General features: G+C 40.8%; 1 protein-coding gene and 2 long non-coding RNA genes across 4 annotated transcripts in view; 1 reads left to right on the top strand and 2 right to left on the bottom strand.

Moving 5' to 3' along the window:
• Nucleotides 1-20,752: 20,752 nt before the first annotated feature.
• On the top strand, nt 20,753-95,826 carry TEKT5 (tektin 5). Its single transcript, XM_072609090.1, has 7 exons — nt 20,753-21,386; nt 28,718-28,801; nt 31,401-31,471; nt 34,561-34,704; nt 45,193-45,415; nt 91,231-91,385; nt 95,411-95,826. Exons 1-7 carry the CDS (start codon nt 20,820-20,822, stop codon nt 95,625-95,627), a joined length of 1,461 nt encoding a protein of 486 aa, XP_072465191.1. The 5' UTR covers nt 20,753-20,819; the 3' UTR covers nt 95,628-95,826.
• Nucleotides 52,599-61,974, bottom strand: LOC140504301 (uncharacterized). 2 transcript variants are annotated; one of them, XR_011967047.1, is made up of 5 exons: nt 61,787-61,974; nt 58,732-58,865; nt 56,506-56,663; nt 54,480-54,549; nt 52,599-52,788 (listed from the first exon to the last, which is right to left on the bottom strand). It is a non-coding gene; the product is annotated as an uncharacterized lncRNA (long non-coding RNA). The 2 variants fall into 2 exon arrangements; XR_011967046.1 differs by lacking the exon at nt 58,732-58,865.
• Nucleotides 95,827-141,045: 45,219 nt separating the features above from the next.
• LOC140504286 (uncharacterized) overlaps nt 141,046-141,913 on the bottom strand; it is a 14,525-nt gene continuing 13,657 nt past the window's right edge. Inside the window, exon 5 of the long non-coding RNA XR_011967042.1 lies at nt 141,046-141,312. This is a non-coding gene — a long non-coding RNA (uncharacterized lncRNA). The remainder of the gene's footprint in view (nt 141,313-141,913) is intronic.

The following is a 141,913-nucleotide window of genomic DNA, read 5'->3' as shown; positions in this document are numbered from 1 at the left end:
GTCCTAATCTCCCTTTATTGGGTATTCCACTTCTGCCATAGGAGCATTCCTTAGTAGTGCCCCTCCTATCCCTAAAACAAAATTTCCTTATTTCTTTCTTCCCTATTCAATTCAATCCTGCTCATTGTCCTGTAGGATCTCTTCTTGAGCGACCACTGGAGTTATTTTAACTTCATGGTTAGTCTTTGCCTTGATCAGGGTGCCTCACATCTCTATCCCCTCTATCTTCTTTCTCCATTTCTACCTTTGATGCACATTCCCATTCTGCAATTTGGTACTACAAAAGACACTGATTCACCTGTATGTGGGACTGCTGTGAGGTTTAATCCATGATGTTTCAGGCCTGTTTCTCCACTGTACTTCTATTTGACTTCTGTTTTTACCCTTGTCTCCTTGAATGCATTTTAAATAAATCTCTTAATCTTTTTATGTTGTCCTTGATTGCTGCATTTTTTTACCTTTCTTATATTTCTGTTGTCTGGGGTGTTTGAGAAGCAAATCATTTCCTCCAGTATGGTTTTATTCATAAGAATTTTTGAAAGACTTCTTTTTCTAGATCCATCTTTTCTCATTAATGGTTGTACTCAGATTTATAACCTATTAAGGTTTTCCCTATTTCCTCATTCAGGGATCAGCCCCTGTGGATCATTCAGCCAGTCTCTGAAGGACAAGGCTGATTGGTGAGATTGGCTGTATCTTTGGGATATTTGCTCCATGATCTTGGGCAGGACCTCATCCAACTAGGAAACCTTATCTTTGCTTAGAATGTAAACAGAATCTAATTAAGGTGAACTCTAGCCCCAAACCATCAAGTCAACGCCTTTGCACCCCTCCATTCGAGTCTAGGGTAATCCAACTTATGAAGGAGAAAACCAACCAGTGGTCTGGATAGAGATGGACTCCTTTGTCCAGACTGCTGGAGGTGGCTAAGTCTCCTGATTAAGCCTCATTCTCAGCAGGAGGTGCTGAAAGCTTCAGCTCACCTCCTCATTTGAAAACCTACCCCCTCATTATTTGTTCACCAGTCAGAGTTGATTTCCACCTATCAGACATTTAAGAATTTAGTTAACTCCATGGTTTTGTCCTTGGTTGTTGTGGGAAGAAACCACTGACCATCAACTTATTGATTATCTAATTAATAAATTATTAATTACCCAGAAATTCAGTCTCTCTGATTTTTCATTTGTCTCATTAGGTTGCATCTCGAACTCCTTTGCTCTTCAGGACACAGTATTCCATTCCCCTCTGTGGTTTCTGGGATGAAGAGTAGTCTTAGGTTATTTGAGTTTTCTTTCCTTTACATCTGAATGTCTTTCTCCTAGTTGCTTGCAGAATTTGTTTGTCAGTAGAATTGTTCAATTTAACCACTATGCATTCTGGAGTTTGCAGCATAGCTTTTGGTATGTTCCCACCTCCATGACATTACTCCTGGAGGCAATCTGTAGGTTTTCCAATTGTCATTTTGTTTTTTGTGTTCAGAAGTTCTGGACAGTTTTCTTATATTATTTCTTGCATTATGGTGTTAAGGTTTTCTGGTTTGTCATGTTCTTCTGAAAGCCTATAATCCTTAAGTTTCCTGTGCATCCTGTATTTGCAATCAATATGTTTTGCTTGAATACACTTTCTTTTATTATTATTGCCTCTTTTATTTAAGATTGTCCTTCACTTCTGTGTATTTGCATCGCCAGTCAGTTATCATCTTTCATTTCTTTGGCAAGACTTCCTATATATTTAAGTTCTATTAAATTCTGCTAATTATTTCTGTTGTGCAATTATTTCTGCTTCCACAATTCTTATTTCTCTTTTAAACCATTCAATAACATACTATTGTGGTTCCATGTTCTCTTGGGAATCCACAGGATCCTCTCTGCCTCAGCAGATACAGACTCATGTTCCTTTGTTTTGCAATATTTATTTATAGATGCCTGGTCTCTTTTATTTGATCTGGAAACCATTTTTCATCCTTTTATTAATATCTTCCCTGTTTATCTGCTTATGCTCAAGGTCTTTAACTGAGTTTTCTTCCTCCTGAGATGTTTGGTTATTTTCAATCTTTCCTGCCTTATTTTCTTTTACTTCTCAATTTATGACTCCGTCTCCTTTAATGATGGTTTCTCTGGAGCCTGTATCTAAAAGTGTGTCAGCCTCCTCCCATGTTGGGCAATTTACAGTTGACCAGCCTTGGTCTTTGCCTCAAACTATGTCTGAGGGAATAGAATTGTCCCCAGCTGGACGCTGGCCCCTTTCCCTTGGACTTAGTATAGTGCTACATAGCTACACATATCCTGCCCAGGTTCATTTGTTCCTCAGTTCTCTGGCTGCACTGTACACTGCTGTCTTAGCCTGAGCAAATTTTTCCCTTTTGGACTTCCAAGAAACTGGGGCTCATAGAATTGAGTTCTACTGAGAGCTCATTGATTGGCTTATGTAACTCTGCTGCCAGAGTGTGGCGGGTGGTGGAAGAAGACAGGATGCTGAGTGAGGACATTAGGAGCTAGGGATAATTAGCATTCTTTGTTTTTAACTGCTTGAGTTTTCACCTTGTTTGTATCCTTATTGTTCTATACCATGGAGACAGCTGAAATTACTGTTTCTCTTATGTATCTCTATTTTGGAGAGGTTTGAGAAGTCATGGATATTAGAAAAAATGTGTAGGTGTCCACATTTTTGTCACATGACTGGGAAATTGAACTATTACATTAAAAAATTTTTTTATTAATTAATTTGTTTTCAGTTTTCAACAATCACTTCTATAAGTTTTAAATTTTCTCCCTCTCTCTCCCCAAGATGGCATGCAATCTTCTATGGCTTCTACAAAGACATTCTTATTAAACACAATTTCATATTAGTCATATTGCATAGAAGAATTGAAACGAATGAGAGACACCAGGAGAAAAAACAAAACAAAACAAAACATAACACAAGAGAAAATGATCTGCTTTATTCTGCTTTCCAATTCCATAGTTCTTTCTCTGGATGTGGATGGCATTTTGCATCAAGAGTAACTATTACATTTTAATTGCTGTCATTTCTACTTTTGTCTTACATTGAATAAATGTTGTTTATCCCTGCTTTTTTTATCTTGAGTTAATATTATAAATATTCTTTTTTTTGACTTGTCAGTAGGTAAATGGTTCCCATCTTTCCCAGTTCCTCTTGATTTTAATGCTTTCTTTCTTTTATTTCCTATTTATCCTGTATATTGTTTGTTTGTACATATTTATTTGCTTCTTGTTTCCCCCACTAGATTGTGAACTCCTTGAGGGCAGGGACTGTATTTTATCTCTTTTCGTATTTCCAGTGCTTAGCACAGGACCTGGTGCATGACAGGTGCATAATGAGTATATGTTGACTGACTTACCAAATGGTATCATGTTGACTGATTTTGTGTAAATGGGAAGCGTACTAGTGGGGGTTCAGGAGGTATAGTGGGAAGTAATAGGAAGTGAAGGTTGCACACATGTGTGTGACCTTCTCCCATCACCTCCCTTTATTACCACCACACTTGTGTTTTCCCATGAGACCCTGAGAAAGTGTAAATTGTAGCCACATGGTAGGGGCTATGATCACTCTTCTAACCTTTCCTCCTCTCCAAACACAAACTCTAGGAAGACCCCAGGGGTGGAAGAAGGTTGTCGTTAGTGATACAGTCCAAAAAGAGTAGGGAAGAGTGGATGTCATTCTAGATGCCACAACTGTGGACTAAACTGCCTGCATGGGTGAGTCTAGTGCCATACCTGAGCAATAGTAGCTTTCATTGCCAAAAGACTGTTGTAGCACATTGGGCCCCTCTGTATTATACCTGGTGTTTCCAGAATACCCCAATTTTAAAATATGCAAGGGTCCACATACACTTAAAACCACAGCTATCAGGTCCCAACCACTGTGTTTACTTTGTCTCTGAGTGAGCCAACTGGATACAATTAGTTTTAAAGCAAAGGCATTTAATGAAACAGTAAGAATACAATAATAAGCATGGTAAGAAAATTTGAAATAGAACACTCCCCCCCTAAACTGAGGGCACACTCTTGCACAAATTCTATCAGAGGGGGCAGGGTTCATGCACAGGCATGTCTATGAAAGGCACACACATGAGGAATGTTCAAGGCTAGGCCACTTTGTAGAGAGTCAACTCACACCTCTAAAGCTACAGCACCACCAATGTCTTCTCGTGGTATTCTTCTAGTCATCAATCAGAAGTTAAACATCTCAGAAATGGGAGCCTAAGTTCTAGCTGGAGGTGGAAGCTGGAAAGCAGGCAGAATAGTATGAAGACGATGCCTGGAAGATGGATCTATGATTGGGTTAAATTGTGTCTATAATGACTCTTGGGGAGGGAGGTGAAGCATTAAAAATTTTCATGTGTATTAGTCTTGTATCCCCAATTAGATTGTCAACTCTTTGAAGGAAGGGACTATATCTTATATTTTTTCTTCATCCAACAGAAAATCTAGCACAGGTCTGATCCCATAGTGAAAACCGCCACAGGGGTATTTACTAAAAACTTGCTGATTAATTTAAAGAAAAGAAATGGGAATTACCTAAAACAAAGTATTTTTCCCCCAATAGTGAGTTTATTACCACCTCTGGAGGCCTTGTGACAGATAGCCGATGGGGGCCTTCAGGCATGGTGGTGCTCTTCCATGTAGCAGATAGGTTATCAAGATGTTCAGGGATAGGGGCTCTTTTCCTTGGACTCTTCCATGTGATAGACAGCTGATGTGGGCCTTCAGGGATGGGGACTCTTCCATGTGTCAGATAGCTGATCAATATGTTCAGGGATGGCATAGAAAGCTGATCAAGGTGATCAGGGGTGGGGGCTCTTTTCCTCGGGCTTGTGGAAGATGGCTGGCCAGGCATTCAGGGGTGGGGGCTCACTTCTTCAGGGGCAACTAGTTGAGAAGCTTCTCTATCAGATCCATGTGGGCCAGCAGCATCCTGTGGCAGCAGTAGTGCTTCAGGCTCAGTGTATCCATGGCATCCCCTTCGGTGTACTCCATCTGTAGCAGCCCAAGGTAGGCCTCCCACTTGTTACCCACAATCTTGCAGAAGGTGAGCAGCGTACTAGGATGAGGAGGTGGGTGGCACATTCTTCAAAGTCCCTCCTCTTCTGCCCCTCCTTCAGCTGCTCTGCCCCCTTAAATCCTGGCTCCCAAAAGAAAGTATTTTTGTATAATCATAAAGATTAGAAGGGGTTGCAGTTTGTTATTTTTGTTGCTGGTGCTGATAAAGACAATTTTGGCTTTTAAAAAAAATTCCTAGTGCTTAACACAGTGTCAAGCACTTAAAAAATACTTGTGGATGAGTTGATTTTATGTGTGTTTATGTCTGTATTATAAAAATTGACAGAACAAAATTTGTTGTAAGTGGTGAAGTTTACTGGTCCTGCTACCATACAGTAGATTTTTTCAATCTAGTACTGTTTTCACAGAATCTGAGAATTAGAAATTATCCCAGAAGGCACAGATTCTCCCCAATGACCCAGCTTTGCTTGATGACCATTAGTCAAGCCTGATGACCTTCCGGGGCACTCCATTCCACTTTGGAATATCTTTAATTATTAGAAATTGTTGCCTTATATTTCATATAAATCTACAATTTCCACCACTGGTCTTCTGGGATCAAGCAGATCAGATTTAATACTCTTTCCACATGATAGCATCTCAAATCCCTGATGATAATGACCATGCTCCCCTAAGTCTTCTTTGTTCAAGGTTAAATGTTCCTCATGCCTTCAAACAGATCTCATGTGAAATCATCTCAAGGTATTCACTCATCCTGGACACCCTTTCCTGATACTCTTCAGATTATCAATGTTCTTTCTATAATTATCAATGTTATTCCTAAAATATTCCAAAGTAAAATTTTGGTACCCAAAAATGAATACAGTATTACTGATGTAGTCAGAACAGGTCAGAATCTGTTGGGACTACCACTTTCTTTGCCTAGATTCTTCTGCTCTTAATGCAGTCTAAGTTGACGCTGGACTTTTTTTTTGCCAGCTGTATCCCATTGTTGAGAAATACTGAGCTTACTATCCACTAAAACCTCTCAAATTTTTTTCATGTGAATGTAGCCATACCATCCCCACCTTGAAGTTGTGGAATTGGTTTTTGAATCAGTGTAACAATATATTTATACTTTTAAAAAATTCAAAAAGTGCTTTGTAGATACCTTCTATCTTTAGCTCACATTCATTTCACTCTCTTCCCCAAATGAAGCATCCCTTGGGATAAGGAAAAACAATTAAGCCTCCCCTCTCCAACATGAAACAATGACTATATCTGACAATGAATATAAAAATCCTGCCCCAGTAGTTTCCCATTCCTCTTCTTAAGTGAGGAAGTATGTTCCATTACCTGTGTGACTTTTATGCTACATGGATAGAGCAATCAGCTTGGAGTCATGAGGCCATGATTTCAAATCCTATTCTGATATTTTGATTCTAGGCAATCCACTGAACTTCTTTCAGTCTCACCTTCTTTACCTGTAAAATGGAACAATAGCAGTATTTACCTCATGGGTTGGTGTGAGGATCCAGTGGAATAGATACGTGTAAAACACCTTTGGCATCTCTTAGCTGTGCTATTTCAATAGCCTAAGTGAAATTCCTGCCTCAAATCTTACCCTTCTTCACCATGTTCTACAAGTCAGGTGTGACTTACCCTGAACAATAAATTCCAATGGCACCCTAGGATTATATATAAATTCCTCTGATATTTAAAGTCCTTTACAACCTGACTCTAACCTAACTTTCCAGCATTCCTATAGACCTTCCAAAATTGTTATTTCTCATACACTATATTCTATCTCCCATTTCCAGCTGCACAGGCAGCTGTTCAGAATTCAGTCCCTCTTCACCAATATCTTTTAGAATCCCCCTTAGAACTTCAAAGTTTAGTTCAATCACTATCTTCTGCATGAAGCTTTTCCTGGCCCTTTCCTCCCCTCCCAACCTACTACTGCCTCCTGCAAAATAAAAAAAAAATCCTTTGTTTTGCTGTACTTATTTATATACACATTACCTCCCTCAATAGCACTTAAGCTCCTTATGTTAAAACGCTTTTCATTTTTGTCTTTGTGGCTCCAGCGCCTAGCCCAGTGCGTGGCATATAATAAGGACTTAGTAAACACTCATTGCTTGATTGCTTGATTTGAATCTCTCTTAATACTAATGGTTTAGAATATGTTTTATGTGATCATTCAGAGTTTGCAATTTTTCTTTTGAAAACTTGGTTTATATTCTTATATGAATAATTTTGGGGGGATGTCTCTTATATGACATGTTTGTGTTTATGATCTATATATTTTGGATATTAAATTTTTATTAGTGATGCTTGATGCAAATACTTTCTTTACCGTACTATTTTTCTTCTATTTTTTCATTGATTTCATTCATTCAAAAGATTTTAAATTCAATATAGCAAAAGATATCTATTTAATCTCTCATTTTTTAAATGTTTTTCTCCATAGTTGTGAAATATACTTGATCTCACTGTATTTTAAGGTTTTTTTCCTATAAGCTTTCGTACATAGGTCATTTGTCAATTTTCAGCATACTTTAATCTATGGCATAAGATGCTGGTCTAAATCGATTGTTTGCCTAACTCTCCTTCAGTTTTCCCACCAGTTCATGTCAAGAAAAAAGTCCTCCCAATAATTTGAGGTTTTGTGGGGTTTATTTATCAAAGGCTGTGCTACTGTTTTTGATTACTTCTCTTTTATTATTGTTTTTTCTTAGTTAAAGGAAATATCCTCCTGGAATTTAACTTGGTTCCAAATTTATAAATTAATTTGGATAATGCTGTCATTTTTATTAAATTAGCACAACGTAAACCACAAGCAGTGAATATCTTTCAATTACTTGTCTCCCTTTATTTTCATAAAGAATATTATGGGATTGTGGTTATATAAATCTTGCATATGTCTTGACAGGTTAACTTCAAATACTTGATAAATTTTTATAATTATATTAATTGAATATTTCTTATTATCATTGATTCTTGGCTTCTGCTATTACATGAAAATATAGTATTTCATTTTATATGAAAATGCTGATGATTTGGAAGGATTTATTTTTTGTATCCTTCTACCATACTGAAGCTATTAAGCTTAAGCTATTGTCTCAATTAACTTCTTTGCTGCTTGTCTGGGGTTTGCTAAGTATAGCCTCCTGTCATCTGCAAATAGGAACAGTTTGTCTTCTCTTTGTTTTCAGTTACTTGTAAGTGTGATGTAGTGGATAGGATACTGGACTGGAAGTCAGGAAGACCCAGTTAAAAATCCACCTTAGAATCTTTTTGGTTGTGTGCAAGTCACGTAACCTCCACATACCTTGTTTTCTTCCTCTGTGAAATGAGAGGGTTGGGCTCCATATCATCTAAAGACCCTTCCAGCTTTAAATGTATGATCCTATGATTCATTTTAGTAGATATGATTCCTTTCTGTCATCCAGCACATTCACTCTGCCTTTCAGTTCATGCTATTTGCATATTTGATCAACACTTCTCCTATCCTTTTATCCAAATCATTGATAAGAATTTTAAATAGCAGAGTAAAACAGATTCCTTGCAACATTAATTCTTTGACTCTACTTGTTAATCCTGTTACAAATCTACCTAATTATGCACTTAACCCACTTACTTTCCATCTTATCAATAAAGATAGCTTGAAAGATTTTGTCAAATACTTTGCTGAAATTTAGGTAAATCATATCTATAACATTCTTTTGATCTAGCCATTTGGTAACCTCATCAAAAAAGGCAATGCAAATTGTCTAGTACAAAGTCTCAACTTTTTTTCTTATCATGGACTACTTTGGAAGTCTAGTGAAGCCTATGACCCCTTCCCAGAATGTTTATTGCCCCCATTCATAATGGAAGGAAACGTTAAATTTCAGTTAGAAGTCAGTGAAAATAAAGATGCATTTTTCCCCATCCAAGTTCACAGACCCCCTGAAACATATCTATGGATAGATACCATGGATTCCTTAGGATTCTGTGGATCCCAAGTTAAGGATCCCTCAATCTAGAACAAGGTTGAATGTGACCTATTCTTGATAAAAAAAAAAAACAAATAAACAATCATTCTAGCCTTTTATGATCACTGCATTCTAAGTGATCTTTCTTAAAGAGATCCGTTCTCTCATAAACATATTCATTCTAGAATTTTGCCAGGAATCCAAGTCAAGCTTGCTGGCCTATGTAGTTTGTGGATTTCATTATTTTCCCTTTTTGACATTCAGGACTTTTTCCCTTCCCCAATTCTTCTATACTGATTGTATTCTCTATAATTAAAAATATATTTTTAATAATAAATTGTGTTGATATATTTTATTTTTACATTTCCTGATGAATTTCTTCCTCTCTACTATTTCCAAAGAACCATCTTTTATAATAAAGTATGAAGAAAAGGGGAAAAAACAACTTTGGCAAAACTAAAGAATATCTAAAAAAATTTTTTATGCTACGTGCCATATTACATATCCATCATTTCTGACTTGGGCAAAGTAAATACCTGAACTTATTGAGGGACAACCAGGTGTTCTCTTATACTCTCCCCCTTCCTGCCTCAGTCTCTGGGGAGAGTGGACTCAAACTTAAAGGGATTGCTACAAAGCTTCTGTCACCTCCAAGTTCACTTCCAAATGCAACAAAACCCCTGGATGAGTCTCTCCTGTCCTGCAGGACTTGGTATGTCAGTTTCCAGGTTAATCTACTGCTGGGCTTGATCACATAAATCATTCCTCAGGGCTGCACTGGCACATCATCCAGCCCAGCTATGGTGACTACCACAATTTCTTTTCCATCACTGGATCTCTGGAGGTTCCATAGCCTTCATTACTAGTTCAAAAGATCTCCACCATTTCTTTACCTAAGACCAGGAAAGAATAGTCCCTACAAGAACAGAACAGAGCAACCTTGCCATGCATTCACAGGTCATGTGGCAGCAACCTGGATAGAAAGACAAAGGTCTTTAGGTCTTTCTCCCCATCTAGAGGCTTTGTCATCCTCTCAGTCAAATGCAATAAGGAGAAAGAAAGACTAAATCAACCAGTCAGTGCCTTTTTCATATACATTCAGTTCCAGCTCACTAGCCTATCAAAAATATTTTTATTCACTATACAATATACAGACAGGAAGTAACCATAAAATACATGTGCATACTCTGAAGTGGAGAGCCAAGCTCCTTTATTCCATGTCATTAAGAACTTCCAAAAACAGGGTCATTAAACATACACATGGGTTCTCTGTGCATGCTTCCAGGACTGGATGCTTGTTGGCCAGTCCCCTTTAACATTTATTTTGTGTTTTAGCTGTCTGGAAACAATTTTTATCCTGCTCTTTCCAATGGGAAGTATATTCTTCTTGGCAGAGGAAGTAGTCAAAATAAGAGTTGAGTGGTTCTACCTTCTTTCCCTTCTCTGTTATCATCACACTATCCATCTCTGAGCTGTGGTCATATTCCTTCTTTGACTTGACTCTTTTCCTCAATATAGCTTAAAAAAAATTTTTTTTCTACTGTCATGGTAAAATGGCAGGTCAAAGTGATTACCTAGAAACCTCTGGAAAATTGTGACACTTTTGTTTTTCTTGATTATCACAATCACGTTCCTGAGAGCCTAATTTTTCTCCTGGCTGACGTGTAAAAGAACATTCAATCTATCCTTGATTAGCCATTTCATTTCCCAAGTATTCTGGATAATAATGATGCCCCATTACACTACAATGTTTAGCTGACTCCTTTCTGTAAGTCCTTTACCCAACCTGGATAAAGGCATAGATAGAAGGCTTATCAAATTTGCAGTTAGCACAAAACTGACGAGGAGGCACCCTCTTATCCCCATGAGCTCTTTTTCTAGGGAGTAGGACATAAATATGGACTCATTAGCCAAGAATGGAGTTTAAGATTAATCTTATTTTTCATGGCATCAGCTGTTTTGGAAAAAAAACAAAACCCCCAAACTTTAAAAAGGCAGACATTGATTGGCCCATAACAACTCTGTTGTATTTCATGGATGATGTACTTTAAATAGGAATTGCACTGACATCATTCACAAAATCCATCAAGCGAGAAATGGTGAGAATTTCCCTCCCCCTCTCCCCCTGCAATCCCCTGCTGAGCTGAGTAAGCACACAGCTTGTTCGGGAACATAGAAAAGTTGGCCACCATTAGTGATAGATCACAAGACACTAAGTATTTTCTTTTTGGTCTCCTTTGTTGTCCTTGGGCATCTAGATCTGAACCTGAGTTTTCCCTTTTCCAACCAGGCCTGCAGATAGTGCTGGGTGGGTCATGACTGGGGAGCAGTTTCTTTCTCAGAGTTCATGCCTGAATTCATAACCAGTGTTGACTGCCAAGAGCAACCATTTGGAGTCATCATGTCTTACCAGGAATGGTCAGATTCTGAATCATGGACTTTCTTTAACCAAAGCTAAAGAAAAACACCATCATACTTTTTATCCAGGGTCAGGGCTGAGAGGAAGTTTTAGGAAATTATTTAGGGAAATTTAGGGAGAGGTTAGCTGAAAAAAGAAAGAAAGAAAGAAAGATAGAAAGAAGGAAGGAAGGAAGGAAAGAAAGAAAGAAAGAAAGAAAGGAAGGAAGGAAGGAAGGAAGGAAGGAAGGAAGGAAGGAAGGAAGAAAAAGAAAGAAAGGAAGGAAGGAAGAATGAAAAAGAAAGGGGGAAGGAAGGAAGGAAGAAAGAAAGAAAGAAAGAAAAAGAAAGAAAGGAAGAAGGAAAGAAAGAAGGAAGGAAAGAAAGAAAGTAATTCTCTTGGGTAGAGTACAGAATCTGTACTTTCTTCCCAGGTTTTTATAACCTATAAGCTCACTGAAGTTACTATCCATATTCTTGAATTTTCCCTAATTACCCATTCTGCCTAGTCAGTTCACCATCTGGTTTTTATTCCTAAAATGATATGTCTGTCTCGTATGTCGTAGTGTTGCTATTAGTAGCTTATTAGCAATATAGCTATAGCAAGCTATAGCAACGGCTATAATGGTTTAGGATGTCTAGGGTACTGAAAATGAATCCAAGAAGGAGTACCTGCACCTTAGATAAAGCAGAGAAAGCAGACCAGGTCAGTGATACAATCAGTGGTGATGTAGACATGTCAAATTGTAGACATGACAATCAATTTTGAAAATCACAATTGTATGTGTGTGTGTGTGTGTGTGTGTGTGTGTGTGTGTGTCTGGTGGTGGTGGTGGTAGTGGGAATGGTTGTTTCTGTGAGATACTACAAGAAAATAGCCACGGAAGGGTCTAGGAAATTTTCAGTTGCTCAGCTGGGTTGGTCTCATAGTCTCTCACATTTCCCTCTGTTGTTACTCTATAATGCTCGCTGCTGACACACTACAAAAGGTGGTCAAGAATTCTTAGGTTCCTGGGGCAGCTAGGTGGTACAGTGGATAGAGCACTGGCCCTGGAGTAATGAAGACAGGAGTTCAAATCTGGCCTCAGACATTTACTAGTTATGTGACCCTGGGCAAGTCATTTAACTCTGATTACCTCCAAAAAAAAGTTCATGAGTATTTGTGGGTCTATAGTCAGATCCTGTACTGCTCTGGAACCCAGACTCATAGTAAAACAAAAATAAAACCTGAGCTATAATGATAGCTCAATAAATTTAACCTAGATCTGAGTGTCTGATCCAATCCTCCACAACTCAGCTTAATTTCCAGTTTTCAAATACATGATTTCAAGCCAATGGTTATCTAATATAGTAATCTACTAATAAGGACTACTGTAAAATCAGCTTCTGCAACCACTTTTCTTGTTCTGTTTCAAACAAAAATCTATTAAAAATTTCTCTCTTCACATCATGCTTGCCTCCCCCTAAAATGGCAGTTTCACAAAATAGATCTTAGACTATAGAGCTCAAAGGAACCTAAGAAGTAATCTAGTCCAACTCAAATCATTTAAAGGTCTCCATATTAGTTTTCCAAAGGGTGAATGTTATATATTTATCCTACTGGAAAATAGATACAAAGATTATCTATCCACTCCTTAATTATGATAGAGTTACTGAGAGAGACCTAGTGGTTTGGGAGCTGGCCTGAGAGAAAGGAAGACCAGCATTCATCATCCACTTCTGATTTCCAACTGCACCCTAGGCAATTCTCTAATAATATAAATTACTGAAAAATGCTGATCTACATTGACCAAAGAAATTCCTCCCTGGAACCACTACATTTGGAAGGAAACTTGGGGTTACAAAAGCTTCATAGCATCCCCTTTTAATTTTGAACCACTCTTCACAAAGACTGAGATGGTAAAGGGGAGAATGAAAGAGAGGACCTAATTGCCCTTGACAAATTCAAATCCTTTGCACAACTGGGGAACAACAGGTGTGTGACATTGGATAATGACATTAGACATTTTTGATATATTGCACACACATATGTGTATATACACTCATAAATATAGGGGAAGTATATACTCTGATTGCATACATATACTAGCTATTTACATGTTATTCCCCATCTCCCATTAAAATACATACGCCTTAAGGGTGGAGAATGTTTTTGTACTTTTTACTTTATTTTTTTGTTTGTTTCCATAGCACTTAGCACAGTACATATATGGTAATCGTACAACAAATGCTCATTTAACTTCCAGGGCATGTAAGCAAATTCTCCAAAACAGAAATTATGGGCCAAAGATAAAGCAATATTATTTATCTCTAGGTCTAGGACAACCAGAATCTAAAATAAGGTTAACCCCTCCCCCCCAAAAAATCCCCATAAACTGACTCACTAATCCTGAGTTTTCTCAATACTCCTCCACCATCTCCCATACTACCATCAGCAAGGATGCACTAGCAGCCTCAAGCAACTGACATAGGCTTACGACAAAAATCCCCTGCACAACCTAGTCTCCCTTTCTCTTTCCTGAGAGATGTCGGCTCTAGGCTGCAGAAATTTGCCTGGGTCATGAGAGCCAATCAGCATATTTGCAGCCCTTCAGGAGCAAAAACCCACCAGTGACCACAACCCTATAGCACTAGTGCTTTAGACCTCTGAGTCTCTGGTTCTGGGCTAGAGAACTAAGGACCAGAGACAGTGAGGATACCAAGGACAGGATCTCAGGTATCAGCTGTGCAACACTGAAGGAAAAATCATAGAATCCATCTAAGGCCAGTTCTGACAACCAAAAATTAATCTAGGGTAGAGACCTAGGTTGGTGAACCATAAATTGCCCAGAATGAGAGAAGGCTAAGTAAGATTCTTTGAGATCCAGCCCCCAGGGAAACCACATTCAGAGGGGAGGGAGTTAGAAAGTGAGTGATAAGGAAAATGAATGGGAAAGAAACACTGAAGTTACCAAAATTTTCAGGAAGAAGAAAGCTCAAAGACCTTGAACATAGACAAATGAGCAGGAAAAACAGTAACAGAAGAAAATAGTACCTCCAAATCTAGTAAATATGTTCTGGCATCTATGAATAACTACTACAAAATGAAGGAAAATGATCCAACACTTGATGAGACAGAGGACCTGGTAGAATATGAGGAGAACATGAAACCCCAATGCAATGTTTCTGAGTGATTCAAAAGAGAAACTTGAATGATAAGAACAGAATTTATGGCCTGAATACCAAAAGTAATGGGTAGAATAGAAAAAACTGTCATCTTTAATGGCAAATCTCACTAAAGAAATAAAAGGGAGAATAATTAATTGGCAGTACAAATATACAGAAGTGAGGGACAATTTAGAAGAGAAGCAAAAAACAATAACATTAAAAGAAAATATGCTCATTATGCAAGCAAAACATGCTAATCTTGAAGATCGAATGTATAGAGACAATCTAAGGATCATAATTCTCCTAGAAAAGAAAAAAGACAGGACAAAAATCCTTAGGACCATTATGCAAGAAATAGTAGAGAAGAACTGCTCAGAACTTCTGAACACAGAAAATGAAATATACTGCAAACTTTGAGACATAGTGGTTAAATTGAACTATTCAGTTCAGAAACAAGTTCTGCAAGTGATCAGGAGAAAAACTTTCAAATACAAAGGAAAAGAGATTTGAATAACATTAGACTATTCTGCACCCACCAGAAAATGTAGGAGGGAATAGAAAAATATGTTCCAAAGAGCAAGGGAACTCAGAATGGCCTCATTGCAAATCTAAGCTTAACCATACATGAAAAAAGATGGTGTTTAACAATAAAGAGATGTTTGAAACATTTTTATACAGAAAAACCAGAACTGAAGAGATTATTTGCTTTTTGAATACCCTAAACAATAGAAATACGGGAAGAATGAATAAATGTAGCTGCCAGTGATAGCAAAAGCAACTGACCAACAGTAGAGATAACTCTTTCTAGATATACAGAAGGAGACAAGAGTGAAGGAAGAAGTACTTCTGGTAGAAGTAACAGTGAAAAGGAAGACTGGAGCATTACGGGCAGTACCTGGTGACACCCTGCCTATAGGTGAATAAATGTTATTTTTTGTTTGTTTTGTGATTACATTACAAGGTGGGAGAGTACATGAAAGGGGCAGAGGGAAACAAGGGATCAAACTGAGAGGTAGCAAAGAGATGAAGGTGACTCCTATGGTCTCAGAAAGAGAAGAACCTATACGGGAAGGAGGAAGGAGAAGGATGAAAAAGGGGGTGGAAGGTAGGAGGTCTTTATTTGGTGGTCAAAGAGGGCTCCACTGATGAATGCCCCTATGGGTGAAGAGAGATGGCTTATAAAGGGAGATGGGGACCTTGTGCTGGGTGTGACCTGGAGAATTGGGTGCTTGGAAAGTCTACTTGTTCTACCTTGGGGGAGGGGAGAGCTGGAAGTCCTGAAGGCAACTGGCATCTGAGGGATTAGGAGAACATGGACCCACTGAGGAGATTTTGAGGCAAATATGGAAAAAAGAATGGCAATCAAAGGAGAGTATAGATCGGTGGTAGGCTTCATATTTGGGAACTTGGTTGAGTCTTACAATGGGGCATTGTCCTCTTTGACACCTGAAATAACTGGCATTGTTCTGATAGTGAGTCACAATGGAAAAAGGGAATCCACAGGGCAAGCTCTACAAAGTAGTGACAGTTACAGCCTAGAGGGGAGAATGTAGAATGGATACTTTGGAAGTTTTGATTGCATGAGGAATTTAGAGAAAATAGAGACCAGATAATTATACGAGTCATGAATCAGAGTATGAGGGTTTAGAGTAGAGAGAGATGGAGGATGAATAATGAAAAAAGTGAGAAAAATCCTTTTTGGAAAGGGGCACAAATCTGTCAGATTCAGGAGCTGTTTTCTTTGACAGTTCCTTTATAGCTAGATAGATTTTCCTTTCTGAGATGGGGTTATTTAAGATCTCTATCTGGTCTTCTGATAATTTGGGCAATATATACATTTTGAAAGTATTCCTCTATTTCTTTTGTGTCTTCAGTTTTCTTAGCATATAAATATGCATGATATATTCTGATTATTCTTTTTATTTATTAATGTCATCCATATTATATAATAGTATTATTCTGCTATTTATTTATTATTTTGCTACTTGCTATTTTATTTATTGTATTTTCTGTTCTTTCCTTTTTATTGAGATTAGTTAAGGATTTATCAATTTTATTAGTTTTTTTCAAAGAACCAGTTTCTAATTTTATTTACTATTTTTGTAAGACTTTTGTTCCCAACTTATTTATCTCCCCCTCTAATTTTTAAATTTTTGTGCTTATTTTAGTTTTTTGTTGACTTCCTAATTTTTTTGAAATGTATATTCAGTTCATTAATACTCTCTTTTTCTATTTTGTTAATATTGGGGTGTGCAGAAGAAGAAATGACTGAGGAAATCAAAGGTTTGGTCTTTTGAGCATATCAATTTATTAAGCAATACATGTCAATTTCCCCCCCGAAATGGAACCAGATCTCTTCTGCTTTTAATTAGAGCCTCATCTCCATTTAATTAGAAACTTTTACTTTGCATCTTTGTGTTATTACTATCTAATTCTTCATTTAACATTCACTCTCCCCCTCTGAAGTTGGAAAGTTCCTAACCTTTCTTCCAACTAGAAATCAGATTACCAAATGTTGTATCCTTTTAATTAATTGACCTTATTTAATTAATTGCTTTTAATGTATAAAAATCTCTTCCTCCCTGTATTGGGTTCCAGCCCTAAGTTGAGGAGATCTGGTCCTGGTTTATTTGGCAATATTTATTTAGCAATTATAAATCAATATGTCCAGAAAACCAAAACTGTGTTTTTCTTAGTCATTTCATCTTTCACCCACCACAATGAATGTTTTTATGACTATAATATTGACCCCATGAAAACTACTTTAATTGCATCCCAGAAATTTTGTTATGTTGTTTCATCATTATAATTTTCCTTCCCATAGTTATCAGTTGTTTCATCTGTTCTTTGACCCATTTGTAATGTAGGATTTCTTTATTATAACTCCGTTTGAGTCAAATTACCAAAGGGATACTTTATACAATTTGATAAAATAATAATGGAATTCACTTGTCAAATCAAAAAATTTAGACTATCAGGAGATGTGATGAAAAGAAATAAGGATGAAGGGGGAACAATACTTTCAGACCTCAAACTATATTATAAAGTAGCAATCATCAAAACCACCTAGTATTGGATAAAAAAATGGAGAGATCAATGCAGCAGAATGCATCAGAGGAGGAAAACCTGTGGCCCTTAGGCCACAAGTGGCCTTCTAGGTCCTTGGGTGCAGCCTTTTGACTGAGTTCAAGTTTTGTAGAACAAATCCTTTTATTAAGATGATTAAGAAGAAGACTGGATTCAGTCAAAGGGTAGCACTTGAGGACCTAGAGGGCTACATGCAGCCTCAAGGCCACAGGTTCCCCACCTCTGAACTAGACAATAGAAAATCAGAAACAATAGAATTTAATGACTCTGTGTTTGATAAAGAGGAAAACACAAATCACCTATTGGACAAAAACTCCTGGGAAAATTGGAAAGTAGTCTGGTAGAAATGAGATTTAGATCAACACCTTACACTGTATTCCATAATATATTCTAGATAGATGTGTGACCTTAATGTTAAAAAGCATACTACACACATACACACACACACAAATTAGAAGCAAAACAGATGATATCCTTCTCATAGCTATGAGTAGGAAATGTATTCTTAAACAAATAAGAGATAGAGGCAATTAGAAAAGATAAAATAGATAACTCTGATTATTCAATTTAGTAGACAAAATTAACACATTTAGGCTAAAAAAAGGAAGGTCAAATGGAAAAAATGTTCATATTAAAATGAGAGTTTTTATCCAAAAGATATGAAAAAAAATAGTTCTCAAAAGAATTGCAAAATATTCACAATCACATGAAACAATACTCCAAATTGAGAGAGAACCGCAGAACCCCAGGTAATTGTAGCATCTGCTCCTGAGACTATCAGCCAGCAGATTAAATTTATGTAAGTCACCTACTTGAACTTCCGGGAGCCAAGATAGTGGAGTGGTCAGTAATTGCTGTTTTCCTCCCTTTGTTGACCCTGAAGAGCCCAGAGAATATTTCCACAGGAAAAATCCTTGAACAGTGGGATCAGCTGAAGGATTAAATAGTCTCTTAGTCTGTGAGGCTAGGAAAATTGCAAAGGAAAGTCTCTCTTGCTATGGCTAAAGGAGACCAGTGCAGGATTGGAGCTTTCCTAGACAGCCTCACCTCAGCAAACTGGGAGGAGATCTTGAGCCTGCAACCGCCAATACCAGGACCCCAGGCATGCCTCAGCACCCCAGGGAAATTGAGAAGACACTAGCACAGATGAGATCACCAATCGCTGAGCTTGCCTACCTAGCTCTAGCTCAGCAGAGGAGACATCCTGTGGCCAGACAACCTCTGCCCCACACTTAACACAGCTAAGTCCAGGGTAACTCTGGGGAAACCTAAAAAGACTTCACCTGGCCTCTGCTTTCCAACATCACCTAGCTCAGCACCAGGTAAGCTGCAGCATTTTAGCTTCTAGCTGAAAGATCCAGAGACCACAACACACAAAACCTCAAGTTCTAGGCACAAGAACTGTGGGACAGAGCCTCCTGTGCCCCAGAAGCAGAGATCTACTTTAAAAGCCAGGAAAAGGATGATCATTATGAGTAAGAAGCAAAGCAGAAAAGAAAAGACCATAGAATCTTTCTATGGGGACAAGGACCAAAACACGAATACCAAAGAGGTCAGCATTGAGATTGCGCTCCCATCAGAAACTTCTGAAGGGAATATGAACTGTTCTCAAGGTCAAAGAGTATTCTTGGAAGAGTTCAGGAAGGATTTTAAAAGCCAGATTATTGAAATAGAAGAAAAACTGGTCAACAATCTTATAAAATATGAAAAAAAATTCACCGAAAAATTTAAAAGGAAAATTGGACAAATAGAAAAGGAAGTACAAAGCCTAACTGGAGAAAATAATTCCTTAAAAGGAACAATTGGACAAAAGGAGATACACAAGTTAACTGAAGAAAACAATTTGATAAAAGAATACTCAAAATTATTAAGAAGAGAAATATGAATCAAAACAAGCTTTACCTCATACCCTCCAAATAGATAAAAAAGACAAAAAGGAGTCTATAGTAAATGCTGAATGAATTATGGATGATGGTCACTTTAGTACATTGTTAGTGGAGCTGTGAAGTGGTACAATCATTTTGTAAAGCCATTCAGAATTATTCAACTACAGTGCCTACCCTTCGTAAATTATGAATTATTCAAATAAAGTTCATACTCCAGTACTAGGCTGATACATTATGGAAGTCATTGATAAAAAGAAAATCCCTATATACTCCAAAATATTTATAGCAGCGGTTTTTGTGGTAGCTGAGAATTAGAAATAAAGTCGATGACCATCATTGAAGAATAATTAAGCAAATGGTGGTGCATGAATATAATGGGATATTACTATGCTATAAGAAATGATATATATGATGAGTACAGAGAAGCATGGAAAGATTTATATAAAGTGATGCATGATGAAGTAAGCAGAACCAAGAGAACTATATGCATATATATGTATATATATATATATAGAGAGAGAGAGATCTCTATATCTACATATAGTAATTACAATAGAGATGAAAAAATACAAGTACACACCAAAAAATCAAAAGTAAATGTTAGTGTTATAAATTGCACACATTTGTAGACTTTTTACAGTGTTGTGCTATTGTGCTGATCCTTTTTTCCTCTCTAAAAACACTGTCATATGGAATGGCTCTTTGACAGAGGGATGTGGAGGAACACATGGGATACTATGGTAACGCCAGAAAATACCAATAAAAGTTTATTTAAAAAGTAAATGTAACAAAATTATAGAGATCAGGCAGGATTTGAAAGAAGAGATATGAAGGATTACCCCCTCCCCCCCAATCCACCCCTTTGTGGAGATGTTAGGTCCATAGGTGTTACATATTACACGTTTTCAGACTTTCCAGCATATTGATCAATTGCGCTGAGTTTTTTTTTTCTCTAAAATAACACTATTTGTTTTATGGGATGTGAGGAGGAAGAGAGTTACTTGGGGTAACTATGATGATGTAAGAAACGGAAGATATTGATAAAAAAAAAACTTATTTTTTTAAAAAAATGCTTATTGACCAAATAAAATGGTTTGAAAAGTCTAGTCTGTCTTCTTCTTAAGTAGGGATGCCTGCTGGAAGCTCAATGAATGAGGAGGATAAGTCTCCTCCATTAGGGCTTTATGACAACAGCTCTGAGTCATAGAGGTTCTTTCAGCTCCTTCAATAGAAAAAAACCCTTAGCTTACAGAACCAAGCACAATAATTCCAGATGCCTGTGACTTCAGCAGAGTTTGGTTGAGTGGAGCTGATGGAAGAAGATGGAGTTTCTTGGAACAACTCAGACTGCAAGTTACTGCGGCCCAAAAAAGTGTCGTGCTATGTCTGAGTTGTCTCCTGCGACTATCACCCAGGAGAGTTACCAACCTTACTATCTGCCAGGATACCGACACCTTAACTCATGGCGACCTAGCTTATTGTATAAAGTCCCCTCCAACCAGGGCTGTCCAAATGAGGGAACTGTAAATCGGAATGCCTTGAGGCCTCCCACTATCCTGCCTGCCCTGCGCACTGCCCTGTTCTCCCGGTATAGCCGCCATGACTGGGATCAGGCAACAATGGCCCAGATCCGGGGGGCTGAAACCTCCCGCCACTGGGCAAATAAGTTGACAGCTGACTCTGTGAGACTGATGCAGGACAAAGACCAGCTGACCCAACAGATGCAGGATGGTACCTGCAGAAACCTGTGCCAGAGGTTATGTGACATTGGCTTCTGGAAATCAGAGCTGACCTATGAACTAGATAGGTTAATGTCTGAGAATCATGCACTGGACACTGTCAAGAAGCGACTAGAGTGTGCAGCAGCTGAGATAGAAAGTCCACTGCAGGTGAGTACATGGAGGTGTGTGGGGGTGACCAGACTGTGCCAAACGTATATAAAATAGGGCATCTTTCTTTTATATCCAATGACAGCTGGTAGCTTTCTGAGTCAACTGAATCACTGTCTTAGTATGAGAGAGACAGAAGAGCTCTGAAAAGATAGTAGAGAATGTTATAAAATAATCAGTACCCCAAGTTGGTCTTTTGGTATATACAATTAAGTTCAAATCAAGAGATATTTGTTAAGTACCTACTATGTGCCAGGTGCTAGACAAAATTGGAATGGTGTTTTTTTTTCCCTCCAGGGGTTTACGTTCTGTCTAGTTTCCTGAAATTGTTAATTAATCCAGCACTGTTCATTGAAATTCCTACCTCTTTCAAACTTAGCTGAACATCTCAAAAGAGAATGCACATAGCTGGCTATCTAATTCCATTTGCAAAGTTTAGAGTTTGAGAAGTTCCACACTCTTCCCACAATCCTTTATACCATCTTCTCACTTCAAAGCCTTCACCTCAAATGGTGTAGTTATATCACTAATAGCTACCTTCCAGTAGTCTTTGTGACGTCACAGGTAAGTGAACCAATCGGGAGTTATTCTTCCAAAACCATTATTCTCGCCTGCCCCTCCCTTCAGAAACCCTTTTAATATGCCCCCCCTTTTAGTCTTCTGCTACTTAAAAAAAAATCCAAGTTATTATTCTGGTGTTGGTAGAGAGATACATGATCATAACAAAAGCTTTGCTGAGTCTTAAATGAGCCCCCAAAGCAGGGTTTCTCTCCACAGAGGAGCACATGTCAGCAGTTTGCTGAGTGTAACTTGGTGGCTAATTGTTTTCAGAAACATATCTTCAGTTTGGCAACTTCAAAGCCAGGCCTTCTTTCAATGGGATGTTGGCAGGCCTCCATTTAAACTCACAGTACAAGGCTGACCCCTGTCAGACCTTCTAAGGCTTAATGAATACCTCCTTCATCTCATTAAGGAGCTTGTTCTTGTCTGCCTGTTCTGCACAGCTCTTTATGTCCGAGCAAAGATTGCTGAGGAGGACCAAGTGGTCTTAATTCCAGGCATAGGCCTGTGAAGATTGCCTGGGAAGAGCCTTGAAGTGCTTACTTACACTACTTCTGACTGTATCCTCCTCTGGGAAGCCTATGGCATGGGGCTGAGACTAAGGGTAACCAATTAAGATGGTCACCTGTGGCATGATATGCAGAAGTGTGGGGATGGAGCAATAAGGCACACTTTTAAAAAGTTATTTTTATTTTATTTTTTAATATATGATTTGTTTATTTTTCAGTACTCAACATTCATTTCCAGAAGAATTTGAATTCAAAATTTTTTCCTCATCTCTCTCCACCTTCACTCCAGGACAGCATGTACCCCATTCACCTCTTCCTCCAGTCTGTTCTCCCTTCTATTACCCACCCTTCTTCCACTCCCCTTCCCCTCTATTTTCCTGTAGGGCAAAATAGATTTCTATACTCCATTGCCTGTATAGCTTAATTTCCAGTTGCATGCTAAAACAATTTTTAGCATTCATTATTAAAGCTTTGAGTTCCATATTCTTTCCCTCCCTCCCTCCCCACCCACCATCATTTGAAAACAAGCAATTCAATATGTCATACATTTGTAACAATGCAAAACACTTCCATAATAGTTATGTTGTAAAAGATTAACCACATTTCCCTCTGTCCTATCCTGCCTTCAATTTATTCCATTCTGTCCTCCCACAATAATGTTTGCTTCTGATTATCCCTTTCCCCAATTTGCTGTCCCTTCTATTATCTTCCCTCTCCTGTCCCCTTCCTCCTTGCCATCCTGCAGGGTAAAATAGGTTTCCATATCCAGTTGAGTGTGTTATTCCCTCCTTAAGCCAAATCCCATGAGAGTAAGGCTCATTTATTTCCTTTCATCTTCCCCCTCTTCCCCTCCATTGTTAAAGCTCTTTCTTCCCTCTTTTATGTGAGATGATTTGTTACATTCTACCTTTCCCTTTCTCTTACTCCTAGTACATTCTATTCAACAGTAAATTTTGTTTTTATTTTTTTGGTGTTCTCCTTTCATGTTTAGCTCATCCTGTGCCCTCTGTCTGTATGTATACAAACAAACATACACACACACACACACACACATATATATATATACACACATACACCCACGTACATATACATACCGACACATATATAATATACATACACACACATATATTCCCTCTAACTACCCTAATACTGAAAAAGGTCTCATGAATTATAAATATCACCTTTCCATGTAGGAATGTAAACAGTTCAACTTTAATGAGTTTCTTAAGGCTTCTTTTTCCTATTTACCTTTTCATGTTTCTCTTGATTCTCGTACTTGAAAGTTATATTTTCTATTAAGCTCTAGTCTTTTCAACAAGAATGCTTGGAAGTCCGCTATTTCATTGAAATTCCAATTTTCAATTTCATTGAAATTCCATTTTTTCCCCTGAAGTATTATACTCAATTTTGCTAGATTTTAACTTCTGGAATATCATATTCCAAGCCCTTTGATCACTTAGTATAAAAGTTGCTAAATTCTGTGTTATCTGATTGTATTTCCACAATACTTGAATTGTTTCCTTCTGAATGCTTGTAATATTTTCTCCTTGACCTGGGAACTCTTCAATTTGGCTACAATGTTCCTAGGAGTTTTCCTTTCGGGATCTCTTTCAGGAGGTGATCTGTGAATTCTTTTCATTTCTATTTTTCCCACTGGTTCTAAAATATCAGGGCAATTTTCCTTGATAATTTCATGAAAGATGATGTCTAGGCTCTTTTTTTTGATCATGGCTTTCAAGTAGTCCTATAATTTTTAAATTGTCTCTCCTGGATCTATTTTCCAGGTCAGTTGTTTTTCCAATGAGATAGTTCATATTGTCTTCTATTTTTTCATTCGTTTGGTTTAGTTTTGTAATTTCTTGGTTTCTCATAAAGTCATTGGCTTCCATTTGCTCCATTCTAATTTGTAAAGAACTATTTTTTTCAATGAGCTTTTGAAACTCCTTTTCCATTTGGCTGGTTCTGCTTTTTAAAGCATTCTTTTCCTCATTGGCTTTTTGAACCTCTTTTGCCATTTGGGTTAGTCTATTTTTAAAGGTGTTATTTTCTTTAGTATTTTTTTGAATCTCCTTTAGAAAGCTGTTGACTTGCTTTTCATGATTTTCTTGCATTGCTCTCATTTCTCTTCCCAATTTTTCCTCCACCTCTCTTACTTGATTTTCAAAATCCTTTTTGAGCTCTTCCATGGCCTAAGATTATTGCATATTTTTTTGGAAGCTTTTAATGTAGAAGCAAGCCTTGACTTTGATGTCTTCCTCTGATGGTATGCTTTGTTCTTCTTCATCCAAAAGGATGGAAGAAAATAACTTTTCACCTAGAATGTAACCTTCTGTAGTCTTATTTTTTACCTTTTTTCGGGATTTCTGCAGCCAGGTACTTGACTTTTGAGTCCTTTATCAAGTGGAGGGTATACTACCCTAGGCATCAGAGGTTTTGTACAGCTGTTCTCTGAGATATCTCTAGGGAACTGTAAGTTCTCAGTTTCTCCAAGGTGGTACAATCAAGGGAGAGGAGTTTACTCCTCTCCTGGCCTGCACTCTGGTCTGTGAGCAACCACAAGCACTCTTTTCTGCCCTGGAACTGCAAGTAGGATTCCCTCTACATAGCCACCACCAGCTCCATTATGCCAGCACTCTTTCTCACCCTTGGACTGCCACTCAGGACTGAGATCCAGATCAGCTCCTTGATTCTCCCAGTGTCTTTAAGCCAGGGCTCCAAAAGTGTCTGCCATCCTGAGGCCAGGACTAAGGTTGGATCATGTTCCCCTCTTTCACCCAGGTGAAAGAGCTTTCTTACTGACCTTTGAAGCTGTCTTTGGAGTTTTGGGGTTGAGAAATCTGGGAACAGAAGCTGTGCTGTGTGTGATTCCATGCCCTGAAACCTGCTCTAGTCCTGTCTGTGCTGTATGGCCAAGGTTGGGTTGTGGTCTGCTCCAAGCCAGTGTGATAGACGTTTCCTATTGGGCTTCCAGGCTGTCTTAGGCTGTAAATCTGTTTCACTCTGTCATTATGTGACTTCTGCTGCTCTAGAATTTTTTTAGAGTCATTTTTTACAGGTATTTTATGGGTTATGGGGGTTATAGAGCAATTCGGTCCTTCTACTCTGCCATCTTGGCTCTGCCCTCTAAAAGTTATTTTTAATAAATACACACTTCTTAAGTGTTCCATGGCATTAAGGTGTGTATTTTGTGAGGAATCATCATATGTTACCAGACTCACATCTTGGTCACACATGGGGGCATAATTTTCATACTTTCCTTATGGTACACAGCTGCCTTATCCCCTCTCTGAGATGTTCTGGAAATGTGTTATTCTGTAGGCAGGAGAGGCAGCTTATCAGGAAAATATCAGTGCATTGAAAGCTCTATAGACTCTTTAGTATGTGACAGAAGCAAAAGAGATTGACACACAAAATGCCCTGGGAGAAATTTATGGGAGAGAACAAAGAGATAGAACATTATCCCTGGGAGATCAGGGAAGCCTTTTCAGAGGACCTAGCCCCTAAGCTAAGCCTTGAAGGAAGATAATAAATTTTCAAAAGAAGAGATGAGGGAGTGCATTCCAGGCTAAGGATTTATTTCAATGAACAGAAGCAAAAGAGGGCAGGATGAGCTTAAACTAGTTTGGCTAGAACATGAGGTGCATGGAAATAAAATGGAATAAAGCAGAAGAGTGGGGCCAGATTGTGGGGGGCCTTAAATAGCAGGCCAGAGATTTATATTTTATCTTAGAGTGAATGGGACATCACTGAAGGTTTGTGTGTATGGGAGAAAAAACACACACACATACACACACACACAAAGGCATGCGTATGTGTACACACATATACATACCTATATTCCCAAAGTCTGGAACTTAGTCACATACATAATTTATATACATATTATATATATTATATACATTATTATCCTCATTTTGCAGATAGGGAAACTGAGGCAGGTGGGTTAAGTAACTTGGCCATAGTCAGACAGCTATTTTCTGAGGCAGGATTTTTTGTTGTCAACCTATTAACTAGTTAATTCTGTCACTAATTAACTATGAAACCCTGCTATTTTCATCAACATCCCCATGTCTTCTAACCTTTTCAGATACTTACTAGTTGTGTGACTTTGGGTAAGTTACTTAATGTATCTGCCTCAATTGTTGTGAGGATAAAATGAGATAATATTTGCAAAGTTTGCAAACCTTTAAGCACATATAAATGCAAGTTACTATGATTATTAATAATCACCGGGATAGGTAAAAGAGAGGTTATGGAATTGTCTGGACACCTTTCAAAGTAGTAAGGGTCTTCATTTGTTGGGGATGACTTAGGAAGACTAAAGACCAGGGAGCATACTCAATGTCCATTCAATGTTCCTTCTGGCTTTAAAAGTCCTTCACTCTCTGCAGAATCAAGCGACCAGGCTGGAGGGTAAAGGAACACTCACAAGCAGTTGTCTTCTACAGATATTATATTTGAGGGTTCCCAAGTGATTGTCAGCATCCCTAATGACAAATCAGCATTTCTCAATGGGAGGTGATAGTCAGTGGTCTTCATCACTCAATTTTCCCTCAAGAAGCTGTGTGGTCAGATCTAATTCATTTTAAAGTTGGAGGGGGCAAGGAAAGGGAAAGAAGAGAATTTTAGTTAGCAATCCTGCCTCTATTACTTAATACCAGTTATTTGAAGCAAATCACTTGACTTGTTTGGGCCTCTTTCCTTAGAAAATAGAGGAGGTTAGACTGGATGGCTTCTGAGGTCTCTTCTAGCAGTAAAGCCCCGATCCTCTGATCCACGGCTTGGGGGCTCTCAGGGACAGGTGGACATTTGTCCATTTGACAACAATAACAACTAGATCTCAAGTTGACATCTCAAATTCAACAAGTCCCAAACAGGACTCATTGTCTCCTCTCCCCCACCCCAAGTCACATTCTTTCCTATTTTTATTGAGGACATTACCAACCGTCCAGTGACCTTTTCAGCCTCATCACACATTCTTTCCTTTTACTCATTCTAAAATCCAGCCAAACCAGCTTTCTTATTGTTCCTCCTACAAAGTACTCTATCTCTTGTCTATAAGCCCTGGCCATCCCCGCAATGTACTTCCTCCTTACCACCATGTCATAGAATCTCTTGACCACTTCAAGGCATAACTTACATGCTTCCTTCTACATGAAGACCTTCCAGACCCTCCCAGATGCCAGTGCCTCCCTCTCAAGTTAATTTGTGTATATTTTTTCTGTATTTTATATATATCTATATTGTGCCTCCCCCCAATAGCATCTAAGCTCCTCAAAAGCAGGGAGCATTTGATTTTTGTCTTTGCATTCTCAGCACATAATAGGCATTTATCAAAAGTTTATTGATTGATTGACTTTATACTTCAGCCATAGATATAGTCAATTGTCTTGACAGAAGAGAGAGCAAGATCCGCAAGTGATGTCTCAATATGTTAAGACTGTGTGACCATGGGAAGCCAGTTTTCCTGGGTAGCTTTCAATGTGGATCTGTGACCATGGTCCCTTAGAGCGGCATTTGTGTCCCTGGGAAGTTTTGGGGACTGGACTCTTTTGTAAGCTATCTGAGGTATTATGAGGCACAGAGTGTTCCAAAGGGCTGGGCAATCATGACTCAAGTCAAAATGTCAGGGACAGTTGGACCCATGACAATACTTTTCCTATTCCACTCTGTATACCTGTATTGGGGTCATGGGACCATGGACCCTGAGGGATTCAAAGAAGTATAAAATACATTCCCTGCCCTCAAGGAGTTTGCAAGTTCATTGGGAATAAAAGGTCACAGTAAATGAAAGTTAATAACAGAAGAGCTATTGTTCATATTTGGTAAGTGTCAAATGGAAATGGAAACACTGAGTGAAATAATTTACTAGGGGGAGGAGTCCATGTGAGCTGAGATGGTCAAGGAACACTTCCTGAAAGATGTGCCAATGTAAGCCTGGCTTTGAAAGATGGAAAGGATCTGGATAAAGAGATGGTCCTAAAATGCCCCAGTGGTATGTTTATGCATTATATTTGTAAGAGACAGATTGGGTAACAAAGTCATAGCTTCAAAATGAGGAGAAAAGGTAGAAATCCAAAGGCACAGTTATAAAATCCAACGAAATCAAAGGTACAAACCTCAAACTCAAAGTACAAGTTTCTAAGTAAAAAGAATAAATTCTGGCAGAGGTAGATGTGAGTCATCCCTGTGCACAGTGATCCAAATATAGCCAGAGAGAGAGAATACACTGTCTCATCTCTTCCTTTTCCTTCTTTGCAGGTGTCCCTCGAATGCTTGTACCATCGTGAAAAGCGGATAGGTATTGATTTAGTCCATGACAGTGTTGAAAAAAACCTTATCCAGGTATGAAGTCTCATGTGTTCATCCGTCCTCCCCATAAGATTATATATGGGGTGACAGGCAACTCAGAGTACCTGGAGTTGGGTGATGCAGTTTCCTAGGATAGGGTTATCTGGCTTGATTAGGTGCAGCTGATGGGTTATAGGGGAAGGTAAGAATAAATCAGAGGGATATTTGGAAAAAGAAAAACCTGAGCAGTCTCCAGGAATAAGGGCATTGTGTTTCTCCCCAGAATATGGCTAGCTTTAGAAAGGCATAAGAAAGTCCCTCAGATTGCAAATCTGTGGCTGTGTGATATGGTAAAACAAAATGAATCAAAACACTAGATTGCTAACCAGGATATCTGGATTTGAGATCTGAGGTACAACCAGTTAGCTTGTGTGACTTTGGGAAAATTGCTTTGCCTCTCAGGGCCTCAGTGTTCTCATTGGCACTATTGGGTGAAAAGAATACTGTATTGGGAGTCACAGGACTAACTTGTTTTCTCACCTATGAAACCAAGGTATTGGGTATAATAAAAAGAGTACTGGCACAGGAATCAGAGGACCTGAGTTTCAAGGCCATCTGTGATCTATATTGCCTCTGTGATATTGTTCAAGTCACTTTTTCATTCACAAAATGAAGGCTTTTGATCAGAGGACCTCTTAGGTCCCTCCTATGTCTGATCCTATGGTTGCATGACCTACAAGTGTCTTTAGCTCTAAGCCTTTATCCAATGAGTTCCATCATCTTTGGGAGAGATGGATGGACAAAAAATTGTCATTTAACTAAAACTGAAGAGTCAGAAGTCCATCAGGTTGCCAAAAAAATAACTATGTCACTCAAGGGAAGATGTCACAGACAGAAACATAAGTTCTAGTATTACAAAAGAGAATACAAAGGTGAGTTGGCTTGTTTTCAGTCTTTACTGAAATACTCAATTGCCCTGATTACTGATTTTAGACTCAGCCTAATCTTTCTGGTGTTGCATCTATGTTCATAGACTGCATTGATATAATGAAAGACTCAACAGCCTCCTTAGTCTTGCATGACCTCAATGGGGGGAGGCAATCCCTGGAACATGTGGGAAGGGTAGAGAAAGAGGAGGGAAATTATATATTTTAAGGCATGGATTGGCAGGAGGAAAAAAAAAACAGAAAAAAAGAGAAAATAGTCATAATAAGGTACATGTTTGTACAATGCTTTTAAGATTCACAAAGTGCTGTCCTTGGAGTAAACTTTTAGGGTAGTGTCCTACTGACCTAATTTTACACACGAGGAAACCAAGGCAAGGAGAGGGTAAAGAAGACCATTCTAGATGATTACTAGCTTTAAAAATCTTTAAAAATGAGGTTTTTTACATGTAATTGGAAAAATAAAATATGAAATTAAAAACGCAAATAAGGATACTAATTGCACCTACTTCTCAGGGTGGTTGGGAAAATCACATGATATGATATATAGGAGGTAAAGTGCTTTAAAGTGCTTTGTACAGCCTTTAAGTGCTGTACAACTCTTGCTGGTTGTCAGTCTGACTCATCATGACTTCATTTGGGGTTTTCTTGGCAAAGATATTAGTTTGCCATTTCCTTCTCCGGCTCATTTTACAGATGAAGAAACTGAGGCAAACAGGGTTAAGTGCCTTTTCCAGGGTCACCTAAGCTAGTTAGTATATGAAGCCAAATTTGGCTTCCTGACTCTACACCCAGTGTTCTATCCACTGTGCCACCTAGCTATCCACGTATATGTTAGGATTATTGTCCTTAGTAATACTGTGATTGAGAAACTTTCCCAGGGTCCAATAGCCAATACATACCAGAGCTCACATCTCCTGACTCTTGAGTTCAGAATTCCTTTCCCTGCACTGGAGTTCTATCAGGGGACAGAGAGCATTTTGTAGGAGAGCACCATACTGGGAGTCAGGAGACTGGGTTTTAGTTCCAGTTCTGCCATTGTCTTATTGAGTGACATTGGACAAGTCACCAAACCTGTCTGAACCTCAGTTTCCTCTTCTGTAAAACGGAGATAAGTAGTCCTTCCCTGCCCATCTCATGGGGCGATCATAGGAGCAAAAGAGTTCATGTAAGTGAAACGGTTTTCTTTGTAAAGTGTTACATAAATATAAGAGATCATCTTGCTCGATCTCTTGCCACAGTCACTGTAGATTTCTAGGGTATGGGTTTCTATGAGGTGTATAGAAGACTTTCTATATCTCCAAAGATATTGTTCTTATAAAACACAGAAAAATATGCAAATGTACTAAAGTGAAAAACCAACAAGACAGAGTTTCTTCTAGTCACTTCATTTTTTTTTGACAGTTCTATTTTCAGGTCTTTTGCAGGAATTTCAGTTGGTTTGTGAGTAGGTCCATTTTTCCACCCATTCAAAAGGAAATATCAAGTGGGATTCCATCAATTCATTGGGCCCACATCATCTAATTACTTGACTGTTAATAAACTTCCAATTGCTGGCTCACTAAAGGAAATAAAAGTGGATTTTGGATGCGAATGTTCTCTGGTCCCTCTGTCAAGTCCCACCTCCAAGCAGCTCAGTGAGAGGAATGAGGATAGTCAGTTTCTGAGAATTGCTGCCCTTTTTGACTAGCAGACATTTTGCATTGCAGGAGGTGGATTTGCTCAAATGCACTCAAGATCAAATGAAAAAGCTGGCAGAGAGATGTGATATTCAGATGCGGTGAGTACTTACTTTTCTTCTTTCCCTACTTTTCTGTTTTCTGATTAACATAATTTCTAGAGGTTGGACAAAGCTGGTATGAATGGCACCATTTCTTTCCCCTACCCCAACCCCTTTAATTTATTATGATGATGATTATCTATTATTATTTTTATGAAGAGAGAAAGGGACAAAGGAAGATGGCTGGTGGTAATCTTTCACTCTGTGGACAGTATGTATGAATTATAACTGCAGATGTGGCAAAATGGAGTATTATGAAAGCAGTGATTTCTGGGAGAACTCACTGGGATGGTGTCAAGGGGTAGTCAGTAGAGGCTTGGAATCAGGAGTCTGAAAAAGAAATCACCTTTTTGTTCTCTGATGCTCAGATGATTCTGTAACCAGCATCTTGACAAGTTAGGAAGAGACTCATGATCTCGTTAGTGAGAATCAAGCTTTACAGGTCCTTGCTGCTGCAGTTGCTGCAGCCCCATGGCTCATACTTGGTGAAGTAACCTGACCCCATCCTTCACAGTGGGCAGTTGACATTTAACTATTTCAGGAAAAATAGTTATTTAACGTGGAGCCCGAGATTTCTGTACTCAGAAGGCATAGCTATCAGCCCACTGGGCATACACGCTGGTTTTTGTCTATTTGGGGTATAACAGGGATGGCAGATAGGGAAAATATTACAAAAAGACCTGGAATCTTTAAAAGGCCATGGTCTTCTAGTGGTCTGGTCTCAAAGCCAGTATCATCCCCAGCACACAGGGTTAGGATTTCACAGGCAATTGCATCATGTTACCTCTACCACTTCTTCCTTACTCCAGCATTTGGATTTAGGTCAAAGCAGATTAGAATGACCATGGCAAGCAGTGTCACATGAGATATGAAGTCATAAAGGTGCTATATGCAGCCTGGGGTGAGATATAGGAAGGACAGTGATGTCCACTTTGCCTGGTTAGTGGAGTAGGTGGGGTCTGGACTGATTATACTGACATGCCAGACTATAAAGATGCTTCCTTGTGTGTGACTTAAGGCAGAAGAATCACTAGGGGTGGGTGATTAGGACATCAGGATGTGAAATTTTAGAGGCTACTTCACCATATTTCAATAGATGTGGAAACAATTGAACTTAGCACCTAGTAAGCCTAATTAGATAAAACAGAAAACTTTCTGCTTGGAGGCTGCCCCTCAAATTGACCCAGCCCTAGTAATAGCTGACACATCAGCAGTGGAGGGTTACCCTCCAACCTCCACTTGAATCCCTACCTCCAATCCCATTCACACATACAGCACAAGCTTCGTCCCACTTGCTCTAGGTACAAAAATGGCAGGTTATGACTTTGGCTTGCAGAAGTAGTGCTACTACTCAGTTATAAACCTCAGGAATAATATTTTCTTAGCACCAGTTAGTAGTGCCAACCCCTTTCCACTTTGTCTAATACTTCCGTGATTGTGAGAGCCCCTCCAAAGCATAAAGGCCTAAATCACTCAAATTACCATGCTTCTGATCTCCTGTCTCTGTGTTTTTGGGTAAACATCCCTCTGCTGCAACTTGGAGACAGCCAGCAGGGGGAGAGAGTAGCCAGCAAAGGACCAGGCGATCCCCACAATATTTAATTCAATTATTCTAACTTGGATCTAGGGAGCTAGCCAGCTCGTGGAATGGGTTTCTGGAGGCCAGGGGGAAAGATGAGGGTGAGCTACCCCAGAGAGTAGTTAGAAAGTGCTATGGATTTTGGAGTAAATGGACCTGGGTTCAAAACCTGTCTGTTAATTAACATGTATCTGACCCTGGGCCAATTACCCTTTCTGAAGCTCAGTTTCCTTAATTGTAAAACACATGGATTGGATGAGATGATCCTTAAGGTTGCTTTTGGTTCTAGATCCCATGGTTCTGGTATGAAATATTGGGGAGGGGTGGAGAATGGGGAGTCCTGACCTCTAAGGTTCCTTCTGATTCTAAACATGATCCCAATATCAGAAAGACAGTTCCTTGGGGTTTGGGGGGGGTGGGTTTGCAAATCTGAACAAAAGTAATTTAAATCCTCAGGTGAAAGCCCATGTGTCAGAAAAAGGTTGTCCTTGTCAAGTGATTACCTCTTCCTTTTTAGAGAACATTATGCTATCTTGGGGAAACTTAATTAGTGCAGAGCCAGAGCCCAATTAAGGAAACAGAATGCAGTCTTTCCTCATCCTCAGTGTGGGAAGCACTGCTGCCAACCCCTTCTAGCCGTTGGCACATAGAAGAGAGTGGGAACTTTGGAGGTATTTTCAGCAAATCCTGGGGCCTCCCATCTGGATGGGGAAGTGTCCCTACCAGAGGACTGACATCCCCTCCCTTCTTCCAGTGGAGCAGAAAGTTCAGTTTGTCGTTGTAGGAGAGTTAAATTTGGGTTTCCCCTGGTCAGCAGGACCCCAGAATGGGTTTTCTGATTCACATCTGGCCATCAGTCTGGGACTGAAAGTGAAAGTTAGTTAAGGTCAATCTCCATCTCCCCTTGAGGGAAGTGAAGAGGAGAGGACTGGCTGGCTAATAGAAGTGTTGCAGGTGTGGAGATGAATTTCCCTTTTCTCCCTTTTCTCAAATACACTGGTCAAGGTTAAGGGTATTACTGAAGAATTAAGGCTATGTTGGTGAAGACCACACACCCTCCATAATTTCGGAGATAAGCTGGGCTAAAGGATTCTTTCAGGAATGACCTTAATTAGGGGCATGCAAGGGCTTCCCAGTCCATCATTCTTTCTTATTATCTTAATCCAAATAATCAAAATTCTGCCATTAGAAACCTACTCCTGTGATTTAACGGGTGGTCTTCTATTCAAATGGAAATATCACTTGAAGGAGCACTTTAAACTTTTATCAGTCATCCACACCTTAGCAAGAATAAGTATAAACATCTTTCTTTCTAAGCCATAACTGACTAACTGAGAGTAGGTTCTAATAAGAAAAGAAGTGAGATAATAGTGAACATGATGAATGGTAGGGGGATGCTACAGTGGAGAAGTGAGGCTAGTAGGGGAGATGGAAGACAAACCAGAGACTATTTTTTTGCCTAGGGCTGGCTGTGAGAGGGTCTTTGTGAGATGATCTTTGTTTTCCTCAGGGATAACCGAGATGCCCAGCATACAGTGGAGAGAGACTTAGCTGATAAAAATTCTGCAGAGTGTATTGATGAGAAGTGCTGCAACCTGAGGAACACATCGGACACCATCAACTTCTTCCACGGAGTAGAGAAAGCAGATGGCGCGTAAGTGTGTAACCCTCTCTTACCTGACTGGGCGTAGGAGATTCCTAATTTCCATAATGATGGAGTCCACAGAAAAGTATTTGCTTTTGGGGGCATATGGCAGTGGGATCAGAAAGCTAGGAAAGCCTATGATGAAGATATTTCAGATGATGGTAAAATTGGCCATGAGAAGGTCCCCATGTCTCCCTTTCCCAACCTTCATCTTGCACTTAAGATCTCCTGTTTTCCACAGACCCTCTGTTCTGGTTAGGTGCTGGTGAAGCATCTCTTTTCATACCATTCCCTTAGTGGGTAGGGTGGAGGTCAAATGTAAGTTGTGAGAACAGGGACTTTTTCATTTGTGCTGTTATATCCCAAGAACCTAGCAAGGTGCCTTGCACATAATAGGTACCTCATAAATATTGCCCTGAATTATTGTGGAGCTTCCCAGGGCCATCTACAAGATACTAGTTCACTGAGCACAGTGTCCAAGGTCTCAGGTGATTGCTCCAAGTTTTTCTTTCTCAACAAGGGCTGGAACAAGTCCCCTTCCTTGCTCCTGGCTCATCTCAGTGACCCTTCTGGTTGTAGGATGAAGTCCTTTATAGTCACAGAGCCTGGCCCAAGGTGAACCTTCTCTACTTCTCTGACATCCTCACAGCAGGGGGACCTGCAGACATCACCTTTATTTAATTCATTGTCCCCAGATCTTTAAACACTTAAAGGAAGTACATGACTTCTTATAAGCCCTCTTTTTCCCCCCTTAGCTTCTGAAAGTTGTCACAGAGTCCAGGCTCTCTTTTAAAAACTTTCTCTAAGGGCCCTGGGAAATCAGCTTCTCCCAGGATGTGGATTCAAAGCCCATTTGTGCCAATTATTACCTGTGTGACCTCGGACAAGTAACTTTACCTCTCTGAGCCTCAGTTTCCTCCTATGTAGGGGGAAAGGGGAAGATAATAAGTATTTTTTATGGTGACTACTTTGGGCACTTTCCTAAGTGCCTTTACAAGTATTATCTCACTTGTAAAGTGAGAGGGTTGGACTGAGGTCCCTCTAAATTTATAATTCTACAATCCTAGGGTAAGGGTTATGCTGAGTTTAAAAAAAGATTTTTGTGTGTGACTATATTGCAACATGAGTGGTTTCCTCTGGAATCTTGTGTGTTTTATTTTTATGCATTTAAAAACATCATTGGGAGAAGAGGTCCATGAACCCCTTTTGTGGACCAGTGACTGACAAAGGGGTGGACACTGGCACCAAAAAAAAGATTAAGAACTGCTAACCAGGGATCTTTTATTTTTCTTTCTTTTTTCGTTATTCCTATAGTGCATAAAAGAAAATACCTCCTCCCCCCCCCCAAAAAAAAGTGGAAAGGGGGGATATAGTGGTATAATGAAAACCACACTGGATTTGAAGCTGGAATATTTGGATTGGTCACTAGATCAACTACTGTTAGTTGGGGGACCTTGAGCAAGTCACAACCTCTCTGAACCTCAGTTTGTAAAATGAAGATAACACTTCATACTATTAATAGCCCATCTGTAAAATAAAGTTTTAATACTAAAACTTTAAGAGGTTCCTATGAGATTTTATATATAAAACATTCTGTGTGAGCGGTCAAGCTCTATATGAAAGAGAATCTTTAACATCTGGATCTCTCCGTAAGGAAAGGAAGCCAACGCTGAGCATTAAGCTTAAAGTCAGCCCCCAAGAAACCAAGACCCGCGTTGTAAAAAGTCAAAAATTCACTTGGGCTACAGAGGGCACTGTTTGCCACTAGCCCTGGCAGGTCGGGTGGGGGCTGCCTGCCAGCTGGCTCCGGTGGCTGCAAAGCTGTGGGTGATGGGTCGGACAAGGAATGGGCAGCGCGAGGTGCTGACGTCGGCACTCAGGGGGCCAGGGCCCGCAGTCGTCCTTAAGCAGCCTAATGTCTGCTGCAGAGCCCGGAGGAGGCGCCCCGGGGGCTGCCCGGAGGAGGCGTCCCGGCGGCTCCCCGAATTCCACGCTGCTGGGCAGGCTTGCTGGGCGGCCCAGGCAGCATCGCAGCTCTGAGGGACGGGAACTGGGGGAACGATCTTGGGATGGGCAGCCTTCTCCGAGGCGACCCGGAGGAGAGCCCAGGGCTGGGGGTGAACGTGTTAAGCCCCTCCTCCTCCCCACAGTTCAGCGCACCTCTGCCTTTGTGTCTTTAACCGCGTAGGGCTTCTGTCATCTTCCCCAAGAGGGCCCGAGGGTGCTGGGGAACCGTAGGTGTAGAGGAAAGGCAGCAAGACGGGACTGAATAATGCGAAGCGAGAGAGGCGGCTGGGCCGTTAAGGAGCCGCTAGTAAAACTCCCGGGAGCCCGCGAGTGGACCCGGGAGTTTCAAGTTCGGGAGCAGAGCCGGAGAACGAAAGTGCCGCCTGCTGAGCTCTGTCCCTGTCTGACCAGGGAGAGCGCAGTCAGGCGCTCCAGGCTCCCGGGCTCCGCAGGCGGGGTGGGCCGGGACGGGCAGAGACAGGGCAGGGCACGCCCTTCGCCTAGAGCCGCTGCCAGGCCTCACCTCGCACCTGGGGATTCCCAGGGCCTGCCCCCAAAGGCGGGCTGCCATGGAGTTGGGTGTTTGGGAGGGAAACCGTGCCGGCACCGCATCTGCGGAGGAGGATGCAATGACTTCTTCCGCAGCTCTGCAATATAGAATCCTCCGGCAGTCCCAGGTACCAGGGCCAGAGACTTGGGGGAGCCCATGACGCAGGAGCACCCCTCCCTTTTATTTGGTCTTTGTCGTTCGCCTTCCCACCCCCCACTCCCCGCGTGTGGTGGAAGAAAATAAACTCCAAGGCAAGTCTGAAATCCCTTTGACATGTTATAAACAGGTTTAAGTCAACCACGCCAGCCAAAAAATACGCTCCTGGGTTTTAAAACACACCCAAGGATGTTGGGTGAGAACATGCCCTAAACCAACTTTTCTAGCATAACGGAGGAAGTACTGGGGTGGGGGTAGGTGGTGGGAAGGAGATGTGGCATCTTTCTAGTGGAAGAGATTGGACCTGTGCTCCAATTTTAGTTTGCCATCCAGCCGTTCATTAGACCTTGGTAGAGCTGGAATGGATCTCAGAGATCATTTAGTCAAGTCAACAAGTATTTAGTAATCACTTACCATGTTCAAGTCACAAGGAATACAAGGAAAGATGCCAAACAGTCCCTGACCTCAAAGAGCTCATGAGACATTGAGCCCCATCTCCAATGGCTTCATTTTGCAGACAAGTAAAAGAGATTGTCACAGATGTGCTTGACTAAATCCTCAGACTCTAAGCCACCCCGATTTACCTTAGCCAAATCAGTTATCCTCTCTGGACCTCTGGTTTCCTCCTCGGTAAAACGGGCTGGGGAAGGGGGAAGGCATGGCTTTAGAGATCCCTTCCTGCTTGAAGTCTATGATTCTAGCCTCTAAATAACAGGTCCTGCTACACTTAGCTGTGAGATTTGGGACAAATCATAACTTCTCCGGACCTGCCTCTTTCCTCACTAGTGAAAGGAGAGGGTTAGGATAGATATTTTCTGGGGACCCTTGTAACTATCATTCTAATTACTGAGAGGTGACCGGTGGGGTGGGGCCACCTCCCAGTCCCTGGGAAGCCTCCATGCAAACTGCCACTCTGAGTTTCTGAATCACACAGTAAAAAGCCTGTGCCAGAAATGGCATTTGGGGATTTAAGGCAAAGACAATCTCTCTGGGACTTTGATAGGATTTCATGATCTCTTAAGTAAAATGTTCTCTTTCCCCCACACCCAGTTCTTCCAAGATCAAAGAGACCTTTGTAATTGGTTTCCCACAGCAACTTTTCCAACTCCCCTGCCCCTTCGGCCCACTATTGACAAACAGCCCCCCTCAAGCAAGGGAGGGACAAACAGAGGAGTGGAATTTGGCTGCTGCTGAACAACTAGGGGTTGGGAGAGATTGGTTTAACCTGCTACGATTTCCCTAGTTCTCACCTGACAGAATCTGTACTTCAAGGAGTTGTAATTTCATAGGTGTGGCTACTTCCTTCACCTATGCAGACCAGATCCCCTCTGTAATTCAGGCAGGCTTCCAACTAAATGTTTTTGTGGCTGAAAATTCATCACCTTGCTCGAACATGGCCAAAAGTTCCTTTGGAGCCTGCAACCCATCACTGGGTGAATCTTCAATGCCTTACCACTAAGGTAGAGCCTAATCAGAGAGTGAACTGCTTTGGCTTAATCTTTTTAAAAACCCAGACTCACTTCCTCTCCACAATTAGGCAGCAGAATAAGACTTCATTGAAAGACAGAAGAGATGTGTTCTGGAATGATGATGTATTAAATTCAATTTCAGTAATCCTATTTTAAATGCACAGGGTGAGCTTGCCCTGAGGATTTCTTTTTTTAAAAAATAAGATGAAGATGCCAGTTTTGATGTGAATAACTCAAATGGCAGCGTGGTGTATGGAAAGAATATTGGATTTAGCATCATGGGATTTGCTAGTACTTAGAATCTTCATGACCTTGAGCAAGTCACTTAACTTGTCTGCTCTGCACTCTCTTACCTCTAAAATGAGTGAACTAGACCAGATGTCCTCAAAAGGCACCTTTTAACTCTAGATCTAAGACAATAGTATTTGATATTCAGATTCAGATTTAGTATTTGCAAAATTACTTTACATCTGAGAGCTACAAAAACCTTACGAGGAAAATATCCATTTTAAAATCATTCAACAAGCATTTATAGAATACCCACTATGTACCTGACTATACAGTTATCCCTTCCACGTTACCACTTTCCCTATTAAAGTTTTGATATATCTCAGATGAGCATAAGATGTTTAAGTGGGAATTTTTGGGGAGTTTTGCAGAAGTTGCAGATAACACATGAAGGTCAGTAGATGACAGAAAAAAAGTTTAGAAACTTAGAAAGGTATAAAATATATGTATAGTATCATATAATTTCAACCTCAATTTTACAATAAGCTACTGTAAGCATCTCATAAAAGAAAGAACAAGTCAGACTTATTCTCTGGTACAATGGCCAAAAAATTTTACTGGGATTTTCCACATCACTGGGGGGGTTCTTGGTGCTGGGGTACCCCTACTGTCTCCAGATGTGCAAGGGACAACTGTACTAAAAAAATGTTTCTTTTTTTCTTTTTTGAGTGGTTACTTTCCCCACAATTGCAGTTGTTCATTTTTTTATTTTATTATTTTTTAATTGATTTTATTTATTTTCAATATTCTACAATCAGTACCATATAACTTAGATTATTATTTTTCTTTCCCTCTCCCCTCCTTCCCCAAGAGAGCATACAATTTTTATATAGGTTCTACACACACATTCCTATTAAATACATTTTCACCATAGTCATGCTATATAGAAGAATTAAAATGAATGGGAGAAATCATATAACAAACCAAAACATAATACACACACACAAAAAATGATCTGCTACATTCTGCAAATGAATTTCATAGTTCTTCCTCTGGATGAAGAAGACATTTTGCCTCAGAAGACCATTGGGAATTTTTTTTTAGTCCTTGCATTGCTGTGAAGTTCCAAGTGTACCAGAAAAAATTCTTGCACACTGTGGTCATTGTTGTGTACAGAGGTCTCCTGGTTTTGCTCCTTTTGCTCAGCATCAGATTGTATAAGTCTTTCCAGGCCTCTCTGAAGTCTTTCTGTTCATCATTCTTATAGCACCATAGTATTCCATTACATTCATATACCATAATTTATTCAGCTATTTCCCAATTGATGGGCATCCCCTAGATTTCCAGTTTTTGGCCACCACAAAGAGTGCTGCTATAAATATTTTTGAACATGTGGGACCCTTTCCCATTTTTATAATCTCTTGGGGATACAGTCCTAGAAGCAATATTGCTGGGTCAAAGGGTATGTATATTTTTATAGCCCTTTGGGCACAGTTCCAAATTGCTCTCCAGAATGGTTGGGTCAGCTCACAGCTCCATCAACAATGTATTAGTGTTCCAACTCTCCCCACATCCTCTCCAACATTTATCATCTTCCTGTTCTGTCATGTTTGCCAATCTGATAGGTGTGATGTGGTACCTCAGCGTTGTTTTGATTTGCATCTCTCTATTCATAAGTGATTTAGAGCATTTTTTCATATGACTATAGATATCTTTAATTTCTTCCTCTGAAAATTGCCTGTTCATATCCTTTGACCATTTATCAATTGGGGAATGACTTGTGTTTTTGTACATTTGACTCAGTTCTCTATATATTCTAGAAATGAGGTCTTTAGCACAGACACTAACTGCAAAAATTCTTTCCCAGTTTTCTACATCCCTCTGAATTTTGGTTTCATTGGGTTTGGTTGTGCAAAAACTTTTCAGGTTAATGTAATTAAAATTATCCATCTCGCACTTCATAATGCTTTCTATCCTTTAGTCAAAAATTCTTCCCTTCTCCATAAATCTGATAAATACACTATTCCTTGCTCCACTAATTTGTCAATAGTATCAATCTTTATACCTAGATCGTGTACCCATTTGGATTTTATTCTTGTGTATGGTGTCAGGCATTGGTCTATGCCTAGTTTCCACCACACTATTATCCAGTTTTCCCAGCAATTTTTGTCAAACAGTGATTTGTTATCCCAGAAGTTGGGGTCCTTGAGTTTATCAAACAGGAGATTGCTATATTTATTGCCTACTGTGTCTTGAGTACCTAGCCAATAGGCTAGCCACCTGTCTACCCTTCTGTTTCTTAGCCAGTACCAAGTGGTTTTGATAATTGCTGCTTTATAATACAATTTGTGATCTGGTAGAGCTAGGTCACCTTCCCTAGCATTTCTTTTCATTAATCCCCTGGATATGCTGGACCTTTTGTTCTTCCAGATGAATTTTGATATTATTTTTTCCAGCTTTAGAAAATAATTATCTGATAGTTTAATTGGTATGGCACTAAATAAGTAAATTAATTTAAGTAAAATTGTCATTTTTATTATATTGGCTAGGCCTACCCATGATCAGCTGATGTTTTTTCCACTTATGTAGATCTGAGTATTTGTGCAAAAAGTGTCTTGTAGTTGTGTTCATATAGTCCCTGCATTTGTTTTGGCAGGTAAATTCCCAAATATTTTATAGTGTCTACCCTAGCTTTAAAGGGGATTTCCCTTTCTATCTCTTGCTGTTGGGCTTTGTTACTAATATATAGAAATGCAGAAGATTTGTGTGGGTTAATCTGTAATCTGCAATAAAAAGTGTTTCTTAAAAGGGAAGAAATCATTCTCAAAAGCTTACATTCCATGAGGAAACTGAGTCTCCAAGAGATTAAATATAATAATAGCTAATATTTATATAGTAGCAGTTTGAGGTTTGAAAAGTCCTTTACCTATATGAACTCATTTGATTTTCCAACAATGTTGGGAAGTAGGTACAATTTCCCCAATTTTATGGGTGAGGAAACTGAGGCTGAAGAGATTTTAGTGAATTGCCTATGATTATGTTGGTTGTAAGTAACCAACGATTTTGAACCCTGGTCTTTTCTACTCAAAATCCAGTAAAATCCAGTACACTATCCACAGTTATGTGTCTCTCTATCCTGCTAGGCCACCGACATCTATTTGCTTAATCTGAAGTTCAGATTTTTGTATACTGGGCTTTCTCAAAATGAGGCACACCTATCCAGGCTTTTAAAAATAAGGGTCATCAGAAATGCCCTGTGTTAAATTGCATTTTCTCTTTTTTTACCCCGTTCCACATTACCATTGATACTGAGAGTTCATCTTCATCATTTCCTGTCTTGCAAACCTTTGCTTTTCATCTTCTTTTCCATCTTTAGGGGATACATGCCCCAGGAAGCAAATCAGACTCCTGGACCCTTGCATGCTGAAGAAAACTCATATTGAATTCTTCATTCTTAGTAATAATAGGTCACTTTATATAGTACTTTGTACCTTGCAAAATGTTTTCCTTACAACAACCCTGTATGACAGATGGATCAAATAATATTCATTATCTTGGTCTTAGATGAGATAAGAAACTTGTAACTAAGAAAAGTGACTCAGAAGTGACTTGCCCCATGCTAATACGTTCTGGAGTCAGGACTTCAAACCATATTTCCTAGGATTCCTAGTTGAATGTTGTTTCCACATTAGATCTTATTTTCTACAATTCTGTGATATATATGCTGTCTCCAGTGCCTGGGAACTCACTGGCAAAATTAAATAACCCAAGGTTGTTTACCGAGAGATAGTCAGCTGACTTGGGACCAAGAGGAGAGGATACATTCATTGCAATTCAATTCAGGTCTTTATTAAATTTTTACTATATGTAAGACGTTATTATACTAAGTGCTTGATACAAAATTAAAAAGGGGGGAAAATGATTTCTAGAAACTTTTAGACTTGTAAGGAAAGAGAGTAGGGCTGTGTCTACAGGGGTGGGAATGGGGTGGGGGAGGGGGAGTTGATAGGGAAATGACAGGTGCACAGCTAGATAAATCATCTAATTTGAGGGACTTGAGAGCTGTAATAATTAATAGAAAGTAAGCTCCTTGAAGGCAGGAACTCGGCCTTTCTTTAGCATTTGCACCTAAGATTAAGGCACTTAAGTGCCTTGCACTTAAGATTAATTAGGACTTGTTGATTGATTGTTGATTGAATGCTAATTGATTGAGACTAGGAAAAGCTTCTGGAAAGAGATAGAAAAATGAAAAAAGAAAAGGATTCTAGTGGCTACAAGATGGCAAAGAGAAGAGAGGGCAGGGCCTAAAGTCAGGAAAGCTCTTCTTGAGTTCAAATCTGGCCTCAGACGCTAACGGTATGACCCTGGAAAAGTCACTTAGCTTTATTTGCCTCAGTTTCCTCATCTGTAAAATGAGCTAGAGAAGGAAATGGCAAACCGTTCCAGTATCTTTGCCAAGAAAACCTCAAATGGCATCGCAAAGAGTCAGACATGACTGAAAAATGACTGAACGACAACAACAAAGGATTCTAAGAAGGAGAAGTAAAGAAAGAATACATTCCAGGAATGTAGAAAAGCAAAGGCAAAGAAATCTGGGGATGGAATGCTGGGTTCAGGAAATAGCAGCGATCCTCGAGTGTGTGATGAGGAGAGATGTGAAATCAATCTGGTAAAGCAGGACTGGGGCCAGAATTCAAAGGGCTTTTAAATGTCAAGTTGAGGAGTTTCTCTTTTATCCTAGAAATAACACTGAGTCAGAAGATTCTTGAGCAGGATGGGAACATAGGCAGACCTGTTTTTATTTGTTTGGTTTTTTTTTGGTTATTTTGGAAGCTTGGTGGAAAACAAATGAGAGAGGGGAGAGAGATTGAAAGGAGGGAGGCTAATTAAGAGTCAGTTGCAATACTACCACTGTTCATTGACATTGTAAATGGCCCCAGTGCAATCATAAATTTATTAGTCTGTTCATCAGACTTGAAGACAGATTAAAAAGAAATCCACCCAATAAACTTTTTGCCTAGCCCTTGACACTCCTTTCAGTGGTATGGTGGTGTTGTATAAATGGCCTTCTATCTCTGTGGCATCAGTTTTTCCTCATCAATAAAATATGATGGTGGGACTACAGGATCTCTAAGGTCTCTTCCAAGTCACTGAGCAGCTTATAAGTCTCACTTTAGAAGGCCACAGGTAGAATGTACTGCTATTTTATAATGACCATCAAATGAGCCTAACAATACAATCCTGTGTATATGTTAATTTCTACTTGCTGAGAAACATAAATAAGCTCTAGGAACTCCGGAAAAGCCAGCCTTCTCCTGCAATAGAGTTTCAGGAAATTGAATCTCCTTTCCTTTTCCTCCTTAGAATGAAAGTCAGTTTTTATTTTTGAACTAAGGAGTCCTTGGGCTGGAAGGGAACATGGAAGAACAGCTACGTGAATTCTAGAGGCACCTAAATCAACCTAAATATATATGGGTCTGTCCCTTTCCTGAATACCACCAGAGAAGGAAACTCCTTTGCTTCTGCTGGCTACCCATTCCAGTTACTGACTATTCTTTTTGCCAACAAGTTCTTCCTATTGGCTAACTTGCATTTCTGCTGCTTAACACCCAAGTGACTTTGGGCAGGCCATCTAATCCCTGTGAACCCGTTTTTTCATCTGTAACTTAACAGAGCGGGCTAGATCATTTCCAGCATCCTTTCTACCTCTAACTTGTTGGAAGTTTAAGACCATTTTCTCTTGTTCTGCCTAATAGAGAACATTTGTTTGTCACCTTTCTATCCTTAACGGCTATTCTTAAATTGTTGTTTTTTCCTTCCCTAATTTAAGCTATCCCAGTTCCTTCATTTCCTTTTCATGGGTAAGGAAGGCTAGAATATTTTTTGGAGTAATCCCTCAATAAACATTTCTTAGCTTGAACTAAATCAGATAGCTGATGTTGGATCTTATCTTTGTGACTTCAAAAAGGCCCAAGATGTCCTAGTCATTTCCCTTCCATTCCTAAAGAAAATGAGGTGAAAGGAAGGTCCATAGTGATATCTGACTGTTCAACCTCATTTGAATTTCTTGTGTGTTTTTTCTTTCAGGGTCTCAGTATGTGAAACATGGGCCAAGTTTAGTGACGATAACATTAGGCACTCTCAGGACATGAGAGCCAACTCCATCAGGCTCCGGGAAGAAGCTGAGAACCTACTGGAAGTCTCATCTGATCAAATATGGAAGCAGTTTACTAATACCAACCTGGCCTTCAGCACCCGAATTTCTGAGGTGACAGATGTGAAAAATAAACTTCAGTTGCAGCTGGCAAAGGTAAGCAAGTTATAGTCGGGACCCTTGCCCTGCTCCCTATTTCTCCATTCCCATTTAGGAGAAAACCTGCCCAGAGGTAGGAGAATGTAGGGGATGACCCATCTAGAGTGTACCCATCTAGCCCATCAGTCTGTGATTCTAGTCCAACATCTAGAAGCTGGGAGGTAGTAACCCAGAGCCAGATATGAGCTTCCTGGTGTGTATAGATTGGCTTAGTCCCAATGCCTAAGACTTATTTGCAAATCTTCCCTAATGTGCTTCATGTAAGGTAGCAAAGGAGACACTGGCATTCTTGGGCAAAATACCAGAATTCCTAACTCTATTCTGCTTTTCCATTTGATGTCCTTGTTTAATGTTTATAAGAATAAAGGTGAAGAGGAGATCTATGATCTCCTAAGCTATAGCTTCCATAAGCAGGACTGAGCAGACCTATTCCACCATATTGGTACACTAGGAAACATAACTGTTTGTCTTTAAAGGTTCCAGGAGAGAACTGTGATTTTGGTTGATGGAGTTGTTGGAAGATTTTGAGATTAAGGAATAGGAGGGAGGTTGGGAATCATTTTTAGTTACATTTGCTCCTTTATTACACATGTTAATACACATGTATTATTACACATGTTAATAAAAATAAAGTCAGTATGGTGTAGTGGATGGGGAGCAGCCACAGAATAAGAAAGACTGTTTTAAGTTACATCTCTGATACATAGTGGCTATGGGATCCTGGGCAGGTCACCTAACCTCTTTTGAAGCCTGAGACAATTTTCAATTGCATAGTTACTGAAGGTCTGTATTGGGAAAGGTGGTTTTTTCAGAAGAAATTTCTTACACCACTGAAATCACAGGTCCGGACCCCACCCTACCCCTTGCCAAAGATGGCCATAAAACCAGTGCTTTTTGTTTTAATAAGCATTTAGTTTGATACATCAAACCTGGTTTAATGTCATATTGTATTTATTACCACAGCACAAAGTCCGTGGGCTGGGTGGGGCTTTTAATATCTCTCCTGTTTTACTTGGTTGATTGCACAGCTGTGGTCTGTCTTTAATGGAGAAAATAGAGATATTTTTAGTCAAGCTTTTTTTTTTCTTTTAAGATTTCCACCACTTCCATTCCAAATGCAATTTCAAATTCCCATCTCCCACCACTCAGAGTTTCCCACTGCCTCATGGGTCCGATATTAATCTCAAGTACTTAATCACCAGCTGTTTTGCTAATAAGTCAGTGCCTTGGAGTGAGTAAATTAAGCTCTAACAAGACCTGTTTGCTATTTGCCAAAGAAAGAAACAACATCGGGTTCAGGCCTCAGCTTGGCATTTTGAGGATGATTATCAGTTTTGTGATCTTCTAGATAAGAAAACAAGATATTGAAGGCAGGTGGGTAGGCAGGGAATGCATTGAGTATTTCTCCGTTTCAGGAGTTCATTGTTGTTGTGTAGTTTTTAAGTGTCCCCTTTTAATATGTATCTTTTATTATGATTGGCACTATTCCTTTTCCATTGATCTGAGACTCTGGCCACATCCTGAAAATATAGGCTCTCAAACCTCCACTACCCTTGAAAGTAATTAAAAGCTTCTAACTAGTCGTGTGAACATGATTTTCAAGGCCAGGTTAAGTAGAATGGAAACTATGAGTTGCGTAGGGACTTGGTGTTGCATCAGATCTGAAACTAGCTGGGAGCAGTCAGGGCTTTGAGCTAGGCTACAGCTTGGGCAGCTACATGGTGAAATAGATAGATACCAGATCCAAAGACAGGAAGACACATTCATGTTCATGAGTTCACTTCCTAGCTATGTGACCCTGGGTAAGTCACTTAACCCTGCTTGCCTTAGTTCCTCATCTGTAAAATGAGCTGGAGAAGGAAATAGCAAACCACTCCAGTATCTTTGCCAAGAAAGCCCCAAATGGGGTCAGATATGACTGAACAACACAACTTGGGAGGAACTCCTAGACCACCCTGAACCCTCCCTGGCTTATTTCCTTGGACTTTCACCCACAACCCAGCATCAGTAATTATCATGTTCCTTTCCTGGGACTGCCTGTTCACAAAAGAGTGGACTGCTCCTGATATGCCATCTGGCCTGGGAAGAATGCAGGACACCCAGGATGTGATGTGGAGGAAGAATTAGCATTTGCTACCTTGCATCATCCTCCTGTCCTATTTCCATGGTATACTCAACCCCTCAGTGCTTATCCTCCTCTTCCATCTTGTGGTCTTTTCCATTGCACCCCTCCCCCCACCCTTAGCTCTTCTCTGTTGCTAACTAACTCTATCCATCTCTCCTTAACTACTTCATACATTCCTTCCATCCCAGGTACTCAGTGAGACCGCTTTCTTTTGATGATACCACATCCCTTGGTCGGAGGCTGGCTGCTGCTTTTCTTACCTCTCGAACTTTGCTACCATTACTCCACAGTCAACTCTTCACCTCTAAAATTTCTCTCAGTCCTGTCAGATCCTTGTGGCTACTCTCTCTGGAGCTCTGGGTCATTAGTCCTCTTTCCCAATAAGTTTGATCTCCGCTTCACAATATTCTTCACCCTGACTCCCTGCTCCTTTGAAAACATCCTGACCTTTCAATTGCTCAACCTCCTCAACTCCCATGACCCCAACCTCCATTCTACTTCAGACGTGCACAGAAGTGGCCATACTTTAAAACACCCCATTTCCCTCCAACTAAATTTGCCCCGAAGGGCTAGAATTACTATTTACTGCACTGCCTGGGTTGCATATGCACCTGCAGGTCATATTTGGAGCTAGGCTTTTGGCCATCTCAGCAGGCCAGTGCTCAAAGACATTTGTCCTTTAATAATTCCTCCATTTGTGGTCTCCAGCAATGCCAAGGCCAAACAGTTCTTCCTACTCCTAGAGCCTCTCCGAGTTGGGTTTCACATTGTGTTTTACTGCTGTTGGGAAATGGTGCTGATAAATCTCTAGGCTAAAATAGCCCAGAACTCCAAAGTATGTAATCAGAGCTGCTGCCTTTGAGGAGAGTAGCTGACCTGATAATCGGGGCTTGTGGAGACTACAGATGTGCATCTGTGAGAGCTCCTTCCACATGCATCTAATTACCCAATCTGGATACTCTGTTGAAAGGCCTTTTGGCATCCTCAACAAAGTTCTAGTTATCCACACAGGCATTAACCTGGGTTGGCATTAGCCAACATCTGAACACGATATGGAATTTTCTCTAACCTTTCTGTCGTGCTCAGATTATTCAGAGAACAGTCTTCTCCAAGAGACAAATCACAGTCATCTAATTCTAAGGAGATTTGATCTAATTTGAGTTTGGTTTCCAAACTCACACACCAAGCAAAATCATTCCAGATCTCTTCCTGAGAGGAATCTGGTTAGCTCACTCTTCAATATATGTGCATATATTCCTATAGATATATATGTACATATTATATATGTATAGATAAAATCTTTCTAATCTGTGTAAATGCAACCTCCTTCCCCATTTCTGGTACAACTCGGCAGCTCTTACTTCTCAGCCTCATCACCATTTTCTTACCTTTGTTATTAGCAATATGAAGCCCTGACAGCATGCACAGGGGAATCATAATAAACCACACGTTCCTGAAACATAGTTTAACATCGTGTCATCAAATACGTCAAACTAGTTTCTCATCTTCTAAAATTCCCCAGCTCCTTGGAGCAAGATGCAGACAGAACTTGTACCCATCTTTGAGAAGGACCACAGGGCTGCCAAGAAAAGATTATCATCTGGGGCTCCTATTTAATTAATGTCCATTCTGGGATTGACATAGGCATTGATTCTCCCAAAATGGAGGAAAGCACGGATTCGACTCTCGAAATTCATTCCTTCCCACTGGGCTTTGGAAAAGCTGGCATAGCGAGATGCTTACTGATGGTGTTCATATTACAAATAAAATATCAGTTAATTTACATAGCTTTTATTGTTTATAAAGTTCTCTCACCTTGAATCTTGTCACAATAACACCATCAGACCAGTAGTGCAAGTTTTGCTTTCCTCATCTTCTAAGAAGGGAAACAATGGCTGAGACTTGCTTGGAGATTCGTCCTTCGTTGCCAAAGAGGACCATGCCATCAGAGAAATAATGACATGACTTGCACTTGACTTTGTTTTGAGTGAGGGAGGGCTGTGCAGGTCACCAGCTTCACTTCTCCTCCAGAGCCATCCGAATCCAGTGACCAGATAGTCATCAGGATGACTGGAGATGACCCAGGATGAGGCAATTGGGGTTAAGTGACTTACCCAAGGTCACACAGCTAGTGAGTGTCAAGTGTCTGAGGTGAGATTTAAACTCAGGTTCTCCTGACTCTTGTACTGATGCTCTACCCACTGCACCACCTAGCTGCCCTGGAGATTACATAGGGAATCAGCGAGTGATAGAATTGAATTTGAACCCAGTTGTCCTGCTTTTAGTGGTACAGGGCAGAGAGTGCTAGTGCATAAAGTCAGAAAGACTTGAGTTCCAATCCTGCCTCAGACACTTAGCAGCTGTGTGACCCTGGGAAAGTCATTTAACTTTTGTTTGGCTCAATTTCCTCCTCTGTAAAATAATATTTTACAGAGTAATATTAGCACTTTCCTTCCAAGATTGTTGTGAGGATCAAACGAGATAACATATGCAAAGCACATTATAAACCTCAAAGCACTGTGTGTGAAAGTTATTTCAAGTCTAGTGATATTTGACAGTTGTGGTATCATAGATTTGGAGCTGAAAACTAGAAGAAATTTTAAGCTCTAAAGTCTTGTAGACTCTCATGTCTATCTCCAATATTCTGCAGACCCTACTCTAGATATCTTAGCATTGTACAGATGGATACCACAAGAGCATGCAGTCTATCCAAGCAGTTATCCCATGCTCTCAGTACAAGATCAGCCCATCGCCTCTTCTAGTCCCATATCTCTCTGATGGTATTCCTTTTTTTCTGTAGTAATATATTGCATCTTTCTTACACCCATCACCCACCTCTCCATCGTCCTTTGGATGATCCACAGTTTAATTCATTGGAGACTATGGTATTACATGACTTTACAGTATCACTGGTTGAACATTGATATTAAAATGATGATTGGATATTGTTTTTGGAGGAAGTTCAGGGACATTAAAAGCACCACTCAGTTCCCAGATGCAACCCAAATCTCTTTCCTTCTCTTACCCACTTCTGGGTTAGCTCATTATCTACCTACAAGTCTGTCCAAGGTAGATATGTTGATGGATGTCAGTCTGAAAAAATGGTCATTTTTCATGTGCTTGATTTCTCCCTTAAGGATCCTTATCCTTATTCACTCATATATCTTCCCTAGAGGAACTATCTAAGATACTGGAGACTTCCATATTATTTTATGGGTACCATTGAAGCACATGGACTTTCCATATGTTACCCCTGGCCCTCATCATATGTGATAGGCCCACTTCCTTTTCTTGTCATGGATTTCTTTGATGATGTCTTGCCACTTCTTTTGCACAAGTCACCACTGGTAATATGCTATACATAGCCTACTTACACATATTGCAAGTCTCCCCATTGACCTGAAATTTTGATTCTTTCTTGATCATGATATTCTGGTATTTATAAACATATAGAATTATATCTTGATACTTTGATGGACCTGCTATCTCACTGCTGCTGGTTCCCCTTCAAACAATACACATTACATACATCCATACTTTTTTATCCTATGTAATTCTTGTCCATGTTCCCCCATAAATCCTTCCCAGGATATCCAGGTACATGATGGAGGTCTTCCTCTAGATCTCTTGACATTATGTAGATGATAATGGAGTATGCACTCTGAGATAATACCTGTAAAACACTTAGCCTAGTACCTGGGACATAGTAGATGTTTATAAATGCATGGTCCCTGCTTTCCATCCCTCCTCCCTGACTTTGACTGGTGATCTCTTACTCTTGCTACAGGACTGCCTACCTTTCCCAATCATGTATCTCTCTGATGACTTCCTTTACACTTCTCCTGTGCACGTTTTTGATGTGACCAGCTTCTCCAACTTCAAATCCTTAAAAGAAAAGGATGATGTACCAGATATAGAGTAATTGCAGTTGTGTAACTCACAAGATAAGAATTTAGGATCCACATACAAAGTAAAAGTCTCAGGAATTAATATTGGAAAACTTCTCATTCAGAGTTCCTACCCCTAAGCAACTCTGTACCCTCCCTCCCTCAGTTTGTACAAGCAAACTCATAGGTTTATGATTCATGGTGTGACTATAGGATCATCCCACAGTAATGACTCCCCCTGAACTCTGTGAGAGGTAGTAGATATGGATTCTTTCTGACCACTCACTATCAGCAAAGGAGAAGGAGGGAGGGGAAAGGCTGACACAAGTTTCAGAAATGGCAGAAGATTAGCCGTGAGTGGTGTCCAGAACCACCAGCTAACAAAGAATATTGTGATGGGCTGGATCAAAATAGGACTGAATAGCTGACTAGGGACTGTCCTCTAGCCTAGAGGTAGAGACCCAGGCCCATTCAATCCCAATATCCCCTAACATGAGGAGTCAGACCTTGCCTAATAACACTTCCGTGAGTCTGTCTATTCAGTGGAAGGAGGAAGAGACAAAAAAGTGAGGGGGATTCTCAAAGGTGAGCACCTAGCAGTGACAAGAGAGAAGCTGAAATTCCAAAAGCTCAAGAGAGAAAGCTTAAACAAAACAATCCAGCACAACAGCAGATAAACTAACAGAAAGGCTGATAGAGACTGAATGAATAAAGCCTCATAAGAAACCAAAGCATGTTGAAATAATTAATATTAAAGGAGAAAGAATAAATATTACCCAATGAAAGAGAGAAATCCTATGGACTTCCTTGAGTTCAAAGGACAATAGCAAGAAATTTAAGAATAGTTCTAAAGAGAAAGCTCTTAAAAGAGAAACTTAGAAGTGAATTTAAGAGAGAAATCAGAGCTCTTAATACAGAATTAAAAACAAACAACATCAGGAGGAAATAGAATACATGATGGAGAAGTAGAAGCTCTGAAAGAAAGAATAACTGATTTAGAATTTAAAAAATACTAAAGTGGAGGAAAATTTGGCAGAAGATAATATGTTGTTTTCTTCTAACTCCTACCACATGTTTCTCTGTTACCTTTTGGATGACTCATACCCATGATTCTTTGGAGACTGTAGTATTCCATAATTAGTAGTCACATCAGATAACCAGGAGAATATTAGTGTTAAAAAGATCTTTATTAAAAACAATTGAGTCGGCAGCAGTTTAGGATCCTTGAAAATCCAGAAATTCACCAAATGCAACGCAGTCCATTCTGTTTCTGTTCATTTATGGTCCTAGTTTAAATTCAGTAGTCTGCCCATTGAATTGCATATCAAAAAATGGGCAATATCCATTCTTCATTAGGGCTAAAAATAGTTAAACGTACAGAATGTTAAATCCTGTGAAAAAAACTCAACAACTCTACATACCCAATAGATGAAGTCTGATGCTTGATTAGTTTAGGAAAATTTCTTGGAAAGAGAGAATATACATAGAAGATATTATTTAACACTCAAGAACTCTTAGATCAGCAAAGTCAAAATGTAAAAGTTATTCATGATAATGATGAGCAAATTAGGACCATGGTATGTACAGAGATTAATGGAAGAGAATATCATGTTTAACATGAGAAGAGGAAAGACCCTGTCAAGAGTTCCTAAATGAGATTCAGAGTTCAAAAGTGCATGAATTCTAACCTTAAAAGGGCTTACTTAGCTTTTATTGGGAAGTTCATTTTGGCTTTTGATTTTCAAATGACCATCAGCACCAGGAAAAACTTCACTTTCCCGTGAAGGCCAAATTCCTCCATAATTTAACCAGGCAATGCGCCCGAGAGGGTGAGGGGCCCTGGTCCTCAGACTCAGTTTGCTCCCTCTAAGCCAACCCAGGCTATTTATTTAACTTGGTCTGGAACCCATTTCTGAATGAAAAATTCTTTTCTGCTCTGCAAGCAGTCAGATCTCTTCCAGAACAACATGCGTATAGCCAATTCACTTCAACTAGTTTTTCTAAAAATGAGGTATCGCCCCAGACAAGGGCACCATAAAGGAGGCTGGAGAATAGCTGTCCTGTTACTAGGGTCCTTCCTGTTGTCTCAAGTGTCAGACAGATGAATTTAGTCATGTGAGCATTCAGTTTGACTTAGGAACAGTCACATCTTGAAAAAAACAAAATAGTTTTTTCACTGAGTCTCTTTCTCTTGGCTACTCTTCCTACGTCTCTTTACTACTTTTTATTATACCATTTTTTTCTTGATAATTAATTTATTTGATTTTGGTTTTCAACAATCCCTTCTGCATGATTTAAATTTTTCTCCCCTTCCTCCCCATGATGTCATGCAACCTTATATTTCTCATACCATTTTAACCCAAAGAGTTCACTTTCCACATCTGATGATCTTTAGGCAGTACCATGGAGGGTCTAGCCAGGTTTGCCTTGTTCAAGTGATTGAGTCTAGGCATTCCCCCGCAGTAGGTTCTTTCCCTATTATTGTTGTTGACTTGTATCTGACTCTTTGTGACTCCATGAACCATACCATCCATGGGGTTTTCTTGGCAAAGGTACTGGAGTGGTTTGCCATTTTCTTCTCCATTGGATTAAGGCAAACAGAGGTTAAGTGACTTGGCCAGGGTCACATAGCTAAAAGGTGTCTGAGGCCAGATTTGAACTAAGGTCTTCCTAACTCTAGGCCCAGCATTCTATCCACTGAGGCACCTAGCTACCTCTGGGATCTCCCTTGGCCCTATCTTTCTTATTCATCCATAAATATGACTAAATGTCTCAATTAGTATCACTGTCTTTGGTTTCTTTCCTCAGTGAAGGTGTATCCCCTTCCTCTTTTCTCTATCTCTGTCTTGTCTTGTCAGTATCTTCTGCTATATCTAGAATCTCCCTAACCCATTCTGAGTACTCTTTCACTCAGCCACAATTAGTACAGTGTGGACTTAGAGGCAGGAAGAACTGGGTTCCAATTCTACCTCGACACTTCGTGTGACCCTCAATAAGGTACTTTACCTGTCTGAGCACCATCTTTCTCAGAGGTAGTAAAAACACTTACCTCACAGGATTGTGGGGAAGACCATATGAGAGGAGGTATGTAAAGGGCTTGAAAGATTTAAATATTTACTCTGTAAAAAAAAGAAAAAGCTTTGCTTTCTAAGTGTTCTTAGGCACATGGCCCATATGAAACTGAACTAACTATATTCACCAAATAATCTACCATTTTGGGTATTTATTCCCAGTTCACCAATTTACTTTTCTTCTTTTTCAATGAAAATTAATTGACACCCTCCCTCCACACAAAACTGATTCCTTCTCTTTGACTTTAAGACTGTCCTTGTTTTACCTTCTATCTGGAATATCCTTTCTTTTCCTCCCATTTGGCACCCATGAAGGAAGTCTTCTCTGACTAACCCCACCTGAATCTATTTATAGGATCACAGATGCCAGGAAAGGTAACCTTGGGGTAGTTACCAATCTGGCCTTGAAGGGGAGAAAAGCCTGGGTTAAATCCTGTCTGTCTGGCTATGTGACCTTGGGTAAGTCACTTAACCTCTCAGTGTCCAAGGCAACTCTTTTAGATTCTGAGTTGCAGTGCAAGGTGTATTGGACTACATTGGTAAAAGGAATTTCTCTTCAAGAGTTCCCTTACACCAGGAAAATCATATAGGTCCAGTGCAAAAAATATTCAGATCCTAGCATTGGCAGGGACCTTAAAGACAGAGATGTTCTGGTAAATGGTTAACACTCAGCTCTGGAGGGAAAGTATGTATAACATACTTTTAAGTTTAATCTACTTTATTGTTAAAATTTCTTCTATCACCTTCTTAAGTCTAGACCGGAGGAATCAAATATACTGCCTGGCACAGGAGTGGAGAACCTGTGCTCTCAATGCACATCTGGCTTTCTAGGTCCTTGGGTACAGCCTTTTGATTGAGACCAAGTTTTACAGGATAAATTCTTTTATTAAGGGAATTTATTCTGTGAAGTTTAGATTCAGTATTTGAGGATGTAGAGGGACACATGTGGCCTCAAGTCTGCAGGTTCTCTACCCCTGGCTTGGCACACATGGTCCACAGCATGAATGCCAGTGTACCTGAACCATATTAAAATGTAATTGGGAAATATAAAACAAAATAGAAAAAATACCATAGGACATGGATAATGTCAATATGTGATTTTTTAAAGTTGATATGTTGCCCTAGGGACCTTTATTACAATTTAATGGCCCTCATTTCAATTTGAGTTTGACAGTATTGGTTTAGAGACAGTCAACAAAATAATAAACCAAGCTCCAATTTGTAGTCTCCGCTGATTTTCATGGTGCAAATGCTCATGCTGAAAATTTAACAATAGTGAGCCTCTTCAAACTGACTCCAGAACACCCCTGATGGATGTCATTTAGTTCAGTCACTTAATTTTGTACATGAAGAAGTGGAGGCCCCAATAACTGATCCATGCCCTGTGTTCTGCTCTAGGCAGTTTACTTCTGAAGTATGATATTTTGTTCCAGGTGTCACATCTCAGAAAGGATAATGACAAGGTAGAATGTATTTAAGCAAGGCTGACCTGGATTGTAGGGATGATCAGACCCTGTTTATAAGGAGTTTGTTCACTTGTCACTGCTCCCCGTAGCAGAGCCCTATATGTTGACCCCAAGGTAACTGGCAGCTGTGTCTCACTGTTGTTGTTTCAGTCATGTTTTACTTTTCACGACCCAGTTTGGGGTTTTCTTTGCAAAGATACTGGAGTGGTTTGCCCTTTCCTTCTCTGCTCATTTTACAAATGAGAGAACTGAGGCAAATGGGGTAAAGTGACTTGCCCAGGGTCATATAGCTAGTAAGTGTCCAAAGCTGGATTTGAACTCAGGAAGGTGAATCTTTGAGGAGAGAAAAAAGGGAGAAAGGACATATGTACTCTTAAGACCACATCCCCAAGTTCCAAGGTGATTCTGGCATATCACTCCTCTTTACTAAATCCTTCTACCACATCTTAGTTGTATGGGGAAACTTAAGCCACCCCCAACATCATCCATGGTGGTTCCCAAAGCTGTTTCTGACTCTGTGTCCATTTTCTAAAATTACCTGCCATTATAGTGGTCTCCAGAGCTGTCATAGACCTCATATAGTTGTCATCAAGTCCACCACTTAGCATCCCCTTTTGAGGAAACCATATCTAAGGTACGACCACTAGGGCTTTTCTCCAAGTTGGAACATCTTGTGCTTCTTTGCTCTCTATGATTCTTTATGAAGAAGAGAAGAGAGGTAGTTAGGGAGAGACAGAGTAAAAGGATGAATAAAGAAAGAAGAGAGAGGAAATATGATTGTAATGAGGAAGGTAGGGCAGTAGATCTCTGAGAATGGAAGGCAGAAATAATTGCCAGTAATACTGAGTGGTGCATTAGCTTCTCTAACATTGACTTTAAAGTAGCCTGCAGATAAAAGCAGGGAGAGACCAAGGCTAAGAATTATTTTTTGTTATATTGCTGTCCTATAGCTAATGGTCTTGAAAACAGAGTGAGATTTTAAGCCAGATGAGACTTCTTCCTAGCAAAAGAGTGCAGCCATGGGAAAAATCTACTAACTAGGTGGTTTCCCTTGTATTTTCTTGCATTACATATAGCACTACAGAACTCCTGTAAGCTGTATTGACTGAGTTGTCCAAGATTCTGGGTGCAGCGAACTCCTAAAAGTGTGGTGGTGGCAAATCCATGTCAAATGATCAGTGATACCCAGGTCATTGACAGCGCCATTTGAGACTTTCCTCATTGATCTTCTTGAATGTACCTCTATTATAGGCATGGGAATCCTAACAAAGCAGTTTCAATAGAGGATAGGGGTGGTTTGGCCAGCAGCAGCCAATGTGCAAAAGACCTGGGCATTTTAGTAGACCACAAATTTGATGAGTCAACAATGTGACATAGTAGCCAAAAAAAAAAAGCTAATGCCATTTTAGGCTACATAAATAGAAACAGTGTACAGATTGAAGGAGGCAGTGTTTTCACAGTACTCTGTCCTAGTCAAATCCCATCCAGAGCATTATGTTTGATTTCTAGATGTCACATTTTACAAATGGCATTCACCAGCATCCAGAAGAGGAGAAATAGAATTATTGAAAAGGGATTTTGAGACCATCCAACAGGACAATCAATTTATGAACATAGGCATGTTTAACTTGGAGAAAAGCAGACTAGGAAAAGGACTGGAAATTACCACTGTTTTCAATTATTTGAGGGATTGTGAAGTAGAAAAAGCGTTACATTTGTTTACGTGGTCTCAGTGGGCAATACTGGGAGAAGGGGGTGGGTAGTGAAGTACATTTTAGTTCAATACAAGAAAAAAACTTTCTAACAATTGGAGCTAAAAGCTATAGATCTTCAGGAATAGACTACAAAGGAAGGTAGAAGGAAGGAAGCAAGAACTTATGAAGTGCCAGACACTGTGGCAAATATGATCTCATTTGGTCCTCCCAACAACCATGGGAGGAAGGTGTTATTTATTATACCCACTTAGAGATAAGGAAACTGAGGCCAGCAGATATGAAATGACTTGCACAGGGTCACAGCTACTAAATGTCTGTGGCTGGATTTGGACTCAGGTCATCCTGACTCCAGGCCCATTGCTCTCCCTACTACACCTAGTTACGATCTCTAGACTGATTGACTGCTTACTGTGGACGGCATAAGAGAAATTCCTGTTCAGGTATTGGCTGGGCCAGAAAACAATATTAATTCACATTTCTGTAGAATGCTTTAAGGCTGACAATGTTTCCCCCTTACAACGATGCTAAGATGTAGGTAGTTGAAGTATTGTTACTCTGATTTTGCAGATGAGGAAACTGAAGTCTAGCCACATTAAGTGACCTGCCTAAGGTAACTGCTAATGAGTAGCAGAGCTAAAATATAGGACTTTTGATGTCAAAATCCAGTGTTTTATTGAATATCTTATGTTGTCATATCTTAGGTGGCCTCTAATGTTCCTTTTAGCTCTGAGATTTTGGAATTCTAGGCAAAAAAATTGCCTTGAAATTAAAGTTTCTTTGAGGCTGATGCCTCACATATACTCTCCTGCCCATTTCTGGCTATATTTCCTCTTATTGTGTCTCCTGGTTCCTTATTTCCTTGACCAATCTTTGGCCAGTTCCTATGTCGTGTCTTTCTTCACTTGGATTACCTTCCATTCCATTTTCCTGGTTTCTGCTATGTTCTGAGCCTGCGCAGTTATCCCCTATCTGCCCTGACTTTTATGTGCAGCCTAGCATCTGCTTCCCCACTGCACCTTGCCATTTAATTAATTCATTTAGACTCATACCTGCCTGCCTGAGGTGGTCAATCTACTTGCTAGCCTTGGGTAGAGCCTAGGCATGTTCAGAATGTCTTTGGTTCTTGATTTCCTGCTTTTTCTCTATGCGCCATCACCATCCATGGCTCAGTGTTAACACCCGTCTGGAAAGGCAAGCAAAGATTACTCAGTTCACTCTCTTGGGTTCTTTCCCTTCTCTACCTCTCTATCATAACAGAGTATGGCAGAAAGAATCCTAGTCTTAGAGTCGGGAACCTGGTTTCAAATCCTGGCTCTGCTTGCTAAACTATGTGAGCCTGGGCTAATCTCTCTGCTTCCTTATCTGTGAAACAAGTAACTCAGTGGTCTCTAAGATCCTTCCTTCCCCCAAACTATGTTCCAATTGCCCAGTGTCTGGGAAGGGAGAAGCACCTCATTTCAAACCCATAGTAGATCTTTCCTATCCTAGACAATCTTTGCATTTGAGAAATAAGGGAGGGGAGTGAGGCAGTGTCTTTCCCAAGCAACCATGGGCCTGAGCATACAACCTTTGGAGACAGCTGGGATAACTCTGAGGAGGAACCACTCAGCTCAAGAGCTGAGCTTGATGATCTTCATTGGTATTTGCCACTTGGCATTCTACCAGAAGTTCCAGCTTAGGTTCCTAACTCTTTGGTGAGGTCTCTGACTTTTGTTCATCTTCTCTGAAGTTCTGTTTCCCAACCCTCCCTAGACCTTTACCTACACTTAATTATCTCTTGATACTATGCAACCCTCCCAGCATTTGATCCACTGAAAAGAACTAGACTTCCAAATTGGTCTTTTCCGGCATCAAAGAAGCTCCCGGGAAAGTGATGCTGAGCCAGGCATCTCCTTGGAAACCTCTTGGCTTTATGCATTTTTGGAAAACAATAAATATGCAAGATTGCACAAAGAATCCAGAAGTCTAAACCCCGCTGGCACCACTCTGTCCTTTTTTTCCACATCAAAAATAATTCAGCGGCATTAAGGGCTCTCAATCTTTAGTCACAAGACAACACGTAGGCAGATTGTTTTACAGGGCAGATAACTCTGCCAGCACATTTTTTCCTTATAAAACCTTTAGGCTAATTTCTATTCCATCTAGGCAATGATCTGGAATATGCAAAGATCTTTTCTGCTGAGCTGAGATCAATTTCATCTGAAGCAAATCTGGAAATTGCTTGCCTCTCTTTCCTTCCCCCTCCTTCCTTCCCCCATATGTCAACGGGTGCAGAGCAGACACTTCACAGCCCTGACTTTCTGGCTTGGCTTATCCTTTCCCCAGGAGGTATGGGTTTCTTCTCTGTTAGCCAGCTGCTGCAAGGACCATTGATTGAAAAAAAAAGATTTTGACTTTTAAAAATCACTGTGAAACCCACAGACACTTGAAGCAGCACACTGGACAGTCATCCTGATTATTAATGTATGCAGAGTCTGGGCTGGGCACTGTTGAGGGAGAGAGGAGGAAGAAAAAGAGAAGGAGGTAACAGGAGGAGAAGTCTGTGACTTTATGGAGCTTCAATCCTAGAGAAAATAACACTAGTTTCAGCCTCTCTAAGTTCCCAAGCCTATTTCTCTTCAAGAAGTGAAATAAGTGAAATCAACCAGCTGCCTACAATTTACTTTTAAGGTCCAGATCAGAAGAAAAGCCTTAATCCTTGGATGAGAGGATGCTCTATAAGCTTCCTTTTATCTCTCTAATAACATAAAACATTTTGTTTTGTTTTTTCTCAGATTTTTCTTAATATCTATCTGTCTATCTATCCATCTCTTTATCTTAGGGTAGCTAGCTGGCATAATGGATAGAGTGTCAGTCCTGGAGTCAGAAAGACCTGAGTTCAAATTTGGCCTCAGACACTTAATAGTTGTGCGACCCTGAGCAAGTCACTTCACCTTGTTTGCCTCAGTTTCCTTATCTGTAAAATGAGCTGGAGAAGAAAATGGCAAGCCATTCCAGTACGTTTGCTAAGAAAACCCCTTGGAGCTGCAAAGAGTCTGAAACAGCTGAACAATAAAAGCAATCTTTGATATTTTACTCCTGTGAAGATTCTCAGGGATACCGCCCAAATTCCCAGTAGCTTTCAGTATGCAAGAGCATATCCCTCTAACACTTGGCTCTCCCAGTCTATGATCTTGATCTCCTATTAGAGCTTTCTCTACTCTTTCCTCCTTTTGCAATGATTCATCTTTCCCCTACTCCAAGAGTTCTTAAATGCATTTGTGTCATGAAACCCTTTGGCAGGCTGGTGAAGCCTATGGATCCCTTCTCAGTGTGACATCTTTAAAAGCATAAAATAAAATACATTGAATTATAACGAGAACCTACTATATCGAAATAAAGATGTATTTTTCCCATTTAAATTCACCAATGCCCTGAAACCCATCTACAGACACCCTGAAGGCCCATGGGCCTCAAGAGAAGAACCCCAATCTCCCAACCCTCTATCCTCTCCAAGGGTGAATCAGGACTGAATCAGTCAAAGGGCCACACTTGAGAACCTGGAGGGCCTCAAGGTGGCAGGTTCCCCACCCCTCCTCTACACAGTTACCTCTTCCCTCATCTTCCTATGCTGCAGATCACAGAGGAGCAGCTGGCTTGCGTGAGATGAGCCTGCTTCAGGGGAATTATAACTTCATCTCTTATTGTAACGGTCTATTGCCTTTCCAAGATCAAAACAACATATTCCCGAAATGAAGACAGAGCATATGAGAGCTCATACCCAATCGAAGATTCATAGGCTAAAACCCGTCCCCACTACAGCACAGTCAAGTTGCTTCCCTGGGCAAAGCCAGAGTGTTTCTAACAGTGGAACTGAGTGGTGGAATGACCTCTGACCTCTGTAGAATGCTTTTAACTCTTATCTCCTTTGTCTCCCAAAGCATTCCTGTGATGTAGGGAGACAGGCTTTATGATTAAGAAGTTATGAAAGAGCATAAACAAAACATACAGACCCCAAATGGCAGCTTTAGCAATGAAATCCTACATAATGACTAGGTCAAAGAACAAATCATTGAAACAATTCATAATTATGTGAAAGAAAATGATCATAATGAAGCAACATACCCAAATTTCTTGGAGGCAGCTAAGTAGTCCTCTGGGGGCAAGATCACATCTCTACAAATGTATGCTGACAAAATAGAAAAAGAATTAATGAACTGAAAATTCATTTTTAAAAATTCAAAAGCTAAAAAGTTAGGGAAGAAGAAGGATGAGGAGAAAGAGGAGGAAAAGGAGCAGTAGCAGACATAATACTTGCCAAGTTTGTCTCTGAAAAAAGATGAGAAAAGACACCTCCCACCTCTCTTTGCAAAGATGAGGAATTACAAGTGTGGAACGTTGCTCCGCCTATACTGTCAGACTCAAATGAGATGTTAGATTTGTTGAAATGATTTGTTTTTGCCCTTCTTTTTTTTTTTTTTTTAAAATGGCTCACTGAGCAAGGAGAGGGGGGAGGGTTGCACTCAGAAGCAAATGTGATATGAAGCAGTCCCAGTCACACAAAGAGTTTCAGAGCTAGAACTGGAACTCAGGTTTTCTGATTCTCAGAGGGGGAATTTGTTCTGGGAAAAAGAAATTACCTACTTCCCTAAGGTACTTCTACGATTAAATGCACAGGGTCTGGTCAGATGGGGAGCTGACAAAGACTTCATTCTAACTTGGGGGAAATTAGGATAGTTACCTGGTCAGGAACTAAGTATGTTGCCGCTGCAGACTGTATCAAATGTTGGAAAGTAGGAAGAAGAAAATTAACCAAGGCTCCTACAACCCTGATCTCAACTTCTTTCAGGGTGTTGAAGGTTCATAAATCCTGACCCTACTAAGGATCTGTCAGATCAAAAGGAGAATAGAATGGGGTTATATAACAGATCTGGGCCCCATCATTCGCTTCAGCCCAGTTTCTTTGTTGAGTGTCCTCCATAATAGATCCAGTAGACAGTTAAATAGCCCATTAAAAATGATCCCAAATAATTTATAGGTATATAAAGGTACCTTTTGTGATACAGTTCATAGATTGTGTTAGATTTAGAGTCAGGACAAATCTGGATTCAAGTACTCTCTCTGATACTGTGTGATCCCAGTTAATTCACTTAACTTTAATGAACCCATTTCCTAATCTATAAAATGAAGGTAAAATAATACACTTCTTGCCTCATGAGGTTGTTTAAAGCTTTGTAAGCCTTCAACGTCCATAGAAGTGTGAGTTTTTATCATTATTATGGCTGTGCCTCATTTTCTACAGATGTCCTGAAAAGCTGTTATTCTCATAGTTACATGAGTTTCAAGTTTCTTAGCAGTATAGGAAAGGAGATAACGAAATAATGAGATAATAAATGAGAAATGAGATAATCTCTAATGTTTCTTCCAGCTCTAAAATTTTGTATGACTTTTAGAATATTTTCCCATTGATCTTGGTTATCATTTCTGATGTCTTTGAGTACTAGCATTGGGAGTCAAAAAAACCTGGATTTAATTCCTGCCCTTAACACTTCCTAGCTGGGTGACTCTGGGTAAGCCACCCAGCTTACAACTCTGAGCCTCAGAACCCTTATCTGTAAAATGGGCATACTGTTTGCATACAGGGTTGTTGTGGAAGAAAAAAAAAAGCTTTTGTAGATCTTAAAATGCTACAGAAGTATTATAATTCATTACTGACAGGTCTTCAGTTGCCCCTGGCCCTTCATACTTAAAGCTTAAAGTCCCTTAGTCAAGGAATCCATTAACAAACATATGTTGAGTGCTTAAGGCTCATTGCTAGGTATTCAGTCAAGCAGTTAATGATCTGCAGGAACAGAGCTGCGGTGAGAAAACTGCTTTTTGAAGTGAAGTCATTTCCAAAAGACTATTTCTCTAATGTGAACAATTGCTGTGGCATTTTTTTTTAAAGTTTAGGTTGTTTATATTTGGGTTTTCTCAAAGTAATCTTCACTGTTAGCTGATGACTCCAAAGAGGGATTAGCATAGAAAAAATGACGTGAAGTTAAGATTACTCTAAGGGAGAGCAGCCATGATGCTCTGCCAAGGACACTAGGTTGCCAATAACTACTTGTGTGATGTTGTGCGAGTCACACCATCTCTCTAGGCCTCTTCACCTGTAGAATTAGAGGATTGTACCAGATTATGTCCCAGGTCCCTTCTGTGATCCTGTGATCTTTATCTATATTCAGAGTGGATCCCTGCTCTGGAGACCTCCCTATCAATCTGTCCTAGGAGTGGCTGAGCAAATTGGGAGGTACCAAATCTTACTGCTGGGTTCTAGGAGGGCCCAGCCCTAATGTACAGTCAGTTATGCTCTTGTCTCCTTTAATGCTACAAAAAATAATAGTTCCATATGTTTATATTGCGCTCTCTCCTTTTCAAAGTATGTTCATACCCATTAGCTCACTTTAATCCTTAGAATATCCATGTATAAGATAGGCTGGGTGGAGAAGTGTAGTAGAAATAGCTCTAGACTGAGAAGACCAGGGTTTCAATTGATTTTATTAGTTGTACAACCTCTGGGAAGTCACTGACCCACTTATGTCTCAATTTCTTTATCCAAAAATTGGGAGGTAATAATATTACACTACATAGCTCACGGTGCAGTTGTGAGGTTCAAGTGAAATGCTATATATATACATATATATGTATATATATATGTGTATACATATGTATACACACATATATACATATGTATATATATGAAACATTTTGTAACCATAAGACATTATACTCATATGAACAGTTACTATGTTATGCTCATTTTACCAAGGAGGAAACAAATGGGTTGGAGAGAATGAGTTGCCCAAAGTTATTCAGTACATTAGTGGAACATGACAGGTGTTAGGTTGTCTGTCAAAATCACAGTCATTAAAACCTAGCTGGCATCATTAAACCACAGAGTCTTTGACGTTGTTTACTAGAACATAGTGTACTGCAAGGGGAAGAGCACTGTGTCTGGAGTCAGAGGACCTGAGTTTGAATCCCACCTGTGAAGCCTGTTACCTGTGTTACCCCAGAAAAATTGCTTAACCTCCTAGAAATTTACTTCTGTAAAATAATGGTGTTAGATTCGATGGTCTCTGGGGTTTCTTCAAGCTCCTATGATCCTATGATATTTTGATGGATCAGTGATCTCATTGAGAAGGATATTTTTTCCTTTGTTGTAGATCCTATCCCAGACCTCAGTTTTCTCATTTATAAAATGGGGATAATTATAGACCCTCCCTCCCAAGGTTGCTGTGAGGATCAAATAAGATTTATGTAAGTTGGTACTTATGTAATGCTTTATATTTATTATCTTACTGAGCCTCAAGAGAACCCTGGAAGTTAGGTATTATTTCTATCTCCATTTTGCAGATAAGGAAACTGAGGCTAAGAGAGTTAAGTGACTTACCCAGGGTCACACATCTAGTAAAAATCTGTAGCATGAATTGAGCTCGTCCTCCTGACTCCAAGTCCAATATTCCACACATTGTTTCACCTAGCTAGTTTTGGACATGTTGAGTTTGAGATGTCTCTTTTATATCCATCTTGAAATGACCAATAGGAAGTTGGTGATGTAGTGCTTTTGGGAACTCAGAGAACTATCTGTAAATGTTGGCTATTATTTTTGTGTCAGGGAGCTGCCTGGGATCATTGCAAGGGTTGCAAGATTCACCAAAAGCAGTCTAACTAGCTTTTTTCTTTAACATCCATTCTGGACCCAGTTCATTGTCCATCTGCAGTGCCCATCTTCAAGATGGATATGTACTAACAGATCTACTCAGTGAAACTGCCTGTCCAATTACATGCCATAGTCTGGACAATAGACTTTTTTCAGCATCTCAGAATCAGAGTTGCAAGGGAGCTCAGATGCTGTTTATTGCAGTAAGAACTCCTCCTACAGAATCCCTGATATTTGATCATCCAACCTTCTATGAAGACTTTTGGTGAGGGAGAACATACTGCCTCTGGTCATCAGGTAATCTGCAACCAGGGATAATTATTTCTCTTCTTTGCTAATGTGTATGCCTTTAATTTGTCTCTTTTTTTTAGCTAACATTCATAGAGCTATGTCAAGTAATAGTGGGAAGGTTATCTTTGCTTTATCCCTATTTATTATAGGAAAGCTTCCAATGTTTCTACATTGCAAATAGGTGATAACTCTTAGTTTTATATATATATATATATATATATATATATATATATGTATATATATATATATATATATATATAAAGAGAGAGAGAGAGAGAGAGAGAGAGAGAGAGAGAGAGAGAGAGAGAGAGAGAGAGAGAGAGAGATAATGTATTGGAGATGGGCTTTTCTATGCCTATACTTTTTAAGGCTCTTTGATGCAATTAAGTATTGTGCTTTTCAAAGACTTTTTTGTTTATCCATTGATAAAATCTTATTCAGTTTTGTTGTTTACATAATGAGCGAGAGGCAGCATAGTATACATATAGAAGTGATCTCAGAGTTGGGACATCCCAAGTTCAAGTCCTACCACATATTGTCTATGTGACCTTAGGCATCTTTCTAAAGTCATATATTACAGGGAAGGTACCAATTTGCTTTGGTAGAAGAATTCCCTCATTGAGAATTCTATATGCCATTAAAATCCGAGTTCTAATCACATCACATGATTAATGGTGCTAATAATTTTCTTAATGCTGAACTGTTCTTGCATTCCTGGTATGAATTCACCTTGATTACATGATTTTTTTATATTGTTGTATTCTTTTTGCTGAGACCTCTTTTTAATCAATATTATTAGTGAAATTGGTCTGCATACTTTTCTGTGTTCTAGATTGAGTATCAGAACCATAGTTGTCTCATAAAAGGAGTTCGAGAGTGTCTTCTTTCTCTATTTTTGAGATTTTTTGTGGCACAAGTATTAATTGCTTTTTTAAATATTTCATAGTATTCACTAGTATTCACAGATGTCCCAAGGATTTTTTATTTGGTAATTCCTTTATAGCTTACTTGATTTCAATTTTTGAGATTGAATTATTTTATCCTTGACTCTTCCCTCTCACTCATTCAAAATCTTCAGTCAGTTCTAAATCATCTGTTTTATCTACACAATATTTCTCACATCTGTTACCTTATCTTCTCTCCCACCTCTCCCCTCTACCATGGTTTAGATTTAGAAACTTCTCACCTCTTGCCTAAATTATTGCAATAACCTTCCAATTATCTCTCTGATTCTAATCTCAACTCATTCTAATCCACCTGTCACAAACGGTCAAATTATATTACTGAAACACAAGAATGATCATGTTGCCTTCCTGTTAAAAGAATCTATAATTCTAGGCCAGTAGTTTGTACTATTTAACAAAACAGATTATTCAAGTGAAGTATTACCTAAATATTAAAGTCAAATTTTCTTTTCAGCTCTGGTCTTTTCATCAAGAATGCTTGAAAATCCTCTATTTCATTGAAAGACCAATTTTTCCCCTGAAGTATTATACTCAGTTTTGCTGGGTAGGTGATTCTTGGTTTTAGTCCTAGTTCCTTTGACTTCTGGAATATCATATTCCATGCCCTTCGATCCCTTAATGTAGAGGCTGCTAGATCATGTGTTATCCTGATTGTATTTCCACAATACTTGAATTGTTTCTTTCTAGCTGCTTGCAATATTTTCTCCTTGACCTGGGAACTCTGGAATTTGGCCACAATGTTCCTAGGAGTTTCTCTTTTTGGATCTCTTTCATGCGGTGTTCTGTGGATTCCTTGAATATTTATTTTGCCCTCTGGTTCTAGAATCTCAGGGCAGTTTTCCTTGATAATTTCATGAAAGATGATGTCTAGGCTCTTCTTTTGATCATGGCTTTCAGGTAGGCCCATAATTTTTAAATTGTCTCTCCTGAATCTATTTTCCAGGTCAGTTGTTTTTCCAATGAGATATTTCACATTATCTTCCATTTTTCCATTCTTCTGGCTTTGTTCTGTGATTTCTTGATTTCTCATAAAGTCCTTAGCCTCCATCTGTGCCATTCCAATTTTGAAAGAACTATTTTCTTCAGTGAGCTTTTGAATCTCCTTTTCCATCTGTCTAATTCTGCTTTTGAAAGCATTCTTCTCCTCATTGGCTTTTTGAACCTCTTTTGTCAATTGAGTTAGGCTAGTTTTCAAGGTGTTATTTTCTTCAACATTTTTTTGGGTCTCCTTTAGCAGAACTGATCTGCTGTTCATGCTTTGACTTCATGTCTCTCATTTCTCTTCCCAGCTTTTCCTCTACCTCTCTAACTTGATTTTCAAAATTCTTTTTGAGCTCTTCCATGGCCTGAGCCCATTGGGTGGGCTGGGACACAGAAGCCTTGATTTCTGTGTCTTTGCCTGATGGTAAGCATTGTTCTTCCTCATCAGAAAGGAAGGGAGGAAATGCCTGTTCACCAAGAAAGTAACCTTCTATAGTCTTATTTCTTTTCCCTTTTCTGGGCATTTTCCCAGCCAGTGACTTGACCTCTGAATATTCTCCTCACACCCACCTCGCCTCCTGATCCTCCCAGCCAGCATTTGGGGTCTGAGATTCAAATGCTGCTTCCAGCCTTAGGGCTTTTGGCGGGGGCAGGGCTGCTATTCAGTGTGAGATTAAGTTCAGATGCTCAGGTGGGGGCAGGGCCGCCTCTCAGGCTGAGTTCCCTCAGGGGGTTTATGCACAGACCTTCCACAATGGATCCAGGCTCCTGCCCCCTTGGGGAGCCCCTGTCTGCAGCCGCCTCTCAGCTTCTACCTCCCAGGGGGGGGGCCTGAGTTATGGGGGCACCCCACTCCCCTCTCGACCCACCAAAGAGACTCTCTCACTGACCCCCGTCACCTGTGGGTGGAGGGACTTGTGCGGCCGCTGGAGATCCTGTCCCTGAAGCCTGCTCGGATCTGTACCTCTTGGTGCCGTGGCCGCGGCAGGTCTGGGCTGGGCTCCGCATCTGCAGAGCGACAGACCTTTGGCGAGAGGTTTGCAGGTCCCTCTGTGGGTGGAGGGACCCGCGTGGCCGCTGGAGATCCCGTCCCTGAAGCCCTCTCGGATCTTTTCCTCTCGGTGCCGCGACTGCAGCAAGGCTGCACGCAGCTCCCAGTCCCGGCGCCCAGTCCGCAGCGTGAAGGACCCCCCGAGAGAGATTTGCAGGTCTCTCCGGAACAGAAATCTCCCTCGCTCCAATATTCCGTGGCGTCTGGGTGCAGAATTCGCCGTGAGTTACTCCCCTGTAGCCGTTCTATGGGTTGTGGGTTCGGAGCTATGTGTATGTGCGTCTTTCTACTCTGCCATCTTGGCTCCACCCCTAAATATTAAAATGACATTAGATTGAAAGTATTTTACATCTAGGTATCCAGGTGGCACATCAGATAAATCATTGATCCAGGAGTCAGAAAAACCTGAGTTCAAATCTGGCCTCAGGAATTTCCTAATTGTGTGACCCTAGGCAAATCACTTAACCTTTGCCTGCCTCAGTTTCCTCAAATGTAAAACGCAAATATTTGATATCATCTGCCTTTCAGAATTATTTATGAAGATCAAATGAGGTAATATAGTTGATCCTCATTATTCACAGATTTGATATTTGGGAATTCATCTACCCACTCAAATTTGTTCATAACCATGAAATTAATACTCATGCTGCTTTCATGGTGATTTGGTGAAGAAAAATTTGAGTCTCTTGATGCCCACATGCCCTGCTGACACTGAAGAAGAATATGCTCTGCCTTTTTGTTTTAGCTCTCATAACTAAATGTCCTTTTTGCAATCTAGCAAGTATCACATTTTTTCACATTTCTGTTGGTGATTTTGCCATTTTGTTGGTGATTTCACCCATAATTCTAATGCTGAAGGGCTAGCTGGTGTTCCTAAGCCTAAGAAGGCAATGATATGCCTTACAGAGAAAATACATGTGTTAGATAAACTTCTTTTAGGCATGAGTTATAGTGTTGTTAGCCATGAGATCAATGTTAATGAATCAGAGAAAAAGGGAGAGGAAATCCACCTAACTGTATAGGAGGCCATTGGGGAAAGGGCTAAAGTAAATATGGCCAGAGACCCACAGGAACCTAACCCTTTATTTTCTCAAGGTTCAGCATGTGCTAATTCATTGTTCTTAAAACTTTATAGAACACAACTACTTGAATGACAAGGATCAACTCTGTTTTTAAAGTACTTAGCACAGTGCCTAGCACATAGCAGATACTTAAGAAATACTTATTTCCTTCATTCATTCCTACATAGAACTGGTAAGGGGAAGAAGTCTTAACCAAATAAGGGATAGAGATGATCACAAAATCTAAAATAGACAATTTCAGTTATATGGAATTTTCAAAATAAAAAAAAAATCAACATTCCTAGAAGAAGAAAAGACACTGTTAATTAGAAAAATTTTTGTAGCAAAATATCTCTGATAAAGGTCTGATAACTAAGATTTATAGGACCACAGAGTAGGAATAAGAGCCATTCCTTAAAAGATATGAACACTTTTCAAAAGAAGAAATATAAATAAGCAACAACCACATAAAGGAATCCTCCAAACCACTAATACTTAGAGATATGTAAGTGAAAATAACTTAAGTTTTCACTATATACCCATCAAATTAACAAAGATGTTGTAAGCCCAAGCAAAGTGGAATTATTTTGTTGTTTTCTTTTTGGGAGTTCAGTTTCCCAAGCTCATTGAAAATGTTTGAAGGATTGATCTCCTTTGAACCCTGATAATTCACAGTTATACTGAGTCATGTAGGTTTCTTGCATACTGGTTTTAAGCCAATCAGGGGACAAGTGTTTGTTATATATTCTGGTACACTGGCATTTTGCTTTAGGGGTTCACTTATGAGAAGAACCTTTTTGATTCCCTGGATGGGACTCTGAGTAGCCATTTGTTAAGAGCCCCCGTGCCTACTCCAATATTGTTGGTGCTCTGCCATCCTTGTTGTATGTAGGTAATTGTATTATTTTGTTCAGACAGTTGGAGCCCTGTCTGTTGATCTTTGTGCTAATTTCTCTGCTTGTATTTTCTCTGTTTGCATTTTTTCCACATTCAGGGTGTTAACCTTTCTCCTGAACTAGTGAATGGCTTATGTAAGTTTAATTAAAGAAAGATTGTTAACCCCTTTGAAGCTGTCTTTCCTTTATAAAGCAGATCAAAGAACCCAGGCCATCCTGGTTGTGCTTCCTACTATAGATGTCAAGAGATAAAAATGATAAATATTAGAGAGGCTGTCAGAATAGAAGTAATGCATTGTTCAAAAAGAAGAGAATTGGGCCAACCATTCCAAAAAACAGTTACAAATTATAATTTTTAAAAGTCAGCAACCAGACATTCCCCTTGACCTAGTGTTATAACTATTGGAACATACACTAAGGAAATCAAAGACATAAAGGAAAGTCTTATACAAACAAAAATGTTTTGAGCAGTACTTTTTGTGCTAGAACTAGAAATAATGTAGGTGTTCACTGATTGGGGAAAGTTGAACAAATTTCTATGTATGAATGCAGTTCAATATTATTTCACTGAAAAAGAAAAAACAACAAACCAATGGTTATGGAGTCAGAGCATCTGGATTCAATCTAGTTTCTGCCACTTATTTCCTATGTGACCTTGGACAAGTCACTAAGGCCCTTGGGCTTCAGTCTTCTCATCTCTAAAATGAAGAGGTTGCAGGATGACTGGAGATGGCCCAACCAGTCAGTTAATAAATATTTATGAAGTACCTACTATGTGCCAGGCATTGGGCTAAGTTCTGGATGAGTTTTGAGTTTGGTTGGGAAAAATGTTAGACCTAAGTAATAAAAGGTCTATTTGTTTTGGGGAATTGGCTCATTCTAACACAGTTGGATGCAGAGTGAATTTCTGTAAAATTCATCCTCTTTTTACCTCTGACATCTGTTATAAAAAAGGGAAGTAAAATCCTGTAGAAAATAAAAACACATAAGCAAGGAAAAAGGTTAGTGTTGTCCAGCTCCATGGTGTTTAAAATGTTCAGTATTAGGACAGCACTTCCAGGATTTAACTGTATCTTGCTACTCTTTCCTGAAGCTATTGATGACCTCTTTGAGTTTCTATGCTGATTCTCATAATTTAGCCTTGTCATCATCTCATGCTCTTCCTTGTCTCCTGCCACCCTTAACCCTCACTATAAGGATTTCTCTACATTCAGAGTTAAATGATGAACTCTCCTCCTCCATCTATTTATAATGTCTAATAGAGTTGGGTAGTACCATTGCATGTAGCCACTGGTTGGTTGATGGTTGTCCTTTGTTCTAGAAGAGCACTAAAATGACATCACTAGGTTAGAGTCAAGTTAATGTGTCTGACTGTGGCTGATTAGACTGATATGTGCTCAGAATGCTGTACCACAGATTAGGCACAAATAGCCTGTGTGAACACTTATGATGGATTCTCTAAATTTGTGCATCTGGAAATTCTTTTGAGCTACTTCAATTTTGCTTTGCTCACAGAGCATGTGGGCACATCATGCTTGGTGGTCCTTTGCCAGTGTTTCCCATGTCACACAATTCCAAAGTTCTTAAGAAAGACCTTGAGAGTGTCCTTGTATCACTTCCTCTGACCACCATGTGAACACTTGCCCTGTGTGAATTCTCCATAAAATAGTCCTTTGAGCGAGAATATGTTTTGCATTTGAACAATGTAGCCAGTCTATTGGAGTTGTATTCTCTGAAGCAAAGTTTGAGTGCTTGACAGTTTAGTTTGAGAAAGGACCTCAGTGTCTGGTATGTTATTATCTTGCCAGGTGACCTTCAGAATCTAAGACAATTCAAATGGAAGCTTGGCAACCTTTAAAAAATGGCATGCCAAGGCTACCTATACTGGAAATCCCTTTCTTCCTCTCTTTGCCTGTTGAATTTCTAGCCAACTCAATTCACATGCTCTCTGATTCCACAGTCTTCTTTGATTCCCCCTCCCCAACCCATAGATGATGGTGGCAGACTTCCCCCCCTGCCAAACCTCACATAATGTTTTGTGTTTCACCTCTCTAATACATTTAGCATGTTTTATTATATATTACAGTTACCTGTGTTTGGGATTTATTTCCTTACAAGACTGCAATTTTTATGAAGGCAAGGACTGTGTTTTGTCTAAATGTATATCTTTCCTCTGTATGCAAGAAGCATTTAATAAATGTTAAGGTTTTTAAGTCAAATGAAAGTGAAGATTACAAGCCTTTTCCTTCCTATCAAATTTGGCACATAGGTAGGGAAGATGATGAACACTTGCTGGTTTTCCCTGATCTGTATGTAAGGAACAGTGTTGAACCTGTCCTGATTCTTAAAAAGGGGACTTGATGTCCCTCATAAATGGGAGGGAGACATTCTCTCTCTCTCCCTTCAATACATTCCCAGCACAGCTGTCAAACTGATAACCTTAAAGGACAGATCTGACTAATCACTCCCGTCCCCAAGAAGGTTCAGGGGTACTCCATTGCCAGTAGGAGAAAGCCTAGACTCCTCTGGCTAGCATTTAAAGCTCTTCACAGTCTGGTTCCAGCCTATCTTTACTATCTGATGATGCATTGTCCACCTCAAGCACTCCTATGCACCAGCCAAACTGGCTGACCTGCTGCTGTTTCCTGACAGGACCTTTTGCCTACTGCCTTTGCCTAGGCTATCTCCCAGGTGGGGGATGCTCTTCCTGTCAACCTCAGTTTCTTAGACTCTAGCTTCCTGCAGAGATCACGTCAAGTATCTCTACTTCCTTCAGTTTGTCTTTCTTGATTTTCCTAGGTACTAGGGTCCTTGTTACTGTGTATTTTAAAAAACAGATCCTGAATATCTTCTTTGAGAACAAGTCGTATGTGCCTCCCAATAGAATGTCGACCTTCCATGTGTATTCTCATCACATGGCACAGTCCTGGTGCACGGTAGGCACTTGGTGCTTATCAATGAGCAAGCATTTCTTTATTTAAGAGTATAAGCCAGGCATGGTGGTAAGAATAAAAAGAAAGCAAAACACTGCTTATGAATTGATTATAGTGACTCTGGCTTCTGACCCTTTTGGTGGCAGCTAGTGTGAGGCTGAAATATGAGAAAATGCATGTACTTACAGGGGACAAGCTGGGTAAACTTGAAAAATGGAGAAACATGCCCTCTCTACATAAACCTATTGCTAAAGCTGCATGCTACATGGAATTCTTTGGGAGTCTGGTGAAACCTGTGGATCTCTTCTCAGAATGATGCTTTTAAATCCATAAAATAAAGTGCATAGGATTACAAAGAAACCTGTTTGACTGAAATCACATTTACCAAAATACAAATCACAGAACCCAGGTTAAGGACCCCTGTACTAGACGATGATGCTCGTGAGTGGCGATGAATCTTCCTTGAATGCAGACTCTATAGCCTGCTGAGCTCAGATACCTGCATCCTCAAGCAGGCAAAGAGTTAGGGAAGGACAACAGAAAAGAATCCCAGACTCCCCAGTAGTAGCAGACTGGTGGTCTCAGAGCTTTGGGTGTCTGACCAAGGGGGAAGGTCTTTTGTCCTCTCACTAACTGTCCTTGGGGATTGGATGGAGGGTGGAGCTGTTTGTTTTAAGGCAACCTGTTTCTTTGCTAGAGGAAAGAGCATTGTGTATGGGAAGAAAGAAAATTAGATTTGGTGAAGAAGGGAAAAAATCTTTTAAGCCATTGCAGAGGTTGATTTGAACACGGTGGAAGCTGACCCTGGTAAAAGGATTAAGGCTGGTGGACCACCCTCTCCAGGAGTTATAGAGAATCCCCTCTGCTTGGGCAGGGCAGGCGAAATGGAGAAAAACAGGCAGTCCAAGCTCCTGTCTGTTTCCTGGAAGGGCAGGGTGCCAGAGTGTTGGCTAAAGGCCTCCCTCAGATGTCCCTGTCTCTCAGTTTCAGGAGCCCAGGGCCTCCATAGTGGGAGAGCTTCTCCCAGGCCAGGTCCTGAGTCTCTGTCTGTGCAGAAGTTTGGTGTGGGTGAGGGCAGTGCTCCTCCCATCGGGTGATCTCCTCTACCAATCCAGGCCCAACCACCCCAGCATGGCCCTGCCTCTGCCAGCAAGGAAGGAGCACGTGCCAGGGGAACGAGTGACTTACAAAAAGGTTTCTGCTCTGTCTCCCGAGGTGCTTGCCTGGGAGGCTTTTCTTTCTTTCTTTCTTACTTTCTTTTTTAAAAATCCTCATCTTTGTATGTCTCTGAAAGACAGTGTTTCAAAGGAAATGGGGACCTAAGCCAGGAGTTACAGAATTAGCTTAACCACTTCCCTGGAAACATATCACCTGAGGTCTGGGGAGGGTTGGGCAGCATACTCCCAGGTGGATACCTGCATGCAAGTGTGGACAGTTAAATTATCCAAAACAGAAGAGTAGTGTGTGTGTGTGTGTGTGTGTGTGTGTGTGTGTGTGTGTATGGGGGGTACATGTGAAAAACAACACAGGTGTGTGTGTGTGTGTATGGGGGGTACATGTGAAAAACAACACAGGTGTGTGTGTGTGTATGGGGGTACATGTGAAAAACAACACAGGTGTGTGTGTGTGTATGTGTGTGTGTGTGTGTGTTTGTGAGTGTGTGTCTGTGTGAGTGTGTCAAAGTGTGTATGTGACTGTGTCTGTGTGTATGTGTGTTTGTGTGTGTGTGTGTGTGTATGTGTGTGTGTGTGTGTGTGAAGTCAAAAAGCACTTATCAAACTATTGCCATATGCCATGAACTGTGCTAAGCACTAAGCATCCAAAGGCCAGAAACTTGGCCCTTGTCCTCAAGGAACTCACAGCCTAATGGGGGGAGACGACGTACAAACAAATATGGACAAACACGATATATACAGGATAAATTGGGGCGTTCTCAGAGAGATGGCACTAATGTTAAAGAGGGTATCCACCGTGTTGGGCAAATGCTGTGGAGTCTGTGTGTAACGCCACAGGGGCATATGAGGGTATATAAAGGGCATATGAGAAAGAAAGGCAAATACCACAGCTCTAAACGTGCTTGTGTGTATGCCAGGCATGTGTGCACTTGTCTGGAGGCACAGCCCTTCAGACCGCTCTAGGTACAACCCAGAGCAGCCGGCACTGGCTTTGAGGCAGACAGTAGTGCTCTGGGTGGCCATCTCAGGAGGGAGAGTAAAAGGGGGTGGCTTTTGGCCTAGGAGCTGGAGCAATGGAGAAGGATTTCAACGCTTTGAGAACCACAGTTTTCTCCTGATTCAAGGTTTTTTGGCCAATACGGTAACAAGACCCCAGAGCTCTGCATCCTCTCCTCCCTTCTGAAGTTTCACCATCTCTAATTTGAACTGTTTATTTGTGACCCCCTGCCCTGACCAAATCTAGTTCTTTCAAGGGGTGTTGTCCCTCTCCCCTCACCCTAAGACTGAGAGGAAGGTCAGGATCACAGGTCTAGGAAGGGACCCCAGAGGTCATCTACCCAGGGTCATAGACTTAGAGGTAGAAGGGACCCCAGAGGTCATCTACCCAGGGTCATAGTGTAGAGTTGGAAGGGACTCCAGAGGTCATTTGTCCAGAGTCATAGACTTAGAGGTGGAAGGGACCCCAGAGGTCATCTAGTCTAATCCCCTGCATTTTTTACAGAAAATGAAACTGAGGCTCCAAGAGGTGAAATAACCTAAGATCAAACAGGTAGTAAGTAGAAGAACTAGAATGTGAACTAGAGTCTTTTAATCCAGTGGTATCAAACTCAAGATCTTTGCAGCTGTATATTGATCATATCTGTTTTATCTTTTTTAAATTTATTTTAATTATTATTTCATTTAAATATTTTCCAGTTACATTTTTGTCTGGTTCCTATGCGCTAGGAAGTGTTGTGGGATATATGCAGCTGTGGTTGATATTGCTACTTTATTCCAAATCCAATTCTTCCCACTATGGTATAAAGTCTCCCATTGACTAAGACAACCTCCAAATCCTTCCTGTTCAGTCCTGTATGACTCTGCATGACTCCACTTAGGGTTTTCTTGGCAAAGATACTACAGTGGTTTGCCATTTCTTTCTCCAGTTTATTTTACAGATGAGAAAACTGAGGCAAACAGGATTAAGTGATTTACCCAAGGTTGCATAGCTAGGAAGTATTTGAGGACTGATTTGAACTCAGGAAGATGAGTCCTCCTGACTCCAGGCCCAGTGCTCTATCCACTGCATCACTCAGCTGTGGCTAAATCCTTAACCTGGTTTTAAAGGTCTTCCACAGTTTAGCCACAATCTATCTTTCCAACTTTATCTCCTCCTATTCCTCTAAGCAAACTAGTTCACTAACTGTTCCCATAACATACCTTATATTTTGTCCTTCTTGCTCCTGTGCTGTTTCTTTCCTTTGCCTGCAGAACGTTTCCCCCTCTTCACTTATTCAAATCCTACCCAGTTTTCATGACCAGCTCAAAGTATTCATTCTCCATGAAGCCAGGTGGTAATAGCTCTGGAATCAGGAAGACCTGAGTTCAGATCCAACCTCAACCTACCTGTGTGACCCTGGGCAAGTCACAAAACCTCTGTCTGCTTCAGTTTTCTCACATGTATAATGAGGATATAGTAACACTAACCACCCAGGGTTGTTGTGAAGATTAAATGAGCTAATATTTATAAAGGGCTTTGTAAATCTTAAAATGGTATATAAAGGCATGCGGTTTCTATAGGAAGCTTCCCCTTGAACATCCTCACTGGGAGTTAAGTTCTCCTTGTTCTGAATTCCCCCCATAGTTGTTGCCTGTCCCTTTCATTTGACCATTATCCTATATTGCTTCAGAGTTCCAGTCACCTCTTTGAAGCTATCTTATGTTCTCAATTTGATTATAAGTTTCTCAATGTCTCATACTTCTTTGTAAGTTCCCTAGTGCGTAACACAGTGCTATACATAAAGTAAGTTCCAAATAAAAATCTGTAAACTGATGTCTGGTGATCTCTCCCTACTTACATTTTTCATAGTATTTTACTCCTATCTTTTTTTCTCTCCCCTCCTCTCTCCCTCTCTTCCTCTTTCTCTACGCCTTTCCCTCTTTTGTATTGTGAGCAGTTAGGTATCACAGTGGATAGATCTGTCCCTGGAGTTAGGAAGACCTAAATTCAAATCTGACCTCAGACACTTAATAACTGTGTGACTCTGGGCAAGTCACTTAACCCTATCTGCTTCAGTCTCCTCATCTGTAAAATGTGCTGGAGAAGAAAATGGCAAACCACTCTAGTATCTTTACCAAGAAAACCTCAAATGGGAACATGAAGAGTCAGGCACAATTGAAACGACTCAACAATTTTTTGTGTGTGTAACTTATCTCACTTGTTTTTGTGAGGTAGCTGGAAGGAACCTCCTAGGTTGCTGACTCCAACCCCTCATTTTACAGATGAGGAAATTGAGCTATAGAGATTTAGTGACTTGCTACACAGCCTCAGTTTCCTCATCTGTGAAACAGGAATAATAAACAGTAATTACCTTCCAGGGTAGTTGTAACAATGTAATGAAATAATATTTGTTAATGCTTTGGAAACCTCAAAGTGCTATATGAAATACTAGCTATTTTTGTTGACATTAATATCCTTATCACTCAGGGTCACGTAAGCTAATCAGTATTTGAGCCAGGATTTAAAACTTGTCCTTTTCCCCATTAGATTGTAAACTTCATGAGGACAAGGTTTGTGTCATATTTATCTTTGTATCACCCAGCACTGAGCACAGTGCCTTCTATATGGTATCATTTTAGCCTGACATTATGAGAAAAGCACTGAGTTTGAAGCCAGATGACCTAGACTGAGTCTTGGCTCTACTGTTGGCAATCCATATGATTTTGCACATTTCAGTTCATCTGTCTGATTTCAGTTTCCTTACTGTAAAATGAGAACATTGAGCATGATCTGCAAGGACCCTTCCAGGCTGAATCTCTTATTCTGTTTGCTCTCCTAGCCCTAAATCCCATGAGGATTCCCGAAGTGAATTTTATTGTGGCTATTGTTGTCATCAAAATATCAAGGGAAAAGAGAGATGTCTTTTCAGACCCACTTGGAGAGCCAGGTTGTCCTGAAAATTCTGTAACAGTCTTCCTCCTCTTGCAACTTAAACCTTCTGAACCCAAAAGACTTGGAAGGATGGATTCTGCTAAGGATTTGTTTGCCAAGATCAAAAATTTAGGTTGGCCAGACTGGATTTGTAATGTTAGTGCTCTTTGAACTAACTCTTTACTCCCTCAAATCAAGATCAAATGCTGCTCCTCTTCCCAGCCCTTCCAATCCTGACCATTATCAGTGGGCAACCCTTGCATCCGGCTCTGTGTAGCAAGCACTTGGGAATAGTATTCCATGCACTTCCAGGGATTGAATCATAGTATTCATCATCAAGGGCAATAAATAGGCTGGCAAGAATGGGAAAGTATGAGAAGGTGGAGTGAAGCTGAGCATCGGTCGTATGTGTACCATGGCAACACCCCCTGGAGTTGACTTGTTTAGTGATGTGAGGTCTGAAAGTGAGTCATCCTGATAACCACCCAAGTCAAGAGGGCATCTTAATGTAGGAGTCACTGTAGTATAGTGGAAGGAGAACAAGAAGACGGATGAAGAGACCTGGGTAAATAACCAACTCCATCACTTACTAGCTGTGCAAACCTGAAGAATCAGTTTGATTCTCTGAGCCTCAGTTTCATCATCTGTAAAATGGAGATGATCGTGTTTCCTTCTCTAACATTTGTGAGCCCAACTTCTACCGAGCTTGCCATCTGGTGGGATTGATAATCAGATAAATATAATATATATTAGAAAACAGTAATTATGTAAGAAGCATACAGAGTGCTATGAGATCTCATAATGATTGTAGTGATGAGGTTCAATAAAGTTAAATGACCGTGTTTTGGAAATATTAAAGCCCTGTCTGAAAGTCAGGTGCTAATTAGAGAATAAATGAATGAATGAGTACCATTTCCCATTGGGACATCTTGTCTGCTTTATTCTGGAGTCCATATGCTGGAAAACTTCAGTCAATGACGCCGCTAACCTATCTACCCCTCAAGAGTCTCTGAGAGGACTGAACAATAAAAAATTGAGTGGTCAGGAGCAGGTCTAAGCTGCAAAGACTGAAAAAAAAAAAGAGGACATAGAGATCAGTCACTACCACCATTGCTAATTCACTCTAACCTCCTACAGCCCTTGCCACCAAATTACTTTCCATTTTCTCTGTATATGGTTTCTGTTTATTTCTGTGAATGTAGCGTGGTGCCTGGAATATCATAAGTGTTTAATAAATATTTTTTTAGTAGGATTGTTGGATTGAGAAAAGAGAGAAGGAGCCGCTGATAGTGGCACTATCTTAGGTGCTCAGGGCCCAGCTTCTGTGCCATTCCCCCAGTCCACTTATTGGGATTGGAGCTTTCTGGGTTTCCCCAGGTGGCCCTGCCCACATCTGTGGGGAGAAGCAAATTTAGTCTTATCAGAGGCCATACCTTTAGCAGCATTTCACCAAGGATGCTTTTCCAACAAATGTCAAAATCACTTCTCTGTGTTCCTGGTGGGGAACACTTTGATGTCCCAGTCAAGGGTTTATTTTCCCATTGACAGAACAAACATTGGAAAACAACAGACAGACAGATGCATATTTCTTCTATATTAGGGTGGTTGGGGAGGAGGGATGCTTTTTGCTGACTGAGCCTCATGTCCCCTCCCGTGCTATAGAGTTGTTTCTAGGGACACTCCCTGAGGAATGTGAGAGTGTGCCCACTGAGTATTTGCCATTCCACCTAGCATCCTTGAATTGGGCATTCTTGCCCGAGGAATCTTGAACTGGCAGCCTATGCTGAGTTCAGCCTTGTTTGTTCAAGGATGGGGTAAAAGGAGCTCAGTGACCATCCTAATGGTCACTTATAATCTGAAGGGCCCTAAGAAAGACCTCTCCCATCTCCTAACCCCAAAGAAAAAAAAATCTATCCCACATACCTGCCACAGGGTCCCAAATTTCCTTTGAGTTAAAATCTGTTCTCTTCAGATGACTCATTCTTAAATACAAATGCCCTCAAGAGAAATATTGCATTAATGTAATTATTTAAGCCAATTAATCAATTAATTTAAAGGCAGCTAGGTGGTACAGCTCTAAACCTGAATTCAGAAAGAACTAGGTTCAAATATGACTTCAGACACTTACTAGCTGTGTGACTTTGGCTAAGTCACTTAACCTCTGTTTTCCTCAGTTTCCTTAACTGTAAAATATGAATAATAATATCATCTAACTGCCAGGGTTGTTGAAAGGATCAACAAAGATATCTATTTTACCTGGAGTATTGCTTCTAAATTGAGATCTTTTTTTCCTTTCTAAATACACCAGACTATCAGAAGGTTTTCTAACCCACTGTGGTGGAGAGAAAGCTGGAGCAGATCTTCACCTCCTAGACTTTTCTTCTTCCCTCCAGGCTTAACTCAAGTGCTATCTTTTCCATGAGGTCTTCTCTGATACTCTCAGTTTTGGTAGTACTTTCTTTCCTCTTAAAACATCTTGTATTTCCCTATCTATGTGTGTTACATGTATCCTGGGAGACAATATAAGCTTCTTGAGGGAAGGGGCTGTCTGTTTTTTTGGTCTTTGTTTCCTTGATACCTTATTATACAGTAAGTCTTTAATAGATTTTTATTTTGTTTGATTTGTGTTGGTTTGCATAAGCCAGACTCAGGCATCAAGTTACTGTGGTGAAGGGAAAAAAACACAAATAACTAGAAATCTCTTATAGTGAATCACCCAACCCAGGAAGTCAAGGAAGCTTAAGGATGAGAGGGCTTTTAGTTGAGATTCAGTCAGGGATAAGTGATTTGGGAAAGTAATAAAACCAAAGGTTAGGTCGCCAGACTCAGTGGCTATCTGACAAAGACAGGCAATGCCTAGGATTCAGGACTGAATTTTTCAGAGAATAAGTATTGGTCAGGAAGGGCTGGGTGAGTGCCCTAGGAGTGGTAGGGATTCTGGGCAGTGGGCAAAAGGCATGAAGGAAAAGAGAGGTACAAAAAAGTCTCAGGAGGACCCCTGAAAATAAACTCTACTGTAAATGATGTAGTGGAAAGAAATTAGCCATGGAATCAGGAGACCTGGGTTTATCTAGTCCTGGATCTTCCAATGATTTGGGGTAGATCACATCCCCTCTCTAAGCCTTCCCAATCCTGTTCGCCATAGCCTTGGCAGAAGACTTGACTCCATAGGGATCCTGAGGTCTTTAATTAATTGGAGGTTTCAGCCTTATTTGGAGTACTCCAGATTTCTGATTCCTTCTGCTCTAAGGTGTTCTTTCTCTTCAGAGGTTAAGTTTGGGTAGAGATGTAGACAGATTTATGTGTCTTCATTACCAAATCTCTTCTATTTTCTCAGATCAGGAAATTAAATAGTCTTTTCCTCAAAACCTGCCCCTCTTATGAACTTACATATTTCCGTCAAAGGTAAAAGCATCCTTTCAAGCCATCCAGGTTCACAACCTTGGCATTATCCTTGGCTCTTCATATTTTCCTTCACCCCACATATCCACATTGTCAGATCTTGTGCTTATCACCCTAAATTCTCTTGCATCCATCCTAGTTGAGGTCCTCATCACCTCTTACTACAATAGCCTCCTAATTGTCTTTCCTGTCTTAAACCTTACCTCATTGCAATCCATTCTCTGCACAGGTGCCAATGTGATTTTCCGAAATCTCAGTTCTTGACCATGTCACAATCTTACTAAATAAACTCTAATGACTCCCTATTGACATTAGGATCAAATATAAATTCCTCTGTTTGATTTTTAAAGTCCTTTAAAACCAGGACTTGATGTATCTTTCTAACTTTATACAGTGCTCCCCTTTCTGTACTCTACAAACTGACCAGACTGGTTTTCTTGATGTTCCTCATAATGTACTGCATGTTCTATCTCTGTGGCTATATTAGTCACTTCCCAAGCCAGCAATCCACTCTTTTCTCACATGTGTATCTTGGAATACCTAATTTCTTTCAAAATTTAGCTCAACCCATCTTTTACATGAAGCCTTTTCTGATCCCTCCAGCTATTAGTGTCCCCTCCCTCCATATTTCCTTGTTATCTTTTTGTGTAAACTAATATTTATGTAGGCTGTCTTCCCCAAATTCTCAATAGAATATAAGATCCTTGAGGAAAATGCTTATTGATTGATTCCCATTGCCTTAAACTAGAATGTTCAGTGCTTCCTACCTCCCAGCCTAGCTGGGAAAGATCTGGCTTCTGGACTATGATCTGGCAGTCATGGGATGGATGAGTGGGGGAAGGAGAACAGTCCACCTACCATCTCCCTATTCCCTGTCATCCTTCTCTGATGTTGGGATGAATTAAAAGTCTGTTTAATCTCATCCTCACTACTCCTCCCCCCACTAGATTCTGGGACAGTGGTTTTATGTTGTTTTTCAGACAACACTGAACTATTAGAGATTGTTCTCCACTCTTCTATGAAGAGCAGCTGAGGTTCCATCAAAAGGGCACTCCTATGCCTGAGGGTGTTAGTGGCACATGAAGAGGAGACAGAAAACAAGAAGCAATGGTCAAACTCACATTGCACTGAGTAATCCTGCGCCTTTTTAAAAAAATTAATTTATTTATTTTTAGTTTTCAACGTTCATTTCCATAAGATTTTGAGTTCCAAATTTTCTCCCCATCTTTCCCCTCCTCCCACCTCAAAACACCATGCATTCTGACTACCCCTTTCCCCATCTGCCCTCCCTTCTATCATACCCCTCCCTTCCCTTATCCCCATCTTCTCTCTTTTCTTATAGGGCAAGATAGATATACCCCACTGCCTGTATATCTTATCTCCCAGTTGCATGTAAAAACAGTTTTTAACATTTGTTTTTAAAACTTTGAGTTCCAACTTCTCTCCCTCCTTTTCCACCTATCCTCACTGAGAAGGCAAGCAATTCAATATAGGTTATACATATAGTTATGCAAAAGACTTCCATAAAAGTTATGTTGTAAAAGACTAACTGTATTTCCCTCCATCCTATCCTGCCTCCCATTTATTCCATTCTCTCTTTTGACCTTGTCCCTCCCCAAGAGTGTTTGCTTCTAATTGCTCCCTTCTCTCATTTGCCCTCCCTTCTTTCAGCCCCCACAATCCACTTATCCCCTTCTCCCCTACTTTCCTGTAGGGTAAACTAAATTTTCATATCAAATTGAGTGTGTATGTTATTCCATCCTTAAGCCAAATGTGATGAGAATAAGCTTCACTTTTTCCCTCTCAGCTCCCGCCTTTTCCCCTCAAGAAAAAAGCTTTTTCTTGCTTCTTTTATGAGAGATAATTTGGCCCATTCCATTTCTCCCTTTCTCCTCCCAATATGTTCCTCTCTCCTTAATTTGATTTTTTTTAGATATCATCCCTTCCTATTCAACTCACTTTGTGCCTTTTGTCTATATGTATATAATCCCTCCAATTAACCTAATACTGAGAAAAGTCTCAAGAGTTACAAATATTATCTTTCCAGGTAGGAATGTAAATAGTTTAACTTTATTATATTCATTAAGATTTGTCTTTCCTGTTTACCTTTTCATGCTTCTCTTGATTCTTGTGTTTGAAAGTCAAATTTTCTATTCAGCTCTGGTCTTTTCATCAAGAATGCTTGAAAGTCCTCTATTTCATTGGATAATCATTTTTCCCCTGAAGTATTATACTCAGTTTTGCTGGGTATGTGATACTTGGTTTTAATTCTAGCTCCTTTGACTTCTGGAATATCATATTCCAAGTCCTTCAGTCCCTTAATGTAGAAGCTGCTAAATCTTGTGTTATCCTGATTGTATTTCCACAATACTCAAATTGTTTCTTTCTGGCTGCTTGCAATATTTTCTCCTTGACCTGGGAACTCTGGAATTCAGCTACAATATTCCTAGGAGTTTTTCTTTTGGGATCTCTTTCAAGAGGTTATTGGTGGATTCTTTCAATATTTATTTTACCCTCTGGTTCTAGAATATCAGGGCAGTTTTTCTTAATAATTTCATGAAAGATGATGTCTAGGCTCTTTTTTTTTTGATCATGGCTTTTAGGTAGTGCCATAATTTTTAAATTGTTTCTCCTGGATGTATTTTGCAGGTCAGTTGATTTTCTGAGGAGATTTCACATTGCTATTTTTAATTTCTTTGGTTTTGTTTATAATTTCTTGATTTTTCATAAAGTTATTAGCTTCCATCTGCTCCACTCTAATCTTTAAGGAATTATTTTCTTCAATCAGCTTTTGGATCTCCTTTTCCATCTGGCCAATTCTGTTTTTTAGGGCATTCTTCTCATTGGCTTTTTGGGTCTCTTTTGCCATTGGGTTAGTCTATTTTTTAAATTGTTATTTTCTTCAGCATTTTTTTGGGTCTCCATTAGAAAGCAGTTGACTCATTTTTCATTATTTTCTTGCTTCACTCTCATTTGTCTTCCCAATTTTTGCTCTCCTTCTCTTACTTGATTTTCAAAATCCTTTTTGAGCTCTTCCATGGCCTGAGACCAATTCATATTTTTCTTGGAGGCTTTGGAAGGAGGAGTTTTGACTTTGTTTTCTTCTGTTTGTATGCTTTGATCTTCCTTGTCACCAAAGTAAGATTCTATGGTCTGATTATTTTTTGGGTTTTTGCTCATTTTTCCAGCCATTTATTTACCTTTTGAGCTCTTTGTGAAGATAGCTCTCTGCCTCTAGTGGGGGTGGGGGTTGTACTGTCAGTCACTCCATCCCCCCACAATCTGTGGGCCTAGAGTTCCAGAAACAGTAGCTGTAGCTGCTCCGCTGCTACTGCCTCCTCCTCAGCTGCCCTGGGGCTGGGGCAGGACCACTCCACTCTCCTGCACTGGTCCCACAGACTTTTTCCCCTGACCTACCAATTTATTCTCAGAATTTTGGGGTTATAAAGTCTGGAAACCACCACAGGTGCAAGAGATTCAGTCCCCCAAGGCCTGCTCAGGTCTTGTCTTTTCCAGGAGCACTCTAGAAAGTCTGTACTGTTATTCTGGCATCTTGGCTCCACACCCTCCTGCTCCTTTTCTGCCCCTTCTTCTCTATCCTTTCTTCTTTGTCACACCCCTTATATGTGGACATTCCTCTAAGGTTCCACTCTGGGTCCTTTCTTCTCTTGAAATACCCTCTCTTGGCAAGCTCATAAACACCTGCCTCTTCATTTATCACCTCTATGTAGATGACTCCCAACTCTGTTTCCAGCCCTAACCTCAGTCCCATGATCACAGAATCTTAGGAACTGGAAGAGACTTAGAGATCATCCTTCTTGATCAATGAATCTACCTATATCATCCCTGACAAATGACCCACATTGCCAATGTTAGGAAATACTACTGCATGAGACAGTTAATTCCATTTTTGGAACAGTTCTCATTGTTAGGATGTTCTTCCCTCATATTGAGTTGAAATGTGATTTGCTATCATTTCCATCCATTGGTTTGGGTTCTTTCTCCTAGGGTCATAATGATGATGATGATGATGATGATGATGATGATGATGACATCTAGCATTTGTGTAGCACTTTAAAGTTTTCAAAGGATCTCATTTGTTCTTCACAACAGTTCAGAGGTAGATGCTACTGTTATTGCCATTTAACAGATGAGGAAGTTGAGGCAGACAAAGTTCAAGTGACTTGCCCAGGGTCACACAACCTGTTTGTTTGATGCCAGGCTAGAACTCAAATCTTCCTGATCCCAGGTCCAGCAGTCTTAATTCACCATACCACCCAGTTGCCTGAAGGGTCATGACAACCTTTCCTCATAATCGTTCTTAAAATATTAGAAGATATTTATCAAGTCTTGTCCAAGTTTTCTCCAGGATGAGCAACCTTATTTTCTACAAATTACATGGTTTTGAACTTCCCCTCTGCTTTAGTTACCTTCCTTTGTGTGTGTTCTAGATTGTCAATAACTTCTCTTTTTAAGTCCATATTTCTACTTTCCTCTTGAGCATTTGATACCTTGATGTTCTGTCAGCATCTCAAACTTATACATCCAAAATGGAACTCTTCTTCATCTCTTTGAAAGTTGTTCTTTCTCTAAATTTCTTTTTTCTATTAAAGACCAGCTACTGTCCTAGTCAAACTATACTGTTCTGTCATTCCACAAATGCATTCCATCAGTTGTTGTTCACCTTTTGTTTTAAAGAGGATCAGTGGCATCATGGGTGATGTCTTGATTTGCCAATGAATTGTATTTAAGTGAGGCAGATCTGTGCAAAGTCAGTTGTCAGTCTCTCTTTTCCAGAATCATTGAAGTCCAGTGGTAAGACAAAAGTCAAGACAACTGGTACTGACCCTGGATGAAGTGGATGACATTGACATCTTCAATGTCTGTCCAAGCTCTAAGTGCTCCATAGTGCCTGCTTTAGCAGCCTTCATGACTGTTGGAGCAAATTATTCTCATCCACTCATTCTGTCAAGGGAAATCAGTCAGTTGGTCAATAAGCATTAAGTACCTTCTATGTGCCAGGCACTATTCTAAGTGCTAGAGATACAAAGAAAGGCCCTGCTCTCAAGGAGTTAATAGTTTAACAGAGGAGACAAGATGCAAACAATTGTGTGCAAACATGACATAGACAGGAGAAATTGGAGATAACCACAGATGGAAGGTGCTAGCCTTAAGGAAATTGGGGAAAAGCTTCCTATAGAAGGTAGAATTTTAGCTGGGACTTGAAGGAAGTCAGGGACATCAGGAGGAGGAGGAATGAGGGGGGAAAGTATTCCAATTCTGGGAGACACAGTGAAAATGCCTGGAGTTTGAAGATGGAGTGACTTGTGTGAAGAACAGCAAGAAGTCTAGTGTGTCTGGCTCAGAGAGATCTTGGGAGAGTAGTAAAGTGTAAGAAGACTGGAAAGACTGGTTTGGAAGGGCTTTGAAAACCAATGAGAGAATTTTATATTTCCTTCTGGAAGCAACACAGACCACTAGGATTTACTGAATAGGGAGGAATGCCTCTGTTGTTGTTGAGGTGCTCAGTCATGTCCAACTCTTTATGACCTCCACAGATGATAGTACACCAGACCCCTCTATCCACCACTATCTCGTGAAGTCTGTCCAAATTCATGTTCCTCGTTTCCATGATACTATCTATCTGTCTCATCCTCTGTCATTGTCTTCTTATTTTGCCTTCAGTCTTTCCCAACATCAGGATCTTTTCTAATAAGTACTGTCTTTGCATTATGTGGTCAGTTTCAGTATTTGATCTTCTAGTGAATAACCTGAATTAATTCACTTATTAAGGAATGCCTCTCCTTGCCTTTATTTGTCTGTTGAAATCCACCTCTCTATTCATCATGGTACAGTGGACAAGGCACTGGTTCTGCAGTCAGGACATGGATTCAAATCCTAGTTCTGTCATTGACTCCCTGTGTGGCTCTGGACAAGTTACCTAACTTCCCTCTGTCTCCATTGCCATTCCAGTCATCAAATGAAAAGATGGGACTGGATGAGGTCTTGACTAGATCCACATTTGTAACCCTTTAGGACTTAATCAAATCACCTCCTTCAAGAAGTCTTCCATGGTGCCATTAGCCAGAAGAGACTTCCTTACGTCTCTCACAGTACTTCATACCTCTCTTAAAACACTTACCACATTCTCTCAAGCATTATAGTTATTTTTATAAATGCTCTTTCTCCTCCCACTAGATTATAGGATCTTTGAGGGCAGGGATCATCTTACCTTATTTATGTCTGCATCTATCCCTTGTCTCTATCCCCTTCATATATATGGCTTTACCACCTAGTAGGTATTCAGTAAATGTTTGTAAAGTGCTTTTAATTGAATGCATGTCCAGCTATACATCCAGGTATGATTTGGAAAAGTCTAGAAGTCCCCTACCTAGAAAACATTTTCCCTACCAGTCTGAAATTCCATTATTTGAGATAAGGTATTAGGGCTATTAAAATATAAGTGCCCCAGGGAAGGGAAAATTATTAGAATGCTTTATGATGAATGAATTTATGAGATCTTTTTGTGGCATCATAATCTCATAGATTTAGAGGTAGAGGGGACCTGAGAGGCCATTGAGTTCAACACCCACGTTTTACAGATGAGGAAACTGAGCAGATGGATATTCCAAAGACTTGACCAAGGTTTCACAGGTAGTAAGAGGGGGGATTAGAATCTTTCTGACTCTGAATTCAATTCCCTTTCACTCATAGGATATAGAACTGAAAGGGCCAAAGGTTATCTAGTTGAGGGGTTGTTTACCTTTTTTGTGTCATGGACCCATTTGGTAGTCTGATGAAGCCTATGAACCTCTTTTTAGAGTAATGTTTTCAAATATATAAAACTATAGGGTTACCATGGAAGCCAATTATATCGAAATACAATTGCAATTTATTTTTTAGTTTATAGGCAACAAGATAGTCCAACTAGTTCAACTTTTCAATTTATAGATGAAAATCTCAAGACCAAAGTAGGACATTTAAGTGAAACTTAGAACAGGGCATTTTTTTATGGCACAGAAGGGGAAAGAAATTGAGGTATAGGATATTGCTCAGGAATAGTATGGGCCTCATACCACCAACTCCTAGCATAAGATCTTCCCGGAAGTCTGTTGGAAAGGGTACCTTGGTTGGTTGTTGTCCTTCATTCTTGAAGAGGATCAAAATGACATCATGATGCCAGAGTCAAGTTTCATTGTGTCCGACTATGGCTGATCAGACCAATACAAGCTCAGAATGCTCTGTCATGGGTCGAACACAAATAATCCACATGAACACTTGAGGTGGATGCTCTAAATTTGCACATTCTGCATTTCCTTTGAGCTGTTTCAATTATGATTTGCTCATAGAGCACAGCACCTTCTCTGATGTGGGCATGCCATGCTGAGCCATCCTGTGCCAGTGCCACACAATCAGTTCCAAAGTATACCAGTGTCATGCCAAGAAACTGAATGGATTCCATTTGAATTATCTTAGGAAGATTCTGAAGATCACCTGACAGGACAAGGTACCAGACTCTGAGGTTCCTTCCCGATTTAAACTGCTAAGCATTCAAACTCTGCTTCACGAGAGTACAACTCCTATGGGCTGACCATGTTGTTTGAATGCAAAAATATATGCTTGCCAAAAAGACTGTTTTATGGAGAATTCACGCAGAGCAAGCATTCACATGGTGGTCCAAAGAAGCGATATAGGGATACTCTCAAGGTCTCTTTTAAGAACTTTGGAAAGAGTTCATAGGCAAAGAAGGAAGGGAGAAAGGGAGGGATCATTGAGGATAAATTACATAATTTTGCCTTCTATGCTGGCCTTGGGGCTGGGATTCAACACCTCTGCACCTTCTTGATGGAGTCAGTTCTTGCTTCTCTCTGACCTAGTCTTCCCTGACAAGGGATCTTCAACACCTTGACTTCTGGTTGGAAGCCATCATTTCAGTCTCCTGGAATGGTGTTGGGAAATGTTTTGATTCCTCTCCTCTACTTGCTAATTTCTCCTCCAGCTCCTCAACATGGCTCTCTCCCAGAAAGGTTCTCCTCAGATGAGCAAGGTCTATAATCAGGGAGGGAAAGTCTGAGGCCAGTGGGGGTTCTAGCTCTAGATCCTACAGGTTCCAGGTTGTAACTGGGACAGACTAAAGGGTTTTAATGTGGGATGAAACATTCCTGGTGTGTGTATAAGTGGTATATTTTGTTACTTTGCCTTACTTAAATACTTCACACTTGTATAGTATTTTCACCTTTTCAAAAAACCTTCATGTCTATTGTTTTATTTTTAATGTATCTCAGTGAGATCTGCTGGGTGGTTAAAGGTCACAGAGGAATGCCATTGCCCCATGGAGTCTTTCACGGGGTCTCATGTGTCTTTCTCTGTGTAGTCATAGAAGATAATCTCATGATCACCTTCCTATCAAAATAGCATATATTTCAGAATAGCAGAGTGACTCACAAGTCAAGTGTTTGGAATAACTCCTAGGGGAGAAAATTAAGTTAAAATTAGTCAACTGTTTCAAAAATAACTATGGAATGATTACAATAATGGAAACAAAAAGAAAAAAATAAAATGAAACTCAGTGGTTATGTAATTATAATGACTAATCTCAGCTCCTGGAAGGAACAGAGGAGAAATGTATCACCTTCCTTTGGTGGGAAAGGTGGAAGTCTATGGGTGTGGAATAGTACATATACGGTCAGGCAGAAGTGATGTATCAGTTGGTTTTGCTTAAAGGTTTTCCCTTGTTGTAAGTGAAGGAGCACTTAGGAAGAGAGAGGTAGTGTTTGTCCTTCATTCTTGAAGTTGACAAATGCTATCAGGAGGGTGATGTTTTGACTTGCAAATAAATTGGATTTAAGTGAGGCAGAGCTGTGCAAAGTCACCAGTCTTACTCTTTTCTCCAGAGTTATAGGGGTCCAGTGACAACACATAGGTCAGGAGATAGCTCCCAGAGAAAGGGGTAGGAGTGGGGAGATGGGTATGTCCAGAAATGACTGGTGGGGGGAAATATCAGTAAAAACTTTAAGGATTAATTGTGGAAGTAACAAAAATAATTAACAGTATAATGTGTTGGTGAGAAAAAACCTAAAGATTTTTATTTATTATCCACTCCATGATTAGGGGCAAAGGAGAGGTGACAGAAGAAATAAGGTGAGGTGGGGGTTGGGGGGATGCCACTGTTGCTAAAGAGGCTTTGTTGGTTGTCCAGACGATGCAGGAAATCTTCCAGATGGAGAATACCATCATGCTTTTGGAGAGAGCCATCATGGCCAAGGAGTGTCCGTTGAAGGTGGTTCAGACGAGGTTAGAGCACAGGAGCCGGCGTCCTAATGTGGAACTCTGCCGGGATATCCCTCATTTCAAGTGAGTGGAGATGTGGGGCTGTGGGGACTGACTCTATGGAGGAGGGGATGCCAGTATACATATGGTACGAGGAACATGACCCAGCATTGGTGAAAGCACTGCTAGAGTTCCTGGGAACTCAAAGTCAGGCAATAACCCTCATCAAGGTTAGTGAGTCCCTGGGGACTCCATAGAAAATGGATGACATCAGAGTATCTATCCACTGAACTTCGGATTTCTCCTGGCAATTTTCAGACCCACAAAAATGTGAATGTTTATAATTGTGAGTGCTTCAAATAATCCAAATATTTCCCCAGCGGGTGTGCCCCCCTCCCTGCTAAAGAAAGACTATTTGTGTTGATGGAAGAACTTGAAAAGAAAGAAAAGAAAACTGCTACTAACCTGAAAAAAGAACAGGGAGAAGAGGGTGGGGTTGAGGGCAGGAGCAGAGATTGGGGAAAGCTGCAAGTCAGGTCTCCTCAATCCCTCTTTCTTCCCTCATTAATGGAGTAAATCATGCTGGTCTAACATGGGAATAAACATTGGTGTGGCTATAAAAGAACAAACATTCTATAGTACATTAGTTTTGTCAAGCTTCTATGAGCTCTATCTAGTTACCGTCTTGGGCACATGGGAGAAATTGAGATCCAGAGATGTGGAGAACGTTTCAGGAGAGTGAATGCTGCTTTGGGAGTCATGGGATCTGGATTCAGATCCCAGCACCATCACCTAATAACCATGTGATACCCCCGCCCCTGTGGGTACTTCCCTCCCTCTCACTGGAGAGGGTGGAAGACAGATGGTAATGAGCTCTTCTCAGATCCTCCATTTAAAGAGGGCTGCCATCTCATGATTTCCCACCTGGTCACATCATCATATCGTTATTCCCCTACATTCCCCTTCCCCCTGCATTTCAGCTTCTTTTTATATGTGTTGTAGTCTCAATAGGTCTTTGCAGTCTTTGAGGATAGGGATGTCTTATGCCTTTTTTTGTATTCTTAGGACTTAGCATAGTGGTACTTGATAACTATTTATCAATTGACTAATCACCCTGGACCTTGAATCCCTCATCTGTATAATGAGGGAATTGGGTCCTCTAAGGTCTGCTCCAGCTCTTTGTCTATGATATGGGATCTCTGATTTATGATTTAGACTGTAGGTTCTACAATCCTAAATCAAGGTCAGACTTTGGCAAAAAGCTCAGGCCCTTGGTTCACAGTAGAACTAGACTTAGGAATTCTCTGTGCAGATTCCAGGTTCCTACCCTCCAAGCTATTATCCTCATTCTAGACTGGACTGCTCAAAAGCTCACAGATCCCAGGAGATATCAGGTCCATGAAATTTCTTTCCCCTATCCTGTAGATTTCAGGATAGGAGCAAGAGTGGCAGGAATGAGTGAGGCAGTATGGGAGGGAGTCTGAGAACAGGGAGAGTCCCAGAGAAATAAATGAGGCCACATAGAGAGATTCTGAAAGTAAATACTCTGTGCTGCCCTGATAGGAATGATGCCTGAAGAGATAACCCTTAGCAATGTTTCTGCTATTTCCTGCCAAAGGTTTAATCACACTGGGAAATGGAAAAGTCTTGACATTTAGGGTGGTGGTGTGTACCTGCCCACATGGAAATCTGGAAAGCCTGAGAGTGAGAGGCTCCACAGGACCCTTTGTTTTAGTGTCTGATTTGACATTGGTGGTCTCCTCCCTTCCATGACATGTTCAGTGGTTTGGCCTACTCAGGGTAAGTGCCCAGGGAACCCCCTCTTAACAAAAACCACATAGGAGCAAAGTCGTGGGAGTAAAGAATGCCCCCCTCCCCGAACTTTCTTCTATTGTCCTATGATCTCAGTTCCAGTTACTGCAATCCACTGTGTCGCCTGCTGGCATAGTTCACTGCCTACTTTGTAGGAAAATAGAGAAGGTGGTCACAGTGATAGTTAGGACAAATTTCCTGGGGTAGACCAGCCAGCAGCTTTTTCACAGAAATTTTGTCAGAGTTTATCTGCTGTTAGTTCCAGAGGAAGTGCTGCTCCTGGTTGAGCTCTCCCATCTCTGAAGTTTGCCAGTGGTAGGACCAAAAGGAAATGGGCAGAGGACATTTAGTTAAGCTTAGGGGTAGACTCAGTCGAGGCTTCAGAGAGAGATCTGGAAAGTGCCTGTAGTGCTTTCCCTGCAAAGGCATTTTATACCAGGGTGTGCAGAATTCGATTCAATTCAATAAACGTTTAGCAAGTACCTTCTATGTGCTAAGTGCTGGGGGCACTATACAGAGGCAAAAGGTAGTCTCTGCCCTTAAGGACCTTATAATCTAGCGGGAGAGACAACATGCCAACAAATATACGCAAAGCAAGCTATATACAGGATAAATAGGAAATAATCAACAAAAGTAAGGCAGTGGAATTAAGAGGAGTTGGGGAAGACTTCTTGTAGGAGATGGGATTTTTAATTGGGACTTAAAGGAAGCCAGAGAGGTCAGTAGGTGGAAAGGAGGATGGAAAGATGGGCACAGCCAGAGAGAATGCCTGGAGCTGAGCAACGGAGCATCTGGTTCCTGGAACAGTCAGGAGACCAGTGTCACTGGATTGAGGATGTTGGGGAGTAAGGTGTGTAAGAAAGAAGACTGGCAAGGTAGGAGGGGAGCTAGGTGATGAAGGGCTTTGAATGCCAAACAGAGCATTTTGTATTTGCTCCTGGAAGTAAATGGAGTTTATTGAGTAGGGGAGGGTAACACGATCACTTAAAGGAAAATCACTTTAATGACTGAATGAAGAATAAGTTGGAGCAGGGAGAGATTTAAGGCAGGCAGACTCACCAGCAGTCAGTTCATTACAATAACCAGGCATGAGGTGATGGCCCTAGAATGGTAGAAGTGTCAGAAGAGCCAAAGGGGTGTGTTCAAAAGATGGTGCAAAGGTGAAAGAGAAGGACCTTAACAGCAGCCTGGATTTGGGAGTGGGGGAGAGCAGAAACAAAGGGATGGAGGGAGCAAGGGCTGGGGAAGGGGAGAGAGTAGGAAGCAAAGTCCCTCCTTCAGGAATCTCTGATACGCCCTATTCCAAGGCATGGCATTTCCTAAGGGACATTGCTAAGGTATGGGGGTAGGGGAGAACTTCTGCCATGGCAGTGTCCTGATGGGACACACTAAGGCTGAGGCAGGTGAGGTCAAGAGTCAAGATTATGCATCATCTGAATTGGCCATTCTGTGTATCGTCCAGGACCTAAGGTTTACTCTTCTCCCTGCCTTTAGCTATTTTGTTTGGAATGGACACTACAGGGCTCTCTCCTTCTCTTCCTCCCTCTCACCCCACCTCAGTCAAAATGCTCAGACATCAGCATCAGCCCTATCACTTTTTTGGGGAGAGAACCAGTCCTATAATGTCATTGGTATAAAAGAAAACTGATGGAAAATTCCCTCTACCAAGGTAGATTGGCAGTTGGTCTTCATGTCTGAGATTGAGGCACTGAGAGGTTAAACACCTTGTCTACAGTTACTCAGCCAGGATGTTTCAGAGATGCTACTCAGACCTACGTCTTCCTTATTCTGACCTCTGTATCCATGATGCCACGTCAAGTCAGTGCTGCCTTATCTTAGGTCCCTCCCAACCCTTGCTCATCCTTCAGTGTCTAAACGAGGCTTTGTCCAAACTATTCCAAGCAGGCAAAGCTCTGCCACGCATTTAGTAATTTCCAAGAATGGAGAGTCCCCAGCCTCAGGCACCTCAGAGATGCATGATGGGGAGAGGGTGGAATTCACCTTGATGTCAAACTCAAATACCCAAACTAGAGTCTATCTTCTATTTTCCTCTTGTCTGATGAATGGAAGCATAGATTTAGAGATGGAAGGGATTCTCAGAGACTCTAGCTAATGTCCTGCCTGCCTTGCCCTCCTCCAGTTTTACAAATGGGGAAGTTTAAGTTGCAGGGAGGTTGAGTGATGTCCACAGCTACATAGGTATCAGAGGTAAGATTCGAAGAACACTGAGTCAATGCTCTTTCCACTACCCTTACACTGCTGCCTGACTCATGCCTGTTCTCTGTTCCTTGCCATAGGCTAGTGAATGAAGCATTCACCATCGATGACACCTTGCAGACTCTGAAACTTCGACTGTGTGAAGCACAGGACACCCTACAGCTTCTGGTCCTCACCAAGAATCGGTTGGAACATGATCTTTCTGTCAAGGCCAACTCTCTCTTCCTTGACAAGGAAAAATGTATGATGATGCGAAAGACCTTCCCCTGCACCCCTCGCCTGGTGGGCTATACTTGAATCTATGAGCCTCACTGTATTCCTAATTTGCTCTTCCTTCTCCTTTCCTTAATGAGCTTGGATAGCTGTACAGTCCTTGCTTCACCTGTTCAATATGTGACATAAAGTTGAATATCTGAAAAAAGAGAAATCTTTACTTATTCCCTTTTTCCCATTAATAAAAATATTTATAAAGTCAAATAAATATACCAAAACCACATTTTTGGAGCTTATTCCTTGCGATAGAGCCAACTTCCTGGCAGGCCATGAGAGAGGGCAGTGTCCCCACCAAGATTTTGGCAGGATTTTGCAAAGTCCCAGGAATAGAAGGGACTTCCCCCACTCATATAATCACAGCAGTTTAGAGGTAGAAGGGGACAAGGAGAAAGGGGATGTTGAGGGGCAGGATTTTGGAAAGTACAAGTCTTTTTTTTTGGAAGGATGCTGGGGTGGGTGGTGATGGGAAGTGGGCCAGTTTGGACCTGGAGTGGAAGGTGCAAGTAGGAAAGTGTAGGGGGGTGGATCAAGTTGGAATGTTAAGTTAGAGCCAGTTTGGGGCAGTAAATACTATGATGGTCTAGAGCAAGGGTAATCAGCACAGGCTTCAGCTATTGGAGATAGCCTCTGAGAGGAGCTTGTGAGACATTCAAGTTTGAAAGATTTAAGAACCACTCACAATTCCAGAGGACCAATGATGAAAGATGCAAACCTCCCTCACCCCACCCCAAAGGGGAATGGACTCAAGATGCCCAGTGGGGACATAGATTTTAGGACATGGTCCATGAGGGAATTACTTTTGTTTGATTATGTATATTTGTTACGAAGTTTTGTTTTTCCTTCTTTGCCTTCTTCCCCAATGGGTGGGTAGGTGGGAGAGAGGAAATATAAGCTAGAAAAATGAAAAATAAAATAAAAATGAAACAAAACCAGTGACAGAATGTAAAAAATCATCCTGCCCATTTCATTCAGCCACCACAGATGTATACTCTGTGTGTGTGTGTGTGTGTGTGTGTGTGTGACAAAATTTATTGGTGCCTAGAAGGCAAGGCATGGATAAGATGAGTTCTAAATAGAAGCTGGACTGTGGCAAAACAGATAATCCTAATTAAAAGTGATGGAGAAGGGAGGTAGCAACCTTTTGAAGAAGTACTTTGAGATCTGGGTGTGGAAGTCATCCAGCTTAGTTTGGCATGTAGTCATAAGCTGGATTGTCATCATCATCCTGGACAACTCCTCCAAAGTTGCTTCCATCCTAAATTCAGGGCACCTGTAGCTGTAGCCACATGGAAACCAGGTTGAGCTGTTCTTACACATCTTTGATCTCACACTTTAACTGTCCCAGAAGGATCACAATCTTCTCATCGCAGTTTGCAGGCCCACAAGGAGGACCTTTATTTTCTTTCCATCTTTACTATCTCTCTCTCTCTCTCTCTCTCTCTCTCTCTCTCTCTCTCTCTCTCTCTCTCTCTCTCTCTCTCTCTCTGTCTCTCTCTCTGTCTCTCTGTCTCTCTGTCTCTCTCTCTCTCTGTCTCTCTCTCTCTGTCTCTCTCTCTCTGTCTCTCTCTCTCCTCTCTGTCTCTCTGTCTCTCTGTCTCTCTGTCTCTCTCTCTCAGACACACACACACACACACACACACACACACACACACACACACACACACACACACACACACACACACACACAAACAAGAAATGTCCAATTCAGGTAGTTCCCAGACCTTGTGAAAAATACTTCCCTGCCTTCTGTATGGTTTTCTGGAGACACCTCAAAAAAACACCTATATCACAATTTTGCTGGTGTCTGGCCCTGTCCTTATCTATTGCAGCTATAGGATAGATGCATTCTATATTCTGCCATGAATTACTAGGGAAAAGAAACTTTATGGTAAGCCTTTTCCAAAATCCACTAAAGAGATTCAATTAGAGACAGTGACGTGGATAGTTGGACCTGAAGTTAGGAAGAGCTGAAATCTGAATCTTGCTTCAGACATCTACCAGCTGAATGACCTTGGATGAGTTATTCAACAGCTCTCATCCTCAGTTTGCTCATCTGGAAAATGGGGATAATAGTACTTATTTCACAGGGATGGTATGAGGATCAAATGAGATAATACGTAAAGTGTTTTGCAATAAGTTGTCCCCAAAGTCTTAGTGCAGTTTGAAGCTTTAATAGCTTAAACAAATTCTGTATGTGCCAGCTCTAGGCTTATTCATCATATACTATAGGACTGGAAGTTGGCCCACTGGTATGTCCCCACTGACCTTCTAAGGGACATCATGACTTTTTGTGACTCTTCAGGCTGCTTTGAGAAACTGATGGGGGACTGAAGTGGAGCACTGGGGTCTTTTCCAACAGACTTCTTTGTCTACAATGTATCACCCACTCTGACATTAATTTCTTTTTTAAATTTAAAAATTTATTTACTTTGAGTTTACACCATTCAGTTCTACAAGCTTTTGAATGTTAAATTTTCTCCCCCTCCCTCCTTCCCCTCTTTCCCAAGACGGTGTGCAGTCTGATATAGGCCGTACGTATACATTCCTATTAAACATATTTTCACATTTATCACATTGTAAAGAATTAGAACCGCTGGGATGAATCACAAGAAAAAACAAAACAAAAAAAGAGAGCAAATACGTGCTTCGATTGGCATTCAGACGCCATAGCTCTAGATCTGGATGGGAATAGCGTTTTCTATCATGAACCTTTGGGAGCTGTCTTAGAACCTTGCATTGCTGAGAAGCGTCAAGTCTACCAAAGCTGGTCATCGCGCACTGTGGTTGTAACTGTGTACAATGTTCTCCTGGTTCTGCTCCCCTCCCTCAGCATCAGTTCACATCAATCCAAGTTTTTCTGAAGTCTGACATTAATACTTTCTTGTTTTGTTATTTTACTGTTTGATGTTTGTCAATCTTGGTTCTCTTGGAAGGCAAGGCCTAGACTTTGTATTTCTTCTGTGTCCCACAATCTCCCCCTCTCCCCAGCACTTCCCATAGGGATTACACTTATAGGGTTTGAATGACTACAAATTCAAGGAATCCTTTCCTTAGGGAATATTGGACTGGAAATAATTTCCTGATTCGGGGAGCTGAGAAGTAGAGAGGTGGGGAACATAAGAAGAAATATGCTGCATACTCATGTTTTCCTTCCTTCTTTTGGGGTATGGAATGTTTACCATATCCTCCTCTATCTTTCAGGGAAGAAAAAAAGCCAGCTGATAAAGGGAAGTCTTAGAGACAATTGAGTTCTGGTGTCCTGCCAGGACAGAAAATAAATGGGGAGAAATTGGAGAACTTCCCAGCTGACCTGATTCCCCATTTGGCTCAACTAGGATTCTTTCAGTCCTGCCCTGGGGAACGAGCTGCTTCATGGGTAAAGGAGGGAGCCTTTCTGGGAAAGTTCTCCAATATCTCTTCAATCCCTTTCTCTGTATAGCTGCCCAAGTGAAATTCCTAAAGCACAGGGTCTACCATGTCATTCTTTGGCTCAAAATATTCCTGGAACGAATAAAGAATAACCTTTTTGGTTTGACATTTAAAGAGAGTGCTCCATGATCTGGTTCCAACCTAACTTTCTGGGCTAATTATGTATTACCTGCCCCATCCCCCATCACACATTCCATGTTGCAGAAAATCTAGTTTTTCCTTACACAAGACATCTCATCTCCTGTGATGGCTTTACTCAGCCTGTGCCTCATACTTGGAATACCCTTCCTCATCCTCTCTGACTAATAGGATTCCTGCCAAAGCTCATCTCAGGTGCCTTGTCTTATGTGACATTTTTCATGAGCCTTCATGCTGTTAGTGTCCCCCTCACTAAAATTACCTTGTATTTATTTTGTAGTGACTTTTCACTGGTTGTTGTTCCATCACTTTAGTCATGTCAGACTCTTTGTGACCCTATTTGAGGTTTTCTTAACAGATACTGGAGTGGTTTGCAATTTCCTTTTCTGCCTCAATTTTTACAGATGAAGAAAGTCAGGCAAATGGGTTAAATGACTTGCCCAGGGTCACACCCTCTGGTGAGTGTGTGAGGTCAGATTTTAACTCATGAAGATGTCTTCCTGACTCCAGTCCTGGCACTCCATGCGCTGAGCCACCTTGCTGCCTTATTTTTCATTTATTGGAACCTTTTTCATTAAGCCTAGATTTCATTTATTGCAGTTATGCTTCTGACACATAGTGACTGTGTGACCCTGTGAATCCACTTAATCACTCAGTGCTCTAAGCAACTCTCTTAAGACTATAGGTTGCAGAGAAGGGGCCCACCTGTGTTGGTGGAGGGAGGTTCCTCATCTGGGAGTTCTGTATATGAGTGAAGTAACAGGTCCAGTCCTCATCACTGAGGTTTACCTTTCACCTGCACCCAGGTACTCCATCTCCTGCTCTGAGTACCGACACTCCATTTCACCCCCACCTAGCTAGCCTCAGACCCACCAGGCACCCCTCCAATCACCTTCCTGCCAAGCCACAGCTGGGAAGTGTATCTTACCCCACCCCACCTCCCTGTCTGACTCTGGAAGCAGTGATCAAATGAACATTACCAATCCTATAAAGCACATGTCAATCAATTGCTCTTTGTCTCTATTTACCATCCCTGCAGTTTCCCAGATCCCAAACACCCCTCTCTGACCATTTATTCTATAGAATGATGGAACCTTGAAGACTAACACTGAGTCTCAGTTTTGTATCTATATCCCCAAAGCTTAGCACTGTGATTAGTAAATGCTTCTTTATACCTCTGTTCATTTTCATATGTCTAGGTTGCTTCCTCCTATAGAATGTAAGCTCCTTTGATTAATGTCTTGTTCCTCCTGTGCCTAGCAGAGTGCCTGGCACAGAATAGGAGTTTAATAAATGCTTGCTGGTTGATTGAATCTTTTTAGATGTCTGAACCCCTCCCAGGCTTTTTCCCTCTTTGTCCATAAAGAAAATGGTCTGTTGCAACACAACATAGCCTTCCCTCCTCCTCCAATATGTCTAGTCTAGTCTAGTCTAGTCACTGTCTAGTGAGCCAGTCAGTCTGTCAGTTAGCATTTATTAAGCCTCTAATATGTGGCAGACATTGTGCTCAGTGCTGGAGATACATAGAAAAGCAAAAAACAAAACAAAGAATTCCATTCCCTGTTCTCAAGGAGCTCATAGCCTAATGGGAGAGACAACATGCTAACACGAGTGCACGCACACACAAGGAGTAATTTCAGAAGATAGGTACCAAGATTAAGGAGGTCTGAGAAGGCTTCTTACAAAAGGTAACACTTTGGCTGAGACTTGAAGAAAGTCAGGGAAGCCAGGAGGCCAAGTTTAGGGGGTAGAACATTCCGTGCATGGGGGACAGTCAGGAGGATTTGGATGTAGTTGAGTCCAAGGGACTACAGGTAGGAAGAAACACCTGAAGTATCTGGGAATGGTATTCTTAAGAAAATGAAGACGGGACTGTGATTTCAGCTACATCACGGCTGAGGTCTGGTCCTTTTCAGTATTCACTCAACCAGCTTTTATTTAGCACCTATCAGGAATTCATTGGGCAGCTAGATAGAGTGCCAGGTGCGGAATCAGGAAGACTCATTTTCCTGAGTTCAAATCTGACCTCAGACACTTAATAGGTGTGTGACCCTGGGCAAGTCACTTAACCAGGTTTGTCCCAGTTTCTCATGTGTAAAAGGAGCTGGAGAAGGGAATGACAAATCACTGCAGGATCTTGGCCAGAAAAATCCCAAATGGGGTCACAAAGAGTTGGACAAAACAGCTGCAGGAGCAACACCAACAGTAATTCAGTGAAAATCAACCTGTGCTAAGACAGTCTAACCTTGATTAATGACAATGCCAAGGAATTGGAAGTTGTCAGTATTTCTATTAGTCAAGTTTTCTGATCCACAATTATCTCAAAGATCACTGTTGTTTTTGATCTTTGAAATCCCCAAGAACAGAAGAACTGCTGTACAACTGTAGATGGGCAAACATGCTAATTTTTCAGAAAAGGGGTGAAGTGAGAATCAGCTAACCATAGGATACTGCTTGACTGTACTCCCTAGCTAAATTCTAAACCATATAATTAAAAGATGATTTCTGAGCATTTAGAAAGGGATCTGGTAATTTGTAAGAGCTGCCATGGCTTCACCAGGAAAAATTCATTCAAATTAAAACAAATCTGCACTCTACAAATTGGTAATAACAAAACAAAACAAAACAAAAACAGGAAAACTCAGTATTGGAAGGGTTATGGAAAGACAGGTATGCTAATATAATATTGGTGAGTATAAATGTTTGTATACAGCTCTGAAAACAGACGTAGTTCCCAGATGGCCATCAATTGGCAAATGACTGAACAAGTTGTGGTATATGATTATGATGGAACTTTATTGTGATATAAGAAAGATGAGCAGGATACTCAGAAAAGCCTCAGAAGACTTACTTGAACTGATACAAAATGAAATGACCAGAAGCAGGAGAACACTGTACATAGTAACAACAATACTGTATGATGATCAATTGTGAATGACTTAGCTATTCCCAAACAATCTCAAAAGATTTATGATGAAAAATACTTTTCACCTCTGGAGAAAGAGCTGATGGAGTTTTAATGCATATTAAAGCATACTTTCAAAAAAACTTTTCTTCTTATTCTTATTTTTATGTCTGTGATTTCTTTTTCAATATGGTTAATATGAAAATGTTTTGCATGACTGCACATATATAATCTATAACACATTGCTTGCCTTTTCAAGGAAGTGGGGAAAAAGAGAGGGAAAGAATATGGAACTAAAAAAAATGTTAATGTAATTGAGAAAAATAAAAATTCAATGTAAAAAGTGTAATTCTCATCTAAATTACATTTTTTCTGAGCTGGAAGGAGGAACTAAAGATCATGGAAGATGGAAGCAATGTTGACCAAAACTGGGAAATTTTGGAGACCTGTGGGGCAGATGCCTTCAAGAAGTCAATGGCAGATTGCAAGAGAAGGGCACTGCCCTCTGAACCAAATGTAATCATAAGTACTTGTAGCTTTGTCTGGCTCACTAACCCAATTGACACATGACCTGCCCAGACAGAATTTGCTGCCACACTGGGACCAGATAAATGTAGTTTCTTTCTGTTTCTTCCCCTCTCCTGTACTGCTTGGCAAATAGCAATTGTTTCCTCTTAAATTGATTTATTTGCTGTCTTACTTTAATGATGGGTTTTGTCTCCTAATGAAGATAACCTTATTTTCTTTGCCAGTGTTGTTTCACAAAGGAGTTGGCCACCCAATTGAGGAAGGAACCTACGTACCTATAGCCCTAGACCTAAGTGTGAGATTATACTAAAGTTTTCCCTTTTTCTCTGTAGACATAAATAAGGGCTTCAGGCAAATAGAAGGGTGTGTTTAGATCTGTGACTGGGAACAGCCATCCTATCACACTCTTTCTAAAAACAATGCTAATATCGATTCAGTTACAACGCAAGAATAGGAGGGGGGAAGCTGGGAGTGGGGGAAGGTGCTGGTGTTGACTGAAGCAGGAAAGGATAAGATGCTTGCATTGGGTAGGTTTCAGTTGCCTGGTGGGTGACTGGCTGAGATGTGAGGCATCATCTAGAGATGACCAGCTGTGATGACTTAGGTGAGTTTTCACTCACTCCAATACAAGGATTTGAAGGAACTGGAGATTTTTAGCCTGAAGGAGAGACTTACTGGGGATATATATGATAGGTATCTTCAAGTATCTGTTGGGTTGCCATGCGGAAGAGGGATCAGGTTTGTTCTTCCTTCCTCCACAGGTCAGAACTAGGATCAATGACTAGAAATTGCAGAGGTAAGTTAAGGCATAATATAAGGAAAAATATCCTAGTAATTAAAGTGATCTAAAAGTCAAGCATTTGGCTTTGAGAAGCTGTGAGTTCGCCTTCTTGTAGGAGGCTAGGTCAGTTGTTTTATCGAGATTTTTTTTTAAAGAAGCAAGATACACCCCCTCCCCTCTTCTGCTCCACAGAATCCCTCTCTTCCTTAAGTTTGCAGTTCAAGTACCATTTTCTTCATGGAGCCTTCTGTTCCCCCTCCCTTTTAAACTACCTTGTATTTAATTGCTTTGTATATTTCGTATTTATTAGTCTTATATTTATTTTCTCTATGTTGTTATAGGTACTTGCTAGGGACAGACCGTCAGATTTGGAATCAGAAAGATCTGGGTTTCAGTCCTCAGATGCTTAATAGCTATCTCCACCTGTCTCTGTTTCCTCATCTGTAAAATGGGGATAATACCTCCCAGAGTTACTGTGAGGATCAAATCAGCTAATGCATTGTAAATATCTTTGTAAAGCTTAAAGTGTTACATCAAAATTTGCTACTGTTACTGTTGCTGTCTCTCTCCTCCATGGATTGTTACATTTTGGTACTCGTTTTATCCCCAGCTTGAAAACCTTCCACCTTTATAGGTTAGCTCTTACGGTTGTGATGATGAGGGCTGGACAGCAAGATGGAGCAGTGGATAGAATGCCGGACTTGGGAGTCAGGAACATTTGGATTCAGATCCTGCCTCTGATGCATACTAGTTGTGTTACCCTAGCACAAATCACTTCACCTCACTGTGCCTCAGTTTTCTTATCTGTTGCCATGAGGACTAGATGAGATAATGCGTGTAAAGGCATTTGCTGGTCTTAAAATGTTACATGAATGCCAAAGTACGTCAGCTAATATAATTGTTGACGTTGTTGTCTCTCCCATTAGAATGAACATTCCTTGCCAGTAAGGATTGCTTTACTCTTTGTAAATAGCCCCAGCGCATAGCACGCTCCATGTCTGGCATGTATTTGATAGGTGCTTGTCGATTGACTGATTTAAATACAGGTTAGACTAGATAACCCAGGATGTCCTTCTAACGTTGAGATTCTGTTCTTCCATGAAATTCCTTTTTAATTTTGGTACTTGCTGAAAAGGCTTCAAAAAAATCTTAGTATTAAACACTGGAATAACTTCTATGTTCAATAATTGAAAAATGGCTCACTGAATCATAATATATTTACATAATAGAATATTATAGGGTCATAAAAATGATAAATAAGGCTACATGCAAATATGAAAAAGTATTTAGGAAATCATGTGAAGTAAAATGGTATTCTCATTGACTATGACGATATTAGGGGAAGTGGGGGGAGAGAAACAGAGAGAGGAAAGGAGAAGGGAAAGAAGGGAAGGGGAAGGATGAGACAGAAGGGGAAGGATGAGATAGGAGGAGAAGGGAGGAGAGGAAAGGGGAGGGCAAAGAAGGGAGAGAATGGAAGGAGTCCTATGTGAACTAAGGCAAGTCATTTTATGTTTCTGGGCCTCAGATTCCTTGTCAATATCACTGAATCAACTGATCTCTAAAATTTCTTCTGAATTTCACATTCTCCATCTCTTAGGATCCAAGTTCCCAGAGCCAGCAGAGTGATGGGCCAGCCTGAGCTTTCTAGCAGCCACACAGCACCTCAGCTCAAAGGAGAAGGTTGAGTTCTCACTGAAAATAGCCTGGCAGAGGTTGCTAGGGTGGGTCACTAACACAGGCTAATGGAAAACACATTGGGGATTGGGGCTCAGCCCATGTCTTTATGGCTCCTTTGGCTGCCTCTTGTTGGCTAAGGGAGAAGGTCCGGGTCTAGGTCTAGGCCCTGGGCATCATTCCCTGCTTGGGGCACACACACTCACACACAGCTCTTTCTGCCTCTAAATACAATGGTTAAGAGCAAGAGGAATGTAATAGAATATTAGAGCCAGAAGAGACTCTAAAGGTCATTTAGTCTATAATCTAGAGCTGGGGTCTATGAACAATGGACAGAGCAATGGACCTGGAGTCAGGAAGACCTGAGTTCAAATCTTGCCTAAGATACTTAGTAACTATGTGACCCTGGGCAAGCCACTTTAACCCACTTTGGCCCAGTTCCCTCATGTGTAAAATGGGGATAACAATAGCACCTATCTTGAAAGATTGTTGTGATAATATTTGTTTAAAAAATAAATAAAATCACTTAGCACAGGACCTGGCACCTAATAGGTGCAATATAAATGTTTTCCCTTAAATATATTTTGATATTTTAATATGCTTGGTTTCCTTTTTCATAATCCTATTTATTTATACATTCAAAAACATTATTCTGAGAAGAGTTTAGAGGCTTCATCAGACTGACACACTCATCCATGACACACGCACACACAAAGGTAAGATGCTCTCATCTGATTTTTTTATTTTACAGATGAGGAAACTAGGCCCAGAGAAAGGGACTTATTCAAGGTCACACAGCACATTGTAGGCAGAGATGGTGCAGAGTTCCTTCAGTTCTTCAGGCGGCTTCTCCAGCCTCATCCATCACAGCATTTTAGCTCTTTCAAAGTCCTATCAAATGTAATATGAACCAAGGTTCAGCTTAAGGCTGTCACCTACAATCCACCCATCCACAAGCATTTATTAATCACCTGTAGTTTGCCAGGTTAGTGTTAGGTGCTAGGGATACAAAGAATGAAACAATCTTTATTCTTATTCTAATAGTAAAGATGTATGTATGTATATATATGTATATTCTTTATTATGTATACATTTATTCTTTATTCTTATTCTGGCAGTGAAGATGTATACATACATATACATCTATATATGCGTGTATGTGTGTGTAGACACACAGATATATGTCTACATTATAGTGTATATAGGTTATAGTGTGTATGTATATATAGGTAAATACACAAGTACATATGTATAATAGGCTTTTCCTGCTTCCTGTCATTATAGCAATTCAATTTAATAAACATTTATTAAGTGCCTACTACGGACTAGGCATTGTGCTGGGGATACAAGAAAAGAGACAAGACAGTCCCTCCCCCCAAGGAGCTTACAGTGTAATGGGGGAGACTACATGACAACAAATATAAACAAAGCAAGCTATGTACAGGATAAACAGGAAATAATTTAAAAAGGGAAAGCATTAGAATTAAGTGGGGTCAGTGAAGGCTTCCTGTAGGAGCTGAGGTTTAGATGGGACTTAAAGGAAGCCAGAGAGGTTGCTAAGTGAAGGGGAAGAACCTTCCAGGCATTGAGGATAGCCAGAGAGAATGCCTGGAGCTGAGAGATGGAGTGTCTGGTTTATGGACCAGCTCATGTCACTGGAGAGAAGTACATATGTTAGGAGTAAGAAGACTGGAAAGGTACGAGGGGGCTGGGTTACGAAAGACTTTGAATACTAAATAGAGCATTTTGTATTTGCTCCTGGGGACAACAGGGAACCACTGAAGTTTATTGAGTAGGGAAGTGACATGAACAAACTAGCATTTTAGGAAAATCACTTTAGTGGGGACAGACTTGAGGCAGACAGACCCACCAGTAGGCTATTGTAATAATCCGCAGTGTGAGGTGAGAAGGACTTGCACTACAGGGATGGTAGTGTCAGAGGAGGGAGGGAGAAATATCTGAAAGATGCTACAAGGTCTTGACAACAGCTGTGTTGGGAGGGTGAGAGATGGTGAGGAGTCCAGGATGACTCCTAGGTTGTGAGCCTGAGAGACTGGGAGGATGGTACTGTGCCCTCCCCATCCATTTAGGGGCCAGTAATGGGAATGTAATGTGTGGGGATGTAATAGGGATGGCCTCACTGTAATAGAGATGGCCCTCTTTGGGGGCCCACTGGAAGGGCCCAGGACAAAGGTCCATCATCTACACTTACTTCATGGAATGCTCCCCACAAGGTCCAGTCTAGCAGTTTGAAGGGTCCCCCTGATTACATCTACTGCTTTAGTACCGTGAAAAAAGCATTGAACTTGGAAGCACAAGACATGGTTCAAGTCCCAGCTTTGCTTCTTACAATCTATGTGAGCTTGGGAAAGTCACCTCAGTGTCCCATCTATAAACTGAAGGGATTGGACCAGATGATCTTGAAGCTTCCTTCCAGTTCTAGACCTTTGACCTTCCTTTGTGTTTATTTGTATTTGCTTCTCTTTTCCCATGTTGTCTAACTCTCTGCTCTCCTCAAGCTCCTGGAGGACAGAAACGATTTCTTTTCTTTAAATCCCTTCAATGTATCTAGTGCTTGAATGTATCTAGCACAGAGTAGGTGCTTACTTTTTTGTGTGTTTGTTTAATTGAATTTTATCTAAATGAGTTCCCCTAAAAAATCCTAATAAGGAGAATAAGGCAGTAAGAAATAATAATGAGGAGGAATAGGAAGAACCTAGGGAAAATTGTGGCTTGGGAAGGCAGGAGAATTTATCTGGATGGCTCCTCAGAAGGACTTGCAGCTACATGAGAAGGACAAGATTTAGGCTGCCCTTGTTCAGAGTAATTTTTTCCACCTCTCTACCCCCACCCTATGCCACTACCCCACCTCCAGGTTAACTCAGGGATGGGGGGGGGGTTCTCTTTCCTACTATTTTTTTGGATGCTGATTGAAATGGCTCTGGGTGTAGGGGGGAGGAGGAGGAAAAGGGTAGGCAGGGTCGGGATATCTGCCTCACTGAGCTAAAATAACTCCTCCCTTTCCAGACTAGCCAGGACAGGGCGACAGAAAGTCCAGCATGAGACGGCTGCATTTTTAGCTTTGCCCAGAAATGTCAGCCCATCCACAGCAAACAAAGTACTGGCTGTTTGTTGTCGTGTGTTCTCAGAGCATGCTGAACAAGTCTTCCCTCACACACAGGGGCAGGAGAGAGGGGAAGAGTTGAAGGGGGTGGGGCAGGAGGGGGAGATGACTTGAGGAGGATGGGAGAGGCAGGTGCAAAACATGCAATTAAAATTCCTAATTGACTATTTTGGGGCCTTGCCCCCCTTAAACATACAGAACATTCTTTGACCTTGGCTGAGTTGGTATCTCTCTATATTGGGCTCTATGGGACCCTCCCACGGGCACTCCTGTTTCTCGCTTGCCCCCACCTCCCTCTGGGTCATGTGTCCCAGAATGTGATGGAAGAACGAAATCCTCTGTGTACCATCAGAACTCTCCCCAACAAAGTTGCTTGGAATTCCCTCCCCTCCCGAAGGAACAACTCTAGGCGTTGGCACTGGCTGGCACTCACTCGTGAGCTCCTTGTCTGGCTGAAAGCTGTCTACAGTGGGGTATGCAAGGGGAGGTACCATCTGAAAAACATGTGGCCTGCCTAGCCTCACCCCATCCAAGCTACGTCCCAGGCTGGTCTTTGGGTCTGAGGTCCTTTTCCCTGGGGCTGCATTCATTAGATGAGGGTTAGTGTTTCTAATGATACTGAGCCTTGGACATCATCAGAGAATGAGGGGATGTTGTCAGAAAAGTAGGGAAAGTCTTTTCCAATCTGCCCACAATCTCTGTCCCAACCATCTTCACCTCTAAGAAGCTAGGCTCTAAGATATTGTTGTTTAGTTGTGTCTGACTCTTCGTGGCCCCATTTTAATTACCCTATGTTTCTTGGCAAAACTACTAGAGTGGTTTGTCGTTTCTTTCCTCCAGCCCATTTTACAGATGAGAAATCTTAGGCAAACAGGGTCAAATCACTTGCCCAGGTTTGAACTCAGGAACATGAGTCTTCCTAACCTCAGGCCCAGTACTCTATCCACTTTGCCACCTAGCTGCCCTGGGATCTGAGATACTGCCCTCTTAAATAGTTGGTAACAGCTACCAATCAGTCCGTTAACAAGCACTTTATTAAGTGTTTACCATGTGCCAGGCTCCATTTCTGTGGGCACTGTATGAAAAGAAAACCAGTATAGTGTATGTGGTCCAGAAGATTACATTCTAATGGAAGGGGGAGATGTATTTAAAGAGCTTCATGCAAGATTTCTACAGTCGATAGCTGGTAACTTTAGAGAGGAAAGTTCATAGGTCCCTTATTTGTGAAATCAGAATATTAAGTTAGAGAATCTCTAAAGGGACCCCCTAAGGTCTTCATCTCAGTTTGGTCCTATCTTTGTATTTCACTCTCTTTAGAATAGCCTATAGATGTGGGGCAAGGGACCAAAGCAGGAAGCTAGGTGGTACAGTGGGTAGAGCACCAACCTGGAGTCAGGAAGACTTGAGTTCAAATCTGGAATCAGGTACTTCCCGCGAGCAAATCACTTAACCTGGTTGCTGTTTGTCCTTCGTTCTAGAAGAAGACCATGACATCAGGGGCATGATGCTGACTGGATTTAAGTGAGGGAGGGCTGTGCAAAGTCATCAGCCTTACTTTCTCCTCTGGAGCCATCTGGGTCCAGTAGCCAGATATGGATCAAGACAATTGGAGAATGGTGAGGGATGGAACCAGGAAGGCTATGAAATCCTTCTCTTTGAAAATGGGGGTGGTAGGGAGGTCTTTAAAAATGGGAGTGAAAAATGTCTAACTTTGTTAATATGTTGGTTAGTTTGAATAGCTTCTTCCCCTTTTCTGTTTCTTGGTTTTTCTCTGTTGCAAGAGATGGCTCTCTGACTGGAGGAGGAGGGAGAGATATATAGAATATAAGTTCCCTGATGGTAGGAATTGTTTCTTTCTCTTTCTTCCTTCCTTTTTTTCCTCTTTTTTTGCCTCAGTATTTACCAAAGTGCTTGCCACATTGTAAATTCTGAATAAATGCTTTTTAATTTATACAAATATAAAAGATAGCAATAAAACATATGAACTTAGGCGTAAGAACTATAAGCTATGGATGGACTCCTTGTGATCCTGCCTGGAGGAAGGAAACAGAACTTAATGACTCAGTCTTCCTGCATCCAAGTACCTTCTTGCTCCAAAATAGTTATTACATAGTGTCCATTTACAAAGAAGAAACTGATTGTAGAAAATCAACTTCTTATTCCATCTCCTGTCTCTTGTGGTGGCAGAGAGTAAGTAAATCTCATAATAATATCAACTCTGAGAAGATGCCTCTCCCTATTCCTTTGCAGAGGTTGTGTCATCCACAGGCATGGACCATTGCCTGTGTCAGATATTTTCACTGTATTGATCAGTTTTGCTGAATTTTTCCCTCTTCTTTCTCTTTTAAGAAACTATTTCTTATAAGGGAAGGCTTTCTGGGAAGGAGGATGAGAGGAATACAAATGAAAACTTAGGTGATATAAAAACAAAAAGCTTATTTTTAAAAAATAACCTCAGGAGATGAGAAGGTTATATTGACATATGGGGCTATCTGGGAACCAGAGTTCTTCCTTCCACTCCCAACAGTTACATTTCTCATAAATCCCAAGTCAGGTTACTATTCCCAGAAAGGGCCTCCCAGAAGGCATCTTTTCCCTTTCTCCAGTTCCCCCGAGGGGAAAAGTAATTGTGCTTCCTACCTCCCACTTTCTCTGCCTCCTGATTCCAGGAAGAGTCCTCCCTTCCTTACACCCCCACAGTTCCTTGTTGTTACTAGGCTTATGCACACCTAGAGTCCTGCCCAAGAGTTGAAAAGCTAAGCAGAGAGGAAATCCAGTTTGTGGAAGGGCCTTAAGTATGATGCTGGAAATCAGTCAGTCAATAGGCATTTATCAAGTGCCTATATACTATTTGCCAGGCACTGTGCTAAGCACGGGAGATACAAAGGAAGGCAAAAGACAGTCCCTGCTCTCACAATCTAATGGGGCAGATGCTACGTGCACAACTATGTACAAATAGAGCATCTGGGGGGGGCAATGGACAGAGTACTAGGCCTGGAGTCAGGAAGACCTGAGTTCAAATCTGACCTCAGACACTTGCTAACTGTGTGACCCTGGCAAGTCACTTCACCCTATTTGCCTCAGTTTCCTCATCTATAAAATGAACTGCACAAGGAAATGGCAAACCACTCCAGTGTCTTTGTCAAGAAAACCCCAAACGGGGTCACGAAGAGTTGGAAACAACTGAACAACAATGTACCCAAATTGGAAATGATCACAGGGGAAGCCATTGACATTAAGGGGATCAGGAAGAGCTTTATGTTGAAGTGGGATTTTAGCTGGGGCTTGAAGGATGCAAGAAACCAGGCCTGGGGGACAGCCAGTGAAAATTGCAGAGTCTAGAGATAGAGTGGAGTGTCTTGTGTAAGAAACAGCAAGGATGCCAGCAGCGCTGGATCACAGAGTAAGTACGGGGGGCAGAGGGGGGTTGGAGGGAGTAAACAGGTGCCAATAGAGGTTGGGATTCCAGCAAGTTGCATGGGAGGATCCCAGTTGTTTAGACTAAATCAGAGGTCCCCTATAACTCCCATGTCTGCCATATTATAATGTGTCCCTCTGAAAAGGAAACCCAAGTCTGCCTAATGAACAGCTGTGTGCCTGGGGTTAAGATCTGGATGGCTGTGGAGAAGAGGAGCAGAGCTGGGTTGGTCAGAGGTCAGTCACATTGGTCCTGAGACAGGCAAGGGACTCCAGAGACAGCTCATGAGAACAATTGGCCCTTCCTTTCCTTAAAGGATCACAGATTCTATAGAGAGCCATCTCTAGTCATCCTGATCTATATCTTGCCACTGGACCCAGTTGACTCCAGAGGAGAAAGTGAGGCTGATGACTTTGCACAGCCTTTCTTCACTTAAATCCAGTTCACTTGCAAGTCATGGCATCACCTCCCTGATGTCATGGTCCTCTTCAAGAACAAAGCATAAGCAACCACAATGGATCCTATAATTCTGGAAATCTCAGATCTCAGATACATCTACTCTCTCCTCTGCATCCCACAATTTTATAGATGAGGAAACTGAGACTCAGGGATTTGTCCATGATTCCACAAATAATGAGTGTCACAAATGGGATCTAAAGCCAGATCTTTTAACTCAGTGCTCTTTCCACTGTACTACTTATGAGTCCCTTCTATTGAGAGCACCAACACGGGGCAGACTACTGGGCCCCAGAGCTCCAAGCCATGGACTCCTTCTCCTCTCCATCCAGAATTACAGAATGTTAAAACACCATGGGACTTTATAAATCATGTATTCTAATTCTTTTGTTTTACATAAAAGGAAAAGTGAGGCCAAGAGAGCAGAAATAGCTGAGGTAGTGTGTCTTTTTGAGGGGAGGGGGATATAGGGGAGAAGGGAAGGTTCTGGACTTGTGATTTTATTGGTGTAGAGAACTGCCTGTGTGGAATCGCTTTTTATTGGTACTTCTAGGTCAATTCATTTTTGAGTGTTGCCTGGGGCCCTGAAGTGGAGGTTAAGTGACTTACTAATGGTGCATGATTAGGGAATAAGGAATACTTTCCTCATTTAAAATAATGAGGGAGTTGAATTAGATCATCTCTGAACATTTTTCCAAGTCTAAAAAAGTGTCATGATGCTAGGAAGCACCAGGACCAGAACTCAAATCCAGGTCTTCTGACTCCAATTCAAGTGGTTTTTATTTACACTGATTTTTCCCTGTGTCTACAACTTGAAATAGGCTTAGTCCATGGAGAAAATGCTCACCAGTCAGTCCCCTGCCTGTGCCCTTGTGTCTCACCATGCCTATAACATTGGCCAGGTACTCCAGAGCTGGCAGTCATCCCTCTGTTTTGTTGGCTCTGATGACCAGTTCTGATTGACCACAAGGATGTTGCATGTATTATAACTTGGTAACTCTGAAGATTCCAGAGTTGAGTCCCTTCTCAATCCCTGCTAAAATAAAAGGTGGGGTTGGCTTGTTTTAGACCAAGAATCACTCCCCTTCCCCTAATATACACACCCTCTTTTCCCTAGTGCTGAGAGAGTGTGGAAAAAATGGATCTAAATCTGGTAAAGAAATTAGGTCGAGAGGCAGACGTGAGGGGTCTGGAATTTCTGGCAGTTCTCATGGCCCTGGCTGGCAGAGCCACATGCCAGGATTGGTCACAGGTGACTGGGTGGGCTGGAGCCTGTCTGGTTTTAGGGAGGGGGGAAGGAATTGGGAAAATGAAAGGAAGAAGATGAGGTTAGAGTGGAATTCCCCTCGAGGTTTTCTGACATGGCCTATAGGTTAGACACCAGGTCTGGGTTTGGCATTCTGGGGAGTCCAATCTCTTGCCATCCTGCTCCTGCTTCCAGTCCTCTACAGTCCCAGCTATGAGTTATGAGGTGTTGGAGATGGTGATCTCAGCATAGAAGAAGGAAAACACAACAAAACCCTGCCCAGGGTTTCCTGTCTAAGCCTTGGGGTGGGGGTGGGGGGCCATATGCTCCAGCCCTCCTCTGAGCTTGCAAACCCAGTTCAGCTATATTCTACTTCAGTCCAACCAGCTTTTTTCCTAGAGCAGCTTGAGCTACTACTGTGTGTACTATACTAGACACTGTGGGGCTGCGGGTGAGATATAGAACCATAAGGGACAGTCCCTGACCTCAATGAGCTTAATATTCTATTTAGAGAAGAAAGCAAACACCCTTGGAACCATGTTAGACACTGTGAGACAGAATATTATTGAGTATCAACCCATGGGGTTAGGTATAGTCAAGAAAGCCTTTCTGGAAGGGGTGGAAACCCCTTCAGGTGGAGACCCTGAAGGATTACTGTGTCTTAACATATCAGTCAATCAATCAACTAGCATTTATTAAGCACCTAGCACATGTCAGGCCCTGGAGACACAAAGACGAAAATGACATGGAACTTACCTTCAAAGAACTTACATTCTCTAGGGGAAGATAAGATAAATATATCCAAAATAGATTGAAATACACAAAAAAATTTCAGAGGGGAGGCAGTAGCAATTAAAAAGAATCAAAAGAATAGATTTTATTTTTATATAGCTAGAGAGAAATCAGGGCAGGGGACATTAAGCACAATAAGTTTATAGGGTTGTTAGGAGCTTATTCAGGCCATCCTGAAGGAAGGGGAATGGTAATATGCAGAAGCAGCTAGATGGTACATTGGAGAGAGTAATGAGACTGGAGTGAGGATGACCTGAATTCAAATCCAGCCTCAGATATTTACTAGTTGTGTGACCTTGGGCAAATCACGAAACTCCTGGTTGTCTCAGTTTCCTCAACTGTAAAATGGGGTTAATAATAGCATTTACCTCTCAGCACTGTGAGGATCTAATGAGATACTATTTATAAAGTGCTTAGCATAGTGCCTGGCACATAGTAAGCACCATATTATATGCTAGCTATTATTACTACTGCTACTACTACTGCTGCTACTGCTACTGCTACTACTACTGCTGCTGCTGTTACCACTACTGCTACTACTACTACTACTACTACTACTACTACTACTACTACTACTACTGCTACTACTACTACTACTACTAATACTACTACTACTAATATTACTACTACTACTACTACTACTACTACTACTGCTGCTGCTACTACTACTACTACTACTACTACTACTAGTATCATCTTGCATTCCCTGATGGAGACTTATTGATGAGAAATTTATCTCCTCTGAAGTGGGGTCACTCTGAGTGTTAATAAGCCTCTTCCCTACCCTTACCAGCCCTCCACCCATATATTAAGTGATCTTTGTGTGATATATACTAGATTTTCTCCTGGCTGAATTTTGGGTCAAAATCCAGAAGGTACAAATAGAAGGGACCTTTTTTATGATAGAGAGGCATGTTCAAAGCAGGGGGAACACATCTTCCCCTTTGTACGTGTCAGAGACCCCTTTGAGAGTTCAGTGAAGCCTGGAAAGCCTTTTTCAGGAAAAAAAACTATTTAGATGTATAAATAAAATACCTAAAATTAACAAAAGGAAACCAATTATATTAACACATAGGGTTTGTTTTTTCTTAAGGTTCATGGATCCCAACCCCACCCCCAGGTTAAGGACCTATAGTCTAAAATATCCAAATTCCATCCCCCTTCCCTGAGAGGGAGCTCTTTTACCCCTGTGCAAAACAGGTAAGCAACAGGTATTTATTAAGCACTTACTGTATGCCAGCCACTTTGCTAAACAAGGTGGGTATGACACTGATTTAAAGGAGGAGAAGATCGTGTAGGTGTCCAATCTCTTATTTTTTTGACCAAGACCTGGTATAGGGAGAGAGCCTCTTATGAGGAATTCCCTTTGCCGATGCAGACCAACATCTTTTGGTCTTGGGAGTTGCCTATGGCACTGAGAGGTTAAATAATTTGCCCAGGGTCATATGGCCACCAAAATGGCAGATTCCAGACATATCCTCGAGATTCTGAGGCCAGTTCTATGGCCTTTCTGTCACACTGCTTCTCTGCCCCCTCTCTATCCATGGGGGTAACAAAGCCCAGAACCACAGAGTGGGGTGGGGGAAGGGGGAAGGATAATTGAGTAACTTTGAGGGCCATGCCAAGACTATTCTCCCACAGCACCAAGGATCCTCAACCCCACAATCTAGGTCCTCACTCTTCTCCCCTTGCCCTCTCTGGAGCCCTTCCCTCTATTCTTGCCATAGAACAGGAGAGAAGGAGGCAGAAGGCACAGAGAGATAAAGGTACGTCCCAAAGTGAAGCAGTTCCTTCCCAAAGCTGGTCCCAATCCCCAAGATCACTGCACCTTAGATCCAAGACAGGCCAATACTTGTTTCTCAGGATTCTGAGCTTGGCAAGAGTCCTGAACTTCTCATAAAAGAGGGGAAGGGGGAAGGAGGAGAAAAAAGTGGGGGAGTAAAGTTGTCTTAACCCCCTCCTAGCACCAGGGCCTCCTGTATCTCTCAGATCATAAACTAACACAGCTCACATGCTGAGGCCTGAACTGGGAAGCCCTGGCCAAACCCCAGGCAGCCCCCTATTCATTCCCCCAAACCACCCTGAAGGTTTATGGCTTCCAGCTGCAAAGTGTAGTCTGCCCTACTCAGACCCAGGGCTATATGCCATCCCTTTGCCAAACTCACCCCCATCCTTAATGCTTCAAGGAGAAAAGAGGAAAGCAAGGGAGAACCCTTCCAACATTTTGCCCTAACATTGACTCCTTAGATGTAATCCCTTATTTTGTTCATCTGTGGAATGGGCTGCAGGAAAGGGTTGAGGAGGTTTACATAGAGGTGGTGTGGAACCCTAAGGGGTTAATCACTTTTCAGGGAGACAGACCCAGCCCTGTTCTGAGGACAGATCGAGTGGGAGGGGGGGTTGGGGCTGCAGCCCACAGTGACAGGATTGTTCACTGGGCTCCCACACCAAAATCTCCACCCTACCAGGCTATTTAGCTACAGGATCTGTCAACAGATGCTAGTGGCATGTGTCTTTCCTTAGACTTTACCCCTCAGCTCCACTCCTTTAGAACTCCCTTTCTAAGAAACAGGACAGTAATAATACCCTTATACGTGGAAGGGAACCCCCACGTCCCCTCAGAGGACAATGGAACCATGGTCCTAGGCAGGAACTATTCTCATAATTCATTCTTTTCCATGGGTGATTGTAGATAGAAAACATAAATGGTACTGACCTCCATATTTTCCTCTCTTCCTCCTCTAACCTTACCATCCAGTATATACTTTACCATACCTTAGACAGAACACATTTTCAGCAGTTATAGAAAAGACAACAGACTCAGGGAAGTGAGAAATAAGTATTAAGTGACCACTGTATGCCAGGTACTGTGCTTTATAAATGTCCCGTTTGAGGGCACCAAGAGAAATTGGTCCCAGGGTCATAAATAGGAATTATTATACTTAGGACATTATCAGTTGAGGATAGGGCATTGGTGTCCCAAAGGACAGACTTTCTATAGCTACAGTTACACAGAAACAGGGGGAGATGGTAGGTCTCAGTAAAGGGGTGTTATGACAACCATGCTACAGATAGGTAAATTGCCATGAGAGGCTACTGGTTGTCACAGGGAAGATGTGCTCACTTTGGATGCTGGCACCCTGGCACAAAGCCCCGTTGGCTCAGTAAGTGTTTTAGCTCCTTCCCCTCTCTTAAGTCACTTATCTGAGGGAGGGATCAGCTCCTCAAGTTGAGATCCCCTACTCAGTAAGTTCCAATGACTCCCTATTGCCCCTTGGATCAAAGATAATCTCAGTTTAGCTATTAAATCTCTTCACAAGCTTGCTCCAATATAGCTTTCCAAGCTTCCAGCATTTGCAGCTTTGTTTCCTACATGTTATAATCCAGCCAACGTGTCCTTCTTCCTCACATATTTCTGAACCTTTACACTCAACTCTGGTTGTCCCATAGCCTTAGAATGCATTCCCCCTCAGCCCTGCCTCGAAAAATTCCTTGTTTCCTTCTTGACTTTGTTTAAGTAATATCTTCTATGGAAATCCTTCTTTCCTCCCTCCCTCCCTGAAAAAAAATTACCTTGCATTTATTCTGTATCTAGTTTGCATATACTTGCTCTTAGACAGGCTAAACCGGACTGGGGGTAGCCACCAGGCCTCAAACATGTTAATGAGTTAGAGGGGTGTCTGTCCCAAGCATGTGAAGACTTTCCTGGTGGAATGGGCAGATGAGAACAATTTGTTCCAACAGCCATGAAGACAGCTGAAGCAGGTGCTGTGGAGCTCTTATTGTTTGTCTTTTGATCTCTAAGAGGACCATGACATCAGGGAGATGATGGCATGACTTGCAATTGCACTGGATCTGAGTGAGAGAAGATTCTTAGAGCTTGGTCAGATGTCAAAGATGCCAAGGTTATCCACTGTATTCTGGGCAGTCGCCAGACATCCTGACTTTTGTACTGCCACTGGACCGCCAGATGACTCTGGAAGAAAGAGTGAGGCTGACAACTTTGTGTAACTGTGCCTCACTTAAATCCATTTCACACATGAGTCAAGACACCACCCTATGATGTCACTGGTCCTCTTCAAAGATGAAGGACAAGCAACAACTTGCTCTTAGCAGTCTTTGATGGTTCAGGTACTAAAAATCAAGGGACATATTGGGGAGGGGGCTAGCTTTCCCTATGGAGCTAATTCCTGTTGGGCATTCAAATTGTCATGGCTTCTTTCTTGCCTCATCTGCTTTGAGCTCTGATTCTCTCCAGTCTCTCTGGTTTCCCCAATATCATAGGCTCAGAGGTCTCAGTCAGTCAGGTGTAATGTCTGCCTCCTGGTTAAATAGCACTCAGTTACCAGTCTGTCCTTCAGAGAACTTTTCCAGCCTTCTTTCCTCCCTCTCTCCCTCTTTCCTTCCTTCCCTTCTTCCTTCCCTCCCTCCTTCTTTCCTTACTCTCTTCCTTCCTTCCTTTCTCCCCTTCCTTCCTTCCTTCCTTCCTTCCTTCCTTCCTTCCTTCCTTCCTTCCTTCCTTCCTTCCTTCCTTCTTTCCTTCCTTCCTTCCTTCCTTCCTTCCTTCCTTCCTTCCTTCCTTCCTTCCTTCCTTCCTTCCTTCCTCCCTTGTTTCCTTCCATTCTTCTTTCCTTCTTTCCTTCCTTCCTTCTTTCCTTTTTTCTTCCTTCCTTCTTTATTCCTTCTTGCCTTCCTTCCTTCTTTCTTCTCTTCATGTACCTCTTGTATCTTGACAAAACGGAAACTCCTTGAGATCAAGAACGGCTTCAATTTTTTTTTGCTTTACATTCCCAGCACAGAGCCTGATATACAGAAGGTGCTTAATAAATGCTTGTGGGGAGGCTGATTCACACTTTTATCCTTACTTCTCTGAACTCTGAGTCTGACAGAAGTAATTGGGTGTTTGATAAAGATAGAACTCTTGTTTCCAGCATGGAAAGGGTGGTAGGGCTGTAGAGCCTACATCTGTATGACTCAAGGCTAAAGGATTTCTGAAAGCTCTTTGTATAGCTGGTTTAAGGGCCCTGAAATACCCCATTTCAAATACTTCCCTGACCCTTTTGAGGCTCAAACAGAAAATGGTTCAGAGTCCAACCCAAAGCAGAATCTAGGCCACGATGATATGAGCTTATGCATATCTACTCAAAAATTCAGTGGCCGCCTTGCCAAAGTCAACAGACCTTTGACGTCTACCAAACCTTGATTAAAAAAACAACAACCTTCATGACCCTGCACCCTTCCATGGTGTGCTTTCTGCCTCCTCTGTGGTAGGGCAAGCTAGAGGTTATTTGTGGGCACTGAGAGCTAAGCAGGAAAGGCCCTCTTGGGACCATTCTTGACTGCCCCTGCAGCTTTTCCTAACTTAGATCCTGTGGAATCTACTTTAAGGAATGATTTCACTCTTTTGGAAAGGACTTGAGATGCCAAGAAAGGAGATACTTTTGTTTGTAAACAACCATTTGTGTCTGCAGTGTCTACTCCCAGTTGGCATCCTTCCTTCCTCCTTCCCTCCCTCCCTCCCTTCCTGTTTTGATAGAAAGCCAACTCAGGCTTCTAGGATGCAGGATGGCAAACTGTCCAGGGTTGATGGGGGAGGAGGGAGGGAGAGGAGGAAGTCTGTTCTTTCAGTCTGCTCTTTGCAGTAGATGGTGGGCAGGGAAGAGGGGAAAGGAGGAGCCCTGATCTGAGGTAATGTGTCCAGTGGCCTGACATCCTAGCTCTGGTCAAGAGAACAAGAACTCTGTGCCCCACCAATCCTAGGACTAAGAAATGAGGGTAAAGTGCAGGTCAAATTTCAACAGTCTCTCCCCACTTCACCTGGGGGTCAGAGGCCTAATAGGTAAGGACAAAGAGGAAGATAGCCAAGTGTCTAGGGCAAGAATGTTATGCCTAGATATTTTTGATGATGTTTTATGTTTTTAAAAATTTTGACACTAATAAACTCCAACTAAAATGAACAATTCTTTGTCCATCATAGAAGATGTACATAAGAAGATTATACATGAAATATAGTTAGCTTTAAAAAAAGTTTAAGCTGTCCTGTTGTCTTCGATTCCTTCTGAATGCCTGGAATATTTTTTAGCTCAGACATAGTGAGTAGTCATCTGTCTTGTATGAGTTGAAAGGTCATGAAAGGTCCCTTTCCCTGAAACAGAAACTCAGTCAGGCTCCCATAGTGCCTGAAATTTCCTCATTAGAATCGCTTGTCCAAAAGGGGAACATACCACCAGTAAAACAAAACTCAATTTCTTTCTTCCAAAACCTTTCTCCTCCTAATTTCTCTATTTCTGTTGAGAGGACCATCATCCTTCCACTCATCTGGGTTCACCATGTCTGAGTCATCCTCAGCCCTTCACTCTCACTCATCCTCTGTCTGCAATCAGTTGCTAAGTCCCATTGGTCCAGCTTGAATAACATCTGCCACATCCATCCCCTCCTCTCCACTCACAAAACCTTTTGTCTCCTTAACTGAGAACTCCCACTACCTCTTGTTGGGATTAATGTAATAGCCTTCTAACTGCACTCCCTATCTCAAAGCTCTTTCCTTTTTAATCTATCCTCTTCATAGTTGCCAAAGTAATTTTTGTGTGGACAAGCTCTAACCATGTCATCTCCCCACTCCCCGCCCCACCATCACTCAATAAACTCCAGTGGCTCACCATTTCCTTCAGGATAAAATGTACACTTCTGTCTGGCATTTTAAATCCTTCACAATAAGACTCCAAGCTATGTTTTCAGACTGATTACACAGTGGTAACCTCCCTGAGCCTCAGTTTCCTCATGTGAAAAATGAGAGGAGTACAAATCCTTTCTAGCTCTCAATTTATGAACATATATGACCATATGTATATAATTCATCATCCTTTCTTCTTTCCTCTGACATGGGTACAAGTACTCATCACCTCATTACCAGACTATTGTAATAGCAAGTTGGTGGATCTCCCTGCTACAAATCTCTTCCCATTACTGTCCGGTCCTCTACACAGCTGTTAAATTGATCTTCCTAAAGTGCAATTCTGACCATGTCATCCCTTTGCACAGTTCTCCCTCACTTCAATCCAATTCACTTACATGTCATGGCAACACCTCGCTAATGAAATGGTCCTCTTTGAGAACAAATAATGACCATGTCACACAATTATTCAATCAGTTTCAGTGACTCTCTATTACCTCCAAGACACCATTTAAAACCCTCAGTTTGGCTTTCCCCATGACATACTCTACAATGCAATGACACTGGCTTCATGCTATTCCTCAAAAATGACTCTCTCTCTCTGTCTCTGTCTGTCTCTCTGTCTCTTTCTGTCTCTCTGTCTCTTTCTGTCTCTCTGTCTCTGTCTCTGTCTGTCTCTCTGTCTCTGTGTCTCTCTGTCTCTGTCTCTCTGTCTCTCTGTCTCTGTCTCTCTCTGTCTCTCTCTCTCTCTCTCTCTTTCTCTCTCTCTCTCTCCCCACTCCTGGCTTTCTACAAGTCTCAGTTAAAGTCCAACCTTCTACAAGAACACCTTTCCAGGGCCCCTTATTCCCTGAGATCACCTCCAATTTATCCTGTCTGTAGTTTCTTTGTATATAGTTGTGTGCATGTTGTTTCTCCCATTAAATCATGAGTTTCTACTACGAGTGGGACTTTTTTTGGTTCGTTTTCCCTTAGCACTTAGCACAATACCAAGCATAGAGTAAGCCCTTAATAAATACTTGCTGAGTTGAAATGACTTGATGTGACCATATTCGTTAGCCTCTGCATATCCTGTCATAACATGGCCCAAGAAGTTCCTTAAGAGACCTAGCTTCGGGCAGTCTTCTTTGTTTTATATCCACCTACATGTATCAGAGATTTGAATTTGGATTCCAAGAGTCTTAGTCAATGATTCCCTTGGGAAGTGGTTTTGAATAGGGATCCTCCTAGCATAACTCAGAAAGGGCTGCTTTTGTCCTATGCCAATCACAAAGAAAATGGATTGCTAGACCCTCTATATGGTATGGGCTAGTGTGCCACTGAGGCAGCTATGAAGAAAAAAAAAGGGTGACTTTCAAACACATTCCATAGACAACCAGGTACTATTAATAATAATGACTGTAGTACTTTAAGATTATGATCCACTTGACGTATCTTATCTCATTTGCTGCTCATGGTAGACCTGTGAGGTACATCCTACTATTATTCTCATTTAGGGGAGGAAACTGAACCTCAGACACAAAGTGATCTGTCCAGAGTTACACGGTTAGTAAGTAGAGTCAGGACTTGAACCATGTCTCCCTGAATCCAAGTCTTATCCATCAGGCCAGCGATGTCAAATAGGATAGAAATTGAATAAAAACAGGGGCCGCTAATCCATAAAAAATACAATATTATCTACTTTTTTTCTTGTATTTTTATTGATTTTATTAATGACATTTTAATCTGGTTTGGGCAACACTCAGGAGTATTGTAAACCATGGGTTTGACACCCTGCACCAGATCGTGTTGCTTCCTCATTAACCCTCTGAGAAGTTTAATTAGCAAATTCAAGAGGTCACAGTGATTGTTATATATAAAAACAGATAGTTCCTAGTACCTAGAGCTGGAAGAGACCTTAGAAATGATCTAACGTGGGTTCTTCATCTGGAATCTGTGAACTAGCTGTTTGCCTTTCTTTTCTTCAGCATTCTATTTGTATTTATTTCATCAAATATTTTCCCATTATATTTAAAATTTTAAAGCATTCTTTGATTTAAAAAAAGATTTTTTTCATTTATTTTTATATCAACTTTATTCCAAATATATCCATGTTGCCTCCTTTACCCAGTGAACCTTTCAAACAAAGGATAAATGAGAGAGGGGTAAAACCAATTCAGCAAAATTAACCAACACATCAAGTGAATTTGACAGGACATGCAAAGTTCCAAACCCAGCAGTCGCCCACCTCTGCATAGAAGGTTCATTTTCTCATCCCTTGTTACATGCCATGCTTGGGGCTACAACATTAAGTTGTGAACACATACTTATGTTTATAATATTTCTGTTACATATATCTAAATATGTACACATATATGTGTGCATATATTTGATAACTATATTTCAGTCTAATTGGTTTCCTTTGTAATCCCGTGTATTTTATTTCTAGGAATTATTCTGCAGTTTTCACCAGACTACCAAAAGGTTACATGACACAAAAAAGGTTAAGAATCTTTCATCTGAGTATAGCTGAAGCTGAGCTAGATCAATCGATTTATAACTTACAGCTCTTCTAGTTTAACCTTCTGATATTAGAAATGAGGAACTGAGATCCAGAAAAAGTCATATAAAAAGCTAGAATTCAGGCTGAGACCATTGTCCTCCTAATTCAGTACTCTTGTAATGTTTCTCTGGCCCATGGACACACAGGTAGAAAGTTGCTGAGACCCTGTTAAATGAGAACACCCTTAAAACTAACTTCAGGACGGTTCCCTTAGGACTCCCTTCAGCTCCAGCCCATCTCCCTCCCCCTCTCCCCTGACCCTTCTTGCAGGATGAGGGCTCTAAGTTACTGCAGAGGCATTGGTCCCAGCTGCAGCTCTGAAATTTCCCCAAGTGGTTGACTGTGTGTCAATATGGAGATGAGGAGCAGATCCTTCCATCCCACACAACTTTGTTCCAGACGCTAGAAATGAAACCCAACAGTCTCCTCTTCCACCAGTGATCCAGCTGGTGATATATTGCTTAGTGTGGGTTCTTGGCAGAGGGAAGGGAGAGGTCTGTCCTCTTTCTTTCCCTTCTACCTCTAACACAGACAAGATCTCTGGCTCCAGTATCTTACTTTCTCCATCCCTGCTCCCCCCTCCAAGTCCTCATCCCAACAGTAGCCTAACAAAGAGAGTGGGAGGAAAGGAAGTGACTAAGAGCCAGCCATTGGATCCACATATGTGCAAGTTTGAAGCATTTCTGCTCCCTCCTTCCCCTAGAGCTGGGTTTCATCTCAATTCTACTAGGAAGAGCAAGCAAAGGGGAAGATTTGTCATGTCTGGTCAAAATTCCAAGAGTAGGGTTTCTGGGGATGGAACACATATTGGGAAAATGTAGAAATGGATTTTGCCTCATAATGAGGAAAACAAAACATAATAAACTCCACTAGCTTCTATAGTGGGTGAAATATGGAAGTGGGCTGTATTCTCAGCTCTGCCATTAACATACTAGTGACCCTGGGAAAGTAATTGAACCTGTGGGCACTTGGGTTTTCTTCGTCTGTAAAATGCTTGGGGGAAGAGAGAGGAAAAAGTCTTGCTTTTCCCTATCTGAGAGAACAAAGGACAAAGATCCCAGCATTTAGTGCTGACAAGGACCTCAGAAGCCATCAAGTGGAATATGGTTTGTCTTCAAGTTTACAAGTATTAGCCCACTTACAAGTATTAAAAACTTCCCAATCTTTCAGGAACCCATTGAAGTCTCACCTTATCCCTGAACCATTCCTTGATCATCCTAGACCAACTCCTACTCTTTCACTCCCTAGTACACTGAATGAATTTCAAAATTTCCCTTATGTTAAATACAAAGTAGATACTTGGCAAATTCATTCATTTATTCAACAGACATCGAGGGTTTATTACATGCTCACCTCTGTGAAAGGTTATAGGAGAACCCTATGACATAGTCCTTTCCCCCTAGGAGTTTGTGGAATAGAAGGGAAAGTAAATATAGTTATCCCTTCCACATTGCGAGTTACCTCATCACAGTTTTGATATATCGGCAAAAGAAATTAAATGGAAATTTTTTTTTTGAATTTTGCAGAAGCCACAGATGATACAGAAAAAGTTTAAAAACTCAGAAATCTGTAAAACACATGTGTAGTATTATATAATATCAACCCAAATTTTACAACAAGGTACTGTAAACACCTCATAAAAGAAAAAGAAAAAATTCAGACTTCTTCTCTGGTACGAAGGAAGAACCAGAGAATTTTATGATTTTCCAAATTGCCTGGATGCTGCACCCCTAATCTCCTTCAGTGTATAAGGGATAACCCAGAATTTAAATTCAAAAAGTCCACAAACCAAGCAGGGAGAATTTTCTTTCTCCTCATTGTCACTTCTAGACCCTCCCCCATCTCTCTCCATTTAGGTTTGCTCCTTCTCCATCCTTCTCAGATCCCATTGGTTATTATCTATCAGGTCCCAGGATTTTCTCCCTTTTTTCTCTTTCTTTTTTTATCCCCTTTTAAAATTTTTAAACAAGAAGTTTATTTAAACAAAAAGATGTTTGACTTGAAGGTAAAACTCTCTAGGATCAATTTCTTTATAGTAATTTATCTCTACTGATAGACAGAGATTGCCCTACATGTGACAGCTACATACAAAAACATTAAAAAAATCATCCTGAATTTTACAATGATAAAAGAAAAACATTGAAATTATCCAATTAACAAGGTATGCAAGGATTTTTTTTGTGTGTTTTTTTTTGTTGTTGTTAAACAGTGAGAGCAAAATAACTTACTGGAATATAAAGATAAAAGTTGAATGAGCATGCCACTAATGGTGAAAAGAACTATTTTCACAGAATCAGTTTGCTTTTTCCCCTTCCCATCACCATTTGATGTTGATCAAAACATACCATTGGCCATTTAGTTAAAAAATATACGCATTATGCTTGTGCACATACCCCAGTTACATTATGTACAATAAAGGAATGAGGCAAGGAAATCAAAGAAGAGAGAAAACTATGTTGCAATAGTCCGGATGTGGATGAACCAAACCTTGGTTTTCTAATTTGTGAATGTATTGTTTTTCTTGGGAGTACAGTTCTGGAGTAGAGTTGTAGATTCTCTTTTTAGTAAGCGACTCCTGTCTGCTGCTGGACTACATCAATTGTGTCATCATCCCCCGTTTCCAATTGTGCAGGTGTGTCAGTTTCATTGATTTGTTGCCCATCAAATCAGAATCCGATCCACCTCATTGACAAACCCTGTCATTCACAATAGACTTTCATTAATTTACTAAGTGGTGTGTGCCTCTTCATCTTAAACTGCACCACAAGACCATCTTGGCCTGCCACCTTCAAATGAATGTGGTCGTTGTTTTCAGTCTCGACTCCTTCCTTTGGCTTTTTGTCGACTATGCCAAGTCCAGGGGTCTCTTCAGCTGCAGCTTTACAAAAGAGGCACCAGGATGGTCTGCTCCAAGGGAACGGAATAGGTGGGGTAGGGGAGAGAAGCAGCAGGGGCAAGTGGAGAAGGAGAAGGATCATGGTGGTAATGGCGAGGAAGAGGAGGAGAAGGAGAAGGAGGACTCTCCTTTTTTTCTTAAGCAGCCAGAATTATCATCTTCCTTTCTAATCTCCCCCTTATACTTAGGGATAGGAATGGGGGCTGCACCTGTGATTTTATTGGCATAACCTAGGCCACGGGACTCTCTCCACCAATTTGGATTGGTCCCTTCTTTGCAAATTACAGCCTTAAAGAGTTGGCAAATACTGTTTAAATCCAACCCTGTGTGATTAAAGCTGTCCACTTCCAGAATGTCACCTGACCCCAGTAACTCTAGGAATGCTAAAGATGGTTACGCGGTTATTTGGAGTTCTCCCAGGTTTTGGATCTACCCGAATCATCCTCATTTTGGGTTATCACACCCAAGACTTGTGATGATCTGCCCAGGCTTGTGTTTTGGCCAAATTGTCCTCTTGGCAAAATTGCTTTATTGTATACCTGTGGTTTGCATATGTACACGTGGTGAGTGTGTGGGTGCCCTTGTATAAATCCTATATAATGTAAGCTTTCCAGAGCCTGGACAAAAGAAAAGAACACCTCCTTTCTGACTTGCTCTTCTCCTACCAAATAACCCAATAAATATCTTCCTAAAACTGAAAAAAAAAGTTGGCAAATCCACAGCCTCCAAATCTGCCAAGTGGGGCCAGAACCAGATTAAAATGTAATTGGGAAACATGAAAAACAACTAAAAATAAAACATAGATAATCTTGTGGTTTCCTATATGAGGCCTGAAGTAATCTTATTCTATTTGAATTTGATACCACTGGCCAAGAGATTTGGCTAGGGTCACACAGTCAGCATGTGTCAGAGGCAAGATCTGAACTCAGGTCCTCTCAGCTTAGAGACCAGCTCTCTAGCTACTAAATGTTGCTGCCTCCCTTATTCGGGGGGAATACATTCACACACTGACCTCATGCCATTGTAAGTTATTTGTTGGTGTCCCCCAACCTCGCTTCTCAGTTCATCAACCTCTTCATTTCCTAGCATCTTTACCCATATTTCAGTCATATACAGAGATTATAGGTCTAGAATTAAAGAGATTTTAAAAAAAAATCATGTGGTTCAATTTCTTTATATACACACACACACATATATGTGTGTGTATACGTACATATGTATATACTCACATACATGTATATATACATATAAGTGTATATATGTATATGTATGTATGTGTATATACATGTGTGTATGTGTGTATATACATATTGTGTGTATATATATACACATATATGTGTGTGTGTATATATATATATATACATAGTTGAGGAATCTGAGGTCCAGAGAACTTTAATGACTTGTTCTTTTGTATTTATTTCCCAATGTTTGGTACATAGTAGGCACTTAATAAATGCTTGTTGATTGGTTTGCATGAATAATAATAGCTAGCATTTGTCTAGTACTTTAAGGGTTGAAAAGCTATTTACATGTTATCTCATTTGATCCTTGTAATGACCCTGTGAGGTAGGTGCTATTATTTTCTCCATTTTATAGATGAGGAAACTGAAGCTGACTTGCTTAGAATCACCCACCTAGCAAGTGCCTGAGGCAGGATTCAAATTCAAGTCTTCTTGACTCCAAGTCTAACACTCTGTCTACTACATCTAGTTCTACAGGTGGTATTTGATGATGGGATGGAGATGGAGAAATTGTCTAGGAAACACTACTTGGGCGACTGACCCTGTGGACAACAATCTCACTATGAGTCAGCATATATACACATATGTGATATACGTACATACATATACACACAGAAATACATATATACACACACATATGCACATGTACATATACATACATATATACACACATATACCCTTTCTACTTTTGGCTTAATGAAAATATTGACCAGAGAGGGAGGTAATAGTTCATCATTACCCTGGCATGGGCAGATCACATTTGAAGTTCTTGTATTTAATTATGGTTAGACTTGGAGTTAGGAAGACTTGTGTTCAAGTTCTCCCCCTGACACATAGGACTAATTTGACAATAGCACTCAAACTTTCTCTCAGTCACCAGGCAACTCTCTGATCATATATTATAAGTCAGCTGCTACTCTGCAGGGACTGAGGGAATTCTCATACCCTGTAATAACAAAATCACAGATGCAGAAACCCTTCCTACTCCCAAAACAATCCCCAGTGCCTTGCTCACAGTGAGTAGGCATTTAAGACAATTAACACTGTTAGTGATTTGTTGAATTCATTTCAAAGGAAGCTTATCAGGCTGTGGAGGGATTGCCAAAACCAGGTAGTCTCATGATCAACCAAAGGAAATAGAGACTTCTAGGTTAGAGAAGACATAGAGGCCACATGATTTTCTTAAAAATATATGCAGTGTTGTCATGTGGAAAAGATATTAGACTTGTTCCACTAAGCCTGGAGGGCAGAACTGGGATGAATGAACAGAATTTACAGGGAAGGAAGCTTCAACTGAACACAAGAAAAAATGGCTTTTGAACAATTTTGTTTAGTTGGTTTTGGTCATGTCTGATTCTTTGTGACCCTGTTTGGGGGTTTTCTTCACAGAGATACTGAAGTGGTTTGCTATTTCCTTCTCCAATTCATTTCACAGATGAGAAAACTGAGGCAAACAGGGCTAAGTGACTTGCCACAGCTAGCAAGTAGCAAATTTGAACTCAGAAGACTAGTGCTCCTGATTCCTGATCTGATACTTTCTCTTCCTAACTGCCTCTTTTTTGAGCACTTAGAGCTGTTCAAAAATACTGTTTGTTGCCTGAGAGAGAAGTGAGTTTTCTTTCATTTGAGGATGCAGTGGAGACAATGTAACTACTTGTCAAGGATGACATTACTTGGGTAGGAGTTCAATTAAAAGAAATTGTGAGCTCCCTTCCAACTTTGAGATCCTATAATTCTGTAAACCACAGATTTCTAGAGTTAGAAGGAACTTCAGAGGTTAGTTAGTCCACCCTTCTCATTTTACAGATGAAACTGAAGTCCAGAAAAATTAAATTGATTTATCTAAGGTCACACAACCAAAATAGGAAATGGCAGAACTCCAAACAGCTGTCGGGTGTTGGACCAACAATAACCAGTTGCAAATACATTGGTTTTCACTCTCCATGCCAGAGGAAAGATGTTCAAGCAGGTATAAGACAGTTCCCAAAAGTGGGAAGAAAAGAAGAAAGGAAAGAAAGAAAGAAAGAAAGAAAGAAAAGAGAAAGGAAGAAAGCACTTTTTAAATGACTACTGTGTGCCAGGCACTGTGCCAAGTGTTTTACAAATATCTCATTTGATCCTCACAACAATCTTGGAAGGTAGGTGCAATTATTACCTCCATTTTACATTTGAGGAAACTGAGGCAGGAAGCAGTTAAGTAATTTATTCAAGGTCATGTAGCTGGTAAGGTTCTAGGTCCAGATTCTGGACTGATTCTAGGCCCAGTGTTCATTCCCTATGCCACTTAGCTGCCTCTAGGTGTCAGAGGTGTACAAATTATTTGGGACAAGGAGCAGTTTGGGTATGATTTTATCTTGTGATAGTAAGGTCATATTCCTGCTACTACTGATACCAGGCTGACTCTGAACATCTGACCTTGATCAGAAGATTAGTTCTGTCAGTTGAGTTCATGCCTCTCACACGCATTTCAGTGCTCATTTTAGTTACATTTTTAATTTTGTGGTTTAAAAAAATGCTATTTACTGCAAGGAAATGTACAGAAAGTATACCACTAAAGAACACACTTCAATAACTGTTAGAGATATTACAGCAGGTATTGGTGTGGGGAAGTCCAGGATTTCAAGGATCATTCAAGTCCATAATAAAGCAGGATTAATCTCAACAAAAAAGAAAAACCAAAGTAAAATGTTTTCAAAACTCTTTTAAAATGCTAAGAACTGAAAAATGGTTGCTGCAAAACAGTCTAATTAATCTTCAGGAAATAAAGATTATCAGAGGGACCTGCCGGTCAAAAAGGTTCTTATTGACTTCTCTACAGTGAGACACAGACTTCTTGAAGTTGGAGGCATAGTGAGGAGTAAACCAACAAATCAACTGTTAATCAATTCTATGAAAATAATGCTTGTCACGGACAAGACAATACAAAGACTGGAGTATTGAAAGTTGGAAACACTTTTTCATTCCAAGTTATATCATAATCATTTTCAGAAGTTCTAATTTGTCCTTAATATCTAGGAATCTTTATTAGATTGCAAAACATTCACTGAAAAGAATTTGGGGGTTGTTTTTACTTCCAGTAGACCTGGGTATCTTGTTTCCATTGAGAGGATGATAAGGTTTGATAAATCTATTGAAATATTAACAGGAAAATATCTTTCCAGAATTATAGAAAATCCAAAATCAAGATGGAATACTTCAACATGACCTTGAACTGAGCCACTGATTAGAGAAGGCTAAGAGATTTATCCAAGAGATGGAAAGAAACATGTTTTAATGACCTGGAAACTCAGTTGATTTTAATCCGACTGAGGAAAATGGGCTGTTCTTCAAATATCCACTTCATATCCAATGTGATGAAAATGCAGTTTCATGATGAGGAATCAAAAAATAATATGAGCCCAAATCTTGCAGACTCAACGTCAAATAAGTGATTGTAGCAAGAGGACATAAGGAAAGTTTTCAAAAAGGGAAACTATTTTAAGGTTTGTTGTATGTCAATAGATTTAATTGTTTTGCTTCAGAACAAGTAATTCACATACCACAATAAGTATGGAAGTAGAATTACCTCTCTCCCCATTTTCCCCTGGGAAGAGAAAGGAGGAAAGAACTTAAATGTGAAGAATTCCGATATCACCATATGGGATATAGGTCAGTTGATTGGTGTAAGTAGGAAGACGGTAGCTGCTGTTAAGAGTCCCAATGAGGGTACCAGCCATTGTCTCATTCTGACACCAATAAAATTAGAGACAACTTTGGCCTCTGGGCTGGCACTCTTCAAGCAGGCCATTACCCCGTGCCTGCAAAACTAAGTATGAGACGAGGAAGGAGAGAAGGAAAGTCAGGCCAAAACATTTTAAAGGTAGATCAGCGTCACTGAGGAATCATCTTCCTTGTGTGGTTGTGTCTTTGTGCCTGTGGTTGTGTGTTTCCTAGAGATCGGTGCTGTACTGTAGCTGTGTGAGGGTTTAGGCACAGAATTTTAGAAAGTCTAGCATAAGTGAAGACATGGCAGTAGGAAGGTACACAGTTTGTTCCAGAGACTTAAATTTAGAATTAATAAGTGACTGATTCTATGGCCACATCTGTCTACAGAGCATGCAGAGCCAGGCCAGCCTGGAGCTTACGGATGGAATGTCTAAGGACTAAGACCTTGCTACTAGGAAGTAAACATTAGAAAATCCCTTGTAAAAGCGGAATAAGCAGATCCAGGAAAGCAATGTATACAAAACAATGTAAATGGGGACAAATGTAAACAACCACAAAATATTTGAAAATGAATGTTGGGAAACTAAAAAAAAAGCTTGGCACCTCATCTAGTTCCTTTGTACAGGGGTAGAGGTAGTAGGGAGGGTGCCTACTATTGCATAAAATGTCAGGGATTTTTCAGTGTTTTTCTATTGATTTTGCTGAATTTTTTCCCTCCCCTTCTTCCTTTTTTTCTTTTCTGTTTTGAAAAACTCTTTGTTATGATGGACAACTCTCTGGAATGGGGATGCAATGGGATATCTAGACAAAGTAAAAATAAAAGATATCCATAAAATTAAAAAAAAAGAAATCACTATGAAGTCAGTCAGTCTCTGAATCCAAATAAAGAACACAATCCAGTTGCCTACCAGCTATAAGATTTAATAGAATTTTTGAGCTTAAAGGGATCTAGACATTATCTAATCCAGCTCCTTCATTATAGACTTGAAGGAAAAACAAAGATGAAGGAAGTGAGGGCCACAGAGGGAAACTGACTGGTCTAAGGTCATGCCATTGTACATTACAGACTCAAGATTAGAATCCATCTATCTAGATAGTTCTTTCCACTATACCACAATGGGAAGAAAGAACGTTTGAGTGGTCAGGGAAGGCTCTATGGAGGAGGAAAGATTTAAAATGTACCTTAAAAGGAGAGGTAGAAGAAGGGATGTTGTGGGATGTGAGGGGAAGAAAATGAATGTGTGGCTGGGTAGGTGGACAGAGGTTGGGGAGGGCAGAGGGAATTGTTAAGAATCTGATGGGAACAGAAGTACAGATACAGGGCTGGAGGAGGGAGTTTGGATGGGTCAGGCGTATGGCCCTATGTAAGACAAACTGCACTCCTTACCACAAACAGTGAAATAATCAAAAGAGCCATTTAAGGGAGTGTCTGTAATTTATTCCCTCTTTACTGTACACGAGATACATAGTTTTAGAAGATGTAAAAGTAAGTAGTCTAATTTGTTTCCATTAAGGTTGGAGGCAGATTTGTAACTGTGCTTGAACCCTGGGGAAACTGCTGTCTAGGATTTGATGTTTTTTGGTCTGAATTCTGCTGTTTGCTCTCTGAGGGTGTGAAGGCTAGGGAAAGTTTCAGCATCTTTCTTTTTTTAAAATTTATTTATTTATTTAACTTTTGACATTCATTTTCACAAAATTTTGGGTTCCAAATTTTCTCCCCATTTGTCCCCTCCCCCCACCCCAGAACACCGAACATTCTGATTGCCCCTATCACCAGTCTGCCCTCTCTTCTATCATCCCTCCCTTCCCTTGTCACCATCTTCTCTTTTGTCCTGTAGGGCCAGGTGACTTTCTATACCCCATTGCCTGTATTTCTTATTTCCTAGTTGTATGCAAGAACAATACTCAACAGTTGTTCCTAAAACTTTGAGTTCCAACTTCTCTTCATCTCTCCCTCCCCACCTATTCCCTTTGGAAGGCAAGTAATTCAATATAGGCCATATCTGTGTAGTTTTGCAAATGATTTCCATAATAGTTGTGCTCTGTAAGACTAACTATATTTCCCTCCATCCTATCCTGCCCCTCATTGCTTCTATTCTCCCTTTTGATCCTGTCCCTCCCCAAGAGTGTTGACTTCAAATTGCTCCCTCCTCCCATTGCCCTCCCTTCCATCATCCCCCCCCACCCTGCTTAACCCCTTCTCCCCCACTTTCCTGTATTGTAAGATAGGTTTTCATACCAAAATGAGTGTGCATTTTATTCCTTCCTTTAGTGGAATGTAATGAGAGTAAACTTCATGTTTTTCTCTCACTTTCCCTCTTTATCCCTCCACTAATAAGTCTTTTGCTTGCCTCTTTTATGAGAGATAATTTGCCCCACTCCATTTTTCCCTTTCTCCTCCCAACATATTTCTCTCTCACTGCTTGATATCATGTTTTTAAGATATGATCCCATCCTCTTCAATTCACTCTGTGCACTCTGTCTCTATGTGTGTGTGCATGTGCGTGTCCATGTGTGTGTGTAATCCTACCCAGTACCCAGATACTGAAAAGTTTCAAGAGTTACAAATATTGTCTTTCCAAGTAGGAATGTAAACAGTTCAACTTTAGTAAGTCCCTTATGACTTCTCTTTGCTGTTTACCTTTTCATGCTTCTCTTCATTCTTGTGTTTGAAATTCAAATTTTCTTTTCAGCTCTGGTCTTTTCATCAAGAATGCTTGAAAGTCCTCTATTTCATTGAAAGAGCAATTTTTCCCCTGAAGTATTATACTCAGTTTTGCTGGGTAGGTGATTCTTGGTTTTTGTCCTAGTTCCTTTGACTTCTGGAATATCTTATTCCACACCCTTCTATCCCTTAACGTAGAAGCTGCTAGATCTTGTGTTATCCTGATTGTATTTCCACAATACTTGAATTGTTTCTTTCTGGCTGCTTGTAATATTTTCTCTTTGACCTGGGAACTCTGGAATTTGGCCACAATGTTCCTAGGAGTTTCTCTTTTTGGATCTCTTTCAGGAGGTGATCAGTGGATTCCTTGAATACTTATTTTGCCCTCTGGTTCTAGAATCTCAGAGCAGTTTTCCTTGATAATTTCATGAAAGATGATATCTAGACTCTTTTTTTGATCCTGGCTTTCAGGTAGTCCCATAATTTTTAAATTGTCTCTCCTGGATCTATTTTCCAGGTCAGTTGTTTTTCCAATGAGATATTTCACATTATCTTCCATTTTTTCATTCTTTTGGTTTTGTTTTGTGATTTCTTGGTTTCTCATAAAGTCATTAGCCTCCATCTGTTCCATTCTAATTTTGAAAGAACTATTTTCTTCAGTGAGTTTTTGAACCTCCTTTTCCATTTGACTAATTTTGCTTTTGAAATCATTCTTCTCCTCGTTGGCTTTTTGAACCTCTTTTGCCAATTGAGTTAGCCTATTTTTCAAGGTGTTTTCTTCAGCATTTTTTTGGGTCTCCTTTAGCAAGGTGTTGACCTGCTTTTCATGCTTTTCTTTCATCCCTCTCATTTCTCTTCCCAGTTTTTCTTCCACCTCTCTAACTTGATTTTCAGAATCCTTTTTGAGCTCTTCCATGGCCTGAGCCCATGGAATATTTATTTTGGATGTGTGGGATACAGAAGCCTTGACTTCTGTGTGTTTCCCTGATGGTAAGCATTGTTCTTCCTCATCTGAAAGGAAGGGAGGAGATATCTGTTCACCAAGAAAGTAACCTTCTATGGTCTTATTTTTTTTCCCTTTTCTGGGCATTTTCCCAGCCAGTGACTTGACTTCTGAGTGTCCTCTCCACACCCACCTGGCCTCCAGATCTGCCCAGCCAGGGCTTGGGGCCTGAGATTCAAATGCTGCTTCCCAGCCTCAGGGCTTTGGGCAGGGGCAGGGCTGCTATTCAGTATGAGATTAAGTTCAGTGCTCAGGTGGGGGCAGGGCCACTTCACGGGGCTCAGTTCCTTCAGGGGGTTTATGTGGAGACCTTCAACAATGGATCCAAGCTCCTGCCTGCTTTGGGAGCCCCTGTCTGCTGCTGCCCCCACTGCTGCCTCCCGAGGGGGCCTGAGTTATGGGGGACACCCCACTCCCCTCTCAGCCAGCCAGAGAGACCCTCTCACTGACCTTTGGCACCTGTGGGTGGAGGCACCTGCTCAGCTGCTGGAGATTCTGTCCCCAAAGGCTGCTCGTATCTGCTCCTCTCTGTGCTGTGCGGGGAAGGCAGGGCTGGGCTCTGCTCTGGGTCTGGGGCTTGAGGGACCTTTCGCGTCAGGTTTTCAGGGCTCTCTGGAACAGAAATCTCCTCCACTCTGTTGTTTTATGGCTTCTGCTGTTCCAGAATTTGTTGGGAGTTCTTCTTTACAGGTATTTTATGGGCTGTGGGTTCGGAGCTAGCGTATGTGTTTCTTTCTACTCCGCCATCTTTGTTTCAGCATCTTTCAAAGGCATAAAGCCAGTCAAGTAGGGAAGCCTGACCTCGGAGACATTTACTTTCAAAAAACAATCCACAGACAGAGGTGGGGAGAGGTCATAAGTGTTCTTAACCAAGGAGAAAAACATTTTATATGTTATTCACATCCAAGGAAAGCAGATGGCTTTCCTGACCTCTTTTCCTTCTTCAGGGGCAGGCTTGAATCTGGCATCTCCTAGCCTTCTTTTTTTCCCACTTTCATTCTATTCTCTTCATCCCCACCATTTTTCTGCTTCCACCACCTCCAAAGCCTGACCCCAGAATTCATTTAATCACCACCATCCCCTCCATCTCCCATCTCCCCTCCCTGACAAAAACTTACTCTTAGGAAAGATTCTAATGCCAGTCATTTACATCTTAGTACAAATTCAAGTCGTTGTGTTCCTTCTCCCAGTGGAGAATTTGTATTTTAAACATGCTCTCTAATGACAGCTTCATCCTTTATTAAAGCCTTGTTTCAGACTTTTAGGCTAGCTCTAATTTTACAGACTCAGAATTGGAGAGACTGGTACTCTCCTTAAGATTCCTAGAAACTGCTATTTTCCTTCTTTCACTGATCAAGGTATCTGAAAGCAAGTGAGAAAGTTTGGGGAAAGAAGGGGCATAGGGAACTCCCCAGTCCTTCTGAAGTCACAGTGTGGAGATGGGTGGTCACTCACCTCTAGGGCCAGCCTTATCCCTACTCTGCACATGCTGGTTTCCCCCAGTTAAACTTGCTACTTTACTAATAATGGACTTTTAGTCATTCTCCATGCTGAACAAGAATAAGTCCTCTGAAACCCTCAAGTAGTATACCACCCAGTGACTTGGCAGAGCCAACTTAATTTAATAAAAAGTCCTGAAGGCAATTCGGTCCAAGGCATTTCTCACTGACCCCATAATCTTATCTGTTTCAAAAGCCATGTCTGTGAGTATACACTAGCTCCTTGAGGCCATTTTTGTTTTCCTCAGAGAACTCGTTAACGGGCCTTACACTTGGCAGATGGTCAATAAATATCCATTGAATTGAACTAAATATAGAACTAGAAATCAGCATCATATAGTGATCAGAGAACTGGACTTGGAGTCAGAAGACCTGGTTGTGAGTCCCAGACCTGTCCCTTATGCTCTGTGAAAACTTCCCTTGTCCAGACCTCAGTTTCTTCATTAGTAAACTACAAAGTTTGATGATATCTAAGACCCTTTCCAGTTCTCAAATTCTGTGCTTCCCTCTTCCTCCATAATCCTTGTACCTTATCTATACTTATGAATCACTGAAGCTAGGTGACCCTTTGCATTTTGTGAAGGCAAAATTAAGAAAGGGATGGTATCCAAGATGAGGGAATGAGCTCCTCTCTACTCTTCCTGAGTCAGATCACATCAAAAGCATTGTGTTCAGTTCTGAGTGCCACTTTTGTGGAAAGACATTTATAAATGGTAGATTGGCCAGAGGTAGGTAAACAGTATGGTGAAAGGCCTCAGGAGGCCCTTTTATAAGAGGACTGAATGGAAGAACTAGAGATGTTTATCCTGAAGAAAAAAGAGATGTGCAGACAAAAGAGCTATCTTCAAGTATTGGAAGGTCTGTCACCCAAAAGAGGAGTGACTTGGCTCTTCTTGGCCTTAGAGCTAGAAACAGCAAGTAGAAGTCACAAAGAAGCAAAGTTGTGCTTGTTTTATGAAATACTTCCAACTAAATAGAAATATCCTGAAGTGGAATGGGTTAATTCCACAGGGAGTAGGTTTCCCCTCATTAGAGGTCTTTGGGTAGAGGCTTGGTGACTATTCACAAGGTATATTGGAGAAGGGATTCTTGTCCAGGTATGTGTTGGACTAAGTGGCCTCTGTAATTCTAATGTTTCCTAATTGTAAGATAAGAGAGTAAATCTTGGTTTGAGCAAGGATGGGCAGGGAAGAAGAGTGGAACAGAAAATGAGGTGCAGTTTAGGGTGGGATAGTAGGGCACTATGTAACCTGACCTCCAATCTATTCCATGGTAGCATATCTTGGGGAACCTGGAAGTGTAACCCTGAGCTCCTGCTACCTATATCACAGTGTCAACAACTCTTAACATATGATCTAGTTAGAAGTTCAACCACCATGGACATGGCAGGAAAGTAGCTTAGCCCATGTTATTTCCCTCTCCTGGAAAGAAGGGCATTCCAGCTATCCAAATTCGATCTAAGTTAGCAGTGCCAAGTGTCCCTCGGTCCTGCTTGAGATATGTCTTAGACATCATTCAGTTTCAGATATTCTGTGTTACCTCTTGAAGTCTTCCTATTTTCTAGCCTAGTTCCTTCTATCTTTCACTCTCTAAATAATCTGTCTTCTCCTCCAAGTATCACCTGACTTCAATCCAGCTGAAATAGAACTTTCCCTCAGCTCCTTTGACTCTTCAAGAAGCAGTAGGGTTGGCCTGGTCTGGGACTTTGGCCAAACTGTACCTTTGACCCAGCTCCCCTGACCTTCCTTCTCTCCCCTAGCTCTCTCCAAGTCCCCAGCTCCTATAGAACTACTCTGCCCCTCCACTCTTATCTCACAGTCTTCTCCCTCCCACCTAGATGCCTGAGTTCTTTTATCTATTGTGCACCTGGAACTTGGAGCCATTCAGTCTCTCCAGCAGGCACTTACCTATTACCCCTTAACAATTACTTTGCAAACAGTTGTTTAGCATAGTCATTTCAGAGGGCAATAACATCCTGCCCACACCAAAGAGAGACCATAATGCCTTCTTTTCATGTGTGTCTTGGGTGTCTCTTTCCCATCTCCACCCCCATACACATATGTACAGATAGACACACACACTGAGTGTATCTAAGCTGGAAGATTCCCTTCTTTAAAGGTGAGGTCCCAGAGGGGATACTTTGAGATGCTGTATCTTTCATTTCATTCTTCAGTTCACACTACCTTAGTTCTGAATTTACGTTGGGTGAGTAAGCATCATATAATAGAAAGAGGCTAAGATCTAAAATCAGGAGCTGGGTTCAATTGCCAGCTTCGGGTCTTCCCAGATTCAGGACCCTGGACAAGTAACTGAACCTGGGGGGCTCTATATCCATCCTCAGCCATAGAATGAGGTTGGTTTTAGTGATCTCAGAGGACCCTTTGTAGCTTTATGATCCTGTGCTGGAATTTGCACAGGCCACCCCTCCCCCGCCTCCACACTCCCTTCCCATTTCTTGGCATTTGCTCCCTCTTCATTTCCATCCTTCTGAATTCCTGTTTTCCTTTGAAGCTCAGCTCAAGTACATCCTCTTCCATGAAGCCTTTTCTAATGACCCCATTTAATCTTCTCTCCTTAAATTACTTTGTATTTATTTATTCATGTGTATGTTGTGTCCTTAACCTTCTCCCTCCCAATAGAATGTGAAATCCTTGACAGAAAGATCTTGACCATTTTTGGTTTGTAATCTCATGGGTCTAGCACCACACCTTGTACATAGTTGGCATTGTGATCATCAGTTAAATTGAGTTGAACTTGTTACAATCTGAGCATGGCTGGCTGAGCAGTTGGAGGTCAGAGTGACACTCAAGCCTATTTAAGGACTGCTGGTAGGTTCCCTAAAAGTCTAGTTATCTATAGAACATTGTTCAGAAGCTGCTGGGGTACATTTTGTTCAATGGTCTTTTATAAACCTAGAGTCATATGAACTCAGAAATGGAAGCTTCTCATGAAGCAGAAATCATCTACTCACTTCATTTCATTTCACCAATAGGAAACTGAGGTTCAGATAGGTAAAGGGGATTGCCCAAATTCATCTGGTTGAAAAAGCCAAATTTAGTTCTAAAATTTTAGTTACTATAATGAGAGGTGTTGTTGCATAAAGAATAGAGAGCTGGTTTCAGGGTCAGTAAAACCTTCTTTTGAAAGTTTTTGCCATTTTTTGTTTATTTTAACTGACATTTAATATACTTATTATAAATGGTCATGTAGTGAATATAACTCAGTCAGTTATGTGTGGAATACATATGTTCAGGGGAACACTATTTAACTCGTAGCTTGCTTACATACACACACACATAAATATACATATATGTATATATACACACCCATGTACATATAAACACATTTTATTTTGTTGGGGGTTTTTTCTTCCCAAGTTCAAGTCAATGATTTAGTGGCAGAGGGAGATTGCCTGTGACACAAAATGGCTGTGTTATTCTAGGCAAGTTACATAACCTCTCTGTGCTCCCAAGCAAAGAAAGTGCTGGCCTGCATTCATAAAGGGAATTTCTTCACCAAGAATTTCCTTTTATCCATGAAATCATAGGTCTAATCCCTGTCTCTAATTGCTGCAAAACTTGGAGAAATCATTGTGTACAGAATATTTTATTTTTTCTTGGTGCTTGCAGTTAATGCTGACATACGTGGACCTCCCCAGTGTCCCCAAATATCTGTAGCAGGTACCTAGAGCCCCCAGGATTCTACATCCAAATGGAAGGCTCTCCTTCTTCCCTTCAGGCAGTCCTATTTGGATGAGCCTCAAGCTGCTACTGCCCACCCAATTTCTCTACCCCACCCTTTCCTTTCCCTCCTCACTGGCCCCACCTTCCACCTGCAGCTACAAGCTGTCTCTGGTGAGGAACCTGTTTCCACACCTGCCAGACAGGTTTGGGTGAGGCAGAGTTGGTGGGTGGGGGAGCAGTGCTCCACAGACAGATCTTTCAACTTTAGAGATTCTATTTGAAGTCACACACACACACACACACACACACACACACACACACACACACACACACACACACACAAACACACGCGCGCGCGCACGAGCACTGTCCTGCCCGCTTGGTCCCCCACTTACATCAGGTGACTCCTTTCCTGTACTATCTTTCCTAGTAATATTCCTTTCTCCCCAAGGCAAACCAGGCTACTTCCCTCCAGAACTCTTTTCTTCTCACTGAAAGCTACTGAATTTGTGATCCCATAGTACAGTTCTGCAGATAGTCAGTTAATTATCAGCATATCCCAATTCTGAATAGGGGAGACAAGCAAATATATCATCAATGCCTAGACGAGATATGCAGCGTTTACAAAGGGGTGTCAAATAAACCCACGTGAGGGTGACAATCCATAGATTAGAAATGCCTGGAGGGGTGGGAATGTGTCTCATCCAAATCTCAAAATGTCTGGTGTGCTTAGTCCAACATTCTACAGAGAACTAATGGTAAGCCCCAAACATGAAAAACACCAGTTATTAGGAAGAGAAACGCTTGTTGACTGACTTACTGAGAGAGGTCAAGAGTCAATGTAAAGTAGATGTGATCTCTGTCGTGCCAAAGAGTCACTCCCCTTGGCACAGCAATGAAGGGGAAGAAGATGTGAAGGTATCAATAACGTTAACTCTCTCTTAATCACCATTTCACCCTCAGGTCCTCCTCTCTCTGTTTTCCTAGGTTTCTGTGTGCATCGCACCCAGGTGGTCTTATAATAGTGACTGAGAGGGGGCGTTTGTGGGGAACAAAGTAAGAGCCATTTATTTTTTTTTTCAACTAAAGGGAGTAGAGGCTCCTTTTGGAAATGTTGGTCCAGAATCCAAAGTTTGTATCCTTGTCCCATCTGCATTTTGGTGCTGGCCAGCTCTCATGCCTGGAATGCACATTCTGCTTTCCTCTTCCTACTAGAATCCCTGGTTCCCTTCAAAACCCAGTTCGAGGACCATCTTCTACATGAAGCATTTCTTGATTTTCTCATTCCCAGTTGCTACTATCTTTTCCCTATCAATGAAAAGAACCTTTTATTAACTATACAGAAATTTTGCATATATTTATATGTGTAAGTACATATAAAAATATATGCAAAATTTATGTATTTATATTTATAAATTATATATTTATATATGTTTCCTCAGTTAAACCCCCAACAGAATGTAAACTTCTTGAGTCCAGGAACTATTTTTTTCTATTTGCTGGTTTTTGTAAATGCAACACCTTGTACATTGCCTAGCACATAATGGGTACCTGATGAATGTTTTTTAATTGATTGATCATCAAGATGTGACCCCTAAAGACCTGGAGGAAATTCCTCTCTGCTCAAGGGTTATTTGTAACATATTAGAAATCAACAAGGAAGCATTGCACTGTCTGGGACACAAATCATGTTAGAACTAGGAGGGAGGGAGAGAGAGAGAGAGAGAGAGAGAGAGAGAGAGAGAGAGAGAGAGAGAGAGAGAGAGAGAGAGAGACAGAGAGAGAGACAGAGAGACAGAGAGACAGAGAGAGAGACAGAGAGACAGAGACAGAGAGAGAGAGGGAGACAGAGGGAGAGGGAGGGAGAGTTTTGAGATCACTTCATTTTACAGACAAAGAAATTGAGGTC

This window comes from Notamacropus eugenii, chromosome 1 (assembly GCF_028372415.1).
Source record: "Notamacropus eugenii isolate mMacEug1 chromosome 1, mMacEug1.pri_v2, whole genome shotgun sequence".
Lineage (NCBI taxonomy): Eukaryota > Metazoa > Chordata > Mammalia > Diprotodontia > Macropodidae > Notamacropus > Notamacropus eugenii.
This window is presented reverse-complemented; position numbering and strand designations above follow the sequence as displayed.

Excerpts from the sequence above, each read along its gene's own strand:
- TEKT5 (XM_072609090.1), top strand. The coding sequence starts at position 20,820 with ATGGAGTTTCTTGGAACAACTCAGACTGCAAGTTACTGCGGCCCAAAA. Across the intron at positions 31,472-34,560 it reads AGATGTGATATTCAGATGCG|GGATAACCGAGATGCCCAGC; the intron begins GTGAGTACTTAC and ends TGTTTTCCTCAG. Across the intron at positions 45,416-91,230 it reads TTCAGTTGCAGCTGGCAAAG|ACGATGCAGGAAATCTTCCA; the intron begins GTAAGCAAGTTA and ends TTGGTTGTCCAG.